The sequence below is a fragment of the Vigna radiata genome, unplaced genomic scaffold (genome assembly GCF_000741045.1).
Source record: "Vigna radiata var. radiata cultivar VC1973A unplaced genomic scaffold, Vradiata_ver6 scaffold_215, whole genome shotgun sequence".
In the NCBI taxonomy this organism is placed as follows: domain Eukaryota; kingdom Viridiplantae; phylum Streptophyta; class Magnoliopsida; order Fabales; family Fabaceae; genus Vigna; species Vigna radiata.
In genome coordinates, this window is record NW_014541783.1 from 218,104 (window position 1) to 356,255 (window position 138,152).

The 138,152-nt window shown below is 30.9% G+C and overlaps 13 protein-coding genes across 18 annotated transcripts; 5 read left to right on the plus strand and 8 right to left on the minus strand.

The window, feature by feature from the left end:
* Positions 1–1,956: 1,956 nt before the first annotated feature.
* Positions 1,957–6,617, minus strand: LOC106778196 (pectinesterase). Its single transcript, XM_014666134.2, has 2 exons — positions 5,386–6,617; positions 1,957–2,936 (listed from the first exon to the last, which is right to left on the minus strand). The coding sequence occupies exons 1-2, from the start codon at positions 6,509–6,511 to the stop codon at positions 2,245–2,247; spliced, it is 1,818 nt and encodes a 605-aa protein (XP_014521620.1). The 5' UTR covers positions 6,512–6,617; the 3' UTR covers positions 1,957–2,244.
* Positions 6,618–15,577: 8,960 nt separating this feature from the next.
* LOC106778185 (exocyst complex component SEC10b) lies at positions 15,578–28,122 on the minus strand. Of its 2 annotated transcripts, XM_014666122.2 has the most exons (25): positions 27,782–28,122; positions 27,452–27,691; positions 27,299–27,373; positions 26,776–26,877; positions 26,579–26,629; positions 26,397–26,502; positions 26,196–26,315; positions 25,206–25,297; positions 23,660–23,828; positions 23,507–23,583; positions 23,307–23,405; positions 23,122–23,212; positions 22,532–22,617; positions 19,672–19,845; positions 19,242–19,295; positions 19,017–19,145; positions 18,819–18,911; positions 18,592–18,738; positions 18,297–18,394; positions 17,702–17,786; positions 17,317–17,375; positions 16,889–16,987; positions 16,721–16,804; positions 15,974–16,082; positions 15,578–15,865 (listed from the first exon to the last, which is right to left on the minus strand). In XM_014666122.2, exons 1-24 carry the CDS (start codon positions 27,872–27,874, stop codon positions 16,013–16,015), a joined length of 2,493 nt encoding a protein of 830 aa, XP_014521608.1. In that variant the 5' UTR covers positions 27,875–28,122; the 3' UTR covers positions 15,578–15,865; positions 15,974–16,012. The 2 variants fall into 2 exon arrangements, with proteins under 2 accessions (XP_014521608.1, XP_014521607.1); XM_014666121.2 differs by having other exon boundaries at positions 15,578–16,082.
* Positions 28,123–35,785: 7,663 nt separating this feature from the next.
* LOC106778149 (ubiquitin-conjugating enzyme E2 34) lies at positions 35,786–39,854 on the plus strand. 3 transcript variants are annotated; one of them, XM_022776074.1, is made up of 10 exons: positions 35,786–35,987; positions 37,111–37,256; positions 37,578–37,632; positions 38,000–38,038; positions 38,159–38,222; positions 38,317–38,378; positions 38,476–38,515; positions 38,677–38,704; positions 39,115–39,206; positions 39,295–39,599. In XM_022776074.1, exons 2-10 carry the CDS (start codon positions 37,200–37,202, stop codon positions 39,455–39,457), a joined length of 600 nt encoding a protein of 199 aa, XP_022631795.1. In that variant the 5' UTR covers positions 35,786–35,987; positions 37,111–37,199; the 3' UTR covers positions 39,458–39,599. The 3 variants fall into 3 exon arrangements, with proteins under 3 accessions (XP_022631795.1, XP_022631794.1, XP_014521555.1); XM_022776073.1 differs by having other exon boundaries at positions 35,788–35,987; positions 37,120–37,256; positions 39,318–39,597; XM_014666069.2 differs by having other exon boundaries at positions 35,789–35,987; positions 39,318–39,854.
* A 4,784-nt stretch (positions 39,855–44,638) lies between these two features.
* LOC106778174 lies at positions 44,639–45,842 on the plus strand. The gene is made up of 2 exons (XM_014666101.2): positions 44,639–45,087; positions 45,219–45,842. Exons 1-2 carry the CDS (start codon positions 45,004–45,006, stop codon positions 45,633–45,635), a joined length of 501 nt encoding a protein of 166 aa, XP_014521587.1. The 5' UTR covers positions 44,639–45,003; the 3' UTR covers positions 45,636–45,842.
* A 1,799-nt stretch (positions 45,843–47,641) lies between these two features.
* LOC106778169 (RING-H2 finger protein ATL3) lies at positions 47,642–49,192 on the minus strand. Its single transcript, XM_014666097.2, has one exon. It carries the CDS (start codon positions 48,860–48,862, stop codon positions 47,909–47,911), a length of 954 nt encoding a protein of 317 aa, XP_014521583.1. The 5' UTR covers positions 48,863–49,192; the 3' UTR covers positions 47,642–47,908.
* Positions 49,193–54,452: 5,260 nt separating this feature from the next.
* Positions 54,453–54,863, minus strand: LOC111240650 (probable E3 ubiquitin-protein ligase ATL45). Its single transcript, XM_022776061.1, has one exon. It carries the CDS (start codon positions 54,861–54,863, stop codon positions 54,453–54,455), a length of 411 nt encoding a protein of 136 aa, XP_022631782.1.
* A 2,974-nt stretch (positions 54,864–57,837) lies between these two features.
* On the plus strand, positions 57,838–66,329 carry LOC106778202. 3 transcript variants are annotated; one of them, XR_002666071.1, is made up of 5 exons: positions 57,838–59,311; positions 59,737–59,986; positions 62,257–62,498; positions 62,685–62,795; positions 66,314–66,329. XR_002666071.1 is itself a non-coding variant. In XM_014666140.2 (3 exons), exons 1-3 carry the CDS (start codon positions 58,113–58,115, stop codon positions 62,431–62,433), a joined length of 1,626 nt encoding a protein of 541 aa, XP_014521626.1. In that variant the 5' UTR covers positions 57,893–58,112; the 3' UTR covers positions 62,434–62,645. The 3 variants fall into 3 exon arrangements, 1 of the variants encoding a protein (XP_014521626.1); XR_002666070.1 differs by lacking the exon at positions 66,314–66,329 and having other exon boundaries at positions 62,685–62,964; XM_014666140.2 differs by lacking the exons at positions 62,685–62,795; positions 66,314–66,329 and having other exon boundaries at positions 57,893–59,311; positions 62,257–62,645.
* LOC106778167 (uncharacterized protein C23H3.12c) lies at positions 66,327–69,758 on the plus strand. Its single transcript, XM_014666095.2, has 9 exons — positions 66,327–66,343; positions 66,783–67,023; positions 67,099–67,163; positions 67,244–67,342; positions 67,758–67,805; positions 67,896–67,965; positions 68,092–68,163; positions 68,737–68,865; positions 69,517–69,758. Exons 2-9 carry the CDS (start codon positions 66,832–66,834, stop codon positions 69,676–69,678), a joined length of 837 nt encoding a protein of 278 aa, XP_014521581.1. The 5' UTR covers positions 66,327–66,343; positions 66,783–66,831; the 3' UTR covers positions 69,679–69,758.
* A 3,979-nt stretch (positions 69,759–73,737) lies between these two features.
* LOC106778198 (26S proteasome regulatory subunit 7) lies at positions 73,738–77,512 on the plus strand. The gene is made up of 10 exons (XM_014666136.2): positions 73,738–73,903; positions 74,671–74,752; positions 75,183–75,274; positions 75,362–75,439; positions 75,611–75,672; positions 75,785–75,929; positions 76,006–76,224; positions 76,305–76,486; positions 76,761–76,936; positions 77,110–77,512. The coding sequence occupies exons 1-10, from the start codon at positions 73,817–73,819 to the stop codon at positions 77,265–77,267; spliced, it is 1,281 nt and encodes a 426-aa protein (XP_014521622.1). The 5' UTR covers positions 73,738–73,816; the 3' UTR covers positions 77,268–77,512.
* Positions 77,513–78,384: 872 nt separating this feature from the next.
* On the minus strand, positions 78,385–86,659 carry LOC106778194 (protein STRUBBELIG-RECEPTOR FAMILY 6-like). The gene is made up of 16 exons (XM_014666133.2): positions 86,424–86,659; positions 84,515–84,638; positions 84,348–84,419; positions 84,208–84,273; positions 84,041–84,112; positions 83,874–83,945; positions 83,419–83,490; positions 83,258–83,323; positions 83,098–83,160; positions 82,702–83,006; positions 81,860–82,164; positions 81,255–81,526; positions 80,288–80,420; positions 79,462–79,598; positions 79,205–79,361; positions 78,385–78,828 (listed from the first exon to the last, which is right to left on the minus strand). Exons 1-16 carry the CDS (start codon positions 86,506–86,508, stop codon positions 78,676–78,678), a joined length of 2,154 nt encoding a protein of 717 aa, XP_014521619.1. The 5' UTR covers positions 86,509–86,659; the 3' UTR covers positions 78,385–78,675.
* An 8,084-nt stretch (positions 86,660–94,743) lies between these two features.
* LOC106778170 (probable RNA-binding protein ARP1) lies at positions 94,744–96,861 on the minus strand. The gene is made up of 6 exons (XM_014666098.2): positions 96,443–96,861; positions 96,181–96,334; positions 95,835–95,955; positions 95,711–95,759; positions 95,346–95,565; positions 94,744–95,059 (listed from the first exon to the last, which is right to left on the minus strand). Exons 1-6 carry the CDS (start codon positions 96,842–96,844, stop codon positions 95,019–95,021), a joined length of 987 nt encoding a protein of 328 aa, XP_014521584.2. The 5' UTR covers positions 96,845–96,861; the 3' UTR covers positions 94,744–95,018.
* A 12,064-nt stretch (positions 96,862–108,925) lies between these two features.
* On the minus strand, positions 108,926–116,471 carry LOC106778204 (uncharacterized protein C630.12). Its single transcript, XM_014666142.2, has 13 exons — positions 116,099–116,471; positions 115,393–115,458; positions 115,050–115,228; positions 114,225–114,360; positions 111,553–111,649; positions 111,014–111,073; positions 110,824–110,924; positions 110,618–110,658; positions 110,461–110,518; positions 110,110–110,184; positions 109,884–110,041; positions 109,528–109,794; positions 108,926–109,406 (listed from the first exon to the last, which is right to left on the minus strand). The coding sequence occupies exons 1-13, from the start codon at positions 116,237–116,239 to the stop codon at positions 109,157–109,159; spliced, it is 1,629 nt and encodes a 542-aa protein (XP_014521628.1). The 5' UTR covers positions 116,240–116,471; the 3' UTR covers positions 108,926–109,156.
* A 4,833-nt stretch (positions 116,472–121,304) lies between these two features.
* LOC106778192 (tyrosine-sulfated glycopeptide receptor 1-like) lies at positions 121,305–125,092 on the minus strand. The gene has a single exon (XM_014666131.2). It carries the CDS (start codon positions 124,815–124,817, stop codon positions 121,497–121,499), a length of 3,321 nt encoding a protein of 1,106 aa, XP_014521617.1. The 5' UTR covers positions 124,818–125,092; the 3' UTR covers positions 121,305–121,496.
* Positions 125,093–138,152: the final 13,060 nt, after the last annotated feature.

Below are 138,152 nucleotides of genomic sequence, written 5' to 3' on the forward strand. Positions count from 1 at the left end.
CCTCTCTTGATACCACAAGAGATGAACCTGCACCTCCTTTGAATTTTCACAAAGGATGAGACACCTCCTCCGAATACTTCACGAAGGATGAAACACCTCCTCCGAATACTTCACGAAGGATGATCCTCTTCCACACACCTCCTCCGAATACTTCACGAAGGATGATCCTCTTCCACACACCTCCTCAGACGCACCAAGGATGAACCGGCTATTTCCTCTGTCACCGTAGTAGCACTTCACCAGCTCCACAGACAAGAGTTTCACAAGTCGAACAATAACACACACTTCTCAAAGAGTTCTGAGTGTTTTAGCGCAAGGGAAGAGTTATTGTTGATGGATAAAGAGAGCCTATAAATAGACTCAAGCAAAAACTCTTCCATTCTTCGTAACTGACCATTTAACGCATTTAATCGATTAATATTAGTGTTAAGCTCTTCAAAAATGAGTACAACGGCTAGTTTTCAAATCTGAAACCTCCAACGGTCACTTTTAATCTATTAAAATGAATTTTAATCGATTAGCTAACCGATTAGCAAATAGATTAAAATGAATTTTAATCTATTAAAACAGCAAAAGTTGAGTTTTCAGCTTTTACTTGTTTTAATCGATTAATACTAGTTTTAATCGATTAAAACAGTACAATTTTGACTCTTAACACTAATTACAATGTATGAAAGTATATGGAATCAAAACCAATGAAAATCTAAGTCTTAGACAATAAAATACAATTATTACAAAAGCTTTTCATAAAAAAAATAAGTCTTCAAAGGATCTTCATGAATCTTGATAAATCTTGACTTAATTTGGGCATCATTAAAATTTCATCTTCACCATTTTACTAACACTGTTTGGTCTTGAGACGGATGTCGCATATCCAATGATAGATGTCGAACATCGAACATTCGTTTCAAGGTCAAACTGATATGGGGCATCCGATTTAGCTTTAGGTGTTTTTTTTTTTTTTTTTTTTTTACTTTCACTTTCACTTCACTTACAAACCTCGTTTTTTCTTTTTCATGTCTAATACCTCTTCTATTGTGTAATTCGAAGCTTGCGGATAAACAGTGAATCCCATCAACGATACTGTTGGCCTTTTATGGACTGGAAACTGGTACGTTTGCCAGGTTGCGATTGAGACGATGCTGCGTGGCGGTATTGTCAGGCCGGTGCCAGAGCTTCTTGGCCTTGACGCTCCCACTTTCGTCGACGCCTCCGAAGGTGAAGTGACCAATGGAGGGTCCGAGATAAGGCTGCTTCCGGAAGTAAACGCAGACGATTGGAGGAGCTTGCAAAGATGCGGATTGATAAATAACATTAAAAGTAAAAAGGTTAAGAAAAAGGTTATTTTTATAATTAAAAAAAATTACAGAAAGTTAGGGAGGTGAAGGAGCAACACCCGTAGCAATTTCATTCATATGTTTGGCCCAATTAATATATAAAAGCCCGACTCATCAACCAGTTATAAAAACAGTTTTAAAAAAATACATTTACACAGCCCAACACAATTTAAGAAAATGGGCTTAAAAATATATATTTTTTCTTCAACACAATTTCCACAGTTATGCTCTCCAACTCTCTATTTTTTTTTCCAATAATTTTTATTCAAACTCAAAATCTTTCAACTCATGCACTCTTTTCTCCCTCTGTTATAGAATTTTCAATTTTTTACTACTATTTGTAATTATTATTTATGATTTGTGTTTAATATATTTATAATTATTATTTATATGACTCATACACACATATAATTGGTTTTAGTTTTAATATTAGAAAATAAATTAAAGAAAAAATTAATTATAAATTTACAATTTTTTTTTCTAAATTCAACGAACTGGTCTATTTAAGCCATCAACAATTGTCTGGATTAATTTCATTCTTTTAATGTTCATGGATTAGTGAATGAGATTAGATAAAACTATGTAAACCGTATTGAAGCAGACGGAATAAAAGAAAACATTAAGGCTTAAACATTTTCAAGTAAATCAATGTTTGAATCATGCAAGATCTTAACATACACTTATTTTCACCATTATTTAGCCAGTGGGTGATATCACAATAAATAGCCTAAGGTTGAGGAACATGCTGCGTTCCAAAACCCAACCAATACAAAGACATTTTTCTAAAAAGAGAAAAAAAAAAAAAAAAAAAAACGCCTCTGCATCAATCACTCTATTTCCCCTCTTGTTTTGTCTGAAATCTTGGGGTCATAACAACAACATGTAACAATCACAAACTCAGCCAAATTTACAAGCCAAGAGAGAAAGGAAAGCCCGTAGAGTCCAACCAGCTAGACCCTCCAATGAAGCTTCCAGGGGTAAAAGCCCGGGCTTCAGCAGCATCAGTTATCACTTTAAACCCTTTCCAAGATACCCTATTAGAGGTTCCAGCACCAGGCCCAGTGTTCTGATATTCCCTATAGACCAAAGTGCTCAATGCAAAGTTGCCACTCCACTCATGCCACCCAACAGGATCAATCACATCACTGATACTGCTCTGCATTATCACAGTTCTTGAATACTCCTTCCATGGTCTCCCAAGATACGTCTTGAAACTCTTCTTCACAGACTCCAAATCCGAAGTTGCACCAATCCTACTCTTCTGGATCACAATGCCAGTGTTTTGGTTAGGGTCTACCCTTCCTTGGGCCGTCACCATGTTCTTCTGACCCGAGTCCGGACGCCTGGCATGAATGTCACAGTCTTGAAACACCACTGCAGAGTTACCAAAGATGAAATCAACTGTCCCTGCAACCAGACACTTCACAAAGAATTGACGGTTGTTGTGGACATAGAGAGTGTCTTGGTATGCTAAGATGTCACAGTTGTAAAATGCTGATAGGTCCCCTCCTACTCTTAGAGCCACTGCTTGATGCTTTGAAGGTCCTGCTGTGTTTTGGAATGTTATGTCCCTAGCTAGGAATTTTTCACCCACTACAGCTGCAACACCAAAACAAACAAAACTTACTTCAAAATGAACCATTTCTTACTTTCTAGACCCTAGGCTTGCGTGTGAGCTGTGTATTCACCTTTATTTATATATTTTCAAACCTCAATAATCAACTTCATTTGAATTCCTTGATCTATCATAATCACAGTATGTTATAGTTTATAGTTTCTCCTCTTTATTGGTGAATTTGAGGTGTGAAACCTGGTGGGTTTATTGACGAAAAAGGTTCACTTAAGAGACATAACACTAAAACTTGAACTAATAGTATAAGTGTTGGAAGTCCCACATCAATTAAAGATAAGATCAATTTAAAATATATAAGTGCGGATTGAATTAAACTTAAAATTAATGGTATCAGAATCTGGTTAAAGTCTATCTTATATTTGTTATTTGTTACACCTACTGTACTATGTTTTTGTATATTAAATGAAAGACATATCTAGTGGTAACTTAGTACAAAAGTGAGACTTGAATTGTATGCTTCTCTTGGGGGCATGTGGGTACAAATTACAGCTTATAGGTACGACATATATATGATAGACTTAGGGAAATATTATTAAATTAAGCTAAGATGAGGCATAATACAAAGTAAGATGCGACATGTGCAAGTTGGATTTTACTAACAATTAAACGAATATAGATCAAAGGATAATGACAGGTTAGCTGAACATGTTAAGGAAAAGCAAACGGGTGCTTAGATTGTGCAACAAGAAGTTATATATTATATTAGTAAAAAGCATTGTTTTCAATTAGAGCTAAAATTTTGATCCTATAATAAATATACCAAAAAAAAGTTGATAGCATATTATTAAAATTAATCTCTAAATTAATTAGAGAACAGCATCAGGCGTGAATGTTGGTGGCATCAAATTCAGGCTATAAAGTGGAAAAGGGAAATGCCGAGAAAGACAGGACAACTACAATGCCATATATAAAGCCAAAGTTCAATAAATTTGCTGATAAAAAAAAAAACATAAATAATTTTTTTTCTAGCTGTATTCCAATCCTTTCCCATACAAGCTAAGATACTTTTCCTCTTATGATGACTTATAAAAAATAAAAAAATGAAAATTCAAAAGAATTTTTTATACAAACTAAAATGGTTTCTTGTATAAATGTTGAAACATTTTTTTTAGATAAGTTTTTTTTTAAAAAAAAAATTAACTCTCATTTATAAGTTAATTTTAATTTATAGAAAAGTTTACTTCATTTTTTTTTCTTGAAACATGTCATAGAGAAAAGCACCAAACATGGATAACTTTTGAAAAACATGTTTAACTTTTATAAAAAGAAAAAGTTTAAACCTTTTTTTATATAAAAAAAAAACTTTATCCTCTTAGAAAGCAAAATGTAGAAAGAATATAGTGTCTCTTTCAGTCTGGAAATCCATAGTGAAAGTGGGACAACACATAGATTGGTGAATTGAATATCGTCAAGAAAAATATTTGTTTTGAATTATGTAATATATTTGAGAATACAAAACTAAAAATCTATAAACACAACATTTACGTAATTTTCTAATTTTCAATCATATTTTCCGGTGTACGACAGCACACAGAAACCTTGAGAATTGACAAGGCGAAGAAGAAAGATGCATTTAAAATGATTTTGAAACAGACATGAGAATTAAATAAAAACATAGAATGGCAGAAAACAACAAAAAGAACAGTTTCCATGCTGAGAATGGAGACCAACTCATGTGGGTGCTGACCATATTTATTGAAAATGATTGTTGAATTTGAAGCAATAGGTTTGTAAATCATTGTTATGGTGAAAAGTTAGGATCGACCCGGAATTATTGTTCTTGCTGTCTCCTTTTTGGGACCTTAATATCCCGAAATCATAGGAGTTAACATTGTTTATTTATGTTGTCGTCGTTGGTCTAACCATATTCTACACCAATCATGTCACTAACAACGCACTCTCTCCAGAAAAAGAGATTAACAACATTTTAATTTCACCAATTAATTTTCTGACAGATGCACGTAAAATGTAGAAAACTTATGTATTAGTTGTCACTAGTCAGAAACTTCGGCGTTCTTTCAATCTCACATTAAAACAAAAATGTCGTAAACCTTCAAAATCAATGAAAAAACATTTTCTGAAAACAACACGTGCACAGCATTTTTTAGACTGCATAAATATACTAACATAACATAATGAGTTAAACAAACACGCCAAGGATGAAATGAAAGAGATTTTACGATCTTTTTACAAATGGTAGGGTCCTGACATTATTGTTATACCAATCTTATATATTGAATACTTAGATTTTCAAGAAAGAAGTAAGAAAGTAGAATTTTTAGATTCACTGTTAGAGATTTATTTGTAGTTCTCATAGTTACAGTAATGGTGTTAAATGTTATGGACTTGTGGGATTGTTCGTTTAATATGGTTAGAAAAATGAAAATGCTAATGAATGAAGGATAGAAAACTCACCGACGGTGGCGGAGTGGAAGGTGGTGCTACCGTCGACGACGTTTCTGCTGGCGGTGATGATGGTGGTGGTTCTTCCATCACCCAAGAACATGATGTTGGTCTTCTTCTTTGGAACTTCTACATTTTCTCTGTAAACTCCAGCCTTTATCCTTATAACAAATCTTTTACTACTCTTCAACGGAGCAGCGTCCACCGCCTCCGACACCGTCTTAAAGTCTCCACTGCCGTCCGCAGCCACCACCACATCGGCGTTCACTGCCGTTGACTGAAGCAGCCTCCTGTCGGTAGCAGAAATCCATTCCGGCCAGACAACACCATGATCACCTCCGGCATTGCTCTCCTCGGCCAAGAGCTTTCTGTTTTGGCCAACGTTGCTGTCTGGGAGCTTCGTGCTCTGTTCGAAGTTGGCAATGTCGGTGTCGGTCATGTTCTTGGTCATGGCCAGTGCGTTGCTGCACATGTGTTCCACGTGCACCTGGCCTTTTTCCAGAGCCTTCCGGATGCGCTTATCGGCGTCCTCGTGCGAGAAGCCGTCGAGGCACGTGACCTGGTTGGTGATGGCGGCGCTGATTAAGGTTTTCAGATCGTCGGCGTGCTGGTACAGTGTTTTCTTGTTGGGGTAGAGCTCAAGATCGCGCTTAGCCTCTTTCAGCTCGTCGAGGGTCTCGTCAATGGTTTCGAGACAATCGTGGAGCGCGGTTTTCTCGCGCTTCGTTAGGCCGTGTTTGGTGGTGAGCTTCTTCACGGTGAAGTAGTTGTGCTCCACGGCGCGCGTGGTGATGTCGAGGGAGAGTTTAATGACGTCACGGTGAGAGGTTACTTTGTGAGTGACGTTGGGTTCTGAAGCCACAGCAGAGAAGCAGAGTTCTTGGTAGAATGTAGAACTACACGCGCTCTTAAGAATCGCGTGGGACTGGTGGGAAAGGGACAGAGGGGTGCTGCCGCTGCTGTCGGACTTTTGATTTTTGTTTTTCACTCCGGCGACTATGGCAGCTACGGAGGCTGCCACCAGGAGGGTGGCGAAAAGAGTGAGGAAAAGCTTCTTCTTGTAGAAAGATTTTTTAGAGAGAGAAGTGTCGTTGCCGGAATCTGAGATTCCGGTGTAGGGAAGTTTTGGGTTAGTCATGGCTTAGTCTGACAGCAAGAAAGAGAGAGATGAAGAAGGTGCCCATAGACACGGGAAGAACGATTACTTATAATGTTTGATTAGAGTTACTATTTAGATTTTTTTAATTGAAATTTTATTAGTAATTAACATTTACCATCCCATTTTTGGATATAAAAAAACACATTAATTTAATTTGAACATAAACTATGTTTTTTTAATTAATGGTAAAAATAAAGTTAATAGAATAATGGTCTTAATTTTATTACATTTGCATCATTATGCCTATTTGAGAGGTTATTATTCTTGTGTAATTTTTTATATAATTATTTTATTCTGTTTATCTGTAAAGCTTTTTAAAGCAACACAAGTTGCAATACTTAATCTGCCTCTTTTCACTTTTTTCTGTTTAGTTAATCCAAATAATAATTGTCATTAACAATATATTGCTTCTTTTTTTTTTCATTTTTTTGTCTTTATTTTTTCCTTTGCATCTTTTTGATATTATAATTGACGACAGTTCGTATTAAATTAGTCTATCAGCACGTTTTCGAATAAGTTTGCTTTCTTAATCGTGAATAATCCAAACAATATAACTATTTTGTGTACTTTCAATTTTTATAATACAATTTGTAGCCTATGGATACATCCTTTATTTTATATTTAATTCATAATGTCCCATCACTATTTAAGGTAACCATATCCAAAATTCATCAAACCAAAATTTAGTGAAGTAATATATAAACTAAATTTTTGTGATATATATATATATATATATATATATATATATATATATATATATATATATATATATATATATATATATATATATATATAGTTGGCAAAGATAGTTCCGTAAGACCCTGAGAATAATCCAACATTATAGAATCCTAATTTTCAATTAATGAGAAATTCAATCCATGTTTTACATATTTCATTTTAATTATATCTGTGATTAAAGTGTAATTTTTTTTCTCTCAAATATACCCATTCAAAAAGAAATTTATCCAAAAAAATCCACTCTCTTCTTAATTTTCAAACTAAACTCATTTACTGATAAAAAAAAATGAATGTATAAACTTGACTGTCACATTAAATAAATTCACTGTTTTTTTTTTTTTTATATTTGTCTTTTACCTTAATATTGTGGGAATCGGTCTAAGGACGTGTTTGTCGTTCGGAAAGCTTAGGTCTGAATATGGTATAAGGATATTTGGAAAAGCACTTTCCAACGGAAAGCAAGAGCCTAATTTTACAATGAAATTGAATTGGTTCCAATCAAAACTTAACCATTCAACGTAACGCACCTACGTCATCATCTTTGATTTTCAAACCCTAGGTTTAGGTTGCACCACAATATTAATAAGCTAGTTATAATATATATATATGTATATATATATATATATATATATATATATATATATATATATATATATATATATATATATATATATATATATATATATATATATATATATATATATATATATATATATACATATATAATTACTAATATTTATTTTAGATAATTTTATTAGCAATGTTTTAGTAAAAAAACATTCACAATTCATCATCTAACATATATAAATCTGTTGCAGGTGTAAGCAAAAGTACAGACTTCTGTATTTAGAAGTTTCTAAAAGTTGCATTGGGGTGAGTATAAATTATAAGTAAAAGTGAAAGTTAAAAGAAAAGGAAATAATAACAAGCTTCTTTTAAAAGTTAAAATTAGTTTATGCATAAATTATTTTTTATATATGAATTTTCAAAATTCTAGTTTTTAATTTGTGTATGTATTAATTTTAAGTTATATAATATATATATATATATATATATATATATTTAAAAAAAATACTCTTATCAAATATTATTAAAAATACTCAAAATATATTAATATATGAAGTACAAACATCATTCACCAAAATATGTCAAAAAAACATACATTTATTTTAATTATCAACAATCATATATATAATAGGTTTAATAATGTATAGGTTGGATAATATCACTATGAATTTAATGAAGAAAATATATAATCAAATAAATATTAACTTTATTTTTATTTATATTATGTCATTATCATTTTAAAACACTATTAACGAAAGTGTTGATGGAAGAGATCAGTATGATGGCTGACAACCCAACCATATATAATGAAAATTTTGTACTTCCTCTTCCTTCACCAACCAAGAGTCGATTTCAGTATTCCTTTTTGAGTAGGAAACTGGTGCAGGTGAAAACTGTTTTGCAAATGTTTGAGTTGCTCGTGTAGTAGTTTTATCAAAATGCTAAAGCTGATCTCGAGATGATTAATATATTCTAATGTTACTATTAAAAAAACAAACAAACTAAACTACATATATTATAAGATTCATGTAGAACTATTTCTTTCATTCTTAAAATCATTAAAATATATATATATATATATATATATAAATATAATTTAATGCTACAAAATTGATTTATACTATAAAATTTATATTAATTTATATATTATAAATTAGTCTTATCAACTTTCAACCACAATAATATATATATATATATATATATATATATATATATATATATATATATATATATATATATATATATNATATTATATTATATTAGTGGAGCAGGATTTGTTAATTTAAGGTTTAAACCATTTAATTGTTCCTATTTTTGAAAGGTTTTTCCATTTTGATCTCGTCTTATTAGAATCTCTAATTAAGTCCCTATAAGTGCTAATTTCAATCAATTAAGCCCGTGCCATTAAATTTAGTTAACGAGATTAACTTTTTTGGACAGCTGTGGGAGGATGACCTGTTAATTTCTATAAACGTGATCTATTTAAAGTTGAAACGTGGCATGAATTGAGTCCCATAAGTGCTAATTTCAATCAATTTCAACTCTAATTCATGCCACCTTTCAACTCTAAATAGGTAACGTTTACAGAAATTAATAGGTCATCTTCCAGCTGTGCAAAAAAGTTAACCCGTTAACTAAATTTAACGGCAGTGGCTTAATTGATTGAAATTAGCACTTATAGAGACTCAATTGAGGATTCTAATAAGACGGGATCAAAATGAGAAAACCTTCCAAAAAATAGAGACAACTAAATGGTTTAAACCTTAATTTAATTTAGGAGTGTGATTAAGAAGGTACGAAGCACGTTGATGTGCAGTAGGAAAATGAGTTGTTGAATTAAGGAGATGGTTGTTTAATGAAGGATCACGTGGTGGAGTATGAAAATCTTATCTGTTATTATTTATATAATAAGATGAATTTATTAGTAACAGATATCTGCACTCTTTCATACTGTTTCCGTAAGTAGAGTGAACTTAATCATTTAAGCAGTTAATTGAATATATGGACAAATAATGACTGTTTAGGCTTAATTAATTAATCTCTAATCTTATATTAATCCTATTGTGGAACATGATCAACCACACCCTTCAAGTGGCTACCATTAGTGCCATTTTGTTTTCTTTTTCTCAGAGTATATTATAATATTCTTTTGCAAGCTGAATGCAACCAATATTGTAGTAAAAAAATGAAAATAGTTAATATTAATTAAAAAATGTTATACACATAATAATTCTTTTATTTTCCATCATCGATGCAAATGGTTTGCCATTTAAACAAAACTGACTTATTATAATGATTTGACAGGAGTTATAAAGCAGCTAGTGGTAAAATTTGAAAAAAAAAATAATTAAAAGAGATTATGAGTTTGATTTTTCTATTAACATTTAAAAGATATAAATCTGGTTTAATGAGTTTGAAAAAAAAAATGAAAGAAGCTATGAGTTCAACTTCTTTATTAACATTTAAAAATTCGACTTAGTGAGTTTGAAATGAAAAACGAAAAACTTATAGATTCAACTTATTTTTCATTAAAAACACTAATAAACTAATATTGTTCGATAAAAAAAATATTACTTATTTATTCTCATTGGGTTTATTTTTTTAATATATACATTATTTATTACCATTGCTCGTTATAATTATTACGACGAAAGGAAATAAATACACAACGACTATGTGTTATATTTTATACATAGGTTTAATACCTATTTTGCTCCTTCTTTTGGGAAAGTTTGTTCAAAGTGGTCTCTCCTTTTTTCAAAAGTTTACTTAAGTCCTACCTTTTGCAAAAACGGTTCAAAGTGGTTCTTTTTGCTAACGGCGTTAACTCTCTTAACGGTACAACTGTCAGGTGGCTAATATCTGCTGAGGTGTAACGTTTTGGCTGTGCTGGCACTGTTGTGTGTTTTAAAAAAAATAATTAATTGTGACGTGGAATTTAATAAAATTAGGTTTAAATTAAAAATTGAATTTGGGGTTAATTGGGGTTAATTAAAATTAGGTTTAACAAAGACTTTCCCTGTCATCTTTATCCCAATTGTTCTGATGGCTTAGCAGAGAACACTTAGAACCTTCTCCTCCATACATTAGAAACCATGGATCACACAGAACAGATTTATCATACGGTGACACTTTTAAAGAAGCAGTGTTCCAATCTTTGCAAACACAACGAAAACTGAGAAAGTCAATAAGCCCTAGACCATTTGCAATTTGCGAAAGCAGGTCACNAGGCATATCTGACCAATTCCCAGTGCTATTGGGGTTGTTGTGTCTTTTCGGAAAGCTTGGTCTGGGATTTTAGGGTCTATTGACAGTGCCACTGCAGGAAATAAAAATCCCTAGATTGACGTTTCAGGTGGCTTGCCATCACTGGATTCTGCCCCTTCGGGTCCAGGGCATTCTTCAATTATTTCTCGAACTGTAGGTGCATGTTTAGAACAAGTTTGAGGTTGAGGATGTTGTGCATGTGATTCACTCGGATTTGTCTCTTTTTTCTTTTCTTCCCTCATTCTTTTTTTCTTTTGGACCTTCATTTGAGTTGACATGTCTATTGAGGGCTCTAATTCTTCTTTCCTGGAAAGATGTCTCAACCTCTTGCATTGATCTAATCTGTGACCATGCTTTTAAAGAAGNAGTGTTCCAATCTTTGCAAACACAACAAAAAACAAATACGTAGACTGAATGAGATGAAACAATGACAGTTTCATGATTCGAACAACAGAGGGGCGAAAACAGATTGAGGGTTTTCTTCCCCAATTTAGGGTTTCTGGTTCTAGTTTCACTTTAGGGTTCTTAGGATTCAGATTGAGGATTTTTCTCCATTTTAGATTTCTAGAAACAATTAAGGTTCTTAATGGGACTTTTATTTAATTACCCCCCAATTAACCCCAAATTCAATTTTTAATTTAAACCTAATTTTATTAAATTCCACGTCACAATTAATTATTTTTTTTAAAACACACAATAGTGTCAGCACAGCCAAAACGTTACACCTCAGCAGATATTAGCCACCTGGCAGCTGTGCCGTTAAGAAAGTTAACGTTGTTAGCAAAAAGGACCACTTTGAACCGTTTTTGCAAAAGGTAGGACTTAAGTGAACTTTTGAAAAAAAGGAGGGACCACTTTGAACAAACCCTCCCAAAAAAGGGACCAAAATAGGTATTAAACCTTTTATATATATATATATATATATATAACTTCGTTATTTAGTTGTTAATTAATTAATAATATATTTGTTTTGGTCGAAATGGTTTAAGGGTCGATAGTCTTTTTTTATATGTTCTTTTTTTATTTTCTGAAAACATTTTGATCCTTAAATTACATATAATATGTTTCATAAATAAGTTTATGAAGACATTCCACGTTCAAGTGTATCCTTCATAAATAAGTTTCTATTTTATTATTATAATAGTTCAACGTTTCTTTATCTAAATATTATTTTTATATTTATAAAGTTTGTGATAATCAAGTTATTGATTAATGTGATGTATTTTTAGACAATTAAATTTAATAATCAATTATTAATATCGTATATTTGTAAGACAATTTCATTAATACTGGCTAACTATCTATAAATGATCATTAACTTCGATCGGTATATTTTATATAGTACTATTAAAGAATATTTTAATTGATTAGGTAATTGGTCCCTTTTAATCAATTTTCCTTAACTTTTACTTTGGTAATGCAAGATTTGTGTGAGTGGTGAGTTTTCTTTGAAGCCTGAAGCAAAAAATAAAACAGATTTTTGGTGATTAATTAGCCTTGGCATCATCTATGAATTATGTTTTTGCGTGTGTTTTTGAGAAATCAAACTTTTTTGAAATGAACAAACACATTGCGATTGTTTAACGCCATGTTCTTGAACGAGACTTTTGTCTTTGACGCAACATTTTGAATATTCAGTTCTTCCGCATCGTATTAACCATGCGCATTCACTTTTTCTTTTTCTATTGCACCGACGACCACGTGTTTCAAACCTCTATTTTTTAACTCTACATTTATCTTGTAATATGTGAATGTAAGAAGTTTGGTTATGTGTATTCTGTCACAAAAGTACCACAAATTTGCTTACCCAATGAAAATAAAACATATAAACAATATGTGAATATCTAATCTAACTGATATATATTAACTCATCAGGTATACAGTTTACAGTATTAAAGAAATTGAAAGTATACGTTACATACCTTAAAAAAGAACAAAGAATAGAGTTTAAAAAGCATCAAGAACACATTATGAATGTAACGGATCTATTTGGTCCAGATAAAAAAATACACAAAATATACAATAGAATGATTCCAGAACAGACTCTGCACAGATTACAGAGTTTATGCAGACACAACACGTGGAGGTTTTTCTATCTGCATATAATTAAATTAGCCCAATGCATTCTTTATTCACAACAGAACACAATGCTGCCATAAAAAAAATTATACAAATTAAGATATATATATATTTTCTATCAGCCAACTAAGAAGGGATTTAATAATATAGCACCAAAGTTTTATATTGGTCACCAATAATTAAGAACCAAGCAAGGAATGTGACACTTCTTGCGTTTACCATTAGCTCCCACTATGCATTCCCATGCTAACAGTTACGCTAATTTCGGCATTATCTGTGTCTTTTACTTTACGATATATATATATATTGTTAGAAGTTTACTTTAAATCTAACTTAATTCCACAAAATCACATCTTGAACGTTAAATTAGACATTAAAAGATGATCTAATAGTTCTGATATTATGTTAAAAGTGGATTTTAAATTTCATTCAACCTTACAAAATCGGTTTGTAGAGTAAAGTTTATATCTTATGAATTGACTTTATATCTAGTCGACGTAAAACTTTCAATCGTTATTCGATTATTTATTTAGAATAAATGATTTTGGTTTAATTGGGTGGAGAAAACTTGAAAATTGAACAGATTAAACCGTGATTTGCGGTTTTGATTTGATGTGTCTCCTTTTGTCCTAAAATTAGAAGAAAATGGAATTTGAAAGAGATGACATTGTGAAAGTAAAATAAAATAGGAGAGCAGCTACAAAGTGTCGCTTTAATTTGGTGTTGTTGATTACTTTCACTATCTCATTGTTTTGTTTCCATACCATGTCCTTCTTCATCAGTATTTATTAGCTACTTTATTTCTGGTTTTGATTGCTTCATTAGTGAGGTAATTAATCATGAGGTTCTGCTATGGGTAACATGAGCAATGCTTTATAGCTATCATTAAGCCTAAGATAACTTCTTTTCTTTTTTTTTTACCATTTCTAGACCACCCAATTTTGAGGGAGTTTTACAAACTTTTACCTCTAGATCCAGTTATTGAATAAGAGCTTTTGCTGTAAACAGCAAATTCAAACTCTTAAATATACTGTCTCCCTCCCCAAACTATCTTACGTGTAGAGTTTTTTGAATGACTGGTCGAAACAACAAAATCATTTTTTTAACTTTTTAAAATAATAAAGCCATTTATCTTACTTTCTCGTGATAGTCCTATCCTTAATAATATATTTTTATAATTTTTTTATTGTTGACCATGTTCATAAAAAAATTAGTTAGTTTCTGAGTGTCACTTTGTATTTAGTCAAGTTTATTTATATTTTGCAGTTTATAAAAATTGATAACCAAAAGTAAACAATAAAAAAAAAAGGTACACTAAAAAAGAGTTGTTGTCACTAGAAAATAGTCATTGAATGTCAATTATTCAATCCCCTACCCTAATGAGTTCTAAATGACAATCTTTCATTTTCCTAGGATATGTCAACATAATTGGCAATTTTAACTTCTAAGTGATTCTCTTGCAAGTAATGATTTTTATGTGACTTTAATTTCAAAGCTCACTTTTGGGTTGTAACTAATTTTGCTGCCAGTATGAATGCATAGTGAGTAGTATTAGAGAACAAATTTTACAGTTAGACATAAATACAAAATTACATACGCAAGAAGAAATCAATGTAGATTTAGATTGACTATTCACTTAAAGATAAAATGGTCCTCAGATCGATGTAAATAATGTGGTTATTTGTGTAAATATTTATTAAAAAGGTACAAGGGAAGAAGTAAACAAAAAGAATAAGGAAAAGAAAAACCTTCTTTTGCAAGAAAGAATCCAACGTGAAGGTATTTGATACATTGGCATGGGGTTTCAATAACTCCGAATGCCCACAAATATCATTCCATTTTGCTACCGACAACAAGCTAGGTGGTTAAGCAGTTAGCCTGGTTGTAACTTCCATTTTTTTACTAATCATAGCAGCTTCAATCTTGGATAATATTTTTCCAAAAACATTCTAATTTGTATTTAAACCAATTCATAGAAGCTTACTTATGTATGTATCTACAACAATTTAGCTATTGAAAAAAACATTTCATATTTTTTTATTTATCTTGTCATGAAAATTGAAGTTATTATTTCACTGAATAAAGTTGATTATATCACATAGATACCATAAAAATGATCATAGACTAATTGAACAAACTCTTCTATACAACACTAAATTGGCTAGCTTGGAGGTTAGGTAGTTTGGGTGGTTGTAACTTGCATTTTAGTTACTCCTTCCAGTAGCACCGTACCATGTTGTGTGTATCCTACCAAGTTCTGCTATGTTGTTTGCATTCGTTTTTTCCCCTCGTCTACCTTTGGGATCAATCAGAAATTAGATCTCAAGTTCGAGGTAAATGATTTATGATAAGAATGTTCTTTGTTGAAGAAGATAATTCTTCAGAGAAGTTTGATTATCAGATGGCACGTACCGCCATAATGATACGTTGCATTCCATAAAAAAATAATTTACACGACGAGTCCAAGTATTCACTATATTTACTCGGTCTAAGCCGGGTCCACTTAGCACCAAAATCAAAAAACTCCGCATACAGAAAAAGAAAAATACAACTACATTCACAAAGGAAACCTATGCATAAAAAATAAAATACAAATCTACCTGGTTTACCTTCCTATTCGTGCCTCCAAATATTCAGCAAGAAAGAACATTCATTCTACTAAAACAGCCTCTGAATAACCTCCTATGATTTTGTGTAGAACAAATTGTTAAATCACTCTACTGACAGCACCAATGAATTCAGTTCAAGCGTTAGTGCATATAGCCAAGAAACAGGTGAATGCAGTCATACCCACAGATTTTAAGATATCAGATCACAAGCTCACTTCTGTTAAGAAAACAAGGAACTCAGTTTGGACGCAAGCTTGGCAGCCTTGTAGTCATCCCGAAGTTGAATAAATCTGTTGCAATAGCAGATAAATGAACATTTTCATCACCAATCATACGCAACGACATTGATTAATTTGTTCACTGCGATGTTGTGTGTTGGAAAGGGGTGCTTACTAATAACCACCACCACCGAGACTTATCTTAACAGGTGGTGTAAACTACATAATCAGTAAACCTCATTAGACTATCTAAAATAAAGTTTTAGTCAAACCATTTAGACAGAGATATAACTTTTAACAGTTTTCCCTAACATTTTCCTCTATCTTTTTTATATTGAATAATCTTCCATTTGATCCACTTATATAACTTGAATCCTTAATAGTCGTCTTAAATAACCAAATTAACTTAGAGCAACCCACAAAGGGTGGCTTCAGTAGTAACCAAGCTTGAATTCAATGGTCAAGCATGAAATGTTTGTGTGAAGGGACAATTAAATCCTGATCGGGGATTACTCTCACCCCACCAAAGACACTTCATGAAACTTTTTAAGAGTGCAAGGAAATTGAACACGAACAGGAAAAGATATATATTTTTAATATAAATGTCATTATTAGCCATTTTGTAATGATCTGATGGTAATATAATAAGAACAGCCAACAATAAAACATAAAACATTGCATTATTTACAAATACAATGTAATTATTATACCTTTGTGCATCTTTCCGTATGCTGGGTGTGCCCTCAAACAAAGTCGAAAGGCTCTCAGGAGCAACAATAAATACATTGGCCAGTCTATAGAAAACACTCAGAAATTAGTATGTAAAAATGAGAGGTGGGGAAATTTTGAAAAAAAAAATTGCGTGTCATTCAACTTACATGCCCAACAATTCAAACTTTTCATCAACAGAAGGAGCATTGAAACTACGCAAAAAATCTCCATATTCAGTAATGTCACGCTTCAGTCGCAATCCCCCACTGCAAAGCAATTCATTAGTATACAACAATCAGCAGGATATTATAGAACCAGTTGGTGACAAATATAAAATTCATAAATTACTGTCAGCATAAATTTTGAAATCGGAGACAAAAAGACTTGTCATAAAACCTAAAGCAAACCAGTATATGTGCATGACGAAAATATTTAAAGCCATTATAATAAATACATAGGTGAAGAAAGAAAATTCAGAAGGATTAATTTGTGATTAGCTTATGTATATTTTTTTTCCACATCAAAGCAGTACTTGTTATGGTAATATGTATATACAAGCTAGAGAAAATAAGGAATGTAGGACCCAGGCAATTACCTTGGATTAAAAGTATACTTCTGCCAATGGTTTAGTAGCACCTTGTGCAGGCGATTCCCCTAAAATGACAATTTATCATGTTTTCAATGGAAGTAGGACAAATGAATCAATAATATGGATCCTTCTTCATCAGTAAACATTCATTAGGGACTGAGCTATCACAAACAAGGAAGTAAACAATCAAAAGAACCACTTTCCCCCATTGGAAAACAAATGATAGACACTGTCAACTACAAGAAAAGAGACATCCAACCAATGAAAGTTTGTTTAAGATCCAAGAACCTTGAGAAGATCGTCCTCCTAAATGACTCTGTACAAGCAGCCAACTCCTTCATTCAAAGTCATCAAATCAACATATTTAATGATTAGAAACAACATATCGTACCAATTCAGTCAGGAATGCTTGTTTGTTAAGGCCTTCTAGAGCAGTAAATGCAGATTCCAGCACACGGGAAAGATAAGCAACAACTCTGACACAGGAGACCAAAATATACTTGTTAGTTAGGAATATAAAGTTCGAAAATAAACTAAAAATTAAATGCTGATATCTATTTCAAATAAGATGCAAACTTGGTCCCTCAAATAACATTGACATCTGTAGAGTAGTGTCTAGAATCTATACAGCCTTGCGTGTTTTTAAAACCTAGCAGATTAACATGGGAGATCAAGAGTTGATGTTTTGACCAGTCTCATCAATCCATTAAATACAGAAGCTTACCAGTGAACCAGTGCTAATGATATACTTTGGCTTTTCCTCCATTATTATACTTGTTTACTAACATAAATTATATTTTTACATAATTTCACATATTCATAGGTATGTAAAACCTTGCTAAATATACATGAAGAATGAATCATAAAACTTCAAATGTTCAAACAAAGTAAAAACAACCTAGTTCACATACACAGATTTAAATTATAGAAAATGTCAATATCATCAGTACTAAGTAGTTTCAGTTCAAGTTTCAAGAAACATCCACCTTGTGCAGGCACTAGTTGCCCGGTGGTCAGGAGCCATTCCATCATCAGGTGATCGATAATCTGTAGCTTTTTGTTCAGCTGAAAGCAACCGCTCCACCTGTCAAGGGGTTTAAAGTGAAATATTAAAGAGTTTAGGAGTTATGATTCAAACTTGAACAGCAAAAGAGAAAACACAGGAAATACCCAGAACCAGCCCATTTCTATTGGATGGATAGTAAGCAGATTGAGAGTAGCCATTATGTTTAATGCAGTTGACAATTGGTTATCACTCATAATGTTATAGGTAGAACTAACCTCAGCCATGACAGTTTCAATGCATTGTTGCAATCCTTTATAAGCAGCTGCCTCTGCACTTGACATTGCTGTAGCCATTTCCTCACAAGCAGCCGCATGTGCCCCATCAACAGGGAGCAAAAGCCGAGAAATAGAATTAGAAAAATACTGCAGAGAATTACTCATTTCAGTTATAGGATTTGTTAATAGCTAAAAATATTAATTAAAAATCAAGGCTCAAATTGTACTTGTTGAATAATAGCTACACTGCTTCCAGATCGTTGTACAGCAATCATGAAAGATCTGAAACTACTTTCACCAGCAGCAGCAGCAGCCTCTGCCTGCATATCAACAAATTAATCTTAAATATGTCTGGTGAAATGACCTTATATTTTCCGCTTCTATATATACTTTAAAAAGAGCATGCAAAACAATGATGTATTTACAGCAGATGCAGCTGCAGCGGCCACTCTACGGGTAACACTTGTACCCAGCACAAATCTTTCCCTCAAATTAGCTGCCTCTGTCAGGCCGTCTCTAGCCCGTTCAAGCCCATCTGCTATATATTGACTAACCTGTAAAATACACAGAAAATGACCCCTGAATAATGAATTCCAATGCACTAAAGGTATCAAATATCTGAATGCTGACAAAATGTGAAACTAACTTACTTGGTCTAGCAGGCAAGTAAAGACCGCTTTTACATTGTTTGCAAGTGTTGCAGGCTGTAAAAGAACACTTTCAAATTATTCATATAAAGGATTAAAATATTGAATTCATATCAAATTATCAGAGCTTAACTGCCAAACAAAAAACACATTATTATGGAATGATGAATTATTGCAAAATATTTTGATGAATTATAATACAAAGAAAAATCACATTTAGTATGAGTATAACGAGGCTCTTTGATTTTTATACTTCTCCATATAAAAGTTTAGTTTACCAACAAGAAATGAATTTAAATAAGCATATAAAGAACAACCTCACATTATGCTTCGTTGATCCAATTAAACAAAACTTACCTGGCAGCGGATCCTTACTACAGTTACCCTAAGCAACTACTACACTGCCCTGTAAAAAAGGCAAATAACTAATTACCTGGGAAGCAAATAGATTGCATCTTGAGATGGCTTCTTCATTCCAACGCACAAACTCTGTTACAACTGTAACAGATATTTGCTGTTGAGAACAAACTACTGAAGCTCCTTTTGCACGTCCAATTGACCCAGATGAATCAGATATCTGCATACTTTCGGCTCGCAATTCTTCCACCTGCATTTTTTAGGGACATAAATGCATTGCAATCCTATTCAATTAGTGTTGTAACATGTGTAAAATTACTAGTCTGCGTTATTTTTTTTTTTTTTGTACAGATTTTATTGGATATATTCCTCTATTAGGATTAATCAGTATGAATTTCCTTATTTGTAGTAACCAGGGTTGATTTGTCCATAATTCTAGCTTAGTTTTAAGTTCAAGTTGTACTAATGGTGAATTGTGTTGTACCTTTGAATCATCATAAAATAATATTCACTTTCCTTCATAGACACATAAATCATAGATTCCACTGTCATTGCGACTAACCTAGGCAGGCTTCACTGCTGCCATCAGCTCCTAAGTGGCACCTTCCGTTGCACTAAAAGTTTTTCAACCACTGTCCCACCACCTACTTTTAGACCGGCAACGTAGTGAATCACGAGACTCGTCGGTGGAAGCCACATCACATTTCAAGGACATTTTCCCATATTGTGTACAACACATGATTCCCTATTTGCATTCATTTGCATCACAGCTGCAACTGTTGTACTTGTAAATAATCACCACATTACATATTGTGTAGACTAGTCATACCCACAATTGGTGAAAGTGAGAGCATTCAACTACAACCCTCCTTTACATACAAAGTGTGCATCAAGCTCCTTCACTCCACAATTAATCTTGATCTAATATATAAAGTTACTCAAGATTTGAAATGTGTAGTAAACAGTAGCATTTTTTCCTTCCTATTGTGTCATGCAAGATCTTGTCATAGACTACACGTGGAACTGATAAGAAATGGGGAAGGCTATACCATATGCAATGTGTAGAAAAAAAAGGCAGTGCCAAACTGAATGTGTCCACTCCGTGTCACTAGACAAGTTATGAGATTGTTGCTTCTCAAATTAGACTTCAATGTCGGTGTCTAATGCATCCTCGTTCAGGTAATCTTACTCTTTAGGCATTGTTCCTCGTATGTTTACTTTAGAGTACATCGAGTCTTTTAATTGTGATTTACATCTATTTCAAAAAAACAATCTGACAATATTTTTGACAATAATAGAAAAGATGGGTCTTAGAACTTGTTCATTCCAATGTTTGGGGGTCCAGTTCCTATTTTCGATAATTTCTAATGCAAAATGGTTTGGTTCTTTTTGTGAATGACTAAATTCAGGTTTCGTGAATTCAACTGATGAAAGATTTCTTGGAGGTGTTTCATCTATTCTTGAACTTTTATTACATGGTTAAGAGTCCGTTTGGAAGATCAATTAATCAATTATGCTCAAATAATGGAAAAGAATAGCTGAATCATATTATTCATAAACTCTGCAACAAAACCATATTATTCATAAACTAAGATGTCAATATCTATGGCAAAATGAGTCACTCAAACAGAAAAATTTGCATTTCCCTTGAAGTTATCAAGAATTTTCTATTTCAAATGTCTATTACAAAATGTTATTGATGAGAAGTTGTTTCAACTGTCACCTATCCAATAAACATGCTAACTACTTAGGTTCTCTATAGTGTAGCCCCAATCCATTATGCAACTTCCCTTCTATTTCTATTTCGAAAGACTTCCACATTATGCCTTTGGTTGTGTTGCCTTCCAGATTGTTATATATTGGATCCTAGGGCAGTCAAATGTAAATTTATCCCCTAAAGTTGCCAAATTTATGTTGGCAATGATGTTGTTGGAGATTCCATATCAACTAGAAATAAGATCAAATTACTATGTATAAGTGGATGCAAACCTTATCTTATAAGTTAATTTGGTGATATTGAATTAGGCTTAAAGTCTACTACCTAATATGGTGTCAGAGCCTATCTTTGTAAGATTTGTTGAGCCTACTGTGTTATTCACTATCAAACCACCCACAAATATTTAGTCTCATGCTCGAGATTTCCAGTCTTCAGCATGGCAAGGTGTGTTAGAGACTCACATCGCCTAGAAAAAAGACTAGACTATAGTATATAAGTGAGTACAAAAGAAAAAAGATGTTTCGTTATGTATCCGTTCGTGTCTAATGTTGACTAAACACCTTGCATGAAACACTAGAGTTTTATATCGGCCATTATTATATTAAGATCGCCAAACCAGTATAAGAAGCCTTATAACAGGATCAATGGATTCATGCCATGAATAAAAATCATATTTGATGACCTAGAGGCTATGTGAACTATTATTGATAGAAATTATGATTGGTAGGTAACCTTGGAGTTGAGTATAAAGTACCTATGAAGTTTCTTTTCTGCAACATGAAAACCAAAATTCGGTTTAGAACAATGAGAAAACATGTAGAAATAGGACAGCTCTTCATCAAGGAGACAACATATATTCCCTTTGGAGGTCAGTTGGCAGAGGTGCTAAGAACATGGCTACCCACACAGCCACTCCAAGATCTTACTAGCAAGCTATGAGCACTAAACAACCATTAACTAGCCTACAAAGTTTTGCAACTTGTAAAGTATGAAGCATGCTGTACGTGCATTATTTTTTTCTTCATTTAATTATATTTACTTCTTTATTTGGAATGATTGGTCAAGGTGTACTTGTTTGCAATAATCAGGTCTGATTTGAAGTCCATAATTCTAGCTTAGTTTTTATAAATAGTGATCCTTGTTGTACTCTTTGAATCATAATAAAATCATTTTCCACATATTACAAGAGTAAGGGGAAAGAATTAAAACAATCACAAACCTTCACTTTATATAATTGCCTAAGAGATGCCTGCTCATATTCAGGATATTCATCCTTGTGGCTTGAAAATAGGGACTCGGTTAGACCTGAATAAATAGAGAACTTCCTCACCTAATAAACATTTTGAATATTCTAAATTCATAACAAAGCACATGTGAGTAGCATTTATTAAAAAACTGCTTTATCAGTGGGAATAAAATGAATAATACAAGAATGAAGCATATATATCATTACCAGATATTTCTAAGATGGGTAAGGTGCATAAAATTAAAAAAAGTCAAAAGTCCTAGTCAAAAATTGCCATGAGGTAAGATTATAGTCATATAATAATTATACTTCTAGATCTCACACTTATATTATGAAAGTACAATTGAAAAGCATTCTCAATGATCATGCCCACTATATGACTAAGATTATGTAAGTTTCATTACAAAACCATGTGTAATTGTCAAAAAATACATCTAACAAACAAACAACATGAGTCCTTCTAGTATCATTTGCATTTATGCTCCAAACCATTATTCCATTTTAAGACGAGTTCACCAGATATCAATTAAGAAATTCAGGCATATTTAGAGTTAATTCATTACCCTCAACATCCAAGTCACCACATCCTACAGCTTGTAGATCTCTTGCTAGTTCTCGGGTCTTTTCATATGCTACTGCCAGCATTCGAAGATACTGAAACCTCAAATCAAATCACATTGGCATCAGCCTTGTGTCTAAACTGACTCTTGGATGATAATAATGAAGGAAGTTGGATAATTGTACTCACTAATAGGAGCCCACCTTCCTCCATGGAAGGTAAATTAACAAGAGATGGCTTCTCTAACAGTTTGTCCAAAAGGGCAGTGATCCGCTGCTCTAAAACTCGCTGCATAAAGAATTAAGAAAGCATTGGTTTCTGTGAATACAGTAAATAAACTATACAACTTCAAGGCCACAATATTCGTTGAAGACCATGTTTTTGGGTACCTGAACTAAAATTGACATAACTTCACTTGGTGTGGGGAATACAGCTGTGATTGTTGCAGCCTCTTTTCGAACAGTATCTGTAAAAAACTACTGCCAATCATTGCTTCTGTCAGGAAAACTTATTTTACTAACAGCAGAAAGTATATTTCAAACCTGTGATTTCTTTGTACAAGGAGGAAAGCCCACGAGCAACATTATTAGGGCTCCCTTGAGCACCCTGTTCACCTAGAACCAGCTTAGTGTCTGCATTCATTACTTCAACATCAATAAACATTGGCCGTGTTGCCACATAATGTTGCATGGCACTTGTACCCCTGTTGAACTGCATTACAAGTGGTAATTTAGCTAAATAGATGCACTCGTTCACCAAAACATCAATATTTAATATGTAAGTAATGCACTCAACCAGTGAATTTACTTATTTCCATTATAAGCAAGTAAGCAAAATATAATGCAAGCATAAGAGACAAAGTAGAAACATTTGAAAGCAATTCTTCAAACAACTGCACTGTATAATCATAAATTGAAGCTTGGACTCTTTTTAGAATGTGTTAAATTTCAAATACAATTTCATAAACACACAGGTAGAGCTGTCAAAATGGGTCACCCGGCCTATCCCGACCTGGCCTAACCCGACACGGCCCACCACAGGTTGGTTACTTAGTGAGCTAACCCAACTCGGCTCATTTATTAGCGAGCCAGAAAAATTTGAATCCGGTCCGACCCACCACGGGTTGGTTCAATGGCTCACTTAATTACAATTTTTTTAAATAAAAAAAAATACAAACGGTTTATAATTCAAATCTAAACAAATTTCACTCTCAACATGGATGTTTAATTAATTTTGAAAATAGAAAACTTAAATAATTTCTTCAAGCAAAAAAAAAAAAAACAAGTACTTTTTTATAAAATTAAAGTTAAATTTTAATAAAAAAAAAAATTAAGTAGGCAGGTCAACCCGGCCCACCACTCTCGCATGAGCCAGGTTGAAATCTAACCTGCATAAAAAATACAATTTTTTCAAACCCAACCCGGCACGAATCCATGATAGGCTAGGTTGGTTCACAGGTTGTGACCCATTTTGACAGCTCTACAGACAGGCCCACTAAAGTAACATTAAATTCCATTTAGTATTTGTAATTATACAACATCTAGAAAATCACAAAGTACAATGCAATTTAAGCAAAAGGAAGACCGATACACCTTTACCCTCAAATTTAAAACTAGACGTTTTTATTACTTAGTGCTGGAATTAAACAATGGACAAATGAGAGAGGGGTGAAAAGGGAAGTATCAATGAAAATGAGATGATAGAAAAAGTGACAAACGATGACCAAAAAGAAAATCCTCAAAGGTATGGGAAACCAGGAAGCAAGCACAGACTCCATTTGATGTAGTGGCTATTAGACTGAAATTGATATTGACAAGTGAAACAAGAGATATCCAACTATGGAACTTAAGAATCATAAACTATATAAAATAAAAAGGTAATACAAGGCTTCCAAAAACCCATGAACATAAAAGAGCGATGATATCAGGTACTATTTCTATGATGAACAATTCATAACTTTTCTTGGTTTGATTTTACCAATGAAACAATCCAAGTTATCTGAATAATGGCGGTAGTAATATGGGAAACTGACACAGGGATTATAGGGGAAAGGAAAGGGATGGCATTATGTAAACAAAACTTTCTTACCTGAGACAAAATTTTGGCACACTCGGCCATGGTGGTCAATTCTCTTTTCTGTGATGCTGCATCAAACCGAGAGAGCAATCTATTCTCCAGTTCTGCAGAAATGGTGAAAATATTATCGAACATTTATTACTAAAGAAACCCAGAACGCAATTTCAGCCACTAAATATTTTGGTTGTAACCTTATGTAAGATCAGTTAATCCAAAAATATCAGCATGTTCTTATATTCTAAAAGGCAAGAAGCAAAATTCTGAACATGCACCCTGGTAACGAGGAAAGGTAGAATTGGGCTGGTATTGAATTGTGTCCCTCAAGGTAAGGTTAAGTCATTTGCTACAGATCTTCTTATTAGATGAAAAAAAGGTAGTAAACAAAATTTTCATGCAATTTAAATCCTCAATCTTGCTTACATTTGGGTCACACCAAATTGAAGAAAGATAATAACACTTGATAAAGGCAGATGTGCTTAAATCTAGAACCCTGCCATTCCAACACAAAAAGGCAGGAATGCCTAAGGAAAATTAAATATGAGCCCCACACTGTTTAGTATTTGGAATTCTAGATGACCATAGTAACAAATAAAGTAAAAAAGCCAGAAGATCATAAAAAGGTGTTACATGACAATTAAGCCTGATTAGAGAGGCCTTAGATGAAGAAGCTGTTTCGTACATACAGAAATCTGTCAACATCATCGATAAATAAAATTGTGTCTTGAAATTCAATCTAAACATAGTATTTAATCTTTTAAAGGATGTTGACCATTCTATCTGCAACAGAAGAAAGCAGACAACCGCACAGATTACAACATTCTTAGATTGAATAATGTACTTTGTCAGTCACAATATTCTTGAAGAAAAAGGGACTATGATATTGCAGTTTTAACAGGAAATGCGCAGAACTATAATTATCTTAATTATTCTGTTTGACAGAAACATGTGATATTCATAAGCTAACGTGTCCATGTTTTTCAGAAAAAAAAAAAAAAAATTCACCATTGCAGTATTCCTGCAAATTAGCAACTGCAACTTCTAATCCTCTGCTAGCAGTTGCATTTCCCATAGTTGATGGGACAGGTATTCCATGTCTTCCAATATCTTCTTCAGCAAATGATCCTGAAAATAGACAGTATTAGCATAGAATTGACATAATTTGGTTAAAGCAATATAGAAATGAAAAAGCATCTCAATTCTTACGTAATTTCTGGGCAATCGAAGCAGCCTCGGCAACACGGCTATCATCAGAAAAAAGAGGTGAAAGCTCCATCAGATCACCAGGGCTGCTGTTGAACTCCATTAAATACTGCAGAAAAAATCAACCATTGGTAAAATTCCTTAACGTGAACAATTATAGAAACCAAATGAACCAACTGAAATACTTTTATCAACTCAATTGTTTGACTGGCGGTTTCTCGCTGAGCATCTGCACTCTGAAAAAATAAAACAGTACTATAAATGAGATTATATTTCAAAGACAAAGGAGGAATTGACCTACCAATAAACATAATAATACAAACAAATGTGAGACTTCAATCCATTCTATCAAACATAGTTGGACCATGAAAGAACTCTCTACCTGGAGATGATCACCTATCTTTGCAGCTGTCTGGCCAACACTTGAAATTCGCGAATCTAACCTGGCAAAGCTATCAAACAATCCATCCACACCTTTCTCTAGCTGAAAAGGAAATAAAAAAAAAGCACAAAAATTAAACATTCGCATCCTAACAGATCACTCCAGCCTTGTTAGATAGCAGGGTATAAAAGATCTTCATTCTAAAAAAAGGCAAAATTAGAACTAACAAATGTAATTTTCAAAAGAAAAAATCACTAGGGTAAGGGAAATAATATATACCCCCACGGAACTTTTACAGTACAAAATTATTGCAATTTTTTTTGGTGGTTTGAGACCATGTTTAATAGGATTACTATAAGCGAAAAAGTTCTTCCTCCAAATATTTAATGCAACCAAAATAACTAAGGCTCAAACTCTAGAATACCAATTAAGCTACAACAACCTCACACCCATTGATTCTAATGCTCTGCAGCGACAATTGCAAATTTTCGCATAACACAAACCAAGTATATTCAAGACTCACCTCAGAAAGTGTCTTTCGATGCTTAGAGTCTTGAACTGAGACTTCTTTCTTAAGATTGTAGAGTCTCCCATCAATCTTCCAACCAAAACACAACAACAATAAAATCAAAACCTCAAAATAAAAAAGGCTACTAATCGATAGAGGAAGGAAAACCTGTTTACGAAGCTCAAGCAGCTCCTTGCAAGAATCCTTGAACAGCGACAAGAGCTTCTCAACCTCAGGGAACAACGGACTCGCAACTACCTGCGAGGAGTACTTGGCCGCATCGGACGGCACTCGGCGATGCCCGTTCGCCTGGGAATCACCGCCGTCCCCTTCCGCATCCTCCGATTTGAACGCCGGAAGAAGCTCGCCCACGAGGTTCCCGAACAACTCGTCAAACGAGAAGTCTCCCTAACACAGAAACAGCAGCATCCAGATCAACAACACGTTCTTTCAATCATCGAAACCGAAATTCTCTTTAAGCTGAATCAGCGAACGTACCTTGAAATCTTCGATGTCGAGAATGAGAGGGAAGGAGGTACCCGACGATGAGTTTTTGGAGGGCTTGCTGGCTTCATCTCTAGGCTCTCTCATGACGAAGGAAGTGGAGCGAGTCAATGTGCTTCGATTTGGCGAAACTGTGATAGGAGATTGGGAAATGCGATCTTCTTCTTCTTCGGTTGTATCGTTATGTTATGGAGTTTTTTTTGTTTGAAAGTGTAACTGGAAAAGTGAAAACCCTCTGAGTGGAGGGACACGTTGGAATGGATCGATCGATGACGAAGGAGCGACAACCAACACGGTGGAAGGAAGCTGGATGGAATATCGCAACGGCAGAAAATTGTTAAAAAATAAAATTCTACTATTTTAATTGAATATTCAATTTTTCCATGTTTAAAAACTTTTATTTTTCTTTTTATCACTTTTCTAACCCTCACTATTTTTCTATAATATGTGAAATGGTACTTCATTTTACACAAATATTTATTTTATATTATTCAAATTTATGATAAATAAATATTTTTGGAATTCAAAAGAATTGATAATCCTCCTTTTTGGAATTCTGCCAATGTAGATTAGATCAAAGTAAAGTATGAAGTTCATCTCCCTCTCTTGGTTTTTCTTTAGTACATTGCTTTTGTTTGTTTTATTTTTTTATTGATTTCTAACAATAATGTGACAATTAGAAGTGGACAAATAAACTTTAGAAAATACAATTATTAAAAACGATTGAATTAAAAAATAATTTATTTGAACTAAATAGAAAATTAGATCAGACTAATTGAATTGAATTATTTTTTATTAATTAAATTGAATTATTTTTAAAAAAATAAATAGATATAAAATATTTATCTCTATATAGATTATTCCATAAATAATAAAATTAAAAAATTAATTCATAACCAAATTATATTATAAAATATAATTCATAAACACATTTTATCCAAATTAATAATGTTTAAAAGTCTCACCTCTTCTTCAAAGATTATATTTTAAAAAATATATATTTTACCATTTTTGAAAGCTTAAAATATAAATAAAATTTTCATATTTTTTACATTGTTCAAATTTATCAAACTTTCTTAGAATCTTTGTCAAGCTTTTTTAAGTATAATTTTGGAAAAGCACATTTTTTCGCTTATAATATAAATAAATTAGTAATTGATCTAATTATAGTTTTACTAATCTAAAATATTTAATTTTATAACACATAAATATATTTTCAACAACTTTTCTATAACTTTTAATCTGTTTATCATGTATTTTTTTTTCCTTAAATTTATTTGTCGGCATGTTTTTAATCATTTTAATATTTGTAAACATGTGGATGAGTACTTCCATTTTGTACTTTGACTTTTGTTTTCCTTCCCCTTTCTTCATGCAAACGTGTTTTAGTTTTAATACTTTCTACGATTAAAATAATTAGAAACATTTCTTTTTGTTTTCTCTTTGCGAATTGGAAAAAAATGAATAAAAGAAAAATAAACAGTTTCAATTATCTGAGCTATTAATCTAACTGTAATTTTAGAGCTTCAATTATTTAAAATTAAACTATAAAATGATTTTGTTTCATTTCGGAGGGTTGAGGTTTCACAATTTAATCTTCCTTGTTTTTCTTTAGTCCTTTTAGTTTTACGTTATCTCTTTATTATTTATATGTTTTTAGGGAACCTTTAATTAGTATAAGTGAAATTATGATTCAATATTGTTTAAATATGTTTTTATCTTGAATAAAAGGATCATTTCTTTAATCAATCGACTTTACTTCATGCGTATACCATTTGACCAATTTAACTATAATATTCTCTAAATATAATTTATCGATCAATGGTTATAGACCTATCTATCTATATGGTAGAATAATGAATTTTCACTTTAAATAATTTGGTATAATGTAAGTAATTGATGATTCAATATAATTAATTAAGTGATTTTTCATCATCTCAACTTACTGAATTATTATTTACTTTTGGAACTAGTTTAAAAAAAAGAAGCGTTTCGATGGGATTTGGAAGTCTCTTAAAATATTCTAAGTTATCTTAAAAATCGGACGGGTGTGACTCAAAGCGAACGGACGTAGCTCAAAGTGGACGAACATTACTTAAAATGATGAAGGTTGACGACCAAGCGGACCTTCCTCATTGTCTCAAAGACCAGACTTTGAAGACTGGTTGAACTTGTTGAAGGTCGGATGATTACCTTAGTCTCTCTCTTACTACAAGTTGTTCATTCTCCCTCCTCCTTCTCCAAGTCGGGTACCTATCAAAGGCACTCTGACGTTCAAGTAAGTAAAAATGATCGAACGGTTATCACTATAAGCGATGCATGTGGTGTGCATAATCTGAAAGTCATACCTGAGACCTTTATATTAGTTGTAATGGACTTTTACTTTTCGTGAACCTGATGACGGTTCAATCATGTCTTAACCTCCATTAGGAGCTTTAATGAACTATTGTCATTCATAATCTAATCACATGATCGGCCAAGGTTGTTGGCCTGGTGATCGGCCTAAGAAGAACTGTTCGACCTAAGAAAAGTCGTTCGGCCTAGACGGTCGGCTTTGATGATCGACCTGAATGATTGGTCAGAACCATGTAATCGGCCAGGATTGTAAGCCTAGTGGTCGACTGAAGAACTGTTCGGTCTAGAACTGTTCAACCTGAATGATCGTCTTGGAAAGAGCCGTTCAACATGGAAAAGGGAGGATCCACGGGAAAAAAAGTAATATTATGTATCCATTATTTACCTAAAATCATAAAGTAATATTATGTATCGAGTGATGCACAAAGATACCCAATTTACCTAAAATAAAAAAATCAAGTTTAGCTAACTAATACAGAGATCCTGTTTATACAAAAAGGAACAATGAAACAGACATCATAATTTTTTTCCTTTCGGTTCCAACCCATCTATCTATAGCATAGCATGTTTAGCAGCTGCATTACCACCTCCACCACACAAAAGCAAATAACATAAGTTTCTGCATCATTGATTAGATTTGACGTTAAATTGTTGATAAAGCACGACTCATTAATGCATAACCAAACATGCCGATGATTGTGAACTTTGTAACGTGATCATCTACTTTCCCAAATCATTTCCAAACACACTGCTTCATGAGATTTTGAGGAAGAATCGAACATCAGTGTAATTTTCAGTATCACTGTCGTGTTTCGGGAACCCTCATAATTTAACATCTGAACAATTTGTTTTCAATAACTTTGGCAAATAAACAATCAAGAAAATGTCTACTAAAACACACCTTCCTGCAAAATATTAACTTGTTTGGAGCTTCTGTTCATCGATAAGTTACATGATACAGAGAAGAGAGAAAACAAAGGGAATAGATTTAAGTATATATCACTATGTCACATAATTGAACAAGCTTGACTAACAAAGATTGTAAAAGTACTAAGCAAACATATAATCATTGGCAATTGATCTCCGACAGTTTTCTCTGTAAATTTATTAGAACAACGAAAAACTAAAACTAAAAATAAGACAGTGCTAGTTCTGATATGGCTATGGAAGTGCATGCGACCGTATGAGTTACTTGTTTTGGGTTGGATTTGAATTACTTGGGGGAATTGCTCGGAAGCATGATTTCACCTGCTTTGAAAGATCTTTTCTCTGATCCCGAGAATGATGAGACGGTGACCTCACTCTGAGTGGCAAAGAGGTAACCTCAGCTTTGGCCTCTGATGATGATGACAGCAGCAACAGTACGAAAGCAAGAGTTGCCAGTACCAAGGACCAACCCTTCATCGTAGTTGAGGTTCCTAGCAGGAAATGAGAGTCTACAAATCAAAGGGGTGCGAGTTAATCAGTGTTCATGTACTTCTTTCTGGTACAGATTGAAAATGAAATGGTAAAAATCTGAAATTTGGGATTTGATGCCATTGGGATCACGTGCTGTAACTGATGTGTGTTGTACTGTGCTAGCCTTGGGATTTGGTGAAAAACAGAAAAAAGGGGACAGAAAGTTCAGAGAGGTCATGTGATCAGCCACGTGGTGATAATGTGTATTTACAGAATTATTTGGTGCATCTGTAACAAAAAAAATTCAATCTTTCACCTATAAAGAGTGTATATTATGGTTCCTTTCACAATGATTTTCTTCAAACACTGTAGATCCAACCAAACATTGTATCAAAAAAGCTTTCACTGTTTTGAAGTTAGCTAAAAGGTTTGGTCCAGAATTTGATTAAACATCTTTTTAGAACCTAGTTTGATTTTGATGAGTCAGATAAACTATTGTTGATGAAAACTTACATCTGAAGGTGATATAGTAGTACATGATAGGATTCAACCAAAATTTTAGGCACAGCTAAAGCAGTTGGGTTTTTACACCTGGTTCTTTCCTTGTTAAGGCATGCTTGACACACGCCCCACTGAAAAAACATTACTTCCATCACTCCCGAAAAGGTGCAAGGGAAGCTGTTGGGTACTGCAATTATTGATATGGCATTTAAGCATATGATGAAGCTTGCATCAGAAGCACACTTCAGCTTTTTCTTTCATGTTTAGTTTTTCTAAGAAAGTAGTAGCAGCTTTTGCAGCTGTTTGCCACCCAACTTGTTTAATTTAGGCAGACAGAAAGATGAAAGGCTAAAAAGCTTCTTAATTTTTTTTCCTAGTCATCGCCATGAAAATTGAAAATCAAAATGAGGCAACAGAGGAAACACCAGATTTAATGCTGTGTTCTTTTGTGCTGATTTACTGTTGTGACCGACTATGGCAGCTGACGGTGTATAACCCATGCGACGGAGGTGACGTACAAGAGACGCTTTGGGGGAATGCAGGCCTGCGTGGAGTTGGAATGTTGAGGAATCGGTTCTGGGAAGTTGTAACCGGTTCTGATGAGTTGACACGAATCGGTTCTTCTCCGCATGGAATCGATTCCAATGCTACTGAATGTGTTTTAAAATGCTTCGTTTGTGTTGCAGAAACTATGCGGTGGTTGGTGAACCATGTCATTTTGGTGGATGTTAGTACTTACACAATATCGATACAAATAATCTTGAAGAGACAATTTTTTAATATTAAAAAGTGCGTGATAATTAGTTTTAAATAAAGATAAAGTACTATAACTTTTTTTCTATTAAAATAATTGTACTTATAAAATAGTTTTCGATGTTAACTATAATATAATATTGATAATCTTTGACTATAATTAACATTTTTATCCTTGAATTTTCTGAAGGGTGAGTACATGTTTGGTGGGAGAATGTGGTCAAATTGACTAGTCCTTGCGCACAACCAAAGCAAGTCATTAGGTTGGGAGTTTTGTTCATGGTGGTACTCTTTGTTTAATTATATTCCAATTACTTTAATTTCAATTTATAATATTATATTTCAAGGATAGTTTTGTAATTATAAATTTTTTATTTATCAAAACTTAATTTTTCATTTATTATATTAGTCAAATTATTCATAAATTTTATATTCAAACACATTCATTTTTATTTTCAAATCTTTCATAAAAAAACAATAACATAATATATCTTTAAATTCATTCAGTCACTCTTTTCGAAATTTATCTTTAAATCTTTAAATAAGTATATAACTTTATATTTGGTTTAGATAATAGAATATATCTCGAATCCATCTTTAAATAATTACATAACTTTAGACTTCTTGATTTAAATTATGGGTTGTACTTTAAGAAGAAGAGATTATTTGCATGAATATAAAAATGTATGAAAAGTTTGTATATTGAAGAGCCAAATTCACACTCTCAAACTATGGGTGAAAAGTGAATAGAATTTGAGAATATTTTCAATCTTTAGTTTTTATATGATAAAAATGTAAGTATAAATATAAATCTCACATTAAATAATAAAAAAAGTTGAATATTATATAAAAGGAAATACTGGTAAAGTTATTGTTTTAAGATTTTTTATTAAAGATAATATTTCAATTCCTTATACTTAGATTTGATACATTTTTTATTAGTATTGTATCTTTAATCCTCTTTGAAAAATCCATGATAATGACCAATAAAAAAGAAAAAAATTATTTGGTTGAAGTTAAAATTTGGAGTGACTTCAAATTTAAACTCCCACTTCACAAGAAAAAATAAATACTTTATATTTGCAAATACCTTCAACAATAATAATTAAACTTGTTGCATTTGCATTAAAATAAGAAAACATCACACGACATACATAGGAGTTTGAAAACAAATTATCAATTAAATTACATTATAAGTTCAATTTAGAAAAATAGTTAATCCAATGTTCACTACTTTCATTGATTTATGTTACAAGTTCATTTGTTTTTCCTAATAATTTACTTTTTACAATTTACTTAAGCATTATTGTTACTTATTGCAAATTCCCCAGTCACCACATTTATCAATTTTACATTACACTTCCTCCATTGTTGTTGCACTTCAATTCCCTTCTTTATTAAAAAACCATAAAGATTGAAACAAAAGTATAGGCTTGGGAGGCATGTGATGCTCGTTGAAATTCAAGTTTTAAAAATATTAGAATCATTAAATTTGTGGGTGAAATTGGTACACAAAATCAACAATTTATATATCAAATTATTCTTAATCATCAATATTATGACATGAAAACACCTTAATTAGATTAAAATAGAAGTGTTTGTTGACTCATTGGAATGTTAGGAATGCAACTGCGAGTCCAAGTCCCACATTGGATACAAATGAAAAAGTAGAGCAATATATAAATATGAAAGATCCATTAACTCATTGCTTCAAAGTTTTGGACAGAGAGTGGTGTCAATCCCTTATATAGTCGGGCTCATATCTCTCCAGTGAACCTCCTCCTTAATAGACCCAACAGTAGTATCAGAGTCCCACATTGGACCATTACCTTAAGGTTTTATAAAGATGAAAGATTCATTAACCCACCAAATTCTCTAAAAATAATAATGTAATATTATAATACAAACAAATGTTAGATCTCCCATAGAAGACATAATTCAACACTCTATATGTATATAAAGAATCAAAACTAAGAATAACAAAACAATTAAAGATCCTATGAACAATATATTTTAGTGGAAACAAGTAAAATTTCAATAAAAAATTACGTTTTTTTTTTTATAAAATTGCAAACCTAGCATAATTTTCCTGGATTTGTAAATTCCGTTATATTCACAACGGTTGAAACCTGAACTACAACTATTGAATGCGTCACGTGATGTCGTAAATTCTGTCATTGTCTTTCTCGAAATTTCTCACCTTTTTTACCAGCAAGAAGTTGCAAATTTTGTAACGGAGTATAGGAGGAAGTACAAATAACAAATCCTTAATATAGAGATCTCATTAGACAAATCAACCAAATATTAATAATTATATATAATTTGTTAATAACATAAAATGGTGTGAAAATCAGTTTGTTATTGACCTGGTCGAGATACCTAATTTGTTAGGAGTAGAACTACACGGTCATTGATTTAATTATTTAAATTTTAAAAAAGACAAAAGGGATAATATAATTTATTAAAAAAATGAGTTTTGCATTTATTAAAAAATTATAAGATAAAATAGAGTATATAAGGTGTCAAATTAATTTTTAAAAATAATATAATTGATAATATCATAACAATCATAACCAAAAAAAAGTATATGACATTAAAATATAAGTCAGATCAGCCATTTAATTTTTAATGTTTTTATACTATTGTTTTATTAGCCTATGAAAACTCAATTAAATTTCAAAATATTTTAAAATTCCGTTTACATGTTATAAATATTTTTTATTTTGATGCATTTCTATTTTGGAAGATTGTAATCTTAGCCGTTCATGGTCCACTGAATAATTTTCACCAAAAAGAGATATCTGAGCCAGAGTCAAATGCCCGTACCACGAATCCTACGGTTAAGAAATTTCCATGAAGGATGAAATGGTCGAAAGTACGGAAACACCCTCATTTGTTAGGCTAACTCGAGAAAGGTAACGGGGGTAAAATTGTCAATGGAAAGGAAGTTTCAGTCTGAAAAATGTGATGGAGAAAAAGTTGTATAACACTCGATCCAGCACAGCAATAATATAACTATGGAAACGCAGCTTCACGTCCTCTCTCTCTAGACTCTGCTCTAAACGCCGTCGTTTCTGGAACTGTGTTCCTTCGCTTCTCTGTCTTCGTAACCGAAAGGGGGAGAAATAATTAAACGCCGATTTCGCAACCAATTCTTCTGCGTCGAATTGGACAACCAGAAATTGGATCTCAGGTCAATTTCTCCACCTCTTTCTCTCGATGCCGACATAAACGAATCAATCAATTCTGTTTTTTCGTTTTCCGTTGTTTAATTTGCAGAGTCCAATTTCTTATATATTTTTAATCGATTCTTTTTCTTTCTCTTTTCAAGTTGGGGTTTGATCGAGGTTTGATCTTTATTATTGATTGTGTTATTTTTATTCATTAATTATTTATGGGCGTCATTCTTGACCTTAGAATTGGTAGTGGATACAATGGGAAGTGCATCACCCAAATTATCAATTTATCGCTGTGCAGATCGGGTTTGTGTGGGTAGAATTAGTTCAGTGGCATGGCGTTGAAGTTGTGGAATAGAAGGGATATAGTATTGAAAGGAGGAATTCTAGGGAGATGTTGTAATTTAGGGTAGGACTTTTTCTGACAGTGATTGGGAGTGGAAGTTGTTTTTTAGCGTGTGCAGGTTTTCTGCGATTAGAATTGGCCAATATACAGGCATATGTTGATATTTAAACGAATTTGGTTTGCTGCTGTTTGTCGGTTATTAGTGTAATTTACAGGAGTGGTCTGCTTTTAAGAACAGGTTCATGGGAAAGTGGCGACAGTGTAATTCTAAAAGAATTCTGTGAATTATCGGGCTAAGTGTAGGGATTATGTGTTGCTGTGTGAATTTGATAGATACTGTTATATGAAGATGCAGCCTATAGGCTTGTGAATTGTGATAACTCAAACCTTTTAAGGACGTTGATGTTTTCTGTCTCCTATATGGTTTTTATAGAGAGAGATAGATATTTTTGTTCTGGTTCTTGTACAGCATATCTTCCACCTTTTGTTCTTGCTCTTAGTGGATCCTTAGAGAGAAAGTTGGTCATGTGACGAATCAGTTGACAGATGAGCGGGGCAATTGTGATGTGTTAAATTCTGTTTTATAGTGTTTGTATGTTTTTCAATTTGTGCACTTCTGCTAGCGAGTACACACGCATGAATTTATGTCTCTGTCACCTTTTATTTACACAGAATTTACTTTCTGTCTTGTGGGGTTAATTGTTTTCTTAATTTTCACTTCTGTTTTACAGTGGCTTTTTATTGTGTTTTTCTTTATTTATATTCAATTTATTAATATTTATTTTCTTGATCAGTTTTTGCAGGAAACAAAGATTGCATCTGAGCTTAAAATAACAGAGCGTAGCGTAGGGCCTTGTTCTTGATACCGTGCTTAATTTGTTGGATGGCGGAGAAATCATGCATCAAGCGCCTTCAGAAGGAATATAGGGCCCTCTGTAAAGTACGTAGAGCATCTTCTGTCATTTAAACTTGCGCTTCACTATTTTTTTGGGGGGTTCAGAGTGTCGGCTTACCTATTCTGTTGTTGGAGCCATATAGTTATGCTTGTTCCGTTATCGCGCTTCTTCTCCTTCTGTCTCCTATTTTGACATGATTAGTTAGTCTAAAATGCATAATTTACTGTGGTGGATTGTTTGGGTCAGTTTAAAAATTGAAGTGCAATTTCCTTTTTCTTTTTTTTTTCCAATAAAAAGATAAATAACTGATGGTATTTAAAAAATATGTCAACTCGATAATGCTTAACTTCAAATTGTGTTTGCAGGAACCAGTTTCTCATGTTGTGGCTCGTCCTTCACCGAGTGATATTCTTGAGTGGCGTAAGTTTGTTTCGCACTACATTTCATATATTAATTTATGTTGAGCTCTAATGTTTAGAAAGAAGAAGAAAATGTTGAACCTTTGACACATCGTATATAAGAAAGAAATGAAGTTTCCTGTATAATCTAGAAATAACCTGTGCATAAGATAAACTTAGCTTTTCTCAGAATCTAGTTTTAGTTCACGAGAGAAATATATTTCATTTTTTCTTATTTTATTCTCCTTTAAATGCTTATTGAGATTTCTGTGTTGTTATATCCATGCTGTAGAGCCTTTACTTCAATGTCAGTAATTTTATTTTAAGTTGTTTGTTATGGAATGGTTGATACTTGATACTGACCTTATTGTATGTTAATGTATCATCAGATTATGTGCTGGAGGGAAGTGAAGGAACACCTTTTGCAGGTTTAGCAAGTTTTGATCATTGCATTTTGACACAATGTGTTTTGTCATTCTGTAATGTCCCAATTTAAGTAATCGTGTTTTAATTTATATAGTATTTTTGTTCTTTTACTCCGTTTTTAGGTGGATATTACTATGGAAAAATCAAGTTTCCTCCTGAATATCCGTATAAACCTCCTGGAATCAGGTGATCCTTCTTGCTGTAGTATGCTTGTTCATTCTATTTTTCATTTATCTTTTTCATTTTAATTTTGACAAAGTTACAACTTTCTGTATTGTAGCATGACTACACCAAATGGACGGTTCATGACACAAAAAAAGATCTGTTTGTCTATGAGCGACTGTATGTTCTTTTTTATATGTTACCGCTCATAACAAATAATATTACAAGTAACTCATATTACATTTTTATATTTACGTGGGATTTGTTGCGCTTGCAGTTCATCCAGAAAGTTGGAATCCCATGTGGTCTGTATCAAGGTCAGAAGCTCTAGTTATGAAGTTCTAGTTTATTCTTCTTTAACTTTTGAAAGTGTTTATATATTATTTTTTCTTGCGGAATTGATATCTGCGGATAACAGTAGATGTTGATTATTATCACTTTATAGCTTTATGCTGATGTTTTCAATTTATGAATGCAGCATATTAACAGGACTTCTTTCGTTCATGGTATGTTGTAGTTTCCTCATATTGTAATTGAACTTTAGGTTTCTTCCATTTCCTGTGTGCCTTGCTCTGAAGACATTTCTCTTTTTATTGCTTATTCTCTGGGTTTTCTTTGTCGATGGTGGACTGGTGGGTGGGGCTAGAGTTAAACCTCTGACCTTCAACATTGCCATGGAGTTATTCTACCACTGACACGAAACTCAAGAATCCAACAACATTACTCGTCTTTGTTGTTTATATTGTAGCCAAAAAAGCTAAATAATTTTTCCAATTTTGCAAGTGTTACGTGTAGATCATAGCTAATAGAGTTCATTAGTAGGCTACTATGGTTAACCTGTGCAGTTGATACTTCACCATGTATGCAGAGTGTTGAATCAAGACTTTTCGATGTCTGACATACTTCTGTTTTTCAGATGGACAACAGTCCAACCACTGGCAGCGTAAACACAACTACCGCTGAGAAGCAACGTCTAGCAAAATCTTCCCTTTCTTTCAACTGTAAGAAGTAAGTATTTTGCACCAGCTAATCAGATGGAACTCAAGATGGAAGCGAGCAATGTCTCTGTAACTTGTGTTTCACAACTGATTCCTAGTGTTTTCATTATTTTCCACGCAGCGCAACATTCAGGAAGATGTTCCCTGAGTACGTGGAGAAGTACAACCAGCAACAACTTTCTGAACAGGCTGCTCAAGAGCGGGTCTCATCAGAGGCGTCTCCTGACAAGAGTTCCAAGTCAGTATTGGAGAACAAATTAGAATCTTCAGGAGAAGACACGAGAAGAGTAGATGGGTTAAAGGAGATGAGGAAAAACAGAAAACCATTTCCTACATGGATGATGTTATTACTCTTCTCCATCTTTGGGGTTGTAATGGCGTTACCTCTGCTTCAGCTGTGATGATAGGCAAAAGAAATCTTTATAGGAGGTATAAGGGTCCACAAAGTGTTCTCCTGCAAATGTTCTGCTTAGTTTGTCATGTCTAACAGAATTTGTATAGGGAAATGATGGACATGGAGGCTGCGTTTACTATGTTGAGGGCTGATTTTACTCCTTTGTGTCTATTTCGCCAGCTTCTTGGTGGTGCTGAATGTTAAGAAGTTAAATGTTTGCTACTTGTCATTTTCTTCTAAATGTTTGAGGTTTGCCCCACTGCACATGCTGCCTGCTTGGCTGCATTATGCTTTTTAAAACGGGAAAATTATATCCGATTAAACCATTCAGGTATGTAACAATAACAAAAAGAAAACGTACAAACCTAATTTGCAGTAAAACTTTTATCCCTTTAATGGCAATCTGTATATAAAAAGTGAAAAGTTAAAAATGGAATGTGTCCACTTTCTGTGAACGAATGTGGAATATTGGCATTTTTTATTTCTCGTTTCTGATTTTGGCCAATTTTAATAAACGATCTTTGTTGCACAATAAAATTTTAGCATTGGGATTTATTTCTAGGGGTCACGACTCTGGTTTATTTTATATTTCAACAAGATTTTACAAAATGTTGTGGATTTTAATGTATTTTATTTCTTTTTTTCTCGTGAGAAAAAGAATAAAAGGTAAAGTTTTATTATAGTGATTAAAAAATATTATTGGATTGGAAATATTTAACTGAATTTAAAAATATATTTATAAAACTTAAAAAGTAAAATAGTAAAATGAGACATTAATAAAAAATAAAGTTGACAAAAATTGTATCAACAAAATAATAGTTAGAAAAAATTAGAAATAATTATAAAAATGAAACTTCTTTATTAATAATTATATATAAAAGAAAAAAAAAGTTTACAATCATTGAATGTGGAAAAAAATGGTTGACCTAATTACAAGTTTTCATTCTCTCTCTTTCTTGACCTCTTTACGCGAGAAAAGTTGTTAGGTTTTCTTTCTTCGGTGTTAATTATTTTTCTTTGGTTCTACCTTATCAAATTAGTTTTTTCTTCATTTTTTTTCCTTCATTATTTCTTCATGTCGTTTTCCTTCCCTTTTTCCACTCAACCAAACCCAATCCCTACATCTTTTAGGATGTATAAAAATAAAAAATTATTTTTCAAATTGTGACATTGTGGTTACAGGTGGCAAAATGCATCATAGTCCAACCTCATGTTGACCTGTCGAAAACAGACTAGGTTGAGATAGTTTCTCAACTAAAAATAATTGTTTCATTCTGCACTTCAATTTTTTTTTTTAATTTTAAAATTGTCTTTTACAATTTAAAAAATCTAGCACCTAACCTTTTCTATTTCATCCAATTTCAAAATTTGATGAAAAAATTTTCTTTATCGAATTTTGATATTTGATGAAATTTTTTTTATCGAATTTTAAAATACGGAAAATGATTTTTTATTTTCTTTATTAGATTTTGAAATTTAATGAAATTTTTGAAAAATTCTTTATCAAATTTCGAAATTCGATGAAGACAAAATCTTTCATCATATTTCAAAATTCGATGAAAAAAATGTAATTCTTAATACTATTTTTGAAAATTGGAGGTGTAAGATGAAATGATTAACGATGCAGATAGTGTTATCAAAACGGGTCATCCAACCCAACCTACCATGGGTTAACTACTTAGTGAGCCAACCCAACTCGGCTCATTTATTAGCTAGCCAAAAAATTTGAATCAAACCCAACCCACCACAGGTTGATGGGTTAAACGGGTTGGCTCAATGACTCACTTAACTTATTTTTCATCCTCTTCTTCCAAGATTCTTATAAAAGGTTACTTTAATCGACAAATTGAAATCGTAATAATTGAACCAATTGATATAAAAAAGAGTTTTGCATATGTAGAATAAGGGTTTGAGTTGCAATATTTTTGTTTCATTGAATAATTTATTAATTTCATTTCATTAAAAAAATCAAAAAAATAGGTGGATTGGTAAGTCAACCTAGCTCACCACAGGTTCAACCCGGATGAGCTGAGTTCTTAGTGAGCTGGGTCAAAATTGACTCACATCAAAATTTTACATTATTTTTTAATCCAACCCGACCCGAACTTATGGTGGGTCACATTGACTTACGAGTTTCAATCCATTTTGACAGTACTAGGTGTAGGGTGAGACAACAATTAAAATTGGGTTGAAACTTAAAACTTGATGTGTAAAAGGATAGACTTGTCCGTAAGTTTTAATTTGTTTTATTTTACTGATTTGATAGTTGAGGTCCAATTTGAGATTTTTTTTCTTATATCTAAGCTTAGTTTCCTTTAGTATTGTTAAAACAGATAACCCAACCGATCTGGTCCGGCCCACTACGGGTTGGTCACTTAGTAAGTCAACTCAATCCGGCTCACTTATTATCGAGCCAAAAAAAATCGAACCTGACTCCGTCCACCACAGGTTAGTGGATTAAATGGTTTGATTCATTGACTCACTTAACTTACAAGTTTTTCTTTCATTAAAAAAAATTATAAATTTTTTTGTAATTCAAATATAAATAAATTTCACTCTAAAATGATGTTAAACTTCAAAGACAATTCAAATAAAAAGTATCATACAATCCAAATGTTATCCAAAAGAAAGCACAAAATTTAAATAGATAAGTTTCTAATATTGATAGTTTTCGTGACAGTTATCCATTTATAAATATTAGAGTCTTGAACGGATAAATCTATAATATTTTTATCTCTTTGAAACATCTTCTTTATTCTCATCTGCAATACAATAAAAATTTATTAACTAATAATATTGAAACACAAAATAATAAATAATTAAATTAAATTATGTGAGCTGGTGAGCTAACCTGGCTCGCAAAGGATTCAACCAGAGTGAGTCGAGTTCTAAGTGGGTTAGGTTGAAAATTGACCCATATCAAAAAATTATTCTTTTTAAACTCAACCCATCCCAAACCTATAGTGAGCCCAAGTTGGCCCGTAGATTCTAACCCATTTTGAAAACACTAGTTTCCTTCACGTGGAGTGGAATACTTAATTATAGTGTTCAAATTGAATTAAAATCAAACAGTCAAAAATTAACTTGTTAACCATCATTCAATGCATTGTCAAACAAAAAAAAAACTTAGCTTGAGATAAAAGTATTTGTACCAACGAAAATTTAGTATAAGAATTTACTAATTCCTAGCCAAATCAAAATGAACCAAAATCCTAATTAGTAATACAATAACAATCACAAAATGAATCTAAATCCAAATCCATATTACAATCACTCGTACACAATAACACAATACACAATAATAAGAATTCTTATAACATAATCGTAATTTGTAAAAAAACACAAAAAACAGAACAATGAGGACAAAAACAACAAATTGCAAATGTCTTAGCACAATCTAGAACAAAATCACAGAAGGGAAAATGCTTGGTCATGGAGTGATTTTTTCGTGGTGGTGGTGGTAGGAATGAGTGTCAATAAGTTAATATGAGATGAGATGATGACAATATGAGAAGAAACAAAAATTGATTTTGGATAGGAAATGGGTTGAGTGAAGTGAGTGTCTCAAAATGAGAAATGAAAATGAAAATAGGAAAGTGAAAGAGCATCCACTAAGATTTTCTCATAATTATAATTCAATTAAATCTTAAAGAAATTGTTGATAAATAGAAATAGGAAAAAGTTCTTTTAACTACTCTTTTTTGACAACACATACGTGTAACTTATGGTTAGTTCATTTCAAATATTTTTTTCAAAATAAATTCAAACATACAAATGAAATGATGAGATATGTGTTGTTCTCGAAAAGTTATTAAAAAGTGTTCTTAGAATATCCATATAAATATTATCAAGACATAAGCAATGCACTTTTTATTGACTTGTTCAAAAAAGCTAAACATGTGGGAAGTGAAGTGTGGTGAATGCATAGACTGATAGGGCAAGAACAGGCTACGTTAAAACATGCTCCTTCCCAAACATTCGCCGTAATTGACGCACCCATCTTTCCTCTCGATGTGGGACTACTTGCCACTTAATTTCTTTTGTTATTTTTTAAAATTCTTTTCATAATACCCACTAACATTTTCGCATAAACTCATATTTTATATTTCTATTATACATTAATTCCATCTAATTATTTTATACCTTTCGAAGAATAAACATTTGCCGTAATTGATAGATAGGAAAATAGAATCAAAAAATGGTTATCCAACTGTAAAAAGAAATAAAGCCAAAGTTTTGTGAAATATAAATATATTTATCATCAAAGAATAAAGCATACCAAATGAGTTCGACAACACATCTTGATCCAAGGTTTTATAACGTATTTAGAAGTAGATTTTTGTCTTCAAACTGTTTCTTAATTTGTTCATATTCTTAATTCAATTCAGGAGCTACATTTTCCACTTTTAATTTAATAAACATTTTGGCGTAGAAGCATGTTTAAGTCTTAACAAGTATCCAGACTGTTGGCATTACTTATGCCTTAACTTCTAATATCAGAGTGAAATTCCAGTTTAATTTTGTTTCTCTCTTCTACACCTTTGAATTTCCATTGGTTTTTTTAAGTTTAGTAGTATTGTTAGTCATGGTGTTAGAAATAATTAATTTGTGTGAAGAATGAGATTTTCTTTTATTTGAAAAGGTGAAGATAAAGTGAAATGTAGTGATTAAGTATGGTCCCAGATGAGGAAAAAAATGGTTGTCATAATAATTATCAATATTTAACACACTTTTATGTCAGGATACTTGGATGCTTGGTTACCATAAAAAACTACACATTTTCTTCAATTGCTTCTTTAATTTCACTTCTACATTGAATCAAACTATGTGGATTTATGATTTATATTCAAGTTGAAATTACTCTCTGTAACTTTATTTTTTACATTAGAATTATAAATTTTAGACTCTAAATGCCAAATCAAATACTATTTGTATTGTACTGGTCTTTTTTTCAATTTTAATTTCTACCATTTTCCTACTGGCAACTTTGTCTTTTGTTTAGTCTGAATTTGATGTACTATGTTATATAAGACAATCACTTCTCATATTGATGCATCTTCCAATTTACGCCAATTCTTCCTGTATGAGAAAAATGTGAATGATAAGCCAAAAACTGCAATGCCATTTCAACTACCACAGTTACTGTCATCTCCATAACTGGCCATGTGACTTTGATATTTTTATGGGGAGTTGTTGAACTTTGCCTTTGGTGATCCAAGTTAGTAAATTCCCCCATGTGAACTTATTTGATGTAAAAGTTAGAAGCCATTGTTTTCCATTTGAAGGGATTTTCACAATGCTTGTCCCTAGGAAGAGTTATACAGTGAATTTGGATAATCATTGAAAGCCTCATTTTTCTTTGGGTCTTCTGCTTTTCATTTTGTTCATCTCAAGTTCTTTGTTTTTGCTGAAAATGATGAAATCTCCATCACAAGCAACATTTGAAGAGTGTCAATTTTATGACTATGGATTTGATCTGCAACAAGACTTTTGCCAGGTATTAGATACTTACTTCACTGTTGTTTCTTGAATTTTTAACACAAATGTTGCTAACTTGTTAACAAATGAGACAGTGACAGAAAATATGATGTTGTATATTATGTTATGGTTTTTTATGGTTTTGACTAGTTCTTGGAGGAAGCAAAGCAACATGGAAAGGAAGCAAAACTAAAGAGTTCATCGGTGTACCCAGAGGAATCTAGAAAAGCAGGATCGGAGAAAGAGAAAAAGGGGAAGAAATCATGGAAAAGTTCTCTGACTTCATGGTGGAAATCTGATAGTAAAAGCAAGCATGGTGAAAAAACCACTAAGAATTCTAAACCAATGGGTGGTTCTGGTAAAAGGCATGCTCATTCTTCTGGTCCAATGTATAAGTCCTGCAAAAGTTCTGATGGAAAACACTGGCGTCCTTCATCTGGTCCTCTTGTAAGCCTTTTCAAACCCACAAAGAGAGAGGAAAATGAGATACCCTATATTTCTCTCCAACAACAAAATAATAGCCCTCTTGCTGATCAGAACTATGGACCCCTCTATGTGGTCACTTGACTTGTTTGTGATCACTGGCACAGTTGCAGATTGTGGTGACACAAACTTCATTGAGAAAGGCTTTCTAATTTGTTTGGTTGTCTAGAGAATTTTGCTGGCCAATCTAGTAGAAAAACTTTGAGAAGAAGAATTTTATGTTTCTGGTTTTGAATGAGTTGTATTTGCTCCTTGTTGGATTTGATAGTGGACAAAGGTAGTTCAAAATAAGCAACCTTTGTTCCTTGTTCTACAAACTCATCCTGTTTCCAATTTATAATTTTCAAAACAGTTATAAGTAATGTAATGAGATTGCTGAAACCATTACAGTATTTATAAATTATAACACAGCAGTAGCAAAAATGCCCTTCACAGACAAGTTTCAATTATAGTAAGGATGCTAGTTTTTATCTTGCTTAATCAGGAAACCAAAGAACAAAAACTATATACTATATGCACAGTCATGTAATTCTCTACTTGCCCAATTTCCTGAGAATTTGAAAAAACTCTCTTTTTCCAAACATAGTTTCTTCCTATCCTTTTCCACCCTCTTTTGTTTTATGTTCTTAGTCAATGTTCCTTTTTACATTCTAGTTTTCAAAGAAGCTGTTCCATTCTAGCATGTAGGTGGAAGAGGGATTTCTTACCTGCTAAGGTTTTACTAGTTCAGATGTCATTAGGTAACAAAGTGAAAGCACAGAATCAGACAATGGCTTTGACAAAAAGCATATTTTGCTGCAAAAGCCTACAAAACGCTATGCTTTCAACTCTTTTCTACTGCATATAAAAAAGATAAATTCTATTCTCTGATAGGAGAGAAAATGGAGATAAGAAAATGAACTAAAATTGAATTGGTAAAAAAAATATATATAGCAAGAAAAGAACATGTAAACATCACCCAACCTTCAAGACCCCCCAAATGTCAATCTTTTCCCGATGTTCATGCCACTAAACTAGTGATGTGTGTGAATCCATGAACTGGTTTAAGCATGCCAAAGAAATGGGGATGACCATGGAAAAGAGCCTAAAGGGATGATGGACAATAAGTGAAGAGGCAAAAAGTAGAAAAGCATCGGAAAAAAAAAGTGAAAAAGCATTGGCCATGCCATGGGATGTATGAAAAGGAAAACATGATTGAGAAAATTTAGGATTTGTGCCTGCCACTATCTAGGCAACTGAACTAAGCAGAATATTTGTCAATAAAACTTCTTTGTCGGGTTTGGATAGCTTGATCAAGGGGCTAACTAACCAACCGAAAGTGGACTACTACCTTAAACATTAGCTTATCTGTTATATTCACAGTGAAATGCCTAATGATTTGGTAAAGTTTCAACCTTTCATCAAGCACAAAAGGATCTACTGGTAATTTCCCTGATATAAGAAATATGAACACTCCCTTTCTCCTTTGAAAAGATCGGGTTATATGTCATCTAAAGATTACTCGAGACCATAAACGCAATGATCTTGAAGTTCTTAATAATTTATTCTTCTTTACCCCCTTTTTCTTGCCTCCTTTTGGTACTAAGATGTGAATTAATACTTATTCTATCACATATTGGCCATACTTTTTGGGCTCCTTTTGGTAGAAAGATTCATATTAATGTATATTTTATCAAACCCTGATCCTAGTTAGAGGCACCATCAACATCATCTCGAGTTATGGATAGTGTTGACAATAGGAAACATGTTATTCAAATTATACTATCAAACCAGTAACAGTGAGGCTCTGCTATTTGCAGCAATCGCATTCCCAACACTGATTACATCTGAATATTAGAAAAAATACTCTCTATTCATAATAGGGTCTGTTTTTTTGTTTATTCTGCAAACATCAGTTCCATGATTAATTAGATAACCACATTTTATTTCATCAAAGAAAAAATGTTGTCGTGGGGTCAAACTCAGTCATTGTATTGCATTCACCATTTTATATTTAAGATACAGTTAGCATTAGATCAGGTTAATTGCTAGTAAGGATCAAAATTAAGTCAACAATACTATAAAACTCAGCTTGTGCAAAAGAAACTGGGTCATTTTCCCCTTTCAGTGGGAAGAAATTTGTCATTTATACAATATAAACATATTAGACAATTGGCTTAATGTGCTTCAACGTTCAAGCACAGACATTAAAAAGAAGGAAAAAATGATTGTATAACAAGATACAGTATAGCAACCATCCTCAGCCATTTATGTGCACTAGTATTGGAAAGGAAGCGGCATACCAATGACTCTTTGAGAGCCATCTCTCATGAAGAACTCTTCTAAAAATAATAATTAATGATTCCATCCACAAATTTCTAGCTCTGTGCTTGTTCCACATCTACAGAACTTGGACTACAAGGACTTAACTTTTTGTCCCGGCTCAAAAGCCTCTTAAATGACCTCAATGTGGCAGCCATTGGTGATTTCATCTCATCTTCAACACACCTACTTCCAGAAGGGGATAAAGAGGAGGAAGTGCACTCACTTGGAATATCAATCACCAACATTCCATGACATCTACCATTAACATTGCCACCATCTGAAGAAGAAGAAGAAGGTGGTGTAGATGATGGAGAAGTTGGCTGCTGAGAACTCCCTTCTTCCTCTTCCAAGGAAACCCCAAAAGAACTAACTTGTGTGTTGTTCCCCCAAACCAACACATTTGTGGGAAAAATTGAAGACTGTAAACCATTCACAGCACCTGAATTCTCTTCAATTGATGATGATGATGATGATTCAGTGTTCCCTGAGAAATCATTCTCTTCATTTGTTTTAGAGGATTCAAAACCAACAGGGTTCCTACAAAGAGGGCAAGTGGAGTGCGAATGGAACCACATGTCAATGCAATCCACATGAAACCCATGATTGCATTTGGGCAAAAGCCTGGCCTTTTCCCCTTCAATGATCTCACAGAGACAAACTGCACACTCCAAACCTTCTTTGAAGTTCTCTGGTTGGAACACCAACACTGGCAGGGACTTTAAAACTGAAGGGTCAAGCCCAACTTGGTGACTCTCATAGATCACCGGGTCTTGCCCGGGGGCGAAGACAAACCGGCGGCGCCTCCGCCGCCGCTGGCGGGGCTGAGGGGCGGCGTTCTCCCCCATGTTCCACCAGAACCATTTTGCATAGAGATGAAGCACAAGAACAAACACAACCACCATGAAAAGGAATATTATAGCCACCACCATGACCTTCCCAGTTATCTCAATTGTATCAGATTCACCCAACGAGTTGTCATCAGACACGGCTGTCGGAGTTGAACCCATGTTTAAAAAACGAAACTTTCTGACTCAGGTGAAGGTTTAAACACACCCAGAACACAGAATTAGTCTTGAAATTATGGGTTTTAATGGGAGGACGAAAAAGGTTGATGCTTTGTATAGTCAGAGTGTTGGAATGGGAATGGGAAGTGAAAGTGAAGAGAGAAGGAGAAGTTGAAAAATGGGTTTGACACTTTGGCTTGTAAATGTGGTTTGGGATAAGAAGAAGTTAGGAAGGTGAAGGGAATAAGAAGAAGAAAGATTAGCCTCCACTTTGGGCTACAAGACTTCAACTTTGGAACAAAGGAGGTAAGAAGAAGAAGAAGAAGAAGAAGGTGATGGATTTGGAGTCAATAGTCAATGACTTAATTACAGACAAAATTAAAATTTAATTTGAGTTTATTACAATTATTTAATTGAATAAAAAGAAAAGATGGATTCAAAATTGTGGCTTTATTCAACTGCTTCTATCCTACAAGATTGGTAAGACTTGTTTGTTTGAAACTATTAGCTTTACCTTTTATTTATTGTTAGAAAGACTTTGAAATTATAAAGATAACTTCTTTGCTTTTCCCCTTTGACCCGTCTATTGAATTTAACCACTAATGACTCAGATTCAGATGTTTAACTTCCCAAATGGGCACAAAAAAATTACAACTTTGGATCAAAAAAACATAAACTTGGATAGATGTTTCTAATGTTATCTTTTGTTGTAATTGATGTTTTATTTAGTCAAATTTTTTATTGTGTAGATTATGAAAATAAAATTTTATTTTGACATAAAAAAATGACAGGAAAAATACTTGTGAAATTGTATATATATTGAAAATGAAATTGGATCCAACTGAAAAAAGAATCAAAACTGCTCATAATGTTTTGTATTACTCGCAAGCAAGTTGTTGTTATTCCATTCTCTGGAATGCTGTATATGTAGAATTTTAAGCTACACTTTACCTAAAGTTTTGACCTTTAAACTATAAAAATTGACCCAAATTTTGGACACTATAAACCCTAACATTTCACATCATAATAGTAACTCTTTGCAATCTACAAATGAAAAAATAAAATCAATTTTTAAAGTAATACAGTTTTTGCTGAAAAAAGATAATAATGTGCAAAAGGAAGTGTCGTACTCTTCACCTAACTAACTATTTTAGTGAGGGTTGTTTCAAGGCACATTCTTCGTGTTAAATAAGTCAAGTTCATATTGAAAAAGTCAAATTAAAATAAAGAGCAACTTTGACTATAAGTTGTCAATTATCACTAAATTTACAAAGAGAAGAAGAAAATAGAAAATTATGCTTTCTTGAAATGAAATAAAGTTAAAGACCAAACCATATAAATAAACTACGGATGAGAGAAAAAAAAATTTAAGAAAATAATGAATAAAATGGGGCAGTACAGTGAATTTTATTAAAAAATTGTTTCAATTCTCACATTAAATTATCTAATTTAGTTTCAGATATATTAATAATAATATGTTATTTCAATTAATGTATTTTCATATACTCACACACTCTCTCTCAGTGTAGCTATTAATTATTTAAAGCTATATCAATAATAATATGTTATTTCAATTAATGTATTTTTATATACTCACACTCCCTATAGCTGTTAATTATTTAAAGGTATATAAATAATAATGTTATTTTAATTAATGTATTTTCACAACTCTCTATGTATAGTTATTAATTATTTAAAGGTTTAAGTCTATTAACTTATGCATAAATTTAGGTCAGCTATACAAAAGTTAGTTACTTATATTTATGTATAAATTAATAGATTTGAATCTTGAAATAATTAATAACTATATACATAGAGAGATATAGTTATTAATTATTTAAAGGTTTAAGTTTACCAATTTATACATTAATTTAAGTTAATTGTTTTTTCTTTTAGTAAGCTAATTAACCTATATATTCAATCAACTTAATTACTGTCAAAAAGATTCACAGATAAAGTTTCAAATTGAAGACATTCTTAAAATACATAATTTGCATATAATATATCAACAAAGAGTATATATATATATATATATATATATATATATATATATATATATATATATATAATTTAAATAATAATTATGCTCGATTGTTGTTAAACTTAATATAATTTAATTTACTTTTGGTCCCAACTCTTGTTTAAAACTTAAGAAAATATATTTGATTAATGTATTGGGAGAAATATGGAACTTATTGCAGACAATATAATGAGGGAACATTTTGTTCCTGTTAATTAATTATTAGCAACGAAAGAAAGATTCAGCTACAAATTGGATTATTAATATTAAATATTTGTGTCTTTATTAATTACCCTTTATTATCATCATTATGCGAAAATAACAATTTACTCAAAAAGTGGCAGAGATTAGAAAAAAAAAAGATATGAATGGAATTATAGACTTATAGTCATATATATGCATGCATGGATTGTGGACTATGATTTTGCATAATAAGGGAGATTTAATATATAATTAATGTAAACTATTAATTTAAAATAAATTAAAAATGTAGAATTAAGACATTTACTTATTTCTTAAATAAATAGATCTTTCTCTCTGTCAATATCTATTATATATTATGTGATGTATGAATCAAACTTTATCCAATTTCGGAAAAACAGTGAATTATAGAAAAAAAGAAAAGAACAAAAAAGCAACAATGAGATTTGATTTGAATGTCTCGGTGATTTTCATTGTGTCTTTGTTTTTGTTTCAAAGCTCAAATGGTTATGATCTTATCTTTAAAAATTGCAAGGAGACCTCAAAGAGAGACCCAAGATTTATTACGTATGATTTTTGTGTTGCATGCCTTGAAGAAGCCNCTTCTAAGTTACATTCACCACCCACCAACCTTAAAGATCTTGTGGGCATTTTACTTACACTCTCCAAGAACAATGCAACCAATGTACTTTCCATTATTTCAAAACTCTCGAAGGACAAAAGTTTGGATAAATATACAATTGATACCTTACAAGAATGTTCTAGTTTGTACTAGCAAAACATATCGTACTTAGGAAGAGATTGTGGCCAAGGACTATGATGATGCTAGTTTCGTTTTATGTGTAATATTAAATTTTTCTGACGTCTGTAACGAAGATTTAAGTGCTAAGTGGAGAGGTGGAATATCTCCTTTTTCAAAGGAATANAAAATCTTCCACCAACTCATTTCGATATTTATTGCTTTCGTCAATATTATGACGAAAACTTAAAATGTCTTATTTAATAATGATAATAATAATAAAGATTAAATATTTTTTTGTCCCTTATAGTTGTTCTTCAAAACTTTGACCTAATTTAGTCCACATGGTTGGTCGTTAACTGTATGATGTATTCGGTCATTACTATATTGTGTGGTTGGTCCTTGCATGCTTGAAATGCTATGTTACATGCTTATGAATTGGTTTAATCAATATGAGTAGTATGATCAATTAAATTACTCTAGCTCACCCTTGTTTCTGTGTTTGTCTGTCTTTGTATGTTTTTTCTTTTGCAACGATCACTTGATTGGTGTGAGCTCAGGGATACATCTGTTTCAGTTACTCCAGGGATAAGTGGTTGAGGGGATTCAGTAGAGAAATAAGACGAGTCTACAAGAGTAAATATTATCTTTCGTAAGTTTATTTTCTTATAGTATGTAATATTCATTTTAGTAGTATTTTACTATTAAAAATGGAATCTTAACAATGATGTCATTCTTCTGTTTATTAGTTTTGGAGTTTATTTTAATTAATCATCATAATTTAAGGACGAAATTAATTTAGTCTTCAATTTCACAAGCCAAACGACATCATTTAAATTACTACTGCATAATCTAAATTATCATTCATCTGAGTAAACGTTCCCAAAAAAATTAATTATCAAAAATTACATATCATGTTAAACTCCCAATAAAATAATGTGGAATTGAGTGCTATATTTGATTTTTGAAAACTAGTGATTATGACCATATTAATTAACGCGTTTTTCGCCCATGATTTAGGGCTTAATTGCCCTAAACAAATAGACAGAATGATTCTTCTTCCTCATTATGACTATTGAGGGTATAATGTTAACTTTTTCATTACTTTAATTTGTTTTCATGTTTTTCAAATTCGTTTTCTAAAAAAAAAAATCACTAAAAAAATTTAGATTATTAAAATTGAAATTAGTTTTTATTTAAAATTTTAATTTTTTTTCTAATTTTAAGAATAAATCAATTTAATTTTATTAATTTTATTTAATAATTTAAATTCGTAAAATTTTATAAAAGCGTGTTTTATTATAAAACATTATATTTGTAAAAGTATAAGGAAAGTAAGTGAGACGTTATGTGATATAACGTTTAAGCAAATAGAAAGTCATATGACAACATGAAGAAATCTGAATGAAATTTAGGCATGGGTAAGTTTGTACCACTTCTTGACTTTTATATAAAGTACCATGGCCCTTATAGCATAAATCTAAACAATATTTGCATAACGAAACATAAAATTATTTTTAATATTGTCACCAATAACATAAAATGGTCATGTAGAAATAAAAAGTTAAAGAAAAAAAAAGAGAGAGTATTTGATTAAAAATAAACACATCAAACTCCTTACAAATTGTCCTCTTGTTCTTGAGAACAAAACCTACAATTTAGTAAATAATAATTAATAAATTTTGTCGAGATAGATATTAATCTATAACTTTTATGATATAATAAGAATTTAAATTTTATAAAATAGAATTATAAGATAAAATTTATACTTATTAATATGATGTAGATTGACTTAATTTCTAATGGTAGTATTACTTTCAATAATATATGTATTTAGATGTCACGTATGAACATATATATAATGATTGAAAACATTTTTTTATAATATTTTAACATCACTTACACGTCATTTTATTATTGGTTCATATTATTATGTATGATTATTATTATTGATTATGAAATAATTTTGGATCAATAACAAAATGATATGGTGTTAAAATATGGTTAAAAAATATTGTCAAAGTATCATTATTCTAAAAAAAATTATAATATTTTAACAACATTTTTTTAATAATTTTTTGACAAAAACCGCATGTCAGTGTTTAGATTTATTTTAAAAATATATTTAAAAGAGACTAATTACATATTATCCGTATTTATTGTCAAAAGAGCTGTGGAAGAAATTTTTTCCTGAAAGAAATATTACAATAATCATTTCAGAAACTTTACGGAAAGAAGACAGAAAAATATGAGAAGTGTGTTGCAAAATATGTTATAGACTAAGAATTTAAGGTAGATAAGAGAGGATATGAATTGAAAATTTAAGATTAATGGCATTAGCATGAAAATGACCTCTTACTTTATACTTACATCAGACAAAATTAGTGCAGTAAAAAAAACGACAACATTAATATGTTAATACAGCGAAGGAAAAAGACAAGTATTTTTATTTTTTTACTGGTGTATATTTCTTGAACGGGAATGAGAATTGCATATAAAATTTCCCAGAATAAACCACACATAAGGAATCACAGTTATGCAGAACAAGCAAAAACTCAAAAAATATCAGCAATTGCACTATTCTGCATACTGCATACTGCATACATGATTACAATACAACTCACAGTCTCATATCAGTAGTGAACCAAAGGGAAACTCTGAGTGACGGTGGATGGAAGTAGCATGTAGAGAATAGCTACCAACAGATCTGTGAAACTCTGTATGAGATTAAACAGAGATTCTGCTAAGTTCTTCACATGTTTATGCTTTTGGAGGCTGTGATCGGTGATTTTGTTCCTGCAAAGAGGGCATGTGGTATTGTTCTTAAGCCAAGCACCAATACAATCAGCATGGTACCTGTGATTGCATACTGGAAGAGACCTAACTTTTTCCCCTTTACAGATTTGGCTCAGACACACTGAACAATAATCACTTTCCTGATCTTCATTTTCGTTCACTGCAGAATGCTGGATGATGTAGTTTTGCAATGATTGAACCAGAAAAGCAATGGCTGTGAAGAAGGTCATGAGAATGGTACTGCTCATGCTGTTGCTTCTTCAAGATTGAGTTCTGAGAAAAGCACAATGGAAGTTCGGTTTAAATTGGCTTTTTCCTTTTATGTCTGTCAAGTAATCTAACGTTTGGAAAAGGTTGAAAAATGTTCCAATCGCATCATGTGTGACTGGATGCGGCAAAAGACATGGAATTTTTAAAACCAGTCATTCTTATCATCTTTAATTATTAAATTTTATGTATAAATTTTATGTTTAATTCAATCTTCTATCTTTATTTATTTTCTAATAACGAAAAATAGTAGATATTAACTTCAGATTAAAGTTGCAAAAACAAGATATAATAGGATGTGATATTTTCTTTTTTAAAAACTTTCTTTTCTTGTTTACAGAGAAGAAAAAATGTCTTCACACAATGTAATAATAATTATAAAATATTAATAATGTAATAAATAGTATACACATTAATCAAAGTATTTACAAATTTTTATAAACTTTCTTCTCCTTTATTATTATTTTCCCATTAATCTAAATAACATTATCTTTACTCTTCTTTCCTTTCAAATCTTATGCTATTTTTCTGCTAGTGTTCGTTTCTCCAAATCTATGTAACTATTTATATATTATAGGTTTAACTTGTCTCTAAAAACACCAACAAACAGAATTTAGTGAGTTTTACTTTTCCATATGTAACATCATTAAGATATTTTAAGAAAATTGATATTCATGGTAATTATATCTTCCAACAAAACTGTCTCGTGTGTTAAAAAGTGTTTCATTATATTCACTATGTTGTGAAACAATTTGATGTCATGTTTTTTTCTTACAATTATTTTTCGTTCAAATTATATTTATTTACCACGTGTTTGGTTTACAACAACATAAAAGTGCTTAAAATGTCAAAAGCACTTAACAACTTGCGTTTTTCTTCTGCAGTATTTTTCTTTAGAAATCAATATAAACTTCTAACTTGTAAGCATAAGATGACTGCCATAAATTACCATTGAAAATCCTTGATACTATTTAATTTTGTTTCTTAATATTTATCTAGCATGTATTGTAGTGAAACACTCTTTGTTCACGTATAAAAATATGAATATGTTAAGTAAGTATTAATCAAGTAAACATTCATTGTTAAATCAACACAAATATTTCAAAGCAGAGTTTAACACAATTATATTTTTTATATATTTATTGTAAGTGTGTTTTGTCCTCACTCACACATGAAAAAGAGGGTATTTCAAATTTTATCTGATCTATAAGGAACCTAATTTCATTTTAGTGTCGCATAGTTTTTTTTTTCATACCAGAAAGCTTGTAACAATTTTTATTTGAATCAGAAGAAAACATAACATATAAAAAAAAGAAACTTTTGAATTGTTGAATACCAAAATGAGAATCCGGATCTGGATCAAAATAGATTAAAAAAAAAGTTGGTCATTCTATTGTTTCTTATTTAAGGATCCGGATCCAAATGAGAAAACTTTTCAGAATATCACTTATCCCTAAATTACTCCAGGCTAATCACGCTTAACTATGGATTTCTTATGAGTTAGACTACCGAAAAACAAATGCATTTGTTGACATAAGTAACCAAATTAATTCTTTTAAGCTATCCTTCAACTGTATAATCTCACCGGAAACTTGTCAAGAACCGCTTCTTATCCGTGCCTCTTGATCATTCCCCGTTTGTCCGGGTGTCACACTTATTCTTTTTTAAAAAATATGTTCCATCTTTTATTTCCACTTAACTATTTTTTTTTTTCATTTTAACACCCATAAAAAATATTAAGATGATTTTATTTCCACTTAACAAGTCTTCAAATATTTCAAAGCAGGGTTTCTTGTTCGAGAATTTTACAAGTTATTAGCTTCATGATTACGAAACTAGTACAAAAGAAAGAAAAATGGAGTTAAAAGAAATAAATCATAATAAATGTCCCAATCAGTGAATAATCAATGATTTTAAATCCATGAGAAGATTAAAAAATATCCTTTTCAAATGTATTAAAGACAATTGATTTTCATATCAACATTTTATTTCTTATTAATATTGTTGCCGTGAAGTCACAACTACCACTATACAATTCTTAATTGTGTATTTTTTTTCCTCATTTAATTTTCTAAATTCGTATTTGTGCTTCTAGAATAAGTTGTATGGCTTTGTAGGATGTTGATACAAGTTTTGTTAATTATTACTATTATTAATGATACTTGTAGATCAAATATCAATATCTAATTATTTTCTTGTCAGATTTAGATATGCAATAAACTGCAAATGGATGTCAACAGTAAGAACAACTTGAATTTGAAAAAGATATATATATATATATATCAAATATGAAAATTTGAAAGAGATAAAATCAAATCTCGAAATTCAATTCTCCTTTTATCGAATGTTAAAATCCAGTAAAGAAAAAATTGGATTTTGAAATCTAATATTGTCGTTGTCGGATCTCCCTACGCAAATACATAATTTTTTAAGTTCTTTTTCATTAATATATTATTAGAAATAAAAAACTATAAAAATGAAAAAAATAAATAAATATTTACAAGCTAAAATATTTAATTCAAAAAAACTATAATTAATTCAAATATTTTTATAAATAGTTAATTAATTAAAATAAAACATTTTAATTAAAATGAAAATAAAAAACTAAAAAAATTGAAAACAAAGAAATTTAATCAAAATATAAATTATTATTTAATTAAAATAAATATATGTAGAGAAGTCAAAGAAAACAAAAAAGAGAGAAATTAAAATCCGAAAAAAAAAACAATAAAGAAAGAGAAAGTTATTAAAAATTAAAATTATTAAAAAAAATTGATCAAAAATTACTCCTTTTTACTAAAAATTAATAACAAATTAATTGCTTTTAATTGAAAAGTAAAACCGTACTTTTTGAAATATTTAGAAGTTCGTCGGAGGTGTAGGGGTGAAAACCCTTTTCCATAAAAAGTTAAAATGTTTGAAGCTGTAACGAGAAACTTTCCAGATTATATCCTCAGTGAAACAAGCCCATACTCAAGGGGAAGTTGGGCTCGATGGGCCCAACAAGCAGTTGTTGAAACGTCTGGTGGGGCCCACAGAGTGTTTGCTGATGCAATCATTTTCAACTACCGACTCACTCACCTTGCTTCTACTGTTGGCATCTCTTCCACGCAAGCACACACGTTTTATGGTGTATCGTCGCACACTGCCACGGCAACCGACACACCCCTCTCGACTCACTTCCTTCACTCGTCCCCAACTCAGTTACCGCCGTGGCCAACAACATACTAATGCACATGGACTCCTCCTCCGACGAGGAGAACGACCGCTGCAACCTCGTCGACCAGAACCACCGCAAACCTCCGTCCCCGGCCGCCGTCTTCCACGTCGAAGATCGCTCTCCGCGCTTCTTCCGCCGGAATTTCGTATACCAGAAGAAGTACATTGTCACAATCCTCGCTTTCCTCCTCGTCATCCTCTTTTTCTCCGTCGCCAATTTCCACAGTATCTTCTCAAGCTCTTCCTTCCAATTCGATTCTGTCTCTGATCGAATGAAGGAATCTGAATTGCGCGCCATTAACCTCTTGCGGCGACAACAGCTAGGACTCTTAACCGCGTGGAACACCACACGTCGGTCCAACGCGTCGGATCCGAACCAATTGGAGGATCTGAAATCTGTGTTGTTCAAGCAGATTTCCCTTAACCAAGAGATTCAGCAGGTTCTGTTGAACCCGCATTCCACGGGGAACATAGTTGAGCCAGAGTTTGATTTAAACGCTACTTTGAACGGCATTGTTTACGATAGGTGTAGAACGGTGGATCAGAATTTGTCGCAGAGGAGAACCATCCAGTGGAACCCTAGGGATGGTAAATTTTTACTTGCTATATGCGTGTCTGGGCAAATGTCTAACCATTTGATTTGTTTGGAGAAACACATATTTTTCGCTGCTTTGCTAAATAGAGCTTTAGTGATTCCTAGTTCCAAGGTGGATTACCGGTACGATAGAGTTGTGGATATTGATCGCATTAACAAGTGCTTGGGGAAGAAAGTGGTGTTTTCCTTTGAGGAGTTTTCGAATTTAAAGAAGGGTCACATGCACATTGATAAGTTTTTGTGTTACTTTTCGAAGCCTACGCCTTGTTACTTGGACGATGAATGGTTGAAGAAGTTGGGGGGTTTAGGTGTGACTATGAATAAACAAGAAGCCGTGTGGGATGAGGATACCCGGAATCCGAAGAGCAAGACAGCTCAGGATGTGCTGGGGAAGTTTAACTATGATGATGATGTTATGGCAATTGGGGATGTGTTCTATGCTGAAGTGGAGCCAGAATGGGTAATGCAATCTGGTGGGCCAATTGCACACCAATGCAAGACTCTCATTGAACCTAATCACCTTATTTCACTCACTGCCCAACGGTTTATTCAGACATTTCTCGGAAGGAACTTCATTGCATTGCATTTTCGAAGACACGGGTTTTTGAAATTCTGGTATACCCCCTCTTTCTTTCATTTCCCCTTTGTAATCTATCGTAATCCATATAAAGTTAGAATTTAATTTCTATGTATTGTCAATGTAAAAAGTTTTGAAAACTATTCAACTAGTAAGAAATCACGATAACTAACTTGTAATGTAGCTATTGTAAATGTCAGCATAGTTACCATATTTGAGATAGTGCAAAATTTCTTTACATTGATAGTGCCATGGACCATTTTCTCATATTACTTGAGTATGATATACATCATTTATGTATTATGTAAGGTTTGAACTTTGCATGCGTGGCCTGGTTGTTTGTGACAAGTCAATTGTTAGCAGCATTTTCATGGCTACATTTCGAAATTCTGCAATTTGGTTTGTTCATCCTTAATTTTTCCACCATTATGTTGTCTCTGATGATATGTTTTCATGTTTGCAGTAATGCTAAAAAGCCAAGTTGCTTTTACCCCATTCCTCAAGCTGCAGATTGCATTTTGAGGGTGGTTGAAAGAGCTGATGCCCCTATTATTTATCTTTCTACAGATGCAGCAGAAAGTGAAACTGGACTGCTTCAGTCTCTCGTAGTGCTGAATGGCAGGCCTGTTCCTCTTGTAATGCGTCCAGCTCGAAATTCAGCAGAAAAATGGGATGCTCTGTTGTATAGGCATGGTTTGGAAGGAGATACACAGGTGAGATGACAGTGTTTCTGTGAGACCCCTAACTATTATAATATATTTTTCTCTTCTCTGCATAACTCAAATATATAATAAACGTTTCTAGTTGTATGATAGTGAACAGGTGTTTAAGTGTTAAGTGTATGAGTTTAGTCTTTTTAGTCGGTCTATGAGAATATTATCTACCGGTATTTTTTTTAATAATTTGTTAAGACAGAATATGTATCTATTACAGTATAAAATTTATACTATCTATGATTTTAATACAGTACATATAATACTTACTTTTGGATAAGGAAAAACTGTAGCTTCTGTCATTTCTTCATTTCTTTTACACGGGGTTTGTCCTCTTTTGCCACACAATTGCATTATTTCCTTCTTTTCTCCACACGCATAGGTATTGTTTTCCATCCTTGGACGTTTTTGCTTCCTATCAGATTTCCCTTGATGTTAGCCAATGGGAGCAAATCATGCACAGGACCTTATATGTAAAGATGGAGACAATGAACGTAGATGAAGGGAAGTAGGTTTCTTTGTCTTGAAAAAAAACATTGGGTTGCTGCAAGAATAAAACATGGGGTTCCTTCTTAACTAGGGGGAACGAAAATTAATGGAGAAAAGAAAAATAAAGGATGAGAACGTAAGATTGAAATAGGAGATGGGAGTGTGCTTGAGAAGTTTTCTGAACTTGTAAGAAAGTGAGAGCAAGCAAGAGAGGAGGCTTAGAATTTAGATCACCAAGAGTTAGAGTTCTCTTTGCTGGAAAAGGAGGTAGGGCAACTAATCCATGAATACTTGGTAATGCTTTACTTGAAATAGCTGATGTATGTTGATTCCGTTGATTTGCTTGTGTTCTGTTTTTGCCTCATAAACTTGTTGAAACTCACTTATAATCATGATCTAGAAGATGATGACCGAATAGTATAGCTTACAAATAAATCGAAAATTTGAATTTAGAGAGAAAGGAAAACTTGATTGCTAATATATTTTTTTCCTCCAGACTTTCCGATGTAGGTGTATTATGTATAGATTTCGGTTTGCTCCATTAAAAGGTAGTATGAGACTAATTTCATCCCTTTCAATTGACATAAGGTCGTGCAGAATTATTGCATAGGGGCCCTATATTCATTGTAAGGTTTTATATGGTGGAGAATTAGTTTCACATGGGCCACAATGATGTTGTTACTCCCTACCACTTTGTACACATTAGTATGGTGCCTTTGACCATGTTCTTTTGGGAGAACAATATTCCTTAGCTATTGACGAAAACTCTTATTCTAATATGATGCATGTTTAAGGTCAAGGTAAGGACATATTTGCATTTTACTATTAGCCAAATACTAAGTTTAGTGTTTAACGGAAACAGATATAGAAGTCTGATTAAGTGTATTCTATTTTAACATAGGAGTTAAATGGACTCTACTTATTGTTGAATCTTGGTTACTAAAAAGCAATTAGTTTAAGCTTGCATGTTCTGATTTCAACAGTCTTGGTACTTGTATTTTCACTTTTGAAGATACTGTTTCCCTTTAAAAATAAATGCTGGTTGAACCTAGATGTAATAAGTAATGTATGGTTTTCATCTAGTTCATTTGCCTATAGAAGATGTATTGACTAAGAGTTTTATTTCGGAATTTTGGATGTTGGCAGAAGCGTGAACATGGTTTCTTACTTTTAGAAAAGGCAGAGAAAGAGATAAAGTTAAGTGGTATAGAATTTAGAGTAAAATAGTGTGGATGTAGTTAGATGCTACTGGAAATTTTCACTAGGTACGGAAATAAGAAGTTAGTGGTAGACCACCTTATAGTTTTCTTTATTAGCATTCTCGTAAGTATAAATTGGTGGTTTTAAAGAATTGGATAAGTTATAAAAAGGAGGATACAACTTTAGTCATTTTGTTGTCAGAAGTTTTGTTTGATAAGTGTATATGTTGTTTATCTAGACTAGCAAAAGATGTCTTTTCATTCCATCTTATGATGCATTTGAATGGTTTCTGCCATGTGGTATATGCTGAAGATTTTTTTTAGACCAAGGCTGGCTATCATTCACGTGCAGATAAAATGAGTGTTTTTCTGAAATTTTTAAATAATTTAAAGATGCTATTACGGTCTTGGCATGTAGGTGCTAATTTGTATAAAAAATATAATTAAGTTGGTAGCATGGGTTTTCCTCTCATTGTTCACCGTATGGGCTAAAGCTGGCCTTCCTCTTTTCTTCTCAGCAACACTGTTTTTACCACTCTTAATTTCTTCGCTGACGCGCATGTGAATATTTTCTTGCTGAAGGTGGAGGCTATGCTGGACAAGACTATATGTGCCATGTCTAGCGTGTTCATCGGAGCCCCTGGTTCCACTTTCACCGAGGACATCCTGCGGCTGAGAAGGGGCTGGGGATCCGCATCGATATGTGATGAGTATCTTTGCCATGGTGAAGAACCAAACATTGTAGCGGAAAATGAATAACAACAAAAGCGTTTTTTTCGGGGACCAGCACGTATTTGTTGTGCCATGATTGGAGATTTGTCAATGTGAGTAGTCTTGTAAGATAATAGAATTAGCGGTGTTATGGATAAGTTTTGCTTGTTATACATTCTTTTGTTATAATGATTATAATTTGTATTACCCGCACTGATCCAGAATTTGCCCTATTTCAACCTTCCATTTTTCATTCCTCATCGTTCTGTATACTAATTATAAAGACACGTGCTAACCAGAAATTACTAATGAGTAGCCGTGCTAAGCATACCCATGATTTGTTGCCGTCACTTCAAATATTGCTTCAAATATTGTTGTCGGGATATGAAGAGGGGACACCGGGTCACCAGGTAAGTTGATGAAAATGCCTTCTTTCAAAACTTTCATGGACTTTGTATTGGTTGACAGACCAATTAGAAAATATTAGCCAATAGGCCAATTTATGCCCTTTTTTATTTTGATTAAATAGGGTTTTTGCTGTAATTATTTTGGTTGGGTTGTTGCTAGTTATTTTAATTATAATTATTTTTTGTTAGATGTGTTTGATTAATTGTTCTTTTTGTTAATTTTTGAAGTGGCTTAATTATGAGTTTAGTTTAGTTTAGATGGTAATATTGAATGGTTGTGGGATTAAATATTGAATTGGTTTATTTTCCTAGTGACATGATTGACGTGTTTTATAAAAATAAAAAGTAAATCAACCACACAGTAAGTTTCTTTTTTTTTTCATTTGAATTGTATTACATCTTCATTTCTAGTTTCTATTACTAAATGTTTATTATTATATAACAGATTATGAATTGTATTATATCTTTAATTTTAGTTCCTATCTTATTCTTATACGAGAAATCTGCAGAACCAAGGACGAAGTTTCTAACTTCTATATAAAAGAATTTTTTGAAAATTTTGAGTTTATTCAAAGAATTGTTTTTCTAATTTGGAATCACTATAGGAATCCTCCTTCAAAGTCCCGACCATCTATATTCTGTTGTTGATCATTATATACATGTTGTCATACTCATGCTTCACCTATTTTTCTTAGAATTTTGTTCCAATCACTTATCCAACCTATTGAACCATCTGTCAATTCTAGTAATTTGATACGAATGTGTTTTGAAAGGTTAAAATCTGTTTTTTTCAAATTGAGTGTTTCCAAGTGCCTCCTTGAAGTTGCTAGGGTTGCTAGGGTAATGAGAATAATTTTGTTCTTTATCATAAGCATATGTTTTTTTTTTTCTAATATAGGAATAAGCATTTAATGATAGGAGCTAAAAAGGAAACTTTAATATAATTCATAATTTATCATATTATAATAAGTCTTTAGTAATAAAAATTAGAAATCAAAATTTAATACAATTTAAATGAAAAAACTTACCATGTGATTGATTTTTTTATTTTTTATTTTTTTACAAAACAAGTCAATCACGTTACTTGAAAAATAAACAACATTCAATATTCACTCTCACAACCATTCAATATTTACATAAGTTAAACTAAATTAAACCTATAATTAATCCACTTCAAAAATTAACAAAAAAAGCAATTAATCATATTTAACAAAAAAACAATTATAATTAAAATAATTACGAACAGTCCAATCAGAAAAATTACAATAAAAATCTTATTTAATTAAAACAAAAAAAAGAGAGTCATAAATTGGACAATATTTTCAAATTACTCCTTTAATCAATACAAAGGTGAAGGTTTTGAAAGGATAATGATATTTAGAGAACATTTTTTTGACAACATTTGAACATTGATTACGTGTCAATCTGTGATTGGTCAAAAATTACTCCACAATAATGTTTATAATTATTATTATGGATTGTGGATTAATTTTTGACCAATCACATATTGACACGTAATCAATGTTCAAATGTTGTCAAAAAAGTGTTGTCTAAATATTATTATCCGTTTTGAAAACACAACATTTTTTTGACAACATTTGAACATTGATTATGTGTCAATCTGTGATTGGTTAAAAATTACTCCACAATAATGTTTATAATTAGGATAATGATATTTAGACAACATTTTTTTGACAACATTTGAACGTTGATTACGTGTCAATCTATGATTGGTTGTAAATTACTTCACACATGTGATTTGGAGGAAAGATCATAATATCCTCTTCCACAAATCCCTTCAACAAATAATTAGAAAGAAAAAAAAACATTACTTTTGCATGGTGAACATATAGAGAGAAATAAAGTGGAAAGTAAAAATAAATGAAAGAAAAGTTTAACGATTTTATAAATAGGATATATAAAAAAAATTAAGTGAAAAAATATAAGATTACAATTTTGTCTTTTAGTTAAAATTAATTTAAACTAAAATTTAACTAGGTTAAATTAAATTAAAATAAAATGTAAGTTTATTTAAAATAAAAAAGGTTTTGATTGATGAAATTAATTTAAAATAAATTATAATAAAATGTCAATCATTAGTTTATATAAAGTAAAATATTAATTTTAACTGATGAAATTTTAATTTATCCACTATTATTTTAATTTTTATTCTAATATTATGAATGTATTTTAATTTGGATACTACAAAATGTTTTCTTATATTTTATATAAGCTGTGACATTGTCAAACTATATATTTTTCTTCAAAAAAATAACCATCTTTTTCTTTTTCTACATTTATAACCTTGACCATGATATTATTATAATAAATTAATATTCCTTGTATTCGTAAAAATCTTAAAATACTTACATCACATACTTTTAAAATATTTCTTTTCGAAGAATTATCAATTTTTTCTTTCTAATTCAAACAATATTATAAAATAATTAAAAGTAGGAATAACCTATAATATTTCCAGTATTTCATAAAATAATAATAATTTTTTTATTTCATTGAACTTTAATTTTGGACAACTTTCTTGTCCATTAATGTTTACTCCTTTCTTTATCTTCTTCCTTTTTAACCTTTTATCTCAATTTCTAAAAGCTCTTTAGCTAAAACAATTATTGTTATTGTTCTCATAATTGTGATTGATGCATAGTTATTTTAATTTAAAATTTCTTTCTAATTGTTTTTACTATGGTGAAATTGTATGCAGAAATATAAATTATATATATATATAGGGGTTTGTTAACACGCGTATACTTGTTTTTTAGTTGATAGGTTTTAACAATGTGTATCGGATTATAGTAGACAAAAATATCCTCATTTATCATAGATTATAAGTTTTAAGGTCAAGGATATTTAAAAATAATTTTCATTCTCAAAACTAAAAAAAAAGAAACCCCCAAACCCATCCTCACCTCCCTCATTCCTCTCAACCCTTTCTTTGTCATCCCTACTGTTTTTTTTTTCAATTGAGGCAACAGTAGAGATGACAGAGAAAATGCTGGAGTCAGAGATGAAAGAGAAAGGGTTGAGAGGAATGAGGAAGATGAGTAAGGGTTTGGAGGTTTTTTTTTAGTTTTTAGAATGAAAATTATTTAAATATCCTTAACCTTAAAACTTAAAATCATGATAAAGGAGGATATTTTTGTCTACTATAATCCGATACACATTGTTAAAACGTACCAACTGAAAAATAGGCGTACGCGTGTTAACAAACCCATATATATATATATATATATAAATTAAATTGATAAACAAACGCATTTGACAATTATACATGACATACCAAAAGCCTAATTAAAAAAATTTTAAAAATTTGACTCGTCTCATGTTAAAAAAAAAAATTAAAATACTTTTTTAAAAATTAAAACTTTTAAGACTACTTTTATTTTTTTTATGCTACAGAAGATATCTCCCATGTTACTGTATTGGATAAAGTCATCATTTCATCTCCAATTATGTATGTTTATTTTGATACCAACCCATTAAAAATTAGAAGAATTTGGATGCAGGAATAAGCCAGAGAGAGCATCATCATCTTTGTAAGTCAACTTCAATTAAATATTTTTAATTTTTTTATTTATCATTTAAAATTTTCACAGAGCTAAATATACCAAATCACCTTATTTTCTAAGTTGAATTTTATGAAGTTAATATAAAGATGACTATTTTTATTCGAATGGTTTTTCTCAGTATTAATTTTCATGTATATTTTTTTTTTTTCCTTTTTACATCATAGATTAATTCAAAGTGTTTTGGGCAAAAATTTTCAAAGTAGTTATTACGTTTTAAAATGCTTACAAAAACTTTATGAAAAGAAATAAATGAATTGACGCTTTCAATATTAATAAAATATTTTTTTTATTTTCGATATATTTAAAAATTTATTATTGTTATTTATATTTATGTTGAACTCATAATAACTGACATTTATTCAGAAATAATATTTTAGAAGCATCTCCATCTTTTTCATTTTCCTAGGGTTTTACTCGAAAGGTTTCTTCTTGCAATTCCTGGCCATCACATCACCATGAGAGCTAAATTAGTCGTCTTTCCAATACGAGGTAGGAACTGGTGTTTCGCGCGAACAATCGATCATTCTATCTCTGCCACTCCTGTTTTCTCTCAATCCCCTTCAACCCTCAGGGACTTTTGGAAAAATGCTGCTACCAAACCCCTTAACGCCAAAGCTGAGCTCCTTGTGGATTTCATTGCCAACAAGGTGACATTTTTTTCTTTTTCTGTTAATTTCACCTTCTGGGGTTCTTGTTTTTAATATCTGCTTCTTACTTCGTAGATGAATAATGCATGGACTGGCTTGGAGAAAGCCCAAGAGGGATCTTTAAAGAAAAAGACTCATGGGTTAGTTTTGCTTTGTTGTTTTGTGGTCGTTGATGAAGTTGTTTCTCACTGGGTTTATATTGATTTCGAGCTTTTTGCAGCTTGGGGTTGTGGCTCTTGTCGCGGGTTCCTCCTTCGGAGATGTTTTTGAAGTCTATATCGAAAGAAATCACTGGGGTTGAAGTCATATACCCATCAAGGTTGGCCTTGTATATTTGTCTTGAGGAAGTGTTATTTGTTTCGAGTTTAATTTTTAATTTTTATGCAGTAGTGTTTTACATTGTTCAATTCTTCGACATTTTCTTGATATTTCAACGTGAAAAAGGAGCAGAGGGAAGTGTGGTGTGTGAAGTGAGAGATGAAGTTGTGTTTGTTTTCTATCCGAGACCTTTCATGATGACTTTATCTTTGGTTTTCTTTTTAAACATTGCAGTTATCCTTGTTTGACATAACCCTTTTGCATTACTGTATTTCATATTTGTTACAGTAGCTTGCTGTTGTTTAGTTCTATCCAATAATCTGCAATTGAAAATCATGTGAAGAGGGCAATTTAGCAGAAGTACACACATTGTTTTTCAAGCTTGTATAACAATAGCAATTATAAAATATTTGCAGTTTGAACGCTCAACTTGTTCGTCGGAGACTAAGACATATTGCTTTGAGGTGATTTTTGCTCCTTCCTTTGTGCTGCTTCTTGTGATTTAATTTTAAGTTTTACTATATGTCTACACATGATCTGTTATTCATTTGCAGGGGATCAATTATACACCGGAAATATCTCTACGGTTCTGTTTCACTAATTCCATTGACTGCTGCACTTTGCGTAAGAATGTGAATGTTAACTACCAATACTTTATTGCTTTGTTACATTTTTGTGTAATTTTGCTCTTTGATATTTAATTCATCTATTTTTGACAATTGATATCCATGTCTTATTTGTGCATGGCAGATTTTACCTTTGCCTAACGTGCCATTCTTCTGGGTTTTATTCCGTACATATTCTCATTGGAGAGCCCTCCAGGTTTGTGCTATATCTACTTGCCATCCATTTTTTCTTTTTTGTCATCGTGTTTATATGTCTTTGGACTCCATACTGTTAATTTCAGTCTCAATTTTCTAATTCTAAGAGTAGTTTCTTGTTTTATAGATGTCATATTCTTGTCAAGTTGTAAAATTGGCAAAGAACATTGTTTACTCTATATTTTTTCTAAAAGCTAAACTATTCTGTTGGTCCTTATAGCTAAACTAACTTTATCCTTTCATCACATGCCCAAAAACCATCGCCTAAAATCATATGTATAAAGACTAAAATAAATTATTTCAAATATTTATGGGGATTAAAAGATAAAATTTATATAACTATAAGGAATGAGTAATTAAACCATTGAATTTCTAAAGTAACTACGAATATTGATGTCTGTTTGTGAATTCAACCCGGCAACGTATTTATTTGTCAAATGTAGAAAGGTGGTACTATAAATCATGTGGACATCACTAAAAAGAGCTACATGGTTTTTTGTTCGAAGTTTCTTGATCTTAGTTCGTTGTTTCATAATTGACTTCCATTAATCTTCTTTTGTATAATTTTGTTCAGGGAAGTGAGAAACTGATTGAACTGGTCTCAAACCGCAGCAAGACTTTACAAACACCTACAGATAGAAAGAAAACTGAACATAAGGATTCTAACAGTCAAAGCCATCATAATTCACATGAACAAAATTGGGTAAGTAATTTACACTTTCTGAGCTAGTATTGAGATATTTGGAGGTAAGGGTGTGATTTCGAAAACAATATCAATTATGTTTTGGATCTAGTTTGATGTGTTTTGTTGTATCAATTATGCAGTGAAAACTTTTATTTGGGCTAAAAATTGATTTATTTTAAATGAGAGAATAAATAGGAGTAACTATTAGTTTAATAAAACATTGATTTCCTCATACATATTTTATTCTGTTACTTCAGAATTAAAGTGTAAAATAATTCATCCCTCTCATTATCTTTCATAATCTTCTATTTAGAATAATATAATGAAGGTAATCCTAGACACAGTATAATCATGATAAATATACCTTCCCTCTCATATTCTTCTATTCAGAAGAGTATAATTAAGGTAACTCTAGACACAATAAAATCATGATAAATAGGTAACCTTAGACACTAAACATAATAATGATAAATAGAATAAATATCCTAATTCTATTAATAAATTAGCGGTGCTAGTCTCAATTCAAACCTTAGTCTTTATTGTTAATAAATATGTGTTTTTCTTTTCTTGGTGTTCTCCAATCATACTAAGGATGGTTAAGAAAAACAAATACAGAACTGTGATTTAAGTTATGTTGTAAATATTCGTTGATATGTCTATCAATATCAGGTATTGAAGCCATGCAGAGAACTAGACCAATTGATTCATGTAGGAGAAGATGAAGATGTACACAAAGGGCTTAGTAGACATACTATCATGAAAATTTGCAAGATCTATAGCTTAAATACAACCGATGTTATAAAATACGAGAAAGATAAATCATATATTTAATTCTATTCTACTTTCTTTTCAATAATAGAATGTAATTTTCTTTCTTTTCAATAAAATTACGTTTTAGTTTTTGTTGTTTATTTTAGCTAGGATTATTTATCCAGTTACTCAGTAACTCAACTGAACAGTTTTTCTTTTTCTTTCACAATTTAATTTTCCTCTGTGAATATTTGCATTTTGAATAATGTCATCATCTTTCATAATATATTAATGTTTATGTATGTATATATTAATATTTGTTTTGGTACAAAATTCTAGCTTAAAAGTTTACACTCAGTTTAAAAATAGTTAATTTATTTTACAAAAGTGTAGAAATGATAATAATAAAAGTAATATTGAGAAAACAATTCTACCATCATCATATCCCACGTTCGACAGGCAAATCATATTCATCATATATTTAATATTATTTGTTTTAGAGTTTTACTAATTGTGTTTCACTTTGACTTTTAAGACTATTAAGTGTAAGAAGAATAATTTCTATCAAGCTATTTAATATAATAATGGTAATAATATTATAAAAACAATTTTTTTTACAATATTTATATCAAATCATTTAATGTGATAATTATTAATTAAAATTTTAATAACTTTTAAAAAAATCAGTCATTTTACATTATCTTTTATTAGCTAACAAAATAAATTTGATTATAAAATCATTTTCTTAGATTATTAAAAATAATTATAAAAATTACTTGTTTTTTAGAAATTATTAAATTTTTAATTTATTATTATTATTACTTTATTTTTAAATTCAAACTAAAGAAAAAAAAAAGTTCAACGTAATGCATTGATGTGAATTATAGGAAATAAAATTTTAGAAATATTATTTCTATAGTGTTTGGCTTGGGAATGCATTACTTGCCTAGCTATTATCTCAACTAGGGATGACAATGGATTGGGTTCGGGTCGGATAGTGTGATACCCGAACCTGATCCGTCGGATAAACTATGCTCGAAACTCGATCAAACTGTGCTTGAAACCCGACCCTCACCCGTCGGATATCTGCTTAAAAAATATTTGCAGATATTTTAAAACTTGCGGATATACACGGATACCCGCAAATATTTAAAAAAATATATTTTTATAAATTATTAAAATAAAATTTAAATAAAATTGCAAAAAAAATATAAAATATAATATAAATTAAATTAAATATAAATTAAAATTTAATTTTTGTTTGGGTTGAATTGGTTCGATGGTCAGTTGTCCTTCTTTGCTTTGTTCTCTTTTGATCTTCAATCCTTCTTGAGAATCTCATCCACTCTGATGGGTTGTTGATGTGCAGGAGACTCCGACACTCAAGATATAAAAATGTCTAAATTTTATTAGGATAAAAGAGGAAGATTGTACCTAGATATCAATTGCATATTTATAGAGCCTATGACAGACAAGTCCATTCATTAACCATTAGTTTAGTTCAGTATATTTTTAGTCAATCAAATCGAATAATAAATAATTAATATAGTATATTTTGTAAAGAGTAAGACAATCTGACTTATTAATATAGTATATTTTGTAAAGAGTAAGACAATCTGACTTATTAATTAGTGCATAGGCAATCAAATCCAATAATCAATAATCAATACCATATACTTTGTAAAGAGTAAGACAATCTAACCTATTAATACCTGTTAATTGTCAATAAATGACAATTAGTTTTGATCGGTATATTTCATATAGTACAATTTTAATTAAATTTAACCTTGTAAAATTAAATTAATGTTAATTTTAATTATATTTAACTTAATAAAATAAAAATTAAATTTTTATTTTTATTTTTTGCGGGTAACCGATATTCGTGGGTACGGATAGTATAATACCTGCACCCGACCCGTTTATAAGCGGGTATTAAAATATCCGTTATCCATGGGTTTCAGATAGTAAATATTCGCGGGTATCAACTATCCGTCGCGGATTTTATCCGCGGATATCTCCGGACGCAGATTTTTTTGTCATCCCTAATCTCAACCAATATGACTTATTAATTATACGTTCATACCATGTACTTTATGTGCAATACTTCAAATAAAAATTTGTGACCAAGTTTGGGTGATGTTTTTTCCATCTCAAAAACTTATTTTTTTTTAATCTGATTTTAACGTCTAAATACATTTATACAATTATTATTACAAAAAATAAGTAAATACACACTTTCTATTATTATTATAATAAGGTATAAATAATTTCTTTTTCTTTATAATAATCATTTATTAATATTTTTTAAGCTTAAATAAACTTACTTTTTTTAATTAAATCTTAAAATTGTTCACTTGAGTGGATTTGGGAAAGAATGATTGAGAGGACTTGAAGGTAATTTTTGTTGTTGTTGTTTATTTGAATAGATTTAGAGGTAAGTGAGAGTAGATTTAGAGGTAAAATTTGTGAGATTTAGAGTGTAGGATTTTATTTATGTGACAGATTAAAAAAATATAATTCTAAATTCACTCTCACTTACCTCCAAATCTATTCAAATAAACAACAACAAAAAATTATCATCAAATTCTCTCAATTACTCTCCTCCTAAATCCAGTGAAAAAGTTTCCTATTTATTAAACAAACAGAGTAATCCATAATGTTTTGTTTATTGTAATTTTAACACTCCAAGTTGTTTTTTCATCTTCTAAATTCTATAATTAAGACATTTTACATAATTTAAAATAAAAATTAATTCATATTTTATTGAAAATATCAACAAAAAACATAGTTTTACAAATGAAAAACATAAGTTTAAAATATTATCTCTAAGGTTTTTTTTATATTGATAGTTCTTCTTAATGTTATGTATCTTCCTTAGCACCCCATAATAAATAACAATAGTCGTGAAAATCACATACATTAAAATGGAATGGTTAACTAATATGAAAATATCAATACACATCAATCATAATAAAACAATCCACTCAACCCTTACATAGTCACGAAATTTAGAACACTATAAAATTACATTGACTATTTCACACAATTCCACAAAACTTGCCATTACTATAAATAATACAACCACTAGTGAATTCAATGTGTGAGTCAATTTATAGTTCGTATAGACATCTTTCTATTAATCATTCATCACAAGAGAAATCATCCTTACTTTTTCTCATGCTTTACATGCAAAGTCAACTTCTCATTACTTTCTTTAAGAGTTTATTTGACAAAGTACATAAATATCATTTCTCATCACTCTCCTCAATAGTTTTACAAACAAAATTCACTTCTCATACAATTATGCAAAGTTACTCTTCATTACCTTTTGTTGAATCACCACACATAAGTATTAAATTACATATACTATATAATTTAGACTCAAAATATTATATCAAATATAAACAAAAAGATAAGAAAGAAAATAAGAAAACAAGAAGGTAAATTTCTCTTCCTTTTTACTCTTCACTCTTTCCTTCTTCCAATTCAAAATTCAACATTTAAAACTTTCATTTCTTCCTTGACTTACCTTGATTTCTATTAAAACACTTTTCTAAATTTTGTTGTTCCGTATATTTATAAGTCTAATAATTTTTTAAAAAAATATAATACTTTATTTTCATAATATTTAATCATATCTAACAATATTTTCAATTTGTAACAATATAACAATATCTAATAATGTTAACTAATACACAATAATATCTTAAATTAAATAGTTATTCACCAAATCATAATTTTTATTTTTTTAAAAAAAATAAAATAAATTTTTAAATTATAAATAATAAAAAAAATCACCTTTTACTTAAATAATTAACCACACACACACACACACATATATATATATATATATATATATATATATCTTTAATTATTAAAATTTTAAGATCCCACCATAATCCTATTGCATATGCATAACCGACATGTTGATACAATTCATTATTTAAATACTTATATATAAAGATGAGAATTCAATATATATATATATTTTTTTTATTTTCACTATTGATAAAACATAAATACTTCCCTCACAAGGTAAAATTATTTGATTTGATTTCTTAAAACAATAGATTTAATATGAATTTATTTATGTGTGGTGTTTTCCATTTTTAATTTCGTATAAAAGGGGATAGCTGAACCCTTTCTTTAGGTTTGTTTGGCTTCACTTCAAAGAAAACTTGGAGGAGAAAGAAATTCACAATCAGAGAAAGAGTAATCAATGGCGATTGAACACGAAGACGATCTCAAGGACGAGAAGAACCCTCGACCGCTCGACGAGGATGATATCGCCCTCCTCAAAACCTACGTAACTTTCTTTGTCACTCTCTCTCTAAAACCCTAATTTCTCAATTTCCCCCTTTTCTCTTTTAGGCTAATCAGATCTCCGTTTTTGTGAGCATCGTATGATGTTCTAGTTCTTATTGTTTTGTTCCATTTCCCATGGCATCCCAAATGAATCGCACCTAATCTGCTTTCGACTTTTCTGTTACCGGGGTTCGTTTGCTTAGTGTTTTGGGGAATCTTGCTGGCCTTGAGCTACTTTCACGTAATTCTGATTCTAGATCATGGGGTCGGTTAAAGTTTGTAGCTTTGAGCTTTTTACTAACTATGGAGCCTGTGAAGTTTAAGGTTTTATCGTGAAAATAGAGAGAATTAAAGATTTCAATAGGTTTTACGGATGGCAAGAGTTTGGGGTTACTTGTTTTGTAGTTGTTGTGGTAGCTATGTGGTAAGATAATTGTTCATAGATTTTGATATATATGCTCAAAGTTTTATTTGAGTTTTAACCTTGTCGAGGTAAAGCTTGCATGACTATGTAGATTTATTAGGGGTTGCTCAGGTGCTACTGATGTGTGTGGCGAAATATGAAGTACCGATCATGCTGAGTCTCTTTACTCTGCAATTTCAAAGATGATGAGTCATAGTTATGTCTCTCAAGATGTTTTACTTGTGTGTTGGTTATTGATTACCCTTCTCAGTATCTTCTTATAACTTCTGTACACAGTTTATTCTTGCTAATCGTAGTGTATTTAAAATTATAGAGTCTCTGATAGTATTTTTTGGTTTACTCAGGGTTTGGGACCTTACTCCACAAGCATAAAAAAGGTAGAGAAGGAAATCAAAGATATGGCTAAGAAAGTGAATGACTTGTGTGGTATGTGTAAAGAGTTTAGTTTGTTACTGCATTTCATTATTTTGCTTGCTAGATCATTTTAGTTGTTGAACTAAAGAAAGTTACATCTTTACCTATTTTTGTGCTTACCTTTCATTATTTGTGCAAAAGATTTAGCGAGTGCACTTCTACTCTCCGTTTCTTTTTTATGGGATAAAACTGGTACTTAATTGGGTAATTTTGCTATTATTAAATTTATCATGTTTTACCCTATAGGTGATGGAATTAGTTTGTGGCTATGCAGTCATTAACCAGAGGGAAAAAAGAAAAAAACTAAAGAAAGGATTGTTATTGTGTAGATGTTTTGTTTTTGCTGCATTTTTAGTTAGACTGGTTGTGCTAGTTGGAATGACTGAATGCCGTTAACACTTGCATACCTTCTTAGATGTTTGCTTCCTTTTGCTATAAATAGGAATCAAGGAGTCTGATACTGGTTTAGCTGCACCAAGCCAGTGGGATCTTGTTTCTGATAAGCAAATGATGCAGGAGGAGCAGCCTCTTCAGGTGATTATTATTTTTATTTGGTAGAGTTTGCTCTAAAGGGTTTTTAGTATCTGCGAGAATTGCTAATTATTGTTTTTTGTTGATTAGGTGGCACGATGCACCAAGATTATAAATCCAAACTCTGAAGATGCTAAATACGTTATCAATGTGAAGCAGATTGCCAAGGTGCCTGTATTTTTATTATTTTAACAATCTTTTCATGATTCCCTTTTCTATCTGATAGTTGTTTCTTTCAAGAAGATTTCTGGCATCTCTTGTTGCTAAAGATATGACATCCTTTTCTCTTTTGGAGTTTCCAAGTTGGGTCTAATATACCTTCTGCCTTGATGTTGACAGTTTGTTGTTGGGCTCGGAGACAAGGTTTCCCCCACTGACATAGAGGAAGGGATGCGAGTTGGGTATGTATCCTATAAGTAATTTGATGCAAGAATATTACCTTTATGTAAAAGAGGAACCCGTTAGCTAGCTATGTTGTGTGCTAGTTGTTTGACCTTCATTTTATCATTGCAGGGTTGATAGAAACAAATATCAGATTCAGATACCTTTGCCTCCAAAAATTGATCCAAGTGTCACAATGATGACAGTTGAAGAGAAGCCAGATGTGACATATAATGATGTTGGTGGATGTAAGGAGCAGATTGAAAAGATGCGTGAGGTAAGTCATTGAAACTTCACTTATCATTGTACATTTTAACTGTTGTGTGGCACTAAATTTTTAATTTCGCTGCAAGGTTGTTGAACTTCCCATGCTTCATCCTGAGAAATTCGTCAAGCTTGGGATTGATCCTCCAAAGGGTGTTCTTTGTTATGGTCCCCCAGGAACTGGTAAAACACTTCTGGCCAGGGCTGTGGCTAATAGAACTGATGCTTGTTTTATCAGAGTTATTGGAAGTGAGCTAGTTCAGAAATATGTTGGCGAGGGGGCTAGGATGGTTCGTGAACTATTTCAGGTAAAAAATGCACCAGACCTCTTAAATTTTGGTAATTCTTTCCATGAAATTAATCATTTGCCTAAAATTTTCTCTTGTAGATGGCTCGTTCAAAGAAGGCATGCATTGTGTTTTTTGATGAAGTTGATGCGATTGGAGGTGCACGATTTGACGATGGTGTTGGTGGTGATAACGAGGTTCAACGCACCATGCTTGAAATTGTGAATCAGCTCGATGGATTTGATGCTCGTGGAAACATCAAAGTGTTGATGGCAACAAACAGGTTGGTTCATTTTATCAGTAGAGCATTTCAGGATTATTGTGCCAGTTTTGTCATAATCATGATGCATTCCAAATGCCCTTTTAATCCTTTTTTAACTGTAAGGTTATATCCCTAAGTGGCAGTTTTGTAAGGAAAAAGAGTACAAATCTAGGTTTCCTTTGCAACTTCCTTTGCAAATGTTACATGTTTCTGTGGATACTTTTCTTCAATTTTGAAGTTTAAGCTCTATTGTAAGCTTTGCTTATGGTTAGGTTTCTTTGTCCACAAATTCCAGGCCTGACACTCTAGATCCGGCACTACTACGACCTGGGCGATTGGATCGTAAAGTTGAATTTGGCCTTCCTGATTTAGAGAGTAGGACACAGATATTCAAGATACACACCAGAACCATGAACTGTGAAAGGGATATCCGATTTGAACTTTTGGCTCGGCTATGCCCAAATTCCACTGGTATGTTATCTTTTACTTTCTCATCATCAATGTTTCTAGGATCAGTATTCAGCAAGTCTACTTTCTGGTCAAACTTGTTCTGGTTTGAGAGATTTTTTGGTATCTGACATTGTGAACCTAAATTCTTTCTAGACATTGGTTTTCTCATAAATACTTTTTATCGCCTCATCCAGGAGCTGATATAAGGAGTGTATGCACGGAAGCTGGAATGTATGCTATCCGTGCCCGGAGGAAGACTGTAACAGAGAAAGACTTCCTTGATGCAGTAAATAAAGTCATCAAAGGATACCAGAAGTTCAGTGCTACTCCCAAATATATGGTCTATAATTGAGTTATTCTTTCGTCTTCTTTTCCCCAGACTATATTAGAACGTACAATCTTTATTTTCCCCCGAGAAAATTGAAGGACGTGTAATTCTTTATGTGAAACAACTGTTTGAATGCATCCTTGCTTTTCCTTGCCTTTAAATCCAAAATCGAGAACAATTGTACTTATTGTTAATGCAAGTTTTTCGTTACTGGGGGAAAAACGTTCCTCGTCGTGTCATTTGTATGAAGAAATTTATTTGTTAGGAAACTTGATTGTAGTTGTTCGATGAAACTGCTGCTTATTATGAAAAATAAAAACAATGGATCGTATTTCAGTAGTTCAGATTAAAATAATACGCTGAAGTCATATTCATTTTTAATGAATTTTTCTGTATATTTATATTGTTTATTCCTGTAAAAAAGAATTGTTTTCGCCATATAAGAGACACTGGCAATGCATTCTTTGTGATATTTAAATTATTGAATAATTTTATGTCTTCGTCAATTTTTATTAAATTTAAATATTTTCGGCATTCAGTAACTCAAGCAAATTAAGAATAAAAACTTTTTTCATCTATTTTTACTTTAATTATATAGTAAATTTACCATGACTTTTCATTTTATTACCGTCATAGTTTAAGAATGGATTATCAACTATTCAATTGTATCATTATCTTTAAACTTAAAGAATAGCATAGAAAATGTTACAGCAGCAAATAAAAGAAATGAAGTGTTAAAATACGAAACAACTTGGGTAAATCAGAACTAGTTACACTTATAGATGAAAGGAGAAACGATAGCATAGGAAAACATTACATCAATAAATAAAATAAACGAAAAGTTGTAAGATATGAAACAACTTTGGTATGAAGAAATATATTGCAAACACCAACATGATGAGAAACATCTCTATCTATAACTAGTCAACGATAGCATTTGATTTTATAACGTTAAAATATATAGCGTATTCATTCCCCATGAGAACTGTACAAGTAGCAACTGAATCATTCTCCATTAGAAGCAATCATTCAAACACTCAAATAATTAAGAAATACCACTGGTGTTTTCAAATCAGTAAACTAACATCCTATGACAAATTGAGAACATGGTTTGATGGAAAGATTAAGCAGTGGAGGTAAATGAGCCCAACATAGGTTGAATATTTATTCAAACTAACACAAAATATGATTCCTACATGGCAACCATCAATTTATACCGAGCTTCAACTTGCAAAAGGTTAAATTATTGAAATTTATACGACAGATGAAAGAAATAGCTCAGAAACAAACACCAACAGGTGTCTACATTCAATAATCAAAGGTACAATCATCTAACTTATAAGGAAAAACTGGCTGAAGGAGGGGTTAAAAAAAGAAATGATAAAAATCTGAAGAATATTATTTTTCTTTTCTGCCATTCTATCAACACCATTTACATGTCTTGTGATTCTTGGTTATCTCCCCCTCGGTTGGATACTCCTTGATCAGTTACAAACGTCGTCCTCTTACTCATGTTAGTTCGCTGCACTAATCGAACCAGCGCTTGAACCACTTCTGACATAGGTGGTCGGAATTCCGGCTCCGGCTGCCCCAAAAGTAAAATCAGAATAACATAATAACAAATCAATACATTGAGAGTAAAACCATCCATGTTATGATAGTGTAAAGAGACTTTACTCTGCCGCGTAAACACAGTATCATGCATGCATTTATGTTTCTTGGCTTTTGTAACAACAGTGTTAGAAGTCATACAAATAATAAGTTCTAATTGGTTAAAATGAAAAAGCTTCTACACTATACAATGTTCCTATTAAACTCATGCATTTCAATGTTCTTCATCTTCAACTGCACCCCACTGCCTGAGCAACTATGATTGATAAGAGTTCATGTAGATCGCCAAAACAAGGATTCCTTGGCAATTTACTAAATAAAAATTTTCGATAAAACAAAGTTGACATTACCTGAACACAAAGAGCAATAACATCTGCAAATCGAGAAAGAGACTTCACAGGGTATAGTCCTTCTAATGCAGGATCAACCATTTTAGCCAGAGCATCGATATCATGGAGTTGAGGTGTTGCCCATCGAACCAAACCCTGCTCGGACCTTGGCCTTGAGCTGTAAAACGTACGTTTTAACAACTATGCATGAGTCCATTTATGTTTTGAATGAATTAGATGTAAAAACTGTCATGTTAGAAGGTATATCAATCTTTCACCTATCAAATGGTTTCCGTCCACTAAGAAGTTCCAACATGATAACTCCAAAACTAAAGACATCACTCTTAAGACTGTATTGGCCAGACATGACAACTTCGGGAGCTTCATACCCAGATCCAGAATTATTGTTCAATACCTGAACATGAGAGAAAAGGTTAGGGCTTCTAAACCTTTTATTTAGTATGAAAAGGTCGGTGGAAAAAAAGGAGAAATATCGTAAAAGAATTTCAGTATTATTGCCAATGACATGTATTCAATCTTGAGAACATTGTACCTTTTAGGATAATTAGTTTTTTACATGGTATTAGATTCACCATGATTGAGTGGTCTGAAATTCAATCCTTCTTAGTTCTTCATAATTAGGTTAAACTATTTTTTACTAAAATGATGGCAATAAGGTTCAAGCTTATGACTTGATACCATATTGTCTACGCTTTAAGTGAGGGTGGCTTGAGCATTGTCTACGCTCAAAGTGCAAATATTGAGCCTCCGGTTAATAGCTTAAGCTTTTAAAAGAGATGAGTCTCGGAAACAGGCTAGTTAACTAAAGCCAATGATTAATAGTGCAAAATATTTTATGCGTCCAAACTCTCTCTTTCCCTAATTGTTATAACTTGAGCATGACACGAGCCAACAGATTACAGTTTTAAGTAAACAAAGAATTCAAAACTGGAAAGTGAGAATGAGTAGTTAAACCTATAAAAATGATAAAAGTAGCAACAAAAACAGTGTAAATTAAACTACCCTATCCAAACACCAAAATGTTCAATGATAAACACTAATTCATAGCATAAAACCATCAAGTACCGACAAACTAAAAATCACCTGATTTGCATTTGGAATATAGCTTGCCAATCCACTGTCAGAAAGATGAGGATTGAGATCTGTATCAAGCAATATGTTGGCTGACTTTATATTCTTATGAACAACAGATGGTGAACAAACTTCATGCAGGTACCTAGGAAAAACGTAAATAGAGTTAGGTTGTGGTTTCTCGGCAAAAGTATACATTGATGCTTGAAGTCTAGCCCTGTGTTGTCTTGTATTAGGTTTAAACTTCTACTGGTAGTAAAAGTCCTTAATTTCTTCCCCAAAGTTGCCACCAAAGTCTTTTGTACTTACAGCAAAGCAGCAGTTTCTTATTTGCTGATAGTATGTTGACTAAAGATCTGATAGTGTATAAAATTTAAATTAATAGATAAATTTTATAACCTCAGTCTATTTTATCCTATTTTTTCATTATCAAATTTGAACATAGATTTAGTAATTGTTATACATAAAACCACTCAAAAGATTTCAAAGTAAAAACTATTTTGTATAATAACCAGTTCTTGTCAGTATATTGTAGTCTATTAAATGGACAAGAGTTTGACCCTTGCTGCCCCTCTTCTTATTAATAAAAGTAGAATTTTATCCCATGGTAGGGTGATATGTTAGCATTGTCCAGAGTTTAAGCACAAAAAGGCTCCTGTACAACAGAACATGATAATATAAAAACATGCATAACCCTTCACGTAACAACTAAGCTTTTGGGATAGTTGGTTCTAGACAAAGCAATAATCTAAACATTTTGACCTTTCAGAAAACAAAGATATGGTTACAAGGATCTATTTACAAAGAGAAAATGCACAAATTTATGAAAAATGAAAAATATCAAACCAAGTAAGACACAGGTGAGCATGCAAAAGCCAAGAAAAATGACTCAGGAAGAAATATTAGAAAGAGGATCTAATAAGTGAATAGAAAACTGGATTCAGTAATGAGAGTTAACTTTAACAAGCAACTAACTTACTCTAAAGCACGTGCGATCCCCAAAGCAATCTTCACACGTGAATTCCATATCAATGGTTTACTATAGTCGTCAGGTAGGTGGAGGAAGTCATGCAGTGACCCGTTTTTGTGAAACTCGTAGACTAGTAAGTGCTGTCCATGCTCTGAACAATAACCTACAAGCTCTGTCACATTGGGATGGTGCAAATGGGATATGCTTGAAACCAGTTCCACAAAATCATCAGACAAATCATTGGGAAGGACAGAGGAATCTATCTTCTTAACAGCAAGAACCTACAACATTTGCAGAAGAAAAACAAGATCAAAACCATCAATAAGCATATTCATAGATTCTAGACACAATGCACAATAGAAAATCCTTGTCATTTATTGTGGTCTATATTGGTTGTACATGTGTCATATACATGCAGCAGGACTTCTCAGACGTTTTTTATTTTATACTTGTAAAACCATAGGACTTTCTATATGCATCAAAAAGACATACATTCACGAGCTTTTATATGGAGCCATTCCTAGGAAAATTATGTAATGTGGTGATGCTCTTTAGGAATCGTATATCTCTGCCTCTGGGATTGGATATGTACAAAACAAAAAGGTGAGGAATACCTTTCCATCATCAAATTGAGCTCGATATACACGTCCAAAAGACCCCTCACCGATAAGTTGATCCACACTGAAGCTTCCAGTAGCAATCTGCAGGTCAGCTACAGAATAAGATTTTACATTTGTAGGAGCTGTGACGTTCTTCTTCACTGTAGTGGGCTTAATGACAGTAGCGGGCTTCACTGAAAACTCATCCTCGTCAAATGATTTATGACGATCAAAAGGTGGAGGTTTAAGACTTATCGGGGCCGTAGGTGTATCAAATGTATTCAAGTCAGTTACAGATGAAGTTTGCAGGGCATTCATTTCTGCATTATGACAGATTAATATGCCAATTTCAATCAGAACATAATGAATGCGGAATGACTAAGCAGCTAAAATTTAAACTGAAAGCATTAAGACAAAACAGTCACATCCACTAGGAGAAAGAAAAATGTAGTTAGCCCAGTCATTTCTAATTGGGGTTGTAGTTTGGCTTAACTAATTAATCATAACAACAATATGCTTTCTCTAGTGTAATCACATCCATGGTGCAGAGCATGCATTGTTCCCTGAAAAAGGTGTTGAAGTAATTGCCACCAACTGGCCTACAGTCAAAAAACAGATTATCTTCTAACACTATAGGTTAAATCACCAAATTCATATATCAAAACCAGAATTAAGTACTTTATATTTAAGCATATCTGCCAAGTGCCAGTAGAGAAGGTAGCTTTAGAATGAAGGATGAACCTAAGAAAATTGAAATACTATGAATAAAATATATACAAGTGATCTAAAATAAGGGAGACCTTATATAATAGAATATAAATTATTTTTCAATAGCATACAAGAATTAACATGCTGACCATGATGATGTGAAGTATGAGGAGCCAAGGGTTGATTGTCAAGCTTTTCAATATCACCAGACGACTTTTTAGATCTTTTCTTCACCAGAAAGAATGCCACTACTGCCGCAACAACCAGGATGGAGATTACTATTCCAGCAATGCCACCACCTCCAATACCAGATTTTTTGCCTCCTTCGTCACTTGAGCCAGCATCTGATGGGGTATGTCCCCCAGATTTGTGATTTCGATTTCTTGGAACTAGTGGAGGTGTCCCAGGAGGCGGTGGGGGTGCAGGTCCTGAGCTCCAATCATTACCATCCTTTCTGTCATTAAATTTGACCATTTTCAAGATTTATAGAATTTATGACAAAAAAATTATTCTTGAGAAAAATTGCTGATAATGACAATACTTACTGCAGGTTTATGTTATTCAATTGTTCTGGTATCCAGCCTGTAAAATGATTATTTCCCACATTCCTGAAATAAATTTAAGAACATAAATTAAACCGAAAAGATACTTCTATAGAAATATAGGAAAGAACATTCCAAGCAGATATATGAAACCGAAACACACAGAGTTTCCAGAGGCAGATTAGCAAGGACATTAATGGTGCCTGTAAACTGGTTGTTTTGCAGATACCTACGTAATAGTAAACAAGTCAACTCAGAATGCAATCAATACCGTATAAACATTAGCAGAAAAATGGAAAAAAAAAATAAAAATCAAACATTTACATGGTGCTTATGCTAGAAAGTGAGCTCAAAGTCTGAGGCAGGTCACCTGTAAAAGAATTGAATGAGAGATCCCTGCAACAAACAATAGATATTATAAACTGGCCCTGAATTGTAACGGAAGCAATTCTAGCATACTTTACTTTGAAGATTAAACAAACAAAGCCTCCTTTTTTACTTATGAGAAAACATGGGTTTTTAAATTATCAGAAGCACATGTGAAATATAGTGTAATCAGTGGGATAATTATTCTGCAGAAGAATAGCAGAAGTTGTCCTAAAATGGGATCAAAAGTAATATTGTGAAATTATCAAATGCAACAGGGAAAATAATCCATTGCAAAAAGCATAACATCTCAGAATGAAAAAGAAAAAGATCACTATTTTATGGTTAACATAAACCTGATAGACATTTATACTTTTACGTAGTTGAAGTGCAGGAGTAATAGGAAATCTCACAATGTAGAGAGGGAAGAAAGCTTTTGGAAATCAACATTAAGTGCTTGCTGGAGCTGATTGTGACCAAGATTCCTACATTAAAAATATTAACTTAGAAAAAGTGCAGTTGCTTGTGAAGGAGATTTATACAATCAGATGTCAAGAAGAAGTCAAGATTGTTTACACACAGGACTATAAGCGAAGTCTTTTGAGAAAGAGAATAAGGGATCTGCCCATTGAAATTATTATTGGCAAGATTTCTGCATCCAAAGCAACAAGAATGTTAGAAATTAAAATTATAAAATAAAAACAAAAAAAAAAACAAAACAAGTTGCAAAAGGTAATAGAAACATACAGGTACTGCAGATTAGGAGGAAGTTGGTACGGTATGGAGCCACCAAGATTATTATTACTCAGGTCTCTGCAGAATTTTACAAGGTCACAAGAATAGTAACCACGATACATATAAAACAAGTTAAATGATGAATAACTTACAGGTTTGTAAGCGATGTCAAGGATTCTAGCTGGTAACCAAAAGATCCAGAAAGTGAACGACCAGGTAACTTACTGAAAAATAACCAAATAATGAATCAGATAACACGGCACCAAAAGCAATAACAATCAAGTCATATAAAGTGAAAGGGAGAAGATTGTGACTTCACATCTCTGTGACTCGATTGCCAGAGCAAGTGATGCCTTGCCAAGACTGTCCACAAGGATCTTCCCCATTCCAATTTAGCTGAGATGGTGAGTTCATACTTTGAAACATAGACCTCAGAGCATTAGCTGCATCAAACATTCAGAAAAAGATAATTGGCAACCCCAGACATGTTTAAACAGAAAGTTGTATGATAAATTTCTATTAATTTAGTGTCTTTATCAATCACCACCATCCCTTTTACATATCTAAAGATATAAAGTACTTGCCAACTATTGAAGCTATTATCATAGCATTTACAAATATATCATTTCGAACTTATAAGCATAAGGTAACAAATTAAATCATTAATCTTCAAAGCCCAAATTTCAGAAAATGTTCACATTGAAGAATTGATTATTTGAGACGCTGACTTTAATCCATTAAACATCAAGAAAGAAGTAATAATTAAGAAACTCAGATTCATTGAGGATTCTTAAAATGATGCACTGCAATCTGATGGGCCGAAATACATGATACGATATTAAATTAATGCGTGAATGGGAGTTCACGAGAAAATAATATTACTGACTACAGAGAAGATGAAGAAAATATATTCACATAAATATCACCTAGCCACTAACCAAATCAGAGTAAATATGCAAGGATTTTAAACCATCACATGTTTAAATTTACAAAAGTTCATTATTGGGGGTTCAGTAGAACTTTAAACATCATGTGTTCACGTTGCAAACATTTATATATTTTAAGTGTCACGAAGCAGAGCATGTTGCTGGTTAAGTACGTGGATGTGGATAACAAAAGAAGAATAAATATATTATAGGATTGCATCAGAAAAGAATAATACGATGAAAAAACCAGTAAAACAAACTTATTTAGTCCATGCACGAATTCTCAAACCCTACATTGAGAGCTGGAGCCAATGAGACTTTAGTGATTGGTATATCAGATATTCCATACAGCTCAAGATAGAATCTAGCATGCTAGTGAAATTGTTTCAATCAATATGTAATAATTCAAATCTCACTGAAACCTATTACATATGATGGAGAGCAGCCAGAGTGGTGAGCTTAACAGCCCAAGATATCAGTAACACGAGGTCTAAGAAATTATATTAAAATTTTTACATACCCCCGTAGGGAGATCAGAAACAACATTGAACTGCAATATGTGTAGCTGAATCTTCTCATAGAATTTCAAGGCACAATAAAAACAGAAAAATCTGAACATCAAACAAAAAACACACAAGTTATCGAAGACACCAACTACATGGTAGCGGATTGAAGTCGAAGATTAAGGGTCCCACTCAGCTGTCACAAGGATGAGTGAATATTATTCTAACTTGTTTTTCCTTTTTCTAAAAACTTGGAAATTCGTTCAACTGTAAAAATAAGAAGAAAATATAAGAAAACAGGAACCGTATTGTTGCACCAAATTCCAGATGTTCAATCAGTCCTTATTCATTGACAACATTCTCTACAGTGAAGAAGTGAGAATTGCATCAACCGGCTACATACAGACAGAACTCACAGCTCAAACATCACTGAAAACAAAAGGAGAAAAAGTACAAAAGAAAAATAAAATAGTCCTTCCATTTGCTGAAATCATTGAGTACCAGTGCCATTCAGGGCAACTACAGTAAACAAGTGTCACTCAAGAGATCAGCTGGAAAACTTCACAATGGTTCGAAAACCAATAAAACCAGACACAAAACATAGGCTAAATCAAACTAATCTGATGAGGAATTGGCCGAGCTGTCCATACAAAATGATTGACAATCAAACAAAAACATCTCAGCAATAAGGGAAGAAAGCAGAGAAAGAAGCAGTCATAACTAACAGTAGCATAATGCAACACAAAGAGGGAGTGATGAAAATTGCAAAGCTGAGAGCAAGATCAGAGCACACACTAACCGTCATTTGGATCTGTGTCACCATCAATGGCCAAAATGCAGGTGCTGATGAACACTAACAGCACCAGCCTTGGATCCAACACCATCTTTCCTGTGAATCAATCTTTTCTCGAAAATTCTTTCAACCCAGAAAGCAAAAAGGATGTGTAATGAACCCCTTTTTGCCAATTTTTAATTTTTCGCAAAATTAATTATTAGTGATGGCTATATATGTTGCCACCATTGCCCAGTAAAGCTGGCAAGCACGAATCGCCTTATCACATTATTTTGGAAATTATTTATTACCTTCCTTACCGTCATGTCTAATTAAGGAAATAAATTATTACAAACTTATTTTTCAATAAATAAAAATAAAATATTTTACTCCATTGTTCATCTTTCTCCTCTCTTTTTAATTAACCTATGATATCTTTTCTCATTTCCTTTAATGAATTAAGAGTATTATTTGGTAAAAATAATTAAAGAACTCGTTTTTTTCTCCTCTCTGTCTTTTTTTTTTTGCTTAATATTTTTCTATTTTTTAGATCACATTGAATGACTAATTCATAAAAACTGAATATTTTTAAAATAACTTGCTAAATTATTAGTATTTAGGAAAATCATATGCCGAAATAGCTGCTAAGTGTTTTTTTATAAATTTCAATTTATTTTACAAAAAATGTTTTCAGTAATTATTATTTTAATTGATTTTGGTCTCTAATAGTGTTTGAATAAAAGAATTATTTTTTATAGTAAATTCTACTATATTATTATATTATAACTTGAAATACTCTCCATAAAGTTTGGAATAAAATAAATAAATATTATGATTTATATCTTACTTTTATTATTTTTATTGACATACCAATTTCATTAAACATAGGCATTATCATGATTATTTGATTATGATATTTTGAAATGTAATGCTAAAATAACAATAAATAATGGATTTTTCAAAATAAACAATGCAATATGAAAGTATTTTAAGAAAACATTAAAATAATAACAAATTTTATTTTATATAAATACAATAAAAGGTAGAGTTAATACATTTTTATAAGATAAAAATAAATAAAATAGAAACAGCTATTAGTTATCACATGAAAAAAAAAAGGACTGAGTCTCACAAAGTATTATAAACAATCCAGTAAATTTCTATATCGAACAATTATAATATAGTCAAACATACCTTTAAAGAAATATGCAATTAAAAGAAGAGTTATAATTAATTTTACAAAAAGGAGATAAAAAGAAATAAAAGAAAACAAATATATATCAAATATGTGTATCCTATAAATAAACAATACCCATCATGTTTCCTCATTTATTATAAAATTTATTTTAATTTTATATCATTCTAATATATACCAGCTGTATATCTACATCTATATTGTGAAACTAAAAAAAATTATTACTATAATTAAAAAAAACTATCAAAATAAAAAGAATAATTAACAATAAGAATAGATTTATAAAAACAAAAACAAAAAATCATAAAAAAAATATATATTGTTTTAATAATGTATTTTTTATTTACCTCTCTTATTATACATTTTAACATAGTTATTTCAAGTGTAGGGTCGAGATCGTTACAAAACACTCTTTCACATTTTTTTATCGGTTTAGGTTATTTTAAATGTTTTTAGTTATTTTGAATGTTTTTAGTTAATCTCCTTCTTCTCATATCTCAATGTTCGAACTTTAAAACTCTAAAATGTATGAACGAGTACATGTTAAAAATACTTTGATAATAAAATCAGTAATATAATCAAGAGTAATCTAAATACGATCATCTACATTTTTATTTTTTGATCTGTATTCATAAGTGTTGAAATATGTTTATGATTAGTAAAATCTTAAGACTCGTCATCTAATAAATAAATTTTATCAATAAACTTAATTAATTAAGAATTATATTTAATGTTGTTTATGATGACATCTAATATGTGTGAAGGAGGTAAATATTATTAAATTTTAAAACAAAGTTTGATTTTAAATTGTGTGACTCATTTCTCGTAAAAGTGTACTTCTTTTATTATTACATAAATAGATAAATTAATAGTTTGTTGGTTGAAAACAACTCGATTCAATCGCAATAAATTTGACAAAAAAATACATATAAAAACAAGAGGCACACGTGGCTTTTATGACAACTCCTTAGCCGAAAACAAGAGAAATTTAATACCTATTAGCACCGCCAACAAACAATAAATACAACGAGACATTTAAAAAAAAAAATACAATTTCTTCACTATTGTAAACTAATTAAATTAATAAGCATTTCGCGATATAAATTATAAAAATATTTTTGGATAAAGTTTATAAATAAAAAACAAATAAGCGTTGTAATTAAGAATGTTGTCTTTTAAAATAAATATATTATAATCTCAACTACTATTATGATAGAATGATTGGAAGAGATTTAAATTAACATAAGTTTCTTCGAAAATGGCTTTAACCTTTTTGCAATTAAAAATAAGAATTAGGGTTGGATTATGTTGACTTTTGGGCATTGGAGTCATAGTAATGGGGATCATAATGTGTAACCAGAAGAAGATTTAAGTTTTTTTAGTCATTATTAGAGCCAAAGTGTCATCATTGCACGTAATGAAGTTCAGAATTCAACTTTCTCAAACTAAAATAAGGTTTTCATTTTAAATTATGATAATTCTTAATTATAATGTGATATCGAGTTAAATATTTTAGTAAAGATAATAGAGTTCTTGTTATTTATAAAAAAATATATAAATATTTTTTATTATCAACTAATGTTTGGATTTAAATTTAAAAAGTTAATATACATAATAATTAAAATTTAAACTGATCAGTTTAAAGAAGATTGTGGTTGGAATCGGTTCTTATTAAACCGGTTGATCTGTATAGATATAGGATTAGAAAGACGATTCTTCGATTATCACATCAAAATTAAAAAGTTATTGAACTGTAATTAATTCTCAGAAGATAAAAACTCATTAAAAATACCATCACAAAGAAGTAAAGAAATTTGGATATTATTTAGGGCAGTTTTCTTGAAGTTAAAGGCAGTGGATTGGAAAACACATATCTAAGCGTGTGATCGTTTGAAAAATACAGCACAACTATTTACACCAACATCGTAAGAGACAGCAACTATGATATGAAATATAATTTATTCTACCTTTGTCAAATACTCACTCAAACGCAATCTTTTTCTATACCAAAATCCTTTCTCTTTGATGTTGACAAAAAGGAAACCAAATCTGCAAACATACGTGTTCACCATTGCTTGCTGAATCGACAAAATCCATCTTCTTATTTTAAATAAATATACAAAATATAGGTAAATGCTAAGTCTACTGAGAAGGATTATTGGATCATCCAATTTCTATTATCACGTTGGAGATGTCTATATGTTGGCGTAAATGGGGTGTGTTGGAAGTCTCACATCGACTAGAGATAAGTTCAATTTATAATATATAAGTGAGGTGCAAACCTCACCTTGTAAGCTAATTTTGTGGAATTGAGTTAGACTTAAAGTCCACTTCTAAAAAAGATGTTCAGCATAGAAATACAAACTTTGATGAGATATGAGTCAAATCACGTAAGATATTAACATCATTTTTTTATTTAAAACCTTAAAATAATATGTCTTTCACTTTTATATAGTATTTTATTTTTTCATTTCTATTTAATGTGAGATATAGACTCACATTTGGATTCTCAAGAGTAAATTGGTAAAAAAATGAACCTTGAAAATTAGTGACATTTTTTGGTGTTGATAAGGTTGTTGAAAATGAGATGGAAAGTTGCATGAGGGTAAAGGAAAAGAAAAGCATAGTTTATGGTGTGGTCCATTTTGTTGAATGGAAGAAAAGGGTTTTTGTTATTGCCATGATACAACCTCAGATCAGTTAGTTGCATTCATTGTCAACCACCGCTCAGTCAATCACCTGCACCTTAAACTGCTATTCATGTGTGTCGGTGGTGCTCGTTTTTATCATTGACTTACATTTTTAATGCAAGTGTTTGGTTTAATTTCATTTTCATTTAAGAGATCAGATAATGTTCAAAATTAATTACTTTTACTTTTTCTAAATGTAATGTTTTTAGCCAAATTAAAAGTAATATAAACACAATAATAATATGTTGCTTAAGTGAAAGTGGATTGGAGTATTTCCCTTTCTCACCTCATTCTTCATCTTCCATTTTTAGATTTTAGTTTTCTCTTATCTGTGCCTTAGAGTTCTGATTAGATACTTTATATAGTGTAGATTAAATTTATAAGAAAGAAATTGTTTTCACTTTTCTTAGTTTTCTCCTGCTCTGATATAATAATATGTTCTAGATTAAATTTATAAGAATATAATAAATTATTTAAGAGTAAAAATATACTACTTTTTCTTGTTAGATTTTATGAAATTCATAAAATAAAATAAATAATTTTAAATCTATTTATTAAATTTTGGAAAGACTTGAATAATTACGACCTTGATGAATTCATAAATCTGGTACTTAATTTCTTTTTGGAAGACATGTCATTCAATCAATTCATCATTATGCAACATTCAAAGGGTTATTGCTTTCTAATTCAGTGGTTTAGTGGCTAATTAATTATTAAAAAGTTGATAGATAACCCTACTTCACCCATCCACATATTTATATATATATATATATATATATATATATATATATATATATATATATATATATATATATATATATATGTGTGTGTGTGTGTACACGTGTGTTATCTTAATTGTTTTCTCTCTATTTTTAGTAAAAAATAAAATAAAATCAGAATTTTAGGGTGATGCATCCTTTTCACAGTACTCGAAAGACGTGGGTATGTGTTTAACTTAACGTCAACTTAATCTTATGTATTTTAAAATAATACAATTATAATATATGATAAATCAAAAACCTTTTTATTTATTATAAGTTATAAATTAGTTATGACCTCCTCAAATACCCAAAAAGAATAGAAAGAAAACAAATATTATAAGGCCAACTCAATAACAACAATATAGTAGAAAACACGTTGGCATCATCTATTTTATTAATTAAACTTATTCTTCACATCAATATAATAAGACATTCTAATTACTTTTTATGTCATGTATTCACGTTTAATTTTTAAACATTCCATAATTTTTATTTATTTATTTAATAATCGAAAATTCGTTACGGGATTAGTCTTCTCACGATAAAGTAAATATAACTTTTTTAAAGTAATTTTTAATACAATTTTTTTTTAATTACCTTTAACTTAGGCGTTATTCTCTCCTTTAACATTTTCTTTAATAAAAAAATGATTTTAAGATACTTATAATTAAAGATATTAAAAGACGATCCAACTTATTAAAAGTTCAATTTAATTGAACTGAATTTGTTTTAATTATTTTTTTAATAGGGATCAAATTGAATATGACTTACTTAGCAGATTAAACAAGTTTGAACTAAATTGAAGTGAATTAACTTATGTTTATTTATTACTAAGGGAGCTAACCCATTAATTACAAAAATTTGAATTCACAAAAATTAAACCGATTCATTTTTAATCACTAAAAAAGTAAATTCGGTCCTGCTTACAATACATTAGTTAATTATTTCCAACACAAGAGGCACGATAGGTATAAATTTAAAGTTTATATTTTATAAGATATTTGTATAGAAAGATACTCACATTATTTGAAATCAAAATCTCGAATTTTTAAAAATTGAAGAATTGAAAAAGTTTATTAGAATTCTGTTATTTCTTCGTATATTAATTATTTAGAATTAATTTTAAAAAATACCATAATTAAAAACACTTGTATTTATAATTAAATTAATAACTAGTATCAATAAAAATAAGATAGATTTGGCTATAAACGTGAAGGCAAAAAGCATTCGATAAATTAATTGTTGAACACTTAACCAACCAAAGTTAGTCAAAATTGTTATTTAAAGAATAAAAAATCAACATTTATATTAACAGAGACTTTTTTTCCAGAATATATTAATTGTGTTTGGTAGAAGTTGATTTTGGGACATTAAAGATATAGTAGAAGAGTTGATTATTAAAGAATATGTTGCCAAACAACATTAATGCTAATGTTGTATTTTTTTTTTTGTGTGTGGATTTTCTATTTAACACAAAAGTAACTCGAATTTTGAAAAATAAAATAATATATATATATATATATATATATATATATATATATATATTATTTTGTAAATATTGTTTTAATCCTTACATGATGAGGAAATTTGAAGGTAATAATGTTGCAACAACTGTGTTTATTATTTTTCTCAGTTTTATTTAAATTAATTGCAACAATAATCATTAATGATGTTTAACAATAATAATTCGTTTTACAAATAAAAAACATAACTTTTATAATTATTATTTATGTCAAAAAATAGTACAAAGTGTCAACCAACTTTTATCCACAATAATAATTAGTTTCTAAATATTTAACTTTTTTATACCAAAATATTTAAAATCATTAGAGAATATTAGTAAAAATTATTTGTACTGAATTCAGTATTTTCCTGGTGAAATTATTTGAAACTATAATAAAATTTCATTTAGAAGTTTCTTTTTGTTTGTCAAAATTTATTTCAATCTTGGGCTCACCTTAAATAGCCCATATGTGAGTTGGTCTTCGTCAGAAGAGTGTTTCTCCCTAAATTATTCTACATTTCTTTATGCTTCCCCACATTTTTTTTTTATAATATCAAATTTATGTCCTGCATTTCAAAAACTTATATATTTCACTTTTTTAAATAAATTTTTAGAAATTTATTGAAAAAAAATTAAAATTTGTTAAAAAAATTTTCGAAAATTTCAACAAAATTTGAAATTTATTGAAAAAAAGTTAATTTTAGAATGCGAGAATACAAGAAAAAATGGGAGACATTTTTGTTAAGGGTGATTACCTTTTTGTATTACCTTTTCTTATTAATTATAATATTTTCTTATCACTCCTATTTAAACTATACTAATCATTTATTCAGAATTTTAATTGTAAAATTTATTTATGCTGATTTGATTTTTAAACGACTTTCAAATTTATTTTTTTAATTGTTTTGCAAATTATATGGGTTTCTCTAATTTCAACCGTGTAATTAAGGTGTATAAAGACTTTTCTCAGCTTCCAGCAAATTTTCAGAATTTTTATAATTGTTTTTGTGGTGAGATAACTTGATCACTCTGCATGATATTATACTTCAGTCTGTTTACCGTTAGACTAAAATGGAAGTCAATAAAACACTTACATTTTTTGAATAAAGCATTTATATTATATAAGAAACTGAAATCTATGATATTTTAATTCTTTGCAATTTTTTTCCATTTTATAAATAATATTTAAATAAAATAATTAAAATATCTTACATAAAATAATTGAATTTTTCTTTCATTACAAAAATTCTACTTTGAAAATATTTACTTTAAAACATACAATTTTAAAGTAAAGCTTTACAATAAAATACTAATCAATATAAAGAAATCATATCTAGTTGTAGATTTTTTTTTCATTTTCAGTGAATTTAAAATTTTTCTGTTTTAGTTTTTTAAAATATTACATAAAAAATTATAAATTTCATTTATTTTAATTGTTTCATCTAAACAACTCATTTCACTTCAAAAATATCTAAATTTATTAAATAAATTAATTAACGTTCTAAATTATCTCATTCAAATACACTATTTCTAATATATTTGGCATTGTATATATATATATATATATACACTTATTTATTTATAGAAATCTATATTATATTCAGAGCTAATGCGAACTGTAAGCGAATAAACTTTTCTGATAATAAATAATATTATAAAATTAGAAAACTTTATTATATATTTGAATAGATTAAAATAGCCTTTCTATCAAAACTAAAACATATTTTTGATAATTATCTTTTCCATTTTTCTATTTCACTATCTAGAATTTCCTGTCTCTACAACTTTATAGGTGAGGTGAGAGTAAAAAGACAAATTAAAAGCTGAGCAGTTCAGTGCATTATGCAGCATGTGATCTACACGTGTCATTAGTTGTCATTGCTAAAAAAATACATCATACCGCTTTTGTCTTCTTATTATTATACAACTTGTGTTGTAGTACACAGTTTTACGGAATCCAGGTACATTCAAACATGTTCTAACGAAACGATGAAATCTCACTGTTCCCATTTTAGCCTTTTAAGACTATCAACAATAACTTCCATATATATATATATATATATATATATATATATATATATATATATATATATATATATTCTGAAATCAAGTTTCGATAATAACAAGAATAGAGTTTGATGATTTCTATTTTGATCCTAGTGTTGCTTAGAAGGATTAAGAAAAATGAGCAGTGAGATGATATATTTTTCTTTACTTACAACAGTGATGAATTAATGGGTAGTTTCAATTGAATGTGAACTGTTAACAGCACATGGTGAGGTGTTAGACAGATAAGAGAATGAAAGAATCTGATCTCACCAATCAACAAAATGCCTAAATTAACAATTAATAATGAAATGAAACAATATTCAAAAGAAGAAACAAAGTAAAAAAGCCATGACAGATCAGATAATAATGTTGGTCTGCGAGGCCACCCTCCTGTTCTTTTGCCAACTAAGCTCAGCTCAGCTATCAGACAACCCTTTTAAAGCACTCACCCGTGCCAACTGTACCTGTAACAAAAGTTCATACTTTATCATTCAAAAACAAAATCTGATCAAAGAATGATTCGTGGTAACAGTACTAACATGTTTTTGCAGTTGTATTTTTCTACAACCGTCTCCTTAATAACATCAGAACATGAACTCATGTGTTTAGTACTATACTTTATATATGTCATAATCAAGTTGCAACTAAAGAAACTAGGTATTGATATTAACTAATGCAATTAAACTAAGTAAGAATCATTTATAAGTACACATGATCTGGCTAGAGATGTCATGCTATCGCGAGACACACCTGTATGAGGAATTATAGAGGATGGTTTGGAAATGATGGTGAATGGGGCCCAGGGTGCCGTTGGATAAAAGTTGTGAGCTGGTAGGCCAATGGTCTCCGTTGGATGATGATACTGATAGAGAGGGTACACTGGCATTACTGTGTTTCCACCCACAATCCCCTGCCTAGGGTACACATGGGACATCTGCTGGTAGGCCCCACCATTGCCATAGCTCAGTTTCTGTCCACAAAAGTTCATACTATTGGTATTACTAAGTTACATACAATAATAGTTATTCACTTTCTATGAAAAAAGAAAAGAAAATGCTGTTGTTCAAGAACTGATGGAACAGTGCCGACATGTTATGTTACAATCACATTATTACCTGGTTGTAATTGTAGTTTATGTCTGTCACAATGTAGGTTGGAGTGTACCTGAATGAGAAGAGGGAAGTTAAAAGTATGTAAAAGTTTGAGTTCATGATGGATAGAGAAAAGCACGTGACAAACCCATAGAAAGGAAGAGGGTGATTGTGGAAGGGCATAGCAGTTGTTCTGAGTGGATGATAATATGGCTGCACGTGATTCCCTGCTGCATTGTTCTTCACCACCACTCCACTGTTTGATCCTCCTGCCAGTAGCATCTCAATGTTAGACCCCCATGATGTTCATAATCACCAAAACACCATCATTCATTCAGATGTATCAATTCATCCATCATTCATTCAACATGCAGCAAAAACTACTTTCCACAAAAACTGAAAATGCTACATTGCATTGCATGCACATGAATATGTAAGTCTGTTCTACCAAAGTAGTTAAAAAGGGGAAAAGAAAACAAGATTCATTTGTTTACCTTGTGGGTGTGGAGGTGGTGAAGCAGTGGAAGAAGACCTTGGACGACGAGCACCTAAGAAAGCCAGATTGCAGTTGGCTCGACGGCCATTGATAACAAGAGTTGCAGAGTCCTCGCAAGCTTTTTTGGCAGCCTCAGCCTCTTTGAAAGTCACCTTTTTTTTATATTATTCAGAACAAAAATAAAAACAAAAACTGATTAACTGACTGCTGTATAGAATATAGGTAGCTTCATTGAATCAATATATAAACGATGTACTTACAAAGCCATAGCCTTTGGATTTGCCAGTAAGCTTATCAGAAATGATGACAGCTTCAAGGATCTCACCGTACTTTTCAAAATGGTCTCTGAGGGCATCCTTGGGAGTCTCCCATGCCAGGCCTCCAACAAAAACCTTGGTGAGAGTGGTGTCCCCAAATTCTCCAACGTTGTTGTTTTTGGGACTTGTGTTGGTGGTCATCATGGTGTTGTTTGAGTGAGAGAGATCTTTGTTTGTAGGGAAGAAGAAGAAAGATAGGTGTAGGTGAATAGGTGAAGGTGTTGAGTTGAGTTGAGTAGACGTTAAGTTTGATGAAGAGAATTTGGAGGAAGGTGAGGAGTTAATTTTATAGAGAAGAGTGAAATAAAAAAAAGTAAAGATAGAGAGAGAGAGAAAGAGAGGCATGCATGACAGAAAGAACAGATAGACTATGATGAGGCATTAGACCGTCATCAACGTGACTGATCACACCAATCACTCAAATATCTCTTCTCTTCTCTTCTCTTTCTCCTATTTTCTCTCTCTATTTCTCACCATTCACTGTACCTTAGCTGGACTTCGAATATGCTTTACACTAATGTTAATCAACATTTATTAACGTACAGACATGCCTATTCAATCGACTCTGCAACTAGGATAAATTATTACAACCAAATGCTACTTTTTCTTGACCAAACTTTTCACTGTACAGAGAAGATTTTACTGTCAACTATCCATTTCCAAGTTGTGTGTGAATGTTGTGAATACGAATCTCCTTAAGGTAATAAAAGGGTAAGCGTTAATCACTCCAAAAATAGGATATATTTGGTAGAGGGCATGTGAAAGTAGGAAGGAGGAAAGTTAGAAAAAAAAAGATAATGGGTCCACAGAGAATGGGTTCAGTGTAAAATAGGAAAGAGTGTCTATCAGTTTTTATTACAATAAGAATTAAAGAATTGAAAAATAAATGTTGGATAAGATTATATAAATGAGTGTAAATTTTATTTTAAGAGTGAGATTTAAGGTTAGATAGGATACCTTTTAAGAAGAATCACCATAATCGAAATATGATAATGTCACCTTTTCTTTCTGGTTATTACAGATAAACATGGGATTAGGATCCTAAAGAAGAGGTAAGAATTGAATCATTGGTGTCTGTCTGGCCATGATTCCTAGGAATAAATGACGCAGAAGAAGCACAACTGAAACGTGATACACACCGTGGCCAGCTATTCTCATTTGCAAATCTCAATCTCAAATAATCACTTGACTGTTTTTGTATAAATTAACATCAAATATAGAAAACACACTCATGAATCATGTAGCCAGGAAGTAGTAGAGTTAAGGACTAATAAGTTTGCTTATTTGCGTACTTCTGAGTTGTTAGAAATAGGTATTAAATCTAATTCAATCTCGTGTGATAGTAGAAATTGGATAATCTAATATTGGTCTGACAACGGATGAAATAGAAACATAAAAATGTTTATTTAGAACTCGTTAGAATAAGTTCTAACCTAGCTCTCATACCATATTAGAAAATGAATTTTAAGCATAACTTAACTTCACAATACCAGCTTGTAAGGTAAGGTTTGCACCTCACTTATATATTATAATTTGATCTTATCTCTAATCCATCTTAGACTTTCAACATGAATTAGCAAGCCACTGTATCAATTTACGAAAACTTAAAACAATAAAAAAATGGCAATTTTTCAATTCTAAACTATGATATATCTTAACAAACTTGGATTTTAGAAAAATATAACAAGGGCTGTGTCTTTTTTAAAATGTTTTTAGTGTCCGAGTGTATATATTAGAAGAAAAATATATTTTTAATAATTTTTTGACAATTTTTTTATAAATATTTATATAACTGTGATTAGTATACGAATAAAATAATAATTATAAAAAATTATGAAAAAGTTATTAAAATATTATAATCCTGTAAAAAAACACTTAAGAAACACATGAAAGTGCAAAATGACTTCTTGAAACGAGATTTGGTAAAGAAGAAATGCAAAAAAGTTAAAATTGTCTGGTCTCGACCACATCTCTTCATCTCGTAATACTAAATGTGGTTTGACTAAGAACTAGCATAATAACACATTACATATTTTCATTATACAAAAAATTTAAAGAAATATATCATATTAAAAGAATATCAAATTAAAGTATAAAAGATGAATGGCAGGGTGGAAGTGCATAGATATAACTTCACCTATTTATTTCGTAATATTAAATAAAGTTTGACTGATAACTATAAAATAATGACACGTTATATATTTTCGTTATAAAAATTTTAAAGCATATATTATATTAAAAAATATATCATATTAAACTATAAAATAAGGTCAAAATTTTTACTTCTTAAATATTTAATTGTATTTATCACACAACAATAAAGAAATTGAAAAGGACAAAAATGATGTTAGTTGTGACCCACAATTTGACCTTTCGAGAGTTTCACACACCTAAATTTCTAGCACATCTCATATTCCTAAGTAGAGCTAGACTAATATGCAACAAATATTAATTTTTATTTTAGTAATGTAATTTATTCTAATTTCATATATTTTCACATTAAATACAACATTAGTTATTCTTGTAAATATCAAGATCAAGGAAGGTTTAATGTCAGTGTTAAAAAAGTAATTTAATTAAATAAAAGTTGTGTTAGTAATTAGATTAAGGTTCTATTTTTTTCAAAATAATTTTATTTTATTTTTTCTTTGAAAAAGTTGTGTTAAATAAATAGATTTGTTAATGTGTAAAAAGTGATTTTTAAACAAATTAATTTTTGTGAGGAACTGCAAAATTGTTTTAAAAACCGATTATATTTTTCAAAACCATTTTTTAAAAATTATTTATCTTCTCTTTACATGTTATTATTTTTTGTTTATGTTTTCAAAGATAGGAGATAATATGATTGATCATCTTGACAAACTTTTCCCTTATCTAGTCAGATTCTTCGTTTAAGTAAGTTGATTTTTTGTTTCTTTCTTAGGTTTGTTTGTTTTTCTTTTGCATGTAGTCTCCCTTCAATTGCATGCATTTGTCATGTGAGTCATCAATGTGAATATCTACTAATTACTTACCATAATGGTATGAATTTATAATTATTATAATGTTTTTATGTGTAGATGAAAAATCATATATGAGATTGAAGGAATCTTGGTATCCCTAGAGCAATTAAAGTTGTCATACCATGTGAGGAAAGCTAATTTTTACTCTTACATGTTTGTTTTACATTAATTTTCGGTATGGACACTAAATTGGCATTGTTAAGATTCAATTGATATGTTTAATAGTTGTAGATAGTAAAATTAAATGCTTTAATTTCATTGAATGCTTATAATGGTTTGAGGCAGTGAGTTTTATTTAGTATGCATGGATGAATGTGGTTCAAGATTGAATTAGTACAATTGTAAATTTGAGATTTATTATGGATAGTACTGTCATTTCATAGTAATTTTATTGTCTGCATTATGTAGAGTCACTTAGCGAAGGTGTTCGTCATTAGGAGACAACAAAGTCAGAGAACTCGTTAACTTAGAGGTTATTGGACGAGAGCATTCTCGTTGAACAATTTCAAAGTTAGAGAATTCATTGACTTGATGGTAGTTGGATGAGAGTACCCTCACTGAGTGGCACCAGAGTCGAATAATTTACCAAATTGGTTGTCATTAGTCGTCTTGTGGATTTTTTTTCTCTATAGACTCTTTCACATCTTTATTACCACTACTAAACCCACATGCATTTTATTTCCTCAGTTGTACCCTTTGACTATAGATGTAGTTTATTTTTTTTAAAAAAATATAAATTTTTATTTGAAAAAAAATATTTAAAATTATATATAGAAATTTTGTTTAGAAAAATATAAAAATAGAAAATTAAAAATATAACAAAGTATCAAATTTTTTAATTGAAATTTACAAAATTTTTGAAATAGAAAAGTTATTAAATAAATATTTATAAAAATATAAAAATAGAAATTTTAAGATATAGAAAATTATAGAATATTTAATTAAAAATTCATAAAATTCTGAAAATAAAAAAAGTATAGATATTTATTTAAGAAATTTTATTTTAGAAAAAAATATAAAAATAGTAATTTAAAAGTATATCAAATATTTGAAATAAATTTGATTATTTTTATCGTATTTAAATATATAAATGTAAAGAAATATTTTTATGGGATTTAGTGTTTCTATATTTAATTATTTAAACATGAATATGTTTTTTTTTAATTTTTTTTCTAGAGTTGTTCTTCTTGCACCTTCATAAGTTATTTATTAGTTAATTTTTTTATGTAAACTAATGTTTTTATATTTTAATTCATAATATATTTTTGTAATATGTGTTATTTTTTAATATATTGTGTCGTTTATTTAATAATTTTTAACATGTGATGTGGTTTATTTATGTATTATTAATTTTTGAATTTTTGTTGTTATTGTTATTAGTTTGATAAACATTTAGTGTGATAAATATGTTTATTGTAGATTGTGATTAACATTATAAGATGAATAATTATCTATTTTAATTAATCAGTTCTTAAATAAATTCGAATTTTGTGTCCGAATTTTCTCTCTTTGCAAATGAAGCAGTGGAGGGTGATTATAGAAATAAGTTTACCACTAAAGAAATATTCTTCTTACATGATGATTTAATCTAATGAGTTCGAAAAACTGAATTCGATCTTGGATTTTAGTAGTCATTATTAGATCTGACACAACAATCGGTGAAGTTAGAAGAAAGAAATTCGTTTTGTTAGGTTGTGAAAGGAGTGAAAAGTATAATGTTCAATCGAGTATATCCGGAACAAGAAAATGTGAGTGTCCATTTAAGTTGACGGGTAAACCCTATTATAATTGAGAGGGTTGAGTTTTAAAGGTTATGTGCGATTATCACAACCATTAATTAGCGCAGACTTTGGTTGATCATCCTTTTGCTGGGAGGTTAAATTCTGCTGAATAGTCAATTCTTGTTGACATTACTAAGAGTCAAGTAAAGCCCTCAAATATTCTATTGACTCTTGAAGAACATAATGATGCTAATGTGACAACTATAAAATATATATATAGCATCCCCTAACTACTCATATGAATGTGCGAGTGTCGTGACGTCCCAAGCATATCTTGGCAAACATTCAAGTCTCGAAAGAAAAGTAGGTACGACACTAGAATGAGAATGTCACTCTTATTTGCAAAAATTGTGCATTCAACCAGATGCAATATGTACGCACGAGTAACGCACACCCAAAGCTCCTACTCACAACACTCCTTGTAGACCTCCCTAAGCCAGCTCAGCCTAACTTTTGGATTGTGTGTTCGTGCCATCTCAACTATAGCTTTGACACGGTTCCCACCCAACAAATTCATGATATGAGATCAAGCAATCCATGATCGGCATACTCATAAGATAAGTTCAGCAGGGAACTCAATCCAAACATTGTGATAAATGGCTCAACAGCCTCGTGATAAAATCCATTTTTATTTTTACTTTTTTCGCATAGGAGATCACCTTGATCTCCCATTAATCCTACATAACAACAACAAAAAAACATAACAAAACAAAAATTTAATCAACAAATTAACATTTAGGTTGTGTACTAATACAACCTTGCCATATGGCAAATGCAACATTCTCCATGTAATGGTAAGCAGGGAGGTGTATTGTTGACCTTCATCACTTCACTATGCACCTCCAAGTTTAACTGAAAATCCAATTTTTCCCCTCTATCCTTTTACACCTCTAACATAGAATGTTTGACCAAAAAAGATTCCTTTTCAATTTTCAAAAACTAAAACCCTAAGCCTTTATCTCTTGCGTCTCCTCTGATACTCTCATTCTCTCATTTGCCTCTTTCCTCACTTTCACTCTCTCGCGCCCTCTTCCTTCCTTTCGTTTCTTTTGGTTTTGCCGGCAATTGGTGGTGGTGAGGTGGTCTTCGTTGGTGGTGGATCTGCTCTCCTCTCGCGTGTTCTTTTTTGCACTAAGGTTCGTCTCCTTGTTCTATGCTCGTTCATTTTTTATCCATTGTTAATGCATGCATACGTGGATTGAATGGATGAATTTGATTTCATTGTATGCATCTGGATTAAATGTATGCATTTGTGGATTGAATGTATGAATTGAACTGAAAGGATGTGCTCCAAAATGTGACTTAGAGGCGTTAACCACACTTCGAAGTAAGGTTAAGGCCTCCCCGGCGTTTGAAAGCCAGTTGAGGGCTCGCCATCCACAAGACACCTCCCTGCTTACCCATTATACAGAGCATGTTACATTTGTCATATGGCAAGACTGAGTTAGTACATAACCTAAATGTTAATTTGTCCTTAGTTGGCTAATTCTTTTTTTGTTATGTAGGATAAATGGGAGATCAAAGTGATCTCCCATTGGAAAAAAGTAAAAAAAAATGGATTTTATTGAGTCTTTTATCATGATATCTAGATTAAGTTTCTTATTGAACTTATCCTATGAATATGTCGATCATGTATTGATTGTAACATTGACAGAGAAGTGACACTTGAAGACAAATATTTTTCTCCCGATGAGTGAGATGACCATCACATTAAATGACGTTAACAACTTGTTGCACTTACTCTTAAAGATACACAACGAGGACGAACAAACAAAGTCTTGAAGTTATGGAGATAGAGAACCTTGCCATGGAGATGTATAAAGTTACAATGAAAGTTCTTATGAAAATGCGGTGGGTAGGTGCGGTAGTGAGGCAGTATCTATGACTTTCGACGGCAATGGAGATGAGGTGGAGAACTATCTGTGGAGGTGTAGAAAAGAGTTGCGGCGGCTAGTTCATAAAGTAAAAAAGTAATTTTCGTATTTTCATTTTTAACAATTCTTAAATTAAGAGTAACTAAGTCATTTGCTTTGGGCTACGGGTAAGTGCAGTAAGAAATAGCCTTTGCTTTTTTCTCAGCCCAACCTCATTCCCAAGCCCAATATATTGGTTTCAATTTTGAGCCCACAAATTTGGTATTAGAATGGGATCTGTTTACTTTCAACATAATATTTATTGACGCATAATTAGAAGAGAGAAAAAAAATCATGGACGGGTATGGAATGTATTTACATTATCATCTAATAAAAATTCGATATAATACATGCATAATAAATTTATTAATTTTAGAAAAATACTCGAAATTTGTATATATTATTATCTGTTATTCATTAATACTACACCGTGCATGATTATTAAACTTAAATAATAAACAAATTCCGATTTTCTTCCTACTATAAACTATTATAAAAATCATCCCTTTTTATTCCACATAGGTTTCACTTTTATCAACCTTTTTATTTAATTAAATAATTTTACTGTGACGAGTGATATTTTTTCATATTTTTATATCTTTATTAGTGCGCAGTACATACCAATTTTATTAATGACTAATAATTTATTAGAAACTTGACTAATAATCTCTCCTCAGTCACATTTATTCCACCCATAATACTCAAATTTGAGATTTTGTTTAATGATACAAAATCATCATTGCTATTATAAAAGATTTGTTGGTAAATAAAAATTTATAAATGATTAATAAGACAGCTTATATAATAATAAAAGATGTTAATTCAAGAGTATTTTATTAGAAGATAATTTTTTAGTTTTCAAAAGATCTAAAATTAGAAAAGCCTGTTTCTCTTTCTTTGAAGGAAATTCTTAGCTTTTTGAATATTGAAGTTGAAAAAGTTTGTTACTTATATTTAGTTTTTTGTTTGAAAAAGTAATATTCACCTGAAAGCAATGTTTGTTTTGAAAATGATTTTTGGTCAACCTTTTCATTCGAGAACTTAACTTTATCGAATTAAAATTAAAATTTTAATAAAAAATAACATGGTTCTTCATTAAATTATTTCATTTGATAAGGAATTAAATTAAGGGTTAAATATGTTTTTAGTCCCTATACTTTGGAGCGATTTTGGTTTTAGTCTATTTTCAAACTATGGTACAATTTAGTCCTTCAACTTTAGAAAATTCTGGTTTTAGTTTTTTTTACCAATTTTTTTAAACTTTATTTGTTGTTTTAAACACGTTTCTTAATTAATATTAAAGCAAAAATGTGTCAAACAGTGTAAACAATCCAAATGTTGAGATTGAAGCAAAAATGTGTCAAACAGTGTAAAGAATCCAAATGCTATAATGAAACGTTTGAAACAACAGATAAAGTTAAAAAAAATTAGTAAAAAAGACTAAAACCAGAGTCTAAAGTTGAAGGACTAAATTGTACCATAGTTTAAAAATGGACTAAAACCACAATCAACTAAAAATATATTTAACCCTTAAATTAATGATGACAAATAAATTTCTTTTCTTAGATATTATTTAAATCTGTTTCCATTTTGACTGAAAATTCTTGAATTGAATAAATACAAATATTTGTAGAAATAATATCCAACTCTTTCAATTAGGTATATAGAAAAGATATATATATTTTTTGAGTTCTCGTTCTCATACTTATCATATATAAAAGTTTAGTATTATAATTCTTCTTTATCTTTCATCACACATTAGTCTTTTTTAATTGTTATATAACTTGTTTCATATCCATGAATTTCACTTGAATAAGACTTGTCAACTCCACATATGAGATGTCAATTTGTTAACAAAACATTTAATATTATTAAGATATTTCATATAGTGTGTTCTTTTATTATTAGGATTTGGAAAAACTTTTAAACGTTTTTCTTCTTATTTACACTTATCCAACAATTGCATTTTCTTTTATATTATCGATTTCTTTTCAACATATATTTTCTTCTTATTATATGACTTCTAATCCAAATAGACAATAAGTCTTACATATAGTTCTGAGTATTGGAGCAAAATAAAATAGTTATAATGAAATTCCCTTACACATAGATATGTTTTACAATTAATTCCAAAGGAATCATATCTTGTAGATCAAGATCACATTCTCCATCTGCATTTGACTAAGTTCAAACTGATGTGAAAAAAATGGATTATCTAGAAAGCAGCACCAAATCAAATATAGGTAAAAATTTGTCTCCTAAAAAGATCTTAGTCGATATTAAACTTGGAATCCAAGCTCTTGCAACATCATCAAAAGCTGGAAGCCGACCAATCTAACTTCCACCAAAACTGAACAGTCTGCTTTGACTATACATCCACCATATACTGATTCTGATTTGCATATCTTCTGTCTCTCTCTCTCACAGTTACTCACACATAACCATAACCATTTTAGAAGACACTTTAGCTTTCCATTACACATGAAAAAGGATCATCAATGTAATCTCACCAAGGGACAAGATTAGATGAGTCAGTAAACAATGGAAAGTAAATCCAAACGTATCATCCTTAATCCTTTCCTATTATTATATATATATATATATATATATATATATATATACATATATGCTTGTGTTAGGAAAAGAGATTTCTATATATATTTGATAAAACTGATGTTTTGTTCTCTTATTTTTTGTATCAATTACATGTTATCTTTGTTAGAAGTCCTAAATTGATTAGAGATAAAACCAATTTAGAATATATAAGTAGATGTAACCTTCACTTTACAAGCCTATAGGGTTGAATTAAGCTTAAAATTCACTTTCTAACGTGATATCAGTTTTGGTTAGAGTTTATCTTAACCATATTTATTGTTTGTTGGACATATTTTTCGAGCAACAGTTAGAGCAACTGAGAATATTAAATCAAGAGATATAAGCATAATGTAAGATTGATCCTAACAAAGTGTGATTAATGGATAAAATCTGTGATGAAACAGCTGGCCATTTGCATTGATAATTTGGAAGTAAAAAAGAAAGATGTTATTGTTGGAAGTTAGGAACGTGATGAAAGATAGAATCCAACAAAAGGTCGAACCCACCTCAGAGTTGAGGTAACCTTGCCGGGTACGTGTTCCCGTGGCTGAACACTTCACTCAATGCTTTGTCTGCATTATTATATAGCAATGTCCCCTCTTTTCATGCTCACCTTTGCCACTTTTCTAATTAACCCCTCATTGTTTTTGCACTACTTACATTGGTAACAACTACTACACTATTTTATTGCATCATCAAAGAAATGTTACCAAGACCCACGTTCATTCCCCCTTAACTTCATTGAAATTTAAACCCCTAAAGCCTGCAAATCCCTCAGTTTTCGAGCTTGCCCACGTTCACTTAATCGCTTTCTTTTTACTCCACCAAGTCAACTTTGCTTATATATATATATTGTAGCACGCCCACGCTTAGTTCCTCAGGCTGTGTAGCGAGCCTTTTTTTTAGGGGTTTCCCTTTCAGAAAATAGAAGGCTCTTGCTACTGTTGTTTTTGTATTTCATCATCATCATCATCATCATCATCATCGTTGCACCATAACAGCATCCATGGCTGAGTTTCAAAACTACAAGTGCAAGCAAAGAACTAAGGTTCCCTCAAAGAGAAAGGGATATAGCAGCAAGTGTGCTTCTTTGGTCAAGGAGCAACGTGCTCGTCTCTATATCCTACGTCGATGTGCCACCATGCTACTTTGTTGGTACATTCAAGGAGATGATTGAGTTACACTCTTATTCCACCCTCCTTTGGTCTTGTTTCTGTGTAATATATATATATATATATATCCTAAAGTTTACTACCTTCTAAAATGATGATATCTTTGCTTGAAGGAAGCTCCTTGCCATGCATGGTCTGCCAGAAAAGTTGGGTTGAGCTTCACTTTGGATTTGTCATTTTGGTCTCCTTTGTTCCTTCTTTTTTTTTTTACCCATTTGGAAAAGCCAAATGGGTTTTTATGGAGAAAGGAGAGTTTTATGGACATCCTCAGTGCTGTTTTTCCACAATATATGAAGTTGGCAAGGAGTTGATTAACTAAACGTCCTTTAGCTGAAGCTAGAATAATTGGAATGTTGTACTTCACTTGGAATGTACTTAGACTTTTCTACCAAAACCCCCTTTCCTTGTATTGCATATGTTGCTTTCTTTGACTATAATGGTATTATGACTTAATAACTAGCACTTGGTACTTCTGCTGGCTTGAAAAATACAAAAGGGAAACTCAACTATGCTCCATAAAAGACAAGATATAAAAATCATACACCGTTATTTACAAAGTAGCTTCAACTTCAGAAACATTATGATGGCTATTTATAGTTCATCTTAGGGCTATAGGACTAAGAGCAAGCATTTTGTCCAAGAATCCTATGTTCAAAGTTATTATTTGGGTTGAATGAATCTAGTTAAGGGGACAAAGGTTTCACTGTCCATAATTACCTTGTCTAAAGAACCGCATAAAACGTTGGAGGGGGTTAACCAAAATTGGTGCAAATCAGCATAGACAAAAACACTGAAACTGAAGAGAAGGTTTTGATTACAATGATTACGAGCTTTGTACCATGTGAGAAAGTGATTGTGAAGTGAAGAAGATGTATAAGGATTTATCAAAAGGCATATCATGGAATGTTTGACGGAAGGTTGATTTGACAGCACATATGTATTGGATCAAGATAAGCCTAGATTTTTCCATTATATTGCTTGGCCATGCAAAGACAAGCATATCTCTCGATCCATGTTCTTTGTCATTGGAAGTTCGTACATAGGATGTGCAACACCCTAACCAATTTGATTCTAAAATAAGCAAGTTTTGTGGATCTCATTTTTAATTCAGAAAATGCTACTATTACGAGTCCTTCACTCCGAGAGCTTTGTAAGATAAAGTCTGTCATTATAATGAGTCTTTTAACGAGTAAACAAAGTTGGCCTACGAAATCCTTACACACTGTGCTCACTATAAAAAATTGCTTCTTATAATCATTCTTCCTTTGCAGTTATAATTTAATGGATTTCTAAGAAAAATAAATAGTTTTTCTAATGTGTATTACCTAAANAAAAAAAAAAAACTAACATGATTTGAAAGTTTACCAAAAAACTGTATAGAGATTCCAACAGTTGTTTCTATAAACAACAAAGATTAATTGGTAAAGGAATTAATTCATGATTTGAAGATTTTAATGTTAGATAAATCGTAGTTAAAAAACCTATGTGCGCGAGCAAAATAATCAAAACTTGAATTATTGTACACACAAAAAAATGCATATTTTAGTCGGTGAATATGTATATGATTTAATTCCATGTGAGTAATGAAGTTGGATTAGTGTAAGATTTAACACTTGACATATAATACGCGTTTTCCACATAATTTTTGTTATGACAGTTTATAGCCAGTTAGTAAGTTGTATCATTCCAAGAACAGCCAACATGACACGTAACTAAGGCTTATTACAGTTATAAAATACACGTTTTAGCTACATATAATATAATATGACAGCAATTACTAAGAGCTCAATATCTCGATTCCTCCTACAACATTATTTTACGACAGATAGTTAATATAGTTGAGATTCTTTTTTGCTGATTCGAAGGACAAGGCAGTATTAAAATATATACAGACATAATTGAAATCAAATGACTATGCTATGTTAAAAGAGGAAATCCAAACAAACAGAAAAAATAGCTCGACTAACAAAACCGTTTGTTTATAACTTGATGTTGCGTATGATCATAACCATGTCAGTGAATAATTTAAAGATGAGTTTCAAGCTAATGTAAAAGCCTCAACATATGATTAGTTAAATCATGTTGATAGCAATTACTTTCTTGAACATGTAATTGGATATACAAATTTTCACCTTAAATTAAACAAAAGTGGATGTAAAACCTGAGTGGTATAGCTCTGATAGGAATTTGATTCTCATTTGTCAATCCAATCCTTGAATAGCAACATCATGTAAAGAGGAACATTCACTGCTGCAATGACAGTGAACATTCGCAGGGTACGTATCAACCTCTGGATTATAACTTTTGTCTTTGATTTGCCTGTTCTGGGAGGTATTCTTCCAATAGGATCAAGAGCAGTTCCTGAAGCCATATCCACATTTACAGAGTGTTCTCCTTCCTGAGCAGTAGTTTTTCTAGCTGCTGCCCGCATCACAACATTACCCCTGACAGCAGATAAAAGAAAGAACAAAAGGAAGAGACTAATGTTATGTCTCATGACTCACAGTAAGTCAAATATAATACTTCTACAGGATTGAACTGCCACACATGGCAACCAAAGTTTACCTTTCTCCTAAGCTTCGGTCGTTTGAATTTACAGTAGATGGATTCAAGGTTTTCTTTACGAGATGCATTGATCCTTCTGCATCCCACATCATCTCATATTCATAGTTAGCATCCTCATCCTTGTCTTTTGTTTCGCTTCTAGAAAAGATGCCAGACATTAGTTGTTTACAATAGCCAAATAAGCCCCAACACTGATGCCAAAAACTTGTGCCACTTGTTGGCCAAAATAGGGTGGCAAGAAGGGTCAGGACAAATAGCACAATATACCTGACATTTATAGCAAGATAAAACTCATCAAAAAATGAGATGACCCAAATGATCGGGTAAAAATTGTACTCAGTTCAGTTTGAACATACCATATGTAAATGTGTAATTGAACTGGAAGAAAACATAGCTGAGTCAACAAAGCATCTCTTGGAATGGAAGCATTCGGAAGAGTTGAGTTATCAACTGATAATAGCATGAACGAAGGATACAAGTTTCCTTGTTGCCAACTTATAGTACCTAGAGTGTGCTGCATACTCTTGTCAGTTACATTTGTCCAAACACTCAAGGACAGTTTCAACTAGATAAGGTTTTTACCTCTTCTACAGGCCCATATTTAGATTGATGAGTGATGGTACACTGATCGTGATCATGACCAGACAAAATAAGCCTCTGTCAAAAACAAAACTGTTAATTCAGAGAGCAGTTACCCTCACTAAAGTTTCAGCTTCCAACTTCCCTATATTGAGTCGTCCTCCACTTCTCAGTCATCCCCACAGAAAATGAAAATGACCCGGGTATTTTTATCAGTACAGAACAAGGCCTCATAAATTGAAAGGCGTATATTGAACAACAAATAATCGGTAAACCCACCATGAACTATTTTTCCCCATAACAATATTAAGGTAGGAATAGCAACGCAACATTCCAAAAAGAGAGATGACTCACAGGTTTGATTGTATCTAGTAAGTACTCTGAAGACTTCTCAGAAACATAATTTTGATACCTGGATAGAATAAAATTTAAGTCAAACATCAGTGACTATGAGCTACCTGCGCTTGATTCATGCAGTTTTCATTCATGGTTTGAAAGATGAGTAACTTACGATATCTCATTAATGTTATCATTTACAGCATAATTTATCCTCTGAAATATAAGAAGAAATTGTTAAAAAGTTTCCAGAACGACAGGTAAGAAAACATTCAGATTTCTGACACAACTCACTGCGCCATATTATTCCAATGACCAATACCATACCACATTCAATGTGTCTGATATAAATTTGCTTCAAGAAACTAAAATAAACTTTACCTGATTGATAACTGGGGAACTCCGATAAGGACCGCAATAAGTATCATCAAGTCGATATAATGGAATATGTGTCAACAAAACTCTTGGATGAACCACATTACCTAGTAAAGTTCAAAAGAAACAAGCAATACAATAAGACAATTGACCCAACCTGACAATGAAATATATATACTCAAAGGCCAGTTCATACCAGCAGAGATATTCTTCACAAAACCCCAAGTTTGAGAAGTCAGATGATTTTGTGGGTGTCCTGTAGAAAACATAATTAGTTCAGCATTTTCAGCTTTATCAAAATTTTCCAAGCAGTGACATGTATAAATAGAATATGATTTAAATTTACCATATTTCAATAACAAATTTTTAGATATCTAGATAGTTAAACTATAATTGTTTTTTTAAGATAAAAAAATGTCAAAGAATGAAACATAGTTCATAAATAAAGCCTTGTCCAAATGGAGAAATGTTCAGTGTTAAAAGTTACATGTGAAACATAGTAAACGGCACAATGCAGCAAACAGATACAAAAACATCTATTCCAGCACGTACAGCCGCGAGAAGAGGGTTTGATCAAAAGAATAAACTCGATTGTCAGATAAATCAGGAATATATATTGCACTGAAATGATACAAATGTTGATGACTTGATACCATAAAATAAGAGTTCTAGTAATTACAACATTGCTACTTAAGAAACATGACAGCTGAAATTCATAAGCCAAATCTAGCTTACCATCCACAGTTTGAGCATCAATGGCAACAAAATCCACTTTTCCGACAGTAAATCTGTAGTTCCTTGTCCCAAATGCTTCCTCATAGCGTTGGATAACCTATGCTCATGGGGCAAGGAAGGAACCAATAGAGAGAACATAGTTAATGGAAAGTGCAAAACCAGACAACATATTGATTGTAGATTATGTAAAATTGAAGGGAAAAACTTATTTCAAGAACCACTTAATAAAACGTTTTGAACATTTAACATGTGGTTCAAACCTCCTATTTATGAATCACAACGAACAAGCTCCTATTGCCAAATGTCTTTCTACGGTTCTCAAGATCAATTATCAGGCAACTTCAATGAATTTTTGTGTCATTCACAACCAACACAAGATTAAGACATTTCATTGTTATGATAAAATGCCATGTTTTGCTGACATTCATCTTCTAAGAATATCAATAATGCATAAATGTCAAGGAGATTAGTTTATACAAAATCTCATCTCACTCAACAACAATATGCATGTCTTCAATAGTCCAAATTTTAAAATAGGAAATGATTATATTGACTTCCTGAACATTACTCCATTTTTAAATAGACACGTTGAACATGTTTTCATTGCAACTACTACTTAAATTTTGATAGGTATAAAAAAATACAGAAAAGTAATGAAAGGGAATCCCTTGTATTAGTTCATCAACAAAACAAAGTAACAAAGACAATGTCGGTCCTGTTGCCAAATCCCAGCCCAAAATCTGTTTTCTCCCACCCAAAACCAGCCTCCCCTAAAGATCAAGTAGTACTACCCTTATACTCCCTATTCTCTCTCCAAAACGTAAAAGATTCCCTCCCCCTGCCACATAGGCAATTCTGTTATCAGGAAATCAGTGTGCTTGTGCCTGTAATCCCCATGAAATGGGTTTCCACTTCTTCCTCTCATAAATATTTTGAATATTCCTAATATGCCCTTCCAGTTCTTTGTTCGTTCCCATTTTCTGGTATCAATACAATTGAGTAATATACCCTTCAGTTAACCTTCCATTAACTGACTAAAGAACAACTCATCCTAATGCTTCATTGAGATTATATCCTGTCAAAACCATGCTGCTCTTTATGTATTTTAGGAAGTTTTTTATTTTATCCTTGATGTAATTTTATTTTTTATTAAAGATGTATCTTGCAGTAAAACTAGGACTGCTTTAAAAACAATCCCATATTGCAGGAATTGGTTTCCTTAGAATTAGCTCTATATTTCCTAAAATAAACAGGAGGCTCATGTATTAATAGGACCAATGATCTCATTATTGAAATACAGAAGAAATATCACTCTTTCTAAATTTGATATGGTATCCCAACGTGGTTTGTTAGGCCTATTGTGTTATTTGCTCTGGGGTTGATATTGGACTACCTACAAATATCTAGTTCAATGCACAAGATATACATGTCTCGGCATAAAAGGTGTGTGTTGGAACATCGACTAGAAACAAGGACAACCCTATACACTAGTTTTGATATAATGAGTTACACTTAAACTTATTTCTTATCATGATATCAAAGCTCCTAATCTTTAGGAGTCTCTAATGGTCTATCAACCCAAAAACGCACTCTTCATTGTTGCAACCCCTTGAACATATAGCCTTCTTAATATGAGATTGTATCTAAGCAGTTCAATTACTATTATTTTAAAACATAATTTCCTGATTTTGGCCTTCAAAGGTCTAAAAAAATAACAAGATAAAAAAAGAAAAATAAGAAAGATTTGGAATACCACATACAGGACTCATCATGTCTTTTTATGTCTCCTCTTTTATTCGCCCAAGATCAAGCTTCACTCTCTAAAAACCTTTCTAACAGAAAAAGTCAGGGTAAGTCCAAATGCTTGAGTCTCTTCCCAAGCTCCATGCATTAATGAGAACTTGTGCACCTTTGGGTACCCTAAGGCCACACGTGTCTAACTCAGCCACTGATTTGTGAATTCCTATTGAAACTCCTAGGTGCAATCTAAGGGTTTTTTCCCCCAATGGTATGCAGATTAAGAGCTTAGTCCCATCTGAATCTTTAGGTTCTCCATACACATTTCCATGGGTTTTGTGGCTGATGTTGCATCTATCGCATTGACAAATGAGTCCTCCCACAAAATGTGAGACAAGTAAACATGTATGATTTGGGAGAGTGGATGAAATGACAAAGATGAAAATGCAGTCATCTGGTCTTCAAAGTCTTGTAAATTTTTTAGGCTTAAAAACATGATAGTCAGGAAATGTCTTTGAGAATAATAATATTAACTACAATAGAGGTAGTAGTAGTAGAAAAACTTAAAAGGATAACATTTAATCTCAAAGAAGGATCAAGATGAGTAGTTCATTAGTGACTTAACAGAAGGGTCCATTGCATTAATACAAGAAGTTCAAGGTGTCTATTTGAAAAATGACCTGTGTTTGAGGGTTCTATGCATTCTTTTCCCTTTTAATATCAACACTCAACAACCCTTAGGCACAATAAATGTAATTTCTCATCCTCAAGGTCTTAAGATCATTGTAACCATGACTACATTTTTAGACTCTTAGTCACGTCTTTGGTCATTTGATTCCCTTATAGTTATACACCATACAAGTCAATTCAAACAATCAACCTTATAGTTATTGAACTTTGGGAATCAAAAGTTGAGCGATAGAATGTTTAAATACCTCTGGATTTAGAGAATGAAGACTTTCATACCCAATATCATGGTTTCCAGGAATGTAGTAAACTTGCAAGTCCATGTATTTTCCTCGTGCATTCAAACCAAAGATATGTCGGAAGCGACTCAAAGACTCCTGCCATCTATTCATCCAAAAGATTGTAAAAGCATTTCATAATAGAAAATTTGAGTCAACATGCTGAACAGTCATTCAAGATAAATGAGTAAAGCAACACATTACTTGTAATTAATCAGCAGCTCCGTAGAATGTAATCATATAAATATTTACTACAGTAATCTAGGGATTTCGTTATCTCTCTTTTTTTCAACAATATGGAAATGTAATCTAAATAAATATGACTAAATTATCAACTGATATAAAGAACTCTGAAAGCAAGAGGGTTAAAACTTATCATTAAGCACCAAAGACTCCTTTAACCATTTGGTTTCAGCATTTCGCTCAAGCCTTTGACCAGAGATTAATATCCATATATTTTTGGTTGAACTCAATATGGTGCTCATATGATGACTTACTAGGATAACTTTTTTAGTATAACAGAAAGAGGAACTAGCAATGCACTTTATTTTTTTGCTTTTGATTACTTTGTCCACTAAATTCATCTTTAGCAAATGAGAAAAAAGAATCAACATCTAATATGTACAATGTATCATCTCTTTGGTTTTCTTGTTTTCTGAAGTGAAAGGTAAAAATTGAGTTCCAAAATCACTGTAGGTGGAAAAGGCTGATTGGAAAAATTAAACATGGCATAAGAGATAAATTGAAATTATTTTAAACTTGTACAAAACTAAGGAAATAATTTTCAGGACTTACTCTTCATCTGATAAATAAGGACCTCCATCAAAGTAATCACCTAAAAACAATATGACATCAGGTTTGAAAGGCAGGACAGATCCAAAGAATGATCTACGCATGTTTAAATCAGTGTAGAATTCTGCAAGCTCCAGTGCAAGTGATTTTGCAGGAAGACTGAGAGAAGTTTTATCCATGAGCTGTTCAGTTTAAAAAGAAATTAAAATCAAATGATGAGAGAGATGCACGTCCACAGAAACGTGAAATAATAAGTACAAACACACTTAAACAGGCATGGACGATGCAGGTATATTTTTCACAGATATATGTATGAGCATAAAATAACAATAAAAGAAACATTCACCTGAGGATCTGTAATAACAGCAACTTTTACATAATCAGCTTGGTAATTCCCGCCGTCTGTTTGAGCCTGCAAGCAAAATCCCGAAAATAAGCTCAGTTAATTGGCATTTTATTATGTTTAGCAAAACAAATTATAATAGTAATGTAGACATAACTTTTGATATGCTGTAAAAGAACCAGTCATGTTGGCTTAGGCTCCCTTCAGGAATCATCAAATATTCAATATTTCAACAAAGCGAAAATGGCGTAGGCTCTGTCATTGAAAATAGCATCTACTCTCCCATTTAATCACAAATGAGATAGGTGTTTTTAACTTCTACAATAACTACTTTAAGAGTCATACTTGCAATGAAATAGGTTCACAGTGTAAAACATTTTACATTAACAATGTACATAAATCAAACTCTTCAACAAAACCCAATAAACCATATCCAACAAAACTAGTAAAAATTTACAGATCCAGTACATACAATGCCCACATTCCTTGGTGGAGCCACTACTAGTAAAAAAACACTAACAACCTTCATATACCAGACCAATTTCAAAATTAAATAAAACCATGACTACTATTCAGTGTTCATGAACTCCCAAGCTCATAAACAAAACAAGTGATTTCTTCTGGTTTTGGTTATGAAGTATAGAGAATGTCAAATATTGAGTGTGACCCAGAAATGAAAAAGGAGAAAAAATGAAGACTTTGTAGCTACCGTTGACGAAGAAGAGTTGCGGAGAAGATGGGGCCACGAACAGGTGAAGAGGGATGGAACCCAATAAGCGAACATCTCACCATAGAGAAGGGTTAGTGCCCATAAGAGACACAGCAACAGAGTTAACTCGTGCTGCTTCATCACCAATACAGATCCTCACACTCACAGCAATGGAATCAAATCAAAGTATTGCTTCCCTCATCTGCACTCTATCGAATTACATTACCTATCTCGATCCTCCAATTTTTATTTTTATTTTGTTTTTCTCTGGTTTTGTCAAACTGGTTGGCACTTCAACGAAAATTAAACTATAAGCTTTGTTAGTGAAAAAAGGAAACAAAAGGAGAACACAATTGACGAAAAATAATAGAGAAAGTAGTAAGAATCAACATTTTTTAGAATCTTAGTCTCACCATAAAAAAAAATCTTATATAATCCAGTGAATATAAAATATCTATAGTTTTAGATGTATCAACTTAAGATGATTGTAAAATTCAAACCAATTATTATATTTAGTAGTTTATTTATTTGATAACAGTATAAAATTATTTTATTTTTAGTATTTTTGATAATTTGTCTAGTATCAAGAAAAGACATAAGAAAATGTAGACAAACTCTGAAAGAAAGAAATGGAAAAAAGCAAGTTGTTTTTAAGTAAGAGTAAAATACAATTTAGCAAATCAGGGTGAAGTTAAAAAAATAAATAAATACATTATGAAAAAAAAAAATCTTATTAGCATACTCTATGAACATGATTATTTATAATACATGTTATGGGTTATGTCATTGTTGGTCTAGGATTTAAAGGCTCAAATAATTTTTTTAGAGTTTTGTAATTTAATTAATTATCTTTAATCCTTCATTACTTAATTCCTGGTTAATGTCGCTTACCTATATATGGTTGATGATGTCTCTTCCTTTTGTTGATGTGTTGATCGAAGTTATCTCAGACCTTTTGTTAATCTGTTAATTAAGTTGTGTTTCTCCTAGATCCTCCATTAAAGAATTCAATTTACATTAATCTAAAAATATATTACAAATTATCTAATATGCTATATTAGATAATGTAGAGTATATTTTTATATAAAAATATATATTATAAGTAATGTAAATTAAAATTACAAAATTCAAAATATTTTATTAAATTTAAAAATACATTTTAGATTATTTAATTCAAAATATATTTCCAAATAATTTGATTTAAATATCTGAATTATGTATATTTTAGAGTTTTCCAATATTATATAAACATGTAGGTTTAATCATTCTGATAATTCCTATTTTCGGTGACTTTTTTTAATTAGGTCCTTCATTTTTTTTTTCTCAATTGGGTCTTTATTTTTGAAAATTTAAAGCAATTAGGTCATCGTTAGTTTCGTACTAACACCGTTAAAAAGGGTGACACGTGTCAGCTTGTGACTTTTTTTAATTTTTTAAATATATTTTTAATTATTTTTATTTTTATTTTTTATTTTTTTTCTTTTAAAAATAAAATTTGTCACGTGTCAAGTTGACATTGTGCCACATAACAATGACAGTGTGAGGTGGCACTGACAGTGCCACGTGTCACTGTCAAACAACGTGTCGTTGCGTTTGTTTCAATTTGGTCCCTGTATTTTTATTTTGTTCCAATTTGGTCCTTGTATTTTTATTTTATCTCAATTTAGTCCTAATTTTTTTAAAAATTTAAAAAAATTTGTTCCTTCCCAAATAAAATACAGTATGTACATTTTCCAAAATTTTTGTCTTTAAATTTGTTTTTGTTAAACAAATTATTAGTAATGATGTATTTCAAATCGAAATATTTAACTCTATAAACGTTTTATGAATTGTTGAGGAAGTATTAAGACTATACTTGTGTAGATTACTTTGACAAAAATATTTATTATTGAGATGTTAACTTTTATAGGTTACTCATTCATATTATAGGTTAAATGATTTCCTTACTACTATATAAATAAAAACGTGTCATATGTTAGTTTGTAATTTTTTTTATTTTTCTAATAAAAAAATTAATTTGTATAAATTTCTTTGTAAAGATTTATATACAAATAAAATTTTGTTTGAACTTGGAGAGAAACAAAATTGTTTAGTTTTTTAAAAAAACAGGATTAAATTAAGACAAAATAAGAATACAGGGACCAAATTGAGATAAATTAAAAATATAGGGACCAAATTGAGACAAATCTAATGACACGTGGTCTGATAGTGACACGTGGCACTGTCAGTGCCACCTCACATTGTCATGTGGCTCAATGTCAACTTGACACGTGACAATTTTTTTTTAAATAAATAAAAAAATTAAAAATAAAAATAAAAATAATTAAAAATATATTTAAAAAATTCAAAAAAATCATGACACGTGTCACCCTTTTTAATGATGTTAGTACGAAACTAACGACAGTGACCTAATTGTTTCAATTTTTCAAAAATAGAGACCCAATTGAGAAAAAGAAAAAATGAGGGACCTAATTGAAAAAAATCACCGAAAATAGAAACTATCAGAATGATTAAACCAAACATGTATAAATAAAAAACTATAGTGTGGTTTAGGAATAAGGTGATTTGGACTAAATCTTGTAAAAAGACATTTTGTATTATTTTTCAAAAACAATGTTTACTTGGTTCTTTTTACTTATTTAATATAACTTTTTCACCAATATGAAACATGATTTCATTCAGAATAAAGACATGTTAATTTAAGTTAGTGATGGGCATATAATCTTTTCCAATTTTAGAAGAAAAAATAGTTTGAAAAAGTGTGTATATATTTATATATTTAGGAGCCTTCTTTGCCTTTTTGTTCTTCTTTAGAAATTGACTAAGATATTTTTTCGTGGGATTGATGTAGATATTTTCATTCTTTTCATGCATTTACATTGTTTGGGCTAAAAGTTGTCTAAATATAGGACCTATTTTATCCTACAGAAGCCTAGCTCAGGAAAATGTGCTTCAAATGAATATTGTTAGGAATGTGGGGATGGTACTTGAATAAACACATTCTCTAAGTCACTAATATTCTAAACAAACCTAAGTTTCGTGTAAAAGAGTTCATCTGTTAGTAAATTATTTAACTTATTTGCATAAACATATTTGTTGAAATTTAAAGTTGAGTTAGATCATTCAAAGTTATTTTCATGCAGAAGCATCTTCCATAAAATATACAAGCAAAAAAGTCATACAACATGGACATTTCACAATCAATCACATTGGAGATTATTAAAGTCAAACTCTTAACCTATAGTTGTATTTCGGGTGTACGGTTGAGAATCTCCCCATAACACTCCTTCAAGCTTTTTTCCATAGTAGCTTAGGTATTTTCGTATATTTTAGTCCAAAGTCCTTGCTTGAGTACTTTCCAAACCATTCGGGTATATCTGTCAAAGACACTCTGACGTATTCAAGTCAGTAATTAATCTAATCAGGATTAGTAAAATCATAAACTTTTATTAAATGCAATGACTTACCTATGATTTCTATTTATAAGTTTGAAGATGGGTCTGAAATTAATGAAATTCTAATATAATCCATTAATTGTTAAGTAATGCTAACTAGTAATCTTGATTAAGAAAGGTCTCGTCCGATCTTTCACTATCCTGTCATGCAGTCATTACACTACGAATTTGGATTGTAAGACGCGCATCGTCCCTTGATGATCTCTCCTGGTCCTATTGTAGGGCCATAAGACCACGTAGTACATATTCCAAACAAGAGGGATGATTTTTTTGAAGATTGGATGTAGTATTTACTCTGAGGTTATGATGCATGATTCCAAATTTGAATGTTATTAACTATTCAACTACTAAGATTGTAGTAAAGTATATATGTAAGTGTACCATAAATAACAAATTTATTGACATCAATCCTTGATGTTTTCCTATTAATGATTATAAAATCAAATTCCAGTTATCCATACTTATCAGAAGAAGCTTGCTTGAGGTTGGTTTCTTGGTTTCTGTTGACATTTGAAAGATGAAACAGTGACCAAGAAGCAACTATGATCTGCTAAAGCTATTCATTCCTCTTTTCTGGATATGATTTGATGCACTCAGAGCAGAGGGTTATTTTATTGTTTGATTCTGCTCTTGGTGAATAAATGGTGAATTTCAAATATCATGCTTAGCCATAATGTGTTCACAGCCCCACCACTGAAAATGAACCTCACGTTTAATGGGCTAGAGAGACTTTCTAGTTTCTACCAAGAACAACCAAAAAAATGGATATAGAGTCAACAAATAATCATGCGCATTTTACACTGATGTTACATCTCCAATAAGTGTCCAACATGTTCTTCTGTTGAGTGTGTATCACATTCCTCTAAATAATATATCAAACAGCTGATTGTGCCACTGTTGGGCCATTCATTTCTTCAGTGAGTGATTGCGTGCACTTCTGCTTTTGGTTTTAGGCCTCAGATTTTGTCATGAACCATAAAATCTCTAATTCATTCAAGGTGTCTAATAGTAAACAACTGTCAACCTGAAAGTTTGCCATCTTCAGTGTACACATTCTGTAGTGTCAGTTATTTTTTAATCACAAATTGTCAAATCATGAAGTTCATAGTTCCTCTTCTGGTAGAACATTAGTTTGATTGCTCAAGCACTGCTACATTTCTGGATAACAATCTAAGAGAAAATTTGATATTAGTGGCTTTCTGTCCTATTGTCATTTATGATCACACAGGTGTGTGCACTAAACCAAGACCACTGATGTGCATAGTTCAAAACAGAAGGGACGTGAAGGCAAAGGGTCATAAATAAACTGTTACTTGTTGTAGTTATGCATTTCATTGCTGATTTACAGAACAAAAAGCATAACGCACGATGTGTAAGCTGAGGTTCTTCCATTTATCTTTGATGGCAAATTGACAAATTCCTTTGTGATGTTGGGAATGCAAGTGTGAGTCCAAGTCCCACATTGGATAGAAATGAAAAAGTAGAGTACTATATAAAGATGAAAGACCCATTGATGCATTGCCTTATGGTTTTGGGACTAAGATGAAATAAATGCTTTTTTGTGCTGGATATCATCTTTTTTTTTGTCAACTTCTAAAAGAAAGGAGCGGTATTCAACAATTTGAACAATAATAATAAAAATCAGTAAGTTTATAGGAGTGCAATAATAACATAGGTTTGCATTGTTTTAGGATTCTGCATTGATCATCAGAAAAATTTATTAACGTCAAAAGTTGCAACTTCCAAGAATAGAAAGTTCTCCAGCTCAAAATGGATGATCACATAAGATAATTCACAATATCTTTCTAGCAACAATGTTCTGACAAGGGGAATCAACATTTACAGTGGTCAAATGATAATCTGTAAAAAAGCAAAAGAAAGAATTTGCACAAGTATACAATGTTGTCAAGATTTGTTGAGGGACAAACATTTCCCTCAAGTCTTTATTTCTGTGTTGGCTGGTTGTCTGATGCTACATTCTTCAGCCATTCAACAACTTCTCTGATGCTTGGTCTCTTGAAAGGATTGTGGCTGACACACATGCAAGCCACATCCAGCACCTTCAGCATCTCTCCTTCAAATCCCTTCCCTCTCAGAATAGGGTCAAATACTTGATCTTGTTTTCCTTCAATTCTCATTTGTTGAACCCAGCCAACCAACTCCCTTGACATTTTTGGCTTGCATACATCTACAGGCCTCCTCCCAGTTAACAGCTCAAGCATGACAACACCCAAGCTGTACACATCTCCTCTCAGAGTAGCCACCCATGCTTGTCCATACTCAGGGGGAATATAGCCTAATGTACCAACAAGTTCAGTGGTAACATGAGTATGATATGGAAGAATCAACCTGGACAACCCAAAATCAGCAACATGTGCCTCAAAATTTTCATTAAGGAGTATGTTGCTTGACTTTATATCGCGATGCACTATGTGTGGTTCACATATCTGATGCAAATAAGCCAAGCCACAGCTTGCACCTTTTGCAATCTTCAAGCGAGTTGGCCAATCAAGTTGGGAAGCACCATCAGGCTTTTCATGTAACCAGTAATCAAGGCTTCCATTTTCCATGTATGTATACATGAGAAGCCGGAATCCCTCATGCACACAATAGCCTTTTAATGCCACCAGATTTTCATGCTGTGCTGTTGACAAAGCCTCTACCTCTGCTTTGAATTCCCTTTCCATGAGGCCCAAGTCTCCTGAAAGTTTCTTGATGGCAACTGTGGTTCCATTTGGTAGTGTTGCTTTATAAACCAAACCAAAACCCCCACATCCTATTATGTTTGCCTGACTGAAATTTTCAGTGGCTTTTAAGATGTCAAATATGGTGAGGTCCTTGGTTTCATTATTCTTGTTGGAAAACAATACCACTAGGCTAGCCTCCTTGTCAACTTCTGGATGAATTCCATTGTTGGAGTAGGCAGAAATTGATTCCATTTCAATCTTGTCTAGCTCTCCACCTGGATTGACTCTTCTCTTGGATAGTATCCACAGAGTCAACACTGTTACCAAGGAACCAAAGCCAAAACTGGCTGTAATGACAAGTGCAATCATTACTCTTTTGTTTGAGCTGTGACTAGCTGCAGTAGTATTAGTAGAAGTATTTTGTTGAGAACAAGAACGCTGAATGACTGGACCGCACAATTGCGAGTTTCCTTCAAAGCTGGAATAGGAGAAAGTATCAAATTGACCACCAGTTGGTATCTGTCCTTGAAGATTATTGAAGGCTACACTGAAAAAAGACAAGAAATGTAATCTTCTAAGGGAATCAGGAATTTCACCAGATAGTTGGTTTCCTGAGAGGTCTAGTTTCTCTAAGTTAGTCAGGTTTGAAAACTGAACTGGTATATCACCAGAGAAGCTGTTATTTTTCACGTCCAGCTGAAGAAGGGCTTTGAGTTTTCCAATCTCAATAGGGATACTGCCATTAAGGTGATTGTTTCCCAGATATATTGCTGGGGGGAGGGCTGAAAGCTGATTATATTGCAGTAGGGAAACATTATTTGCATTTGCAAAGACAGGTAGCTCAAGATAAGTCCTTTCTACTTTATCATTTGCCTGTTGTGATGCCAGTGCTGGGAGTTCTGTGAGCTCTACTGGAATTACACCAGTAAGGAGGTTAAAAGACAAGTCCATGTAGAAAAGTTGAGGAAGTCTACCCAACCATGGAGGAATTGGACCACTGATTTGATTAAAGGACAGGTCCAAGGCCTCAAGCTTCTTAAGTTTCACAAGCCAGCCCGGTATTTGACCTGTGAAATTACAACCACCAAATCCTAAAACCTGCAGTTTTTGAAATCCACCTGGCTCTATTATGTTCACATCTTGAGGTATCATTTCGTTGAAAAAATTCTTGGAGAGCATAAGGGTACTAAGGTTCTTGAGCCCCCTGAGTATTGTCAGAGCCCCAGTAACATTCCTCAACTTGTTAGTAGAAATTGATAGGAAAGACAAAGACTCTAGTTCAAGTATCCTGGGAGAAATCTCTCCCTCAAGCTGATTAGATGCAAACCTCACAGCTGAAAGTGACTTGCATGCATAAAGGGTTGGTGGTAAACCACCGACAAAAAAATTATTGCCAAGATCAAGTGTAGTAAGTCTGAGGAATCCCGAGAAATTGAATGCAGAGAGATTTCCCTCCAAGAGGTTGACCCTTAAATTCAACACCACAAGATTGACACAGTTCATCAGAGACGGGGGCATAGTACCTGTCAAATTGTTGACATGAAGGAGTAGCCGTTCCAACTTGGAGAGTTTACCAATTTCACGGGGGATGAAACCTGTGAAATGATTGGAGTAGAGCTCCAAAACTGTGAGGTTGGTAAGGCCAACTATACCATCGCCAATTGTTCCAGTGAGTCTATTGAGGGGCAATGAGATTTCTGTGAGAGAAACAGCATCAAAAAGATCACTTGGGATAGGCCCTGACAGAAAATTGAAGCCTGCTCTAAATCTCTCCAGCTTGGAACATGCTCCAAGTCCAGGCTGAATGGCACCATCAAAATCATTGGAGGAATAATCCAAGAATCTGAGAGAGGAGGAGTTATGGTCATTAATGCAAAAGAGGGAAGTGGAAATATGACCTGTGAAGCTGTTATTACTAACATTCAAAGACACCAAACTTCCTCCAGCTGCAGCAGCTGCCAAGTTCTCGAGCAAAGAATTTGGAAGTGTCCCATTGAAAAAGTTGCTGGACAAATCCAGCTCCTGGATAGCAGCACCACTGCTATTTTTGCCACTGTCATCACCAACAAAAGGTGGCAATTCACCAGACAGATGATTGTAGCTCAAATCAAGAACGACCAAGTGACTGAGCAATGAGAAAAGGTGGTGCTGGAGACCACCGGATAATCTGTTATGGGAGAGATTAAGGTGAGAGAGAGAAGAGAGGTTTGTAAGAGAGGGGGAGATGAAGCCAGTGAGGCCTCTAGAAGGTAGCAAAAGATGTGTGACTCTAAGATCCCCATCACAAGTAATGCCTTCCCAAGCACAGCAGTCAAGAGAATCAGACCAATTGAGAGAAGGAAAAGGTGGAGAGGTGGATATGTTCCGAGAGAAAGCCAAGAGGGAGAGTTTATCAATCTGAGTACAAGAGGAAACATGAACAACAAACAAGGACAAGAGGAATAAGGGGACTATGATAGAGACCATGAAGTTGGAAACCATGTAAGAATTGTAAAGGGAATATGCAGAGGAAGATGAAGATGGTGATGGCATGAGAAAAACTGAGAGAATGGAGTGTTTGAAGTGATGGTTGGTCATGAGAGAGTGGAAATGAGAAAGAAAAGGAGGAGGGGGACATAAGGGGGTGAAGAACCAATGTAAGAAGAGATAGTTGGGGTGGCATGGGAGCAAGGAAGACCATGACCATCCATTGACAAGGGAAGCAAAATGAAGGGTGGGAGAGAGAGAGAGAGAGAGAGTGGAAGGGTGACGTTGACAACTGGGGATTTAGATATACATACACATAGATAATATTTAGATTTTAATTATCATTACCACTGTAACATCTCATTGCAGTTCATAGGAAATATAATTCATCTGAAAAGAAAAGAAAGATTTTTGATATAGTTGTTGTTCCACTATTGATCTTAAAGAAAGTAGAAATTAAAAATGATAATATAAAAGTAGGAGTGGATGGTTGGCATTAAAGAAATGATGAATAGAAAAATAGAAATGGGAGCGTTTACTTTAGAGGGTGGAAGTGGAGGAAGAGTGGAAAATGTGAAAGATGATGATGAAAAACATGATTGAGAAGTACGCCAATAACAACGTGTGAGGCAGACAGACAACAAAAGATGTACAATAGTTTCTCTTCTCTTGCTCATAGCTAGTTGCTACATAAGATATATGTTATGCAGCCACCACCAAACAGAAGCACCTACCAGTTTCTTTCTTATGGAGGCCTTATTCTATTATTATTATTATTATATTATTATTATTATTATACTATTATTGTTATTATTTTCTCTTTCTCAAATGTCTAAATATCAGTCTTCCAAAATGACTCTTACCATCTACAGTCAATTCCCTGTTTGGATAGCTTAACATGTCATGCTTGGTCGTTTATAAATGCCTTGTCTCTCTCTACCTTTGCAACTCTTTAATGATTTACATTACATGTGTTTAGTTTATATATACAAAAAAATGCATTGTAGTTTTTTAAAAGATCGTGATAATAACTTTTTCTAACATGATAATAAATTATATGTTTATTGATTCGTATATTTAAAACAAATTAATCATAAATTACTAATTAAGTAGTTGTAAAAAAGAATGAATTGTAGTTTATATGTGTTTATTTGTAATTCTTTAGTAATTTACATGAGTTTAGTTTATATATATAAAAAAAATGCATTGTTGTTTTTTAAAAGATTATGATAATAATTTTATTTAATAATTTTTCTATAATAAATTATATGTCATTATTTTATTAGTTTGTGTATTTAAAATGGATTAATCATGAATTATTACATGAGTGATTGTAAAAAAGTTATAAAAAAAATAATTAAAAAAATATTTTTCGTTTTTAAAATAGTTGAACATGGTTATTATGTTAAAATTATTTTAAAAAGTTATGTTTTGTTTCTAAATTAAATTATATATTTGTTTCTTATTTGTATGTTTATGAAGATCGTGTAAAATATGTTAGTCAACTGTAACTTGGTTTTTATGTATTGTTTCCTCCAAATGATATTTTACAAAATTGTATAAAGTACAGGAAAGAAATAAATACATAGTTATGTTTAGGGATGAAATATAGATTTTGAAAATAATTTAAAAATATTTAATCCTTTATAAAATTTGTATTTAGTTTGATTTAGTAAACTTATTACAGTTTATGATTTAAATTAATGACATTAATTCTGACATGGTTAGCACTCAGTTTGAAATGCTTTTAAAGTGATTTTATGGGGATGAATTTGGTTTAAATTTATATTTTAACGAGAATTGTTAAATATGTTGTGTCGGATGCTATTAAATATCACTATCAAATTTCCTGCAAACTTATTGTAATGAGAATTGTTAAATATGTGGGAAGAAACTTGACTTTTCAGATCTTAATTGTGTGAAAATAAATTAACTTAAACTTATGAGATTATTAATTTAATTAGTTTTATCAACAATAATTAAACAAAAATTATTTTCAACTCAATATCTTTTTTCTTACTCCATCTCTTTTTATATAAACTTTACTATGCATATTAGATTTTTAACCTTTTACAAAAATGATAATAAACTTGAACACCAAATTAAATTCAATCAAATGTATAAAAAAGTTAAATTTATTGTTTAAATTAAACAACTTAAACAACCTCTTTATGGTATTAATAGAAGTTTTGAAAACGGTAAATTTGCAAGAAAATTTCTCATGTGATGATGAAATCTATAGTTCTAAGTTAAAAACCCATTAATGCAAGGTAGTCAACCATTAAAATCATTTTTAACATCTTTAATTCTATTATTAATAATATAAATAATTCTGGTTTAAATATATTTCAACTTTTATGATAGATTTATATGGATTGATTCAGTCACAGTTTTCCATGACTTAATCTTAATTTCTCAAATACTATGTCCATCCAAAATCATCATAATTTATTATTTTCATACTAGCTAAAATAATAATTTTGTGAATATAATTTCACTTTTCTAATTATATATTACTTTTATATGTATTTCAAATATTCTTATCATTCATTCTAGAAATAACATTTTATTACAAACTAATAATACAATATTATCATTTTTAAATCACAAGAATTAAACTAACCAACATGTCTTTAGTATTTCTAATTAACTTAAACTATTTTATTTTCCTTTAGCCTGACAACTGAACAAAGTCTTATCTCTTAACATTAAATAGTTGATAAGATAGAATTATATCTTAAAATTTTCTACATTTCCCCCTAAAAATATAATAAAATTTGAATTAAAATGGTTTGATTTTCACTCTGTATAAAAAAAAAAATAAGGATCGGTGAATCTTGAAAGAATTAAAAAGTAATAATAACGTCAATTATTTTTTATTTCATTATGGTTATATGTCACTCTTCTTGAAAGACAACAGACGAATTTTCCTTGAAAAGTGATAGAAAATAATTGATGTTATATGATTTCATATTTAATTTTTTTTAATTATAAGAAAAAAAAAACTTTCAAAGGTAGTTTCAAGACTATTTTTATTAAAAAGAATATATAATTTAACACATATAAATGGTTTATATTTATGGTGACATTATTTTTTTAATTTTTAATTTTTTTCTTTTAAAAAAATATAAAAAATTCACTTTCTTATAATTATTTTATTTTATATTATGTGTTAAATAAGCATAAAACTGTGTTATTCTACCATTTTATTTTTTTAAAATAACTTTATTGATTTTATTGATAATTAATGTCCATAAAATTTTTACGTCAAGATACTTTATTTGAATTAATTGTTACATAGATATTTCTTGTAGTTGTTGTTATGATATATAAATCTTCTATTTGCACTAATCTAAGCTAACAATACTAGGTTTGACTTCTTCTTTTTCATAAATCTACTATAAGTATTTTTTTTATGAGCAAATAAATTAAATCATGTAAATGACTTTTTAGTGAACAAATTTCAGTCGACACTAAAAAAATAGTTGGATTTAAATTTAATTTTTTAAAATTTATTCGTACTTGACTCAACCAAAAACGCTCTCAATTTAATGAATTTTGTCAAAATTTAGTTCAAAAATACACTTAAATTTTTAATTTTTTTAACTTTATTAATTTTTATTTAAAATATACACATTTAATTTATTATAAAATAATTTATAAAAATTTTGTGGATTTATTTTCTACAAAAGTCCAGTATGTTTAATTTATTTATTCAAAATTTGAAAAAGTTATATCAAATCTGAAAAAAATGGCTCAATATAAATAAAACTAAAATAACTCATTTATATAATCCTCATTTCGAATAAATTAAATTCATAATGTAAAATATTGAAGAACTCATTAATACCACTATATTATATTAGTTTAATTTCATTTTATAAAGTAAAAGTAATTAGAATCTAATGTTGTTTTTGAATAAAAAATTATAATTAGTTTGCAAATTAAAATCTATGTTAGTCTCTAACGTTAACTATGATTTTAGTTATTTATTACTGACTATACCAAAATATTCACTCACCATATTAAAATCATATATCATTTATAAAATAAAAATTATTAAAATGTAAAATAGTTTCTATGATGAATAAAAAATTATAATTGATTTATAATTTAAAGTCTAAATTGTTATCTAACATTAATTACTTAATATTATTGATTCTTAGTCTATAATTTTAAATTAAAAACTAATTTGGACATCTAAGTTATGAAATAGATTAAATTAAATTCTATCTAATATTAAATTTATAAATTAATTTTTTAAAAGAAAATATAATTACATTAGACCCTTAAATGATTAAAAGAATGTATTTATTAAATAAGTAATTATTATATATTTATATTAAAAGATACAAATATATCTCAATCATTCAAAATCTTCAAAAATTAGTCACTAATACCTAATCATTTAGAGAACTAATATCTTTTATGTATTTTATAAAATTTGGTTTTTAACGTAAGAAACACTCCATTTGATTTTCATAAAGTGGAAATACAAAATAAATATATAATTTAATTTAGAATTAAAACGTATGGTTTTAAAATAATTTGAAGTTAAAATAATAGAATCATACCACCAAAGCTAAAAAGTCAAATAAAACCCATTCACCTGTATTTCTCTTTTTCATTGTGATGGCCTGTGTTTAACTTTTACCAACGTATTTGCATATGTAAACTCCACAAACATCTTTGGCGATATTTCTTATATATCATGTTTCAAAACACATGACAAAATAATCTCCATCAACATTAAACAATATACAACTTACATAATTAAATTATATTTTAAAATATACTATAATAGATAAACAAGAATTAAAAAATATAAGCACGAAATTTATTACAAATATATTAAAAGAGTCTAAAAAATCATGTCTTAAAGGTATTAACGTGTTTTAAATGAAGAAATTCACTATTTTAACATTAAAATTTTAAAATATAAATAAAAATATTATAAACGAGATTCATTATTTAAAATTATAACATTTCTTTAAACTTCTATTATCTAGAATTCTCTTTCCTCTTTTTAGAGATTCTAACTTCCTTTTTATTTGTTTAAAAATCAGAGATCACTTGAGTGATTCTTAAGGCGATATTTCTATATTAACAGATCATTTTTTGTAAAGTGTACGTTGATTTCTACTATTTTCCTTTGTTTGAGAGTTTTTATGCATGTGAGTGTTTTCTTCTTGCATTCGACGTTCGAGTCTTTTATAAGACTCTTTATTGATTAGTGGTCCTAACGAAGTGCCTTAATTATGTTTTTGTTGTTCATAAGAGTAGACAGAGTTTCATGCGTTGGTGGAGTTGTTTTAGGACTTTCAGAGTAGTTTGGTCATTTGACAAGTAAGAAAAGCTAGTTATATTGTTTTAAACCGATGGACAAGTTATAATTGTTGATTGTATGCTTGAATGGTAGTTGATTTGTGTGATTGAGTTTTCCAAGGAAATATACTTGTTGAGTTGTGCTAGGAAATTCATGAATTGTCCTTAGCAATGATTTTATTGTTATTTTTATATGCTAAATTTGTGGGATGCTTGTGGTTGAGATTTCATTAAAAGTGAATTGAATCATGAAATTTGAGTTTAAACTATGGTTGGTTATTTTGGCATTTGAGGTGAGTGTTAGACTGATTTTGTAGGGTAGGAATGACATGAATATGCAGAATTCTATTCTTTAGAGCTATGTAGACTCATTAGGTGAGGTTAAAGTCAGAAAACTATTGACTTGGTTGTCACTGGATGAGACCAAAGTCAAGAGACTCATTGACTTGGCCTTCGCTAAGCAAGAATACGATCGTTGGGAAAAATCAAAGTCAAAGAATTATTGACTTTGTGGTCATTAGACGATAATACTCTTGTTTTGGGCACACCTAAAGTCAAATAACTCACTGACTTGATAGTGGTTGGATGAGATAAGTCTCATTGGATGAATTTCATGATATCTTAAGCCTATGAGATCGAATAATGATCTTGATAGGCGAGTTATTTGGTCGTCGAACAAAGGTACTTTTAAGTATTACTCGTTAAACGAATAAATAATCTCACTAGACAAGATTAACAAAACCTAACACCACTTCTCTTATATGTGTTCTTCTGATTTATGTTTAAGAATTGAGTTTTTATGAATGTAATCATGAAGAATAATTTGTGATTTGATGATGTTTGTTATGAGTATATATGTAGCTATGTTGTTGAGAGGATTTCAAATAGAAATTAAATGTTTGGTGATGTTCAGTGTATGCTTTTACATGTGAGACTTTTGAAAGTGGGTATCTTTACTAGCTATTCAACTCAAATAAATATGATTGGAGTAAAGGAGATAATGACATCAGGTTTTTTCATTAGACTTTTAGTTTAGGCAAAGAAAGATTAACCTCATGAGTAATAGGGTGATAATTCATACGCTTAAGACTATGCAAAGTATAAATACTACTATAAGTACACATCTATATTGAATATAGATGTCAAAATATTTATTTGAATAATTAAATCTAAAAATGTTTTCATGATTTATATTATACATGTTGAACTGATATAGTATAGATTTATATTGTTTTAAGAAATTTCTTTTGAAACATTAGTCTATTCTAAATAGGTGCTAACATACCTTTAATAAAAGAAAAAAAATTATAAGGTGTAGATATTTGGTTTTATTTTATACTTTACATATTCTATTTTAATATAGTTATTATACCTAATAACTATATTAATATTTTATATCTATTCCATCATTATAATTTATAATATTGTATTTAATAATTTGATATTGTAAAATAAAATGTACACATGTGAAAAAAAATAATAACAAAACCTAGTCCTTTACTATTTTTATATAATAAGTTATAAATAATAATTTATAATTACTGTAATATAAATGATTATTTATAAAAAAAATTGTTGACTTTTGTAATAACTGTCACATATAATATATTAACAATAGTTTTTAATAACTGCATAATTTAATGTTTTTAATACTAACTATATAGACATCAATCCTAACAATATACCAACTAAACACAGTATATGAATTATCTATAACCAATTTTTAAAAATTTAGAAGATGCATTAAGTGATTGCAATCTTAGGTTAAAAGCCAAGAGCTTTTTTCAAGAATTTTAAGGATAAAAATGAAAGTAACACGCGCACACACAAATATATATATATATATATATATATATATATATATATATATATATATATATATATATATATATATATATATATTTATATTGATAATCATAACTCCATATTTATCAATCATTATAATAATTGAAATGATAATTTTGTCAATTGTTAATAAATATTTAAAAATGACTAATGAACCAAAGAACCTTTTGATACTTCTTATATTATTATTATTTTCATTTGGTCTATTTACACAACAACCACTTCTTTAACTACCATCAAAACTATGCATAACGAAACTTAGACTTTGACATTTCTACAACTTGATAATCTAACCTTGTAAAAAACAACCATTCTTCTGAAATATGAATGTGTGAAAAAAGGAAATAATAATAGAATTTACTAGCCTAAACCAAGCAGCGAGAAGAAGTATAAGTAATTATGATCTCGAAATTTAAACTTTTTTAGTATTGGATAAAAAAGAGTAAGAAAAATAATGTATTTACTATTTGTAGGTAAAATATCTTTTTTTTCCCAGTTTTGGTTACAAATATTCGAAATGGTCTCCATTTTATTTTTCTGTTCAATATAGTCCTAAAAAACGTAATTATGTTCAATTTAGTCTTTTTTTTAGTTAATGTAGTCCTAAAGAACGTAATTTGTATTCAATTTAGTCCTTTTTACAAACTCCGTGAACCACAAACAAGGACTAAATTGAACACAACTTACGTTCTTTAGGACTACATTGAACATAAAAAAGACTAAATTGAACATAATTACGTTCTTTAGGACAATATTGAACAGAAAAATAAAATGGGGACCAGTTTGAATATTCGTAACCAACTGGGACAAAAAGAGGTATTTAACCTTGTTTTAATTAATAAATTATTACTTCATGAATGTACTTCAAGATAATTTTAATTAGAACTTATAATCTCTTAAAAAGGTATGAATATGTTAACATATATTTTATTTAAATTAAAGTCTTTTGTAAATACACTTTAACACTTGCCCATTTTTCTTTTCATTTACATTTTTTCTTTAATTTTAATTACTTTCTAAATAACATCATTTATATTTATATATATATATATATAATATTTTTTATTTTAAAAAAGGAATTTTGTCATATTTTTGTCTTTAAAAGACATCTTAGATAAGTTTAAGAGGAATGACTGATAATTGAGGGGTTTAAGGAATCAATGATTTCAATATTAGTTCTACAGTGTATATTAATGTCGTAATCCTAAATCTATAAAATAATATCGTTAGAATCAATCACCATATATTTAAGATATTATTTGTTTTGAAAAATATAACTTTTATAATTTTATTTTTAAAAAACACATCAAAATATGAAAAAAGAGAAAAATATATAAATTGCATTTTGCTGCTAAATAATGTGAGACTATTAAATCAGATAACATCAAATGAATATGTTTGTGTTTGAGATATTTTTTAATAGAAAATTGTCTCTTTCACACTATTTGACTTTACTTTTTTTTTTCATTCAATATTAATAATAATAAAAAGTCCTATTTGTTTTCTTTTTTCTTTCTAACAACAATCTGACCTTTTATTAGGTACGAAATATCGTGATAAGGAAAATCAAACATAGAGTGTAATACTTTGAATAATCGTTAAGTTATGATGCAAGTGTTACTTTTCCAAAGGACGCAATTGTCTTGTTTAATTTAATGTAGCAAAGTTAAGTGAGAGAGATAGAGATTATTTCTATAAAAGACTTAAATCATAACAAACATGAAAACGTTACTTAAAACCATTAGTGCTCCTATTGTTGAATAAGGTGAAAGCTCCAATAAACATAAATTAAAGTACAATTGGCCTTTTAAATTTTAGAAGGAAGATATATAAAAAAAGAAAAAAAAAACTTGTTGACATTTAAGACAACCACATTGGACAAAACAATGCTACAATATGTTTTGCTTTTCATTTAAAGAGAAAAAATAAAACATAAACCAGTTGACATTATTTTTATTTCTTCTAAAAAACAAGTACGACTTTTAAATAAAATTAGCATTCAAGACTGGAATATCCAACGTATTCAAATTATTTATTCATCTATATATAAAAATATATTAAGTTTGAAAAGGATTATAATATATAAGATATAAAATTGACGTTGACTTTATTATAGCATTTTATGCGTATAAGGATAGTGGGGAGGAAATTGACTTGTACCAGAGAGCAACATGTTAATATAAATTGAGTACAGATTTCATTACTTATTTAATTTTATTTTATTTAACATGTTTTCCTCTTTTACACCAAACGGAACATAAAGAATTTGACAATAGGAACACAAGGATTTCTATGAAGGTTTAAAATTACTTTATGACAAGTATGTTTTATATCTAAGTTTTGTTAAAATTTTGGATTAAATATGTCTTTTATCTTTAAATAATTATAAAAAATTATACTTTACTTTTAAACTAAATTATAAAATATTTAATTATTTTACTTTATGAAAATCATGCAATGTATCATATCTAACAATTGACATACAATGTGACAAATGAAGTTCCAATATATAACTTTCTTATATAGTTTGTTCGAATATATTTTACATTATTTTCATACAATACACTATGATTTAATTTAAAAATGAAACAACTTTTAATAATAAGTTAAAAACAACAATTATATTTAAATATAACTTTTTTAACTAATATCTAAAATCCAGAAAAAAGTTACACTTTTTAACTTTTGTAACTATTTCAAATAGTACATTTATTCTCTTCTAATCATTAAAATAATGAAATGTAAAATTACAAGACAAAAAATTTAGTGTTTTTATCAGGTTTGATAAAGTAGTTTTTAAGATAAGTTGTCCAAATTTCTGACATATGAATCAGTTCTCACAGGAAAAGTTCACTTGTAAAAACTCTTTAATGATCAAATCAGTAAGGATTTTGTGAATAATGATGGTGAGTAAAAAGTTATAATGAGTTAGGTTATATTTTCTCTTACGTAGATACATATTTATAGTCGGTTAGGCTCATGAATATCAAGTGTGTATTAATACATTTTATTTATATTTGTACATCATATATATTTTAGTTGAAATATTTTCCTTATTTTTGAGGATGATTAAATATATACTTGAATCTCATATTTGGATTTTGGTTATTGGACCCATTACAAATTGTTAAATATACATAATTAATTATAGTAATAATAGGTCGAATAGGTACATAAGTCTTTTGAACTTGAAAGTTTAATATGAATAAATATGAGTGGACCGAATTATTAAATGAACAACTTTTGTATCTTAGGCATAATTCATGATTGAGTTCGTACTCAATTTAACAATTTATTGGGCATAAGATTGACCATTTTCATGGAATCATGACACTTCATCATGATAGATGAGTAATGGATTAGAAATGAGTTTTTTGGATTAAAGAGAATGTTGATGATTTTGTCAATAGGTACAAAGCCTGCTTAATGGCTAAAGAATTTTATCAAGTTACTGGTTTTGATTTTACTAAAACTTTTTCTCATGTGATTATACTTGTTATCATATGTTTGCTTGATCATTATTTTTGCTCTTACAAATAAATGAGAATTGTTTCAACTAGATTTAAACAATACTTTCATTGATCGTTATCTTCGAGAACTGTCTATATGATTTAACCACTAGGGTTTGAAGATTTTGATAAGTCTCTAGTATGTAGATTACACAAAGATATTTGTGGCCTTAAGAAGGTCTTGTGAGAATGGTTCCAGCGCCTTCAAGTCACTTCCTCAATTTGAGTTTTATTCGAATAAGTGTGATTTTTCTTTGTTGGTTTATAATGCAAACGAGAATATTGTATACATATTGGTTTATGTGGATGTATAATTATTAGTAGTTCAGTTTCTCTAGTTTAGCAACTCATGTTTCAGCTTCACTCTATTTTTTCTCTCAAACATCCTATGACAACTCCTTCTAAGCCTAAGCCCAGTAAAATTGGTTCAAAATATTTTCATGATCTTTCCTTTTAAAGGTCAATTGTTGGTGCTCTTTAATACGTTACAATTATTCGACCAAAGTTGAGTTATGTTGTGAGTAAAGTGTACTAGTTTGTGACAAATACATGGATTCTCATTAGTTGACAATTAAGTGCATTTTGAGGTACTTAATTCTATTTATTATGGAATACGTCTTCAAGTTGCTCCTTGCTCACAGTCTTTTTCCATTAAGACTCTGTGATTTTGATTTAGCTTCAGACCTTGAAGATCAACGCTTTACCTTAGTATTGGAATTTATTTTGGTTAAATAAACAACTTGTTACGATATTTTTCACTGAAACTAGATTTTTTTTTACTTGATAATGTTCCTATTGAAATTACCTGAATTCCAACGCTTCTTATTGAATTATCAATTTCTTCTCTAATTCCAACCCTCTATTGTAACAATTAAAGTATAACAACAATTACTTCTAATTAAGTTCTTCACTTCAAAACTAAACATATAGAAATTAATATTTTTTTATCAAAAAAAAGTTTTGTTCAAAAAGCTTCGAATTTATCATATTCTTTAATAAATAAATAGACAAGTATTGTTACAAAATCTTTTTCTCCAAGTCATACTATTTATAATTTTCGACCCATTAAATTTATGGAAGATATTAGTGTATAAAATAATTGTAAGTCTTAAAATTTCAATCCGTGGAAGATATCAGTGTACAAGATAATTGCTAGTCTTAAAAAGGTTTTCACTACTTTACTTTGTCAACAAGAAGAATTGTTTTACATTGACTTGAAAAATAATAATATAATTACATCTATTTTGATTCTCCTTATACTTTCTTTATATTTTTATTTTTTATTAAAATTAAATTCGTATCTATTCGGTGTTATATCTCTTTAACTAATGTTCTTAAAAAACATCCTAAATTATCAAATTGTATATTCCATCTCTATTTAGCTAAAAAAAATTACATTAAAAGGAAGAATATATATCCTTCACAACCACTACCGTGATCCTTTAGACAACACATGTCATCCCATAATACTAAATAAGTTATAAAAGGAAGTATTATGGGTTAAGTAAAAAAAATAAAATTCAAACACATTGGAAATATTCCCCTCTCGACACTTTTAATAATAAATAAAACAAAAATTATCTTATAAATAAACTAAAAATAATAGTTTAGAACAAGTATATAAAATATCTTTGATATAAATTAAATGGGGCATACTTAAATTAGTTTTATTTTATAAAAGACATATTTTTTAAGTATTTAAAAGAAAAGTCAATTTCTTCCTCACGTGTGGTCAAAACTCAGAAGCTCATGATGGTCGAATCAAAAGGCTAGAATTCCTTTTCATGATCTATTCTAGAGATGTTTTGAAGGATAACATTTGGTTGGTGTCAATAGTCAATATATCCATCCATCTGAATGCTGTATTTAAGAAAACACTCTCACATAAATAAATAAATAAATAAATAAATCCTTTTCATATTTAATGTTTTCTAGAATGGCGTCTACATTTAATATTTACGCTAATTCTAACAAAGAATTAGCCCAACTGAATTTCTTATCTAAGGGCTAAAACATGGATGATTTTAAATTTCATTAAGGAATAAAAAAATATACGAATATATATTAAAAATATTTGATGTTCTAATCTGTGTATTATTTGACAAAACCATAGACACAAGAAGTATATATAAAATTAATTACAAAATAAACTGGAGATAAAAAACTATTTTACACAAATTGAATGGAAACTTTTGAAACTAAGCTTTTTGCATGGTTTTCATTCCACAGCAACTTTTATTGACCTTATTATCCATTGACTTATAATTCTATAAAAGGAAAATTTACTAAAAAAAAGTTAGTCAGATTATATATACTCTCATTCAACCACAAAATTTTATATATATATATATATATATATATATATATGATATTTTTTATAATTTTTATGTTTTTTTTTTAAATTATATTACTGTAATTTGCGATTGAGTAATCATGGAAAACTTATTTTACACATATTGACGTGAAACCATTAAACTCAATTTAATATTATAGTATAAATTATTTATTAACACATTATCTTTGTTAACTATGGTCATGAGAAATTCTAACTCTCAAAATCGACATTATATAGATGCAGAGTTAGGTTGAATAGAAGATAGAAATCGATATTTTCTTTTCCAGATTGTGTAGATAAAAAATTAATTTTATGCATGAAAAATTAAAAAAATAGACAGTAAATAAAAATACAAAAGGTTAACATGTGATAAGTTTATCAAAGTATTAGTGTATAATTAAGAACACAGACAAATTCCTTAAAAAAGACATA

Excerpts from the sequence above, each read along its gene's own strand:
- LOC106778196 (XM_014666134.2), bottom strand. The coding sequence starts at position 6,511 with ATGACTAACCCAAAACTTCCCTACACCGGAATCTCAGATTCCGGCAAC. Across the intron at positions 2,937-5,385 it reads CTTCCACTCCGCCACCGTCG|CTGTAGTGGGTGAAAAATTC; the intron begins GTGAGTTTTCTA and ends TTGGTGTTGCAG.
- LOC106778185 (XM_014666122.2), bottom strand. The coding sequence starts at position 27,874 with ATGAGAGAGCCTAGAGATGAAGCCAGCAAGCCCTCCAAAAACTCATCG. Across the intron at positions 23,406-23,506 it reads TTATGTCAATTTTAGTTCAG|CGAGTTTTAGAGCAGCGGAT; the intron begins GTACCCAAAAAC and ends TTCTTTATGCAG. Across the intron at positions 18,912-19,016 it reads CCGCTGCAGCTGCATCTGCT|GCAGAGGCTGCTGCTGCTGC; the intron begins GTAAATACATCA and ends GTTGATATGCAG.
- LOC106778149 (XM_022776073.1), top strand. The coding sequence starts at position 37,200 with ATGGCGGAGAAATCATGCATCAAGCGCCTTCAGAAGGAATATAGGGCC. Across the intron at positions 37,633-37,999 it reads GAGTGATATTCTTGAGTGGC|ATTATGTGCTGGAGGGAAGT; the intron begins GTAAGTTTGTTT and ends ATGTATCATCAG. Across the intron at positions 39,207-39,317 it reads CTTTCTTTCAACTGTAAGAA|CGCAACATTCAGGAAGATGT; the intron begins GTAAGTATTTTG and ends TTTTCCACGCAG.
- LOC106778174 (XM_014666101.2), top strand. The coding sequence starts at position 45,004 with ATGATGAAATCTCCATCACAAGCAACATTTGAAGAGTGTCAATTTTAT. Across the intron at positions 45,088-45,218 it reads TGCAACAAGACTTTTGCCAG|TTCTTGGAGGAAGCAAAGCA; the intron begins GTATTAGATACT and ends GGTTTTGACTAG.
- LOC106778169 (XM_014666097.2), bottom strand. The coding sequence starts at position 48,862 with ATGGGTTCAACTCCGACAGCCGTGTCTGATGACAACTCGTTGGGTGAA.
- LOC111240650 (XM_022776061.1), bottom strand. The coding sequence starts at position 54,863 with ATGAGCAGTACCATTCTCATGACCTTCTTCACAGCCATTGCTTTTCTG.
- LOC106778202 (XM_014666140.2), top strand. The coding sequence starts at position 58,113 with ATGCACATGGACTCCTCCTCCGACGAGGAGAACGACCGCTGCAACCTC. Across the intron at positions 59,312-59,736 it reads CACGGGTTTTTGAAATTCTG|TAATGCTAAAAAGCCAAGTT; the intron begins GTATACCCCCTC and ends TCATGTTTGCAG. Across the intron at positions 59,987-62,256 it reads GTTTGGAAGGAGATACACAG|GTGGAGGCTATGCTGGACAA; the intron begins GTGAGATGACAG and ends TTCTTGCTGAAG.
- LOC106778167 (XM_014666095.2), top strand. The coding sequence starts at position 66,832 with ATGAGAGCTAAATTAGTCGTCTTTCCAATACGAGGTAGGAACTGGTGT. Across the intron at positions 67,024-67,098 it reads TGGATTTCATTGCCAACAAG|ATGAATAATGCATGGACTGG; the intron begins GTGACATTTTTT and ends CTTACTTCGTAG. Across the intron at positions 67,343-67,757 it reads GAAGTCATATACCCATCAAG|TTTGAACGCTCAACTTGTTC; the intron begins GTTGGCCTTGTA and ends AAATATTTGCAG.
- LOC106778198 (XM_014666136.2), top strand. The coding sequence starts at position 73,817 with ATGGCGATTGAACACGAAGACGATCTCAAGGACGAGAAGAACCCTCGA. Across the intron at positions 74,753-75,182 it reads GAAAGTGAATGACTTGTGTG|GAATCAAGGAGTCTGATACT; the intron begins GTATGTGTAAAG and ends TGCTATAAATAG. Across the intron at positions 75,930-76,005 it reads AGATTGAAAAGATGCGTGAG|GTTGTTGAACTTCCCATGCT; the intron begins GTAAGTCATTGA and ends TTTCGCTGCAAG.
- LOC106778194 (XM_014666133.2), bottom strand. The coding sequence starts at position 86,508 with ATGGTGTTGGATCCAAGGCTGGTGCTGTTAGTGTTCATCAGCACCTGC. Across the intron at positions 84,420-84,514 it reads GGCAATCGAGTCACAGAGAT|TAAGTTACCTGGTCGTTCAC; the intron begins GTGAAGTCACAA and ends GTTATTTTTCAG. Across the intron at positions 83,007-83,097 it reads TTGAATAACATAAACCTGCA|AAAGGATGGTAATGATTGGA; the intron begins GTAAGTATTGTC and ends ATTTAATGACAG.
- LOC106778170 (XM_014666098.2), bottom strand. The coding sequence starts at position 96,844 with ATGCCTCTCTTTCTCTCTCTCTCTATCTTTACTTTTTTTTATTTCACT. Across the intron at positions 96,335-96,442 it reads AATCCAAAGGCTATGGCTTT|GTGACTTTCAAAGAGGCTGA; the intron begins GTAAGTACATCG and ends TATAAAAAAAAG. Across the intron at positions 95,566-95,710 it reads TAAACTACAATTACAACCAG|AAACTGAGCTATGGCAATGG; the intron begins GTAATAATGTGA and ends TTTTGTGGACAG.
- LOC106778204 (XM_014666142.2), bottom strand. The coding sequence starts at position 116,239 with ATGAAGCAGCACGAGTTAACTCTGTTGCTGTGTCTCTTATGGGCACTA. Across the intron at positions 110,185-110,460 it reads TACTAGATACAATCAAACCT|AGGCTTATTTTGTCTGGTCA; the intron begins GTGAGTCATCTC and ends TGTTTTTGACAG. Across the intron at positions 109,795-109,883 it reads CAATTACACATTTACATATG|GTATATTGTGCTATTTGTCC; the intron begins GTATGTTCAAAC and ends TATAAATGTCAG.
- LOC106778192 (XM_014666131.2), bottom strand. The coding sequence starts at position 124,817 with ATGACCAACCATCACTTCAAACACTCCATTCTCTCAGTTTTTCTCATG.